General features: G+C 33.3%; 3 protein-coding genes across 4 annotated transcripts; 1 reads left to right on the top strand and 2 right to left on the bottom strand.

The window, feature by feature from the left end:
- The first annotated feature begins 21,427 nt into the window (after positions 1–21,427).
- LOC148621544 (uncharacterized) lies at positions 21,428–118,512 on the top strand. Of its 2 annotated transcripts, XM_088576043.1 has the most exons (100): positions 21,428–21,633; positions 26,007–26,106; positions 26,683–26,819; positions 32,777–32,891; positions 33,279–33,506; positions 34,186–34,410; positions 35,614–35,877; positions 36,450–36,689; positions 37,009–37,400; positions 37,729–37,869; positions 38,935–38,973; positions 39,585–39,693; positions 39,959–40,207; positions 40,595–40,879; positions 41,333–41,617; positions 42,047–42,246; positions 42,629–42,814; positions 43,440–43,475; positions 44,123–44,237; positions 44,518–44,754; positions 45,760–45,914; positions 46,643–46,742; positions 47,178–47,302; positions 48,228–48,248; positions 48,487–48,571; positions 48,781–49,005; positions 49,379–49,615; positions 51,052–51,321; positions 51,472–51,723; positions 52,466–52,824; positions 53,190–53,325; positions 53,727–53,978; positions 54,216–54,494; positions 55,464–55,691; positions 56,342–56,718; positions 56,877–57,023; positions 57,691–57,799; positions 58,043–58,330; positions 58,819–59,082; positions 59,708–59,905; positions 60,552–60,769; positions 61,200–61,502; positions 61,969–62,060; positions 62,889–63,045; positions 63,466–63,553; positions 63,932–64,150; positions 64,370–64,633; positions 64,958–65,157; positions 65,863–66,019; positions 66,923–67,320; positions 68,409–68,613; positions 69,143–69,370; positions 70,307–70,573; positions 71,381–71,647; positions 72,463–72,857; positions 73,409–73,447; positions 74,318–74,423; positions 74,995–75,218; positions 76,148–76,469; positions 76,759–77,298; positions 77,772–78,026; positions 78,621–79,834; positions 80,259–80,341; positions 80,982–81,120; positions 82,355–82,445; positions 82,783–83,001; positions 83,431–83,709; positions 84,468–84,704; positions 85,189–85,590; positions 86,722–87,077; positions 87,565–87,673; positions 88,101–88,334; positions 89,332–89,565; positions 90,265–90,498; positions 91,083–91,510; positions 93,365–93,476; positions 94,815–95,090; positions 97,856–98,230; positions 98,837–99,085; positions 99,952–100,568; positions 101,473–101,569; positions 102,072–102,269; positions 102,746–102,878; positions 103,403–103,548; positions 103,893–104,115; positions 104,558–104,634; positions 104,941–105,007; positions 105,692–105,907; positions 106,175–106,268; positions 106,480–106,591; positions 106,880–107,028; positions 107,587–107,711; positions 108,194–108,340; positions 108,710–108,875; positions 109,315–109,502; positions 110,000–110,209; positions 110,577–110,691; positions 111,173–111,386; positions 113,904–114,108; positions 117,465–117,604. In XM_088576043.1, the coding sequence occupies exons 1-99, from the start codon at positions 21,480–21,482 to the stop codon at positions 114,103–114,105; spliced, it is 21,555 nt and encodes a 7,184-aa protein (XP_088432169.1). In that variant the 5' UTR covers positions 21,428–21,479; the 3' UTR covers positions 114,106–114,108; positions 117,465–117,604. The 2 variants fall into 2 exon arrangements, with proteins under 2 accessions (XP_088432169.1, XP_088432168.1); XM_088576042.1 differs by lacking the exon at positions 113,904–114,108 and having other exon boundaries at positions 117,465–118,512.
- Positions 118,513–120,639: 2,127 nt separating this feature from the next.
- LOC148621543 (small ribosomal subunit protein mS26-like) lies at positions 120,640–126,444 on the bottom strand. Its single transcript, XM_088576040.1, has 4 exons — positions 126,113–126,444; positions 124,782–124,910; positions 123,254–123,377; positions 120,640–122,180 (listed from the first exon to the last, which is right to left on the bottom strand). Exons 1-4 carry the CDS (start codon positions 126,346–126,348, stop codon positions 122,016–122,018), a joined length of 654 nt encoding a protein of 217 aa, XP_088432166.1. The 5' UTR covers positions 126,349–126,444; the 3' UTR covers positions 120,640–122,015.
- Positions 126,445–129,937: 3,493 nt separating this feature from the next.
- Positions 129,938–130,510, bottom strand: LOC148621542 (uncharacterized). Its single transcript, XM_088574080.1, has one exon. It carries the CDS (start codon positions 130,508–130,510, stop codon positions 129,938–129,940), a length of 573 nt encoding a protein of 190 aa, XP_088430206.1.
- Between the last annotated feature and the right edge of the window lie 2,724 nt (positions 130,511–133,234).

Raw genomic sequence — 133,234 nt, 5'->3', positions numbered from 1 at the left:
CACATATGTATAGTATTTAAGAGGTACATTTTGATCTAGAAATAACGGTACTTTGGCACATATATACAGCATAAGATGGAGGAGTCATGTATCATCATGTAATTCATATGCGAATGTAAAGTACTAATGTGAGTGCAAGAAGTTGCTAACAATATTAACGACTTTAAGAGAGAAGTGTAATACAGAATATGTTATGTTTGGAACAGTATCATTGACTTTTTGAGCACAAAATCCCAGACACTGCAGTAAAGATGAACTAAATTTTTTATACTATTAAGTAAAATACTAATATTTATGGTGCATAATCACAAGTCCTGTACAGGCATATGGGATGAAAAACTACTTAAGGGTTTTTTAACGTCCTTGACTACCCTGTCGGGTCTCGCTTACGGATGGAATGAAAAACAACCGGATAAATTCTTTATATTCACCTCACATTTATGTAATCGCTTTGTCTGTATGTCTGTTCGCTACTCTTTTCTATAACAAAATGTTTCAGCTTCTATTGAAAGAAATGATAAGATGATAATGCGTACTGTTTCTCCCCCTTTTAGATTCTTTGCTAATCTACTTCGTGTTTATAATACAAGTTTTTTTTCCCAAAAAAAATGGTTGAGTGGGGTATTCCTAGCGTGACGAAGCATGCAAGATAGTCATTTGAATTCCTCAATCCAATGAATGAAAACCAATTTTGCAAATGTGATAGTTCAGCAATAAAATCTGCCGAACTATAAATAACGGTAAACTGTATTAATAAATTACTGTATAAAGACATTCATCTGAAATGTTGGTCCAGGTTGAATACAGGAAATGAAATTATCCCTATGTACTTACCCAGGGAGCGTAATATAAAGTCCTTGACTAATCATATTCAAATTAAGTCAACTGAACTAAATTTCTACCAAAATCTCTCTACAGTTAGTTGTTGGCATAAAAAATTGTTGCCAGACCAAACAGATTTTCAGCCATCTGAATAAGATTGACAATATTTTGTTTTTAATACACAACTCTTTCTTTACCTATTATGCATATTATGTTCACATTTTGTAAAAAAATCCTGCCACCAGTTTTTCCCAAACTTTTGTAATTAGTTTATTTCTAATGATATGGGCTTCCTTTTGAATTTTTTTAAATTTTCGAGTTTTACACTTTTTTGGTTTGGGACTTTATTCATAAGAATATGTGAATTTTGCACTAAAGGGGTAGCACCCATTTTTCACAAAAATTTGGAAAATATTTTAATTATTTCTATTGATGCAATGTTCTTTTTGATTGTTTAAATATTTCTGATTTTCCGTTTTTAAAATCATACTCATGAGACTTCATTATAGAAAGGGTGTTCCCATAGTTTCACAATAATTCAATGAATTTTAAAGTATTTCCAGCAGCTTTCATGAATTTTAAAAATACTATATGTTGCGAATTGGTTCAAATTAAACGTAAATAAGAATAATGAATAAGTTAACAATAGCCACGTTTAAAATGTTAAAAGGAACTAAATACAAATAAAATATATAAACTAAAACCTAAAAATATTAAAGAATATGAGTCCAAATTTTCGACCTGATGTCCTTCGTCAGGGGCAAAAAGTATTGAGGAGAAAACTATCGATTCATACCGCAGAGGAAGGTGCCTTCAAAACTGATCTTGATTATCATATGCGTCAAGATTATCAAACGAAAAGCAATTGAAAACCGGGTTATTATGATTAACTAATGCGGGTTTTAACATTCATTCCAAAGGGATGGGCAGTCCCAAGAAAGCTGATCATACGCTGCTCTAGGAACTGTCGTCGTTTTTCGCCGGAACATGTTTCCAAAAAGGATAGTTACTTTCTTGTCCTCTGATGGGTATCACCCACGTAAAATATATTACAGCGTTTTCAATAGAATTGTTTTAATAGGTGCTCATCGTTTGGAAACAATTTTACTAGGTCTACTTCGAATCACTCCACTCTCTTTTCAGCCAAATTTAAAAAAAAATGACATTTAAATTAAACGGGAATGGGTTTTGGGTATGTCAATTAAAATACCTGACAAAAATCTACATTCTGACCTCTTGGACGACGTATGACTGGAGTGTACACGCTTGAAAACTTTTTCATTGATCAGTATTCGTAAAAACAGGTTATATGTTTGCATAAAAAATAAGCCTACATTTTCACTCACATACACCACTGTCATGCTTGCGCCAAGTAATTGAAGCTCACATGAATCAACAGATTTAATAAAAATGAACTGCAGCATCGAATTGAAATAATTTGATAAAAAAAAAAATTGTGCAATGCAAAGAGTGTAAAAAAGAAAAAAAATATCAGTACAGGTTGCACAGTTCTCCATAGTTGTCGAACATTAAACTTTTCACTATGGATGGGACCCAGTTTTGCATGTCTATTTGTTAGGTACCTGGAGGAGAAAATGTTCCTTGTGTACATAGGCCTCGTACCAGATTTTTACAAAAGATACATAGACGATGTCTTTGGGGTGTCCCCCGATAAAGAACATGATATGGCGTCTTTCATCGATTTTGTTACTTCTTACCATCCAGCCATCAAATATACATACCTTCAATATCACCCATGAGAGCCTTTCGTTCCTTGACATCAAGACCGTGCAAGCATAAATAAAAGGCCTACTTGAAATGCAACCAACTAGAACAAATTTCACAAGCTTGAAGCAATTTTACGATACAATGAAAGCTTACATTCGGGTCTTGAAACTTTGAGACAGAGATAAGAATCTTACGGAACAGTTTCTAAACAAACTGCTGGAGGAAATTAAAGAGAAACATACATAAGTCGTGAACACGGAATAGGCGTAACATGGCATTTAAACGAACTTCGCAAGAAAATTCGTAGTGAATGTAATATCATAGATGAGTGTCAAGTAGTTGAAATTGCAAATAATGTATGTATGCCGACCACGTCGTCGTTCTACAGAGGAGCAAAACCGACCAATTTTATACCGAATGAAAGCGCAGAGAAGAGACCATGCATATTACGTCGTGAAATACACCCAACCAAATGCAACAGAATACCAGATTACAACGCACGAATGGACATAGTCAAACGCGACAAACTTTGCCCTGTTTAAGAACACATCGCCTGAATAGGTGTAAGTCCAAGAACATGTGTGAAAATTGTAAGAAGAAACACCATACTAGTCTGTGTAAAGAACAACAGTCTTAAATGACAACTAAGTTCTAAGGGACACCAAGTTCTAGCAGAATAGAGAATCAGAAGCTAATCGTAATCTTGACCAAAACAGAAACTCATCAAATAGTAACCATGCATCAGTAAACACTGTAAACGACACGAATCAAGAACAATAAACAAGAACCTGCAGTTTTATACTCATCACTTGATACATGTTCCATTGTGCTACTTAAAACCGCCAATGTGCCAGTTGGGTCGGAAAACACAACCACGGATACCCACATACTGCTAGAGATCTTTCGTAACGGAGCAGTTATCCAAAATACTTGGATTAAACAGAGAAGGTAAACAAGATACATTTGTCATCATTTGGAAATAAAACTAACAATGTCAGTTACCTAGACAAATCTACAGCACGACGGATTTAGGTTACCCATCAAAGTACTTAGTAGTAGTACAACAATAGTCATGCCGCTACAGAACCAAGTCCATAAATTAGACCGTAATTCAAAGTACTCACGAGGATTGAAATTATCGCATCCAGTGACACAAGACGATTCGTTTGATATATCCCTTTAATAGGTGCAAATAACTACTGGGACATAGTAGAGGATCATATAGTCTGGGGAGATGGACCAACTGCGCCTAAGGTCCAAGATCGGATACCTTCTTTCGGGAACCGTGAAAAATAACGGAGACATATCAAACTAGTAAAATAAGTTTGACATATTAGTTAGAATTCACGGGGATAAACAACAATGAAATTGATGACAAAGCAGTCGAATTTTTGAGAACATACCAAAACCAATCAATCGAATTTCGAGACGAAGTATTTTCGGAAATGTGCAATGAAAACATAATCACGACGAAGTACCACCCAATTTTATAGTAACGAAACGCAGAACAGAGAATGCAATTTGACGTCTGAGCAAGGACCCGGATTTACTTGTAAAGTACGGAGGCATCATCAGGGAACAGAAACGTCGTAAGGTTTAAAGAAAAAAGTTGACACAAATGAGGAGACCCCAGAGAAAGTTCACTATATACCGCAGCACCCAGTAGCAAAGGAATCGAGCACACCTATCCGAAAAGTCTATGAGTGCAGTTGTCGTCAAACGTCGGACCAACCAGTAACGTATCTCAGCAACGGAAACGAGGTAACATTAGTTATAGTGAAAACCCGAGTAGCACCATTGAAACAACTGCCACTGCACCAACATGAGTTAATAGCAGCAGTAGTATGCGCCCAATTATCTTCGTATATAAGTCCAACACTTCAATTCAACGACATAGTATTTTGGTCAGACAGCAGTATTGAATTTTACTTGACAAAGTGAAGCGTTTTGTAGAGAACCGTGTACACGAAATCAAGGAGATGGCGGTATTCTCCAAATGATCAAAACCCAGCTGATCTTTTGACTAGAGGAATTACCACAGATATGTTTAAAGAGAGCACATTGTGGACACGAGAACCGTACTGTTATATGATAAGTCGAATTGGCCGTCAATGCATATTCCAAGTAAAACCGTTCTATTGACCATCATAGAAGAAGCCGAAATAATGGATTGTACGATCGATAGCGAGCGGGAAAGGGAGGATTACACGATTTGGAGCATATCGTAAATTAGTGCACGTAACAGCTTATGTCTAGAGATTCACGTACAACTGCTTAAATGACAAGACCACTAGAAAACATGGATCACTTGAATCTGTCGAGATTCAGTCCGCTGTAAAATTATGGATTTTACACATTCAGGAAACAACACGTGGAGACGAAATTGACTATTTCAGGAACTAAGAACAACGGAACAACGGAACGCGACCAAATTGCCCCGAACAAAACAACTGGGACTTTTCATTGATGCATTAGGACTAATTCGATGTAATGGACGCATACACAAAGCTCAGATTCCAGAAACAGCTAAATTCCCATATCTGATACCATCAAATCATATGCTAAGTAAATTTATTGTTATGGACGCACACGAACAGTTACTTTATTCAGGATTAAATGCGACCATTACTCGTCTTAGACATTTTGGATGCCCATTGCACGACAAAAAATTACGATAATTCTACATTAGTACATTACTTGCCGTTAAGTAAATTGGAAAACGTGCACCGCCCCAGATCCACCACTGCTACCGAAAATGAACTTTCAAGCGCTTCCATTTACGATCACGGGATTTTACGGGAGCCTTACATGTAAAAGACTCAAATGGAACTCTAACGAAAGCATACATGTGCTTATTTACATGTACCAATTCCAGAGCGGTACATCTTGAAATAGTACCTAATATGTCAGAACACTCGTTTATTCAAGCATTCCGTTGTTTCGCTAGTCGTAAGTCTCTCCCAGAAATACTCATGTCCGATAATGCGTTAACGTTCACCTCAGGACCAGAGTAAATCCGACGCTTGTGCGAATCTCAGATAGTAAAAGACAACTTATCAACACGAAGAGTACAATGGAAATTCATACCCAAACGCACACCGTGCTATGGCGGGTTCTGAGGAAGACTCATTGCACTTACGAAAACCAGCTTGAAGAAGATGCTCGGAAAATCGTTAAAAAACATTAGGAACCATTGTTTCTGAACGACCGACCACTCATCTATCCGTCGTTAGATATCAAAGACTCCTATGTTTTAATGCCAACTCACCTTGTGTATGGAAGGCGAATCACGACACTACCGTAACCGATCGTAGACATTGACAATCCAGATAGTGCTATTAATCTCGATTCAACTGAATTTAACAACCGAGTTCAAAAACAGACATTAATCAAACAACGTTTTTGGTCGAGATGAAAATCAGAATACCTTACATCATTGCGAGAGTATCGGGCTGCATCAGGAAAGAACGATCAGTCTATTTGAAACGGTGACATCGTGCAAATACATGACGACTCGCCACGAGTAATATGGAAAATTGGCAAAGTAACGTAAGTTTTCAAAGGAAACTATGAACTTATTAGTTTGAGCTGCAAAAATACGCATATCAAATGTGATGAGGTAAGATAATTCTATAATGTGACTTCAATCTACCTCAAAACACAACGTGAGAGACAATTTTATTATAATCGAGATCTGATAGAATTTAATTTCCTTTTATTTTGTAAATTTCACTTTTTGCGGTCCCAGAATGTTGAGATTGTCCGGGAAATATATTGTACAACTTCCCGCAACGACGGCGGCCGACTATGACCTAGGAAAATATAGCTTATGTACATATCGACCAAACAGTCATGGTCATAAACTGATACATTTTTGTCAAAATAATAATGTATACTAGGAAATGGCAGATTGGGGATGGATAGGTAAATCGGGAAAAACATGTAAGGATTCAACGCTTATGGATTACTTTTATCCTCCAGTTTGATTAAGTATATTAAGGAATTTGAAGTAAAGGGCTTCGACCTAATGTTTTCTGACATCCATTGTTTGCTACATGTATCATTATATGGAAGTGTAAACTCTAAAAACGAGGCTGGTATAAGTCTAACTTCAGCAGTCAATAATTCTGGTTTTGTAAAATGGAAATCAGATATTGCAAATGACTATGTAGGATTGGTCTCTGAAAATACGAGCGATGTTTTTTGATAAAATAACTAATGCTTCGCCTGATATAGCGACACAGGCTGATATAGACTTTATTGTTAATGATCTTAGTGAAATTCTCGTTGGTTCATATGAAGAAAACTTTGGAGTTTTGAGAAAATATATACCGAGAAAAAAATACGTGATAAAAGTAAACCATGGTTTAATAATAGATGTGAGAAGTATCGTAAAAGATTTAACAAAGCAATATCAAAATATGATAAAGTTAAAATTTTTAATATATTTAGAAACATGAAGTTGAGTTGAAAAAACTACAAACAAACTCTGAGCGATACTTTTGCGAAATTTCAAGAGAAATTCACCAAAGAGGTAAAACAGCTTCACTTTCAGGTCCACAAAAAGTTTTGAGATATTTTGAATAGGTACTCTGGTATCAACAAATCAGATTCATCCGATATTTCTTTGGCTGAATTTTACGATTTTATAAGACAACAAATGCAGAGGATAATGATAACATTGAAAAGATCGCTAACTTTGAAATATCTCAGAATGTTTTAGAAAAACTTTATATTAAATGAATATATAAAATCCACACTAGAACACTGTATTAGCATATATGTTAAGTTGTTTAATCTTGTTCTAAATTCTGGATGTATTCCAGAAAACTGGACTGTTAAACCAATTTTTTAAAAACAAAGGCGAACCTAACAGGCCAGAAAAGTATCGATCAATTACGCTTATTATCTGTTTAGGAAAAGTTTTTACAGCCATTGTAGATTATAGATTATCAAACATTTTTGAGAAATTTCAAATTTTAAATGAGAACCAATCAGGTTTTCGCAAAGGACACCCAACTTGTGATAGCATGTTTATCATTCATTGTTTAATTACTTTGTACTTTGCATATGGTAGAAAACTCTTTAGTTGTTTTATTGATTTTAGTAGGGCATTTGACACCGTATGGAGAGCCGCCTTGTGGCAGAAATTAAACCATGGTTTAATGATAGATGTGAGAAGTATCGTAAAAGATTTAATAAAGCAATATCAAAATATGATAAAGTTAAAATTTTTATTTTTATTTTGGAAAGCGTTTTACTGTAATAAAAAATATGTATGATAAAATTAAGTCGTGTGTACATAACAATATATTATCTGGTTTTTTTGCAAGCGAAGTGTCAGACAGGGCGAACATTTTTCTCCCCGTTGTTTTCTTTTTTATCTTAATGATTAGGAATTTTTTTGAAAATCAGAAAAATGATAGTCTTGATCTGGTAAATAAGCTAAGTATTGAGTACATTGATTTCTACGTCAGATTATTTATTTTGTTATATGATGATGCAGTTATATTATCTGATTAAATGCCTTTAATTGTTCTATTTTCTAAACGAAAAGTAAGAACAAATTTTACTTTTAAATTCAAAAGTGAAAATATAGATCTGTGTGATAATTTCTGCTATGATCCTGGTCTGTTATTTAATTATAACGGCAGCTTTACTTCTATTAGGCACGAGACCGCAATTAATTTTCAAGTGCATTTCAATATACACATTTGAGCAGATTAAAAAAATTCCACCGGCGCAAACTGAATAAAACTTCCCTGGTCTAAAGATATGTACAAACAGGATTTTATATATAAATTGTAGAAAATTTTACCATCATTTTCTGAAATTAATACATATAATTCGGTGATGGGGTAAACACGACAAATGAACTGAGTTAAAAGTCCTAAATTTTAACCTTCTTCCTCTGAACCAAATCACAACTTTTAGTCAGATTTGATTAATGGAAAAAAATCCCATGTAATTTTAACCTATTTTCTACCAATTAGAGGCAAAACTTCAGCAAATAAGTTTCCAGTAAAAATATGAAAAAATGTGGAAGGTACCTACTACCAAAGTTGGAACTATATTCTATAACCAAGGGGAATTAATTGTGTTCTCGTACCTGCAAGGACTAAACTCATTCGGCAAGCCCGGAAAGCAATGTTTGCTGTTTTTAAGAAAATACGAAATCTTCCACTTTTAATTGATTTACAGTTGAAATTATTTGATATTCTTTTTTCTACCGATACTGACGTATTCTTGTGAAGTATGGGGTTTTGAAAATGTATCTGATATTGAAAGGGTTTATTTGATTGTAAACAAATTTTGAAAATTAGAGGTAGCGCACCTAATTACATGGTTTATGGCGTATTGGGCCGTTTTCCTCTAAGTGTTCATATCAATGACAGAATGATCGGATTTTGGCTTAACATAAAATCACTTAATAAGTTATCTAGTAAAGTATTTAGAATTTTGTTGAATCTGAAAAAAATAGTGAAAAGGATTTTTCCTTCAGGTGGTTAAACCACATTGAAGACCGTTGTAATTCAACTGGATTGAATTATTTATTAAACACAGATGAACTCAACTTACGTTCGGAATTTATAAAGATTAAACCGAAGAAAACTTTGCCAGATCAATTTATTCAATCTTGGTACTCTGACATCGAGAAGATAGTACAGGTGACTTTAACGGAATTTAAAAAAAACCCACAGAATTTAAACTTGAGCCATACTTGTTAAAATTAAATTATTCTGCGAGGATTTGGCTGTGTAAACTAAGAACAAATAATATTAAACTAGACCCATTGAAACTGGACGATGGGCTAATGTAATAAGGGAGAATAGATTTTGTAAATTATGTTTATAATTATGGTATTGGGGATGAATTTCACCATTTATTTTTATGTCAAGATACTTATGTTAAACTTTTGGGGGAAAAATATATTCCTATTTACTATTAACGATTTCCATCTCAATATAAAATAAAAGGTTTGCTCTCCCTTTGTCATACTGAACTTTTAACTAATATTTCTCACTTTATGAAAAAGGTATGCAAATTGTAATTTTGATATCTGTATTTTTATATACTTAGCCTAGTTAATGAATTTTATTCTTTTGTTTATTCATGTAACTGAATTTTAATGACCGTAGTATTATATTATGTCTCATGTTATACATTTATGTGTCCGATGATTTATTTAATAAAATATTCGTATTCGTTTTCAGTGTGAAAATAAACGTTTAGATGGAAACCACGTCTTCGTATAGTATCGCCATCGAGTCAGCCATAGCGTCCTTACAGTGACCACGTCATTTTCCCAAGTTAAAAGAGTTTGAGTCCATGGAAAAGAGGGTGTAAAACACAAGTGACCGTGTACCTTTGGTCTTGATTGTCACGGTCATACATTTAATCATCTTACATGTCAGACTTGACCCGTTAGATAAACAAGAGTATTGGAGATTTATTACTTCTGGAACCAAGCCTTACTACAGCGCGCGCAAAACCTGTTCCCCAGATATATTACAAGCATGCCATAACAGCGCACGCAAAATGATATATCATTCTCACAATGTTGCAATCCAGAATATCCTGATTCATAGTTCTTAGAGACGAATACGTGTCGTCAGTATTCAAAGATTGGCTTCCAATTACTGCTTTTAGAACTGTCCTTTTGGAAACATGCTCCGGCGAAAAACAAACGAAAGTTCTTAGAACAGTGTATCTGCAGCTTTCTTGGGACTGCCCATCCCTTTGGAATGAATGTCAAAACCCGAATTATTTAATGACCATAAACCGGTTTTCAATTGCATTTCGTTTCATATTTTCACCTTGAATTTGACGCATATTTCACCGTGATCTCAAGATCAATTTTGAAGGGCACCTTGTCTCTGTGGTAGGGATCGATAGTTTTCTTGTCTCTGTGGTAGGGATCGATAGTTTTCTCCTCAAATCTTTTGCCCCTGGCGAAGGCAGTAAGGTCGAAAATTTTGGCTCATATTCTTTGATATTTTTACGTTTATAGTTATATTTTATTTGTTTTTAGTTTCTTTCTACCTTCTGAACGTGGCTATTGTTCACTTATTCATTATTCTTAGTTCATGAATTTTATTGAATTGTTTATTTCTAATAATGCGAGCTCTCTTTTTTCTTTTCATTGGGTTTGGGTTATACATTATTGAGTTATGGGGCTTTATTTTTCATACTAAAATGTGGTTTAATTTCCCATTCATTTTCGGACTAAACTGACTAAAACACTTCGACCGAACACGTAATGAATTATTTGTTTTCATTTTTTATACTTCCAAATATATTTGTCTGTCCTTGCAATCTTTTAAAAGTCCTATTGCAAGTATACACGATATTTAATCTTTTTCATTCTGGTCAAACTCTTATCCTGTGACAAACGTTAAATCTCAACAAAAAAGTGACGGCCGTTGGACATAAGCGTTTCTCAGTAAAACATATTCTAACGCGTTGTCCGAACTCCTCCTCAACGACTTGCGTGATTGTCATGAAACTTAATTGGGTATTCAATTGCCATATTTGGATGTGCATATTGTCAGGAATTTATGTTTGGACAAAAATTGTAAAAATGATGATATTTGGAACTAACGCATTTTTCAGCAAAACTTGGTCTAATACATTGTCCACAACTGCTTTTTACACCTTGCAGGATTGTAATGGAACTCAATGGAGCGTTAGGTCACCATATGGAGATGTGTATATTGTCAAGAATTAGTCACATTCTGTTATTGTGTTGCCAATAAAAATAGCACTGGTTGCTATTTGGAGTTGGGTGTTTTAGAAATGGCAGCAAATTATGTGTCAAAAGTGCGTAGTCTGCACTATCCACCATACAAATTGTATCCAATATGAATCGTATGTCCACATTGGTCCCTAAGTGTACATGTACAGGGTTCAATAGACTACGGGGTATTGGTAACGTTAGGGGCTGTTTGTTTGTTTGTTGGTGTTTAACGTCCGAGAAGCAATATTTCAGCTATATTTAGACGATGAACATGAAATAGATGATAAACTGAACATGAAATGACGATGAAATGAAAAAAAGGACAGGACACAAGGATAATAGGGTCGATAATTTTTATTGCCACTAGAAAAAGGGGGGATTGGGTAAGGTCGGGCAATTTAGCCTCCTGTGGCGGAGCGCAAAGGTTCCTACTCCTATCGAATACCACAGCAGGGTTCTTTAACATGCAAAGAACTTGACATCTTTCCCAACAAGGTGCACCACTATGGTTTACGGTCAGGTTTTCCGTATTATAGCCTGACAACCTCAGCATGTAACATGCCAGGGGTACCCCATTCCACCACCTGGGGCACACATCCCAGTTGCTCAGTGGGCAGAGCGCCTACCCCCGGCTAGGTTTCTGTGCACTATTAAGTCGCCTTTTACGACAAGCTTAGCGCTGCTGCAGGCCTATTCTTTTAACACCCGGACCTGCACGGGCGTACCGTTAGGGGCAAAATCTAGTAGAATTGAAAGACTCCAGATATTGACTTTTAATCAAGGAAACTAATTAAACTAGTACCGTTAGGGGCAAAGTCTAGTTTAATTAGTTTCCTTGATTAAAAGTCAATATCTGGAGTCTTTCAATTCTACGATCTTTGGCTTCCTGAAAAAAAAAATATATAAAAATTCCTTCCTAATTCTAGTTTTATGGAAGCCTTGTGTGAGTTTTGAGACTTGATAGAATATAAAATCTTGTACTATGAATTTTAGAAATTTCAACTTGACTCAGAATCCTAAAGCATTTCGTGTGAGTCATAGTACGATTTGTGAAGGTTTAATAAGTATAATGCTGCAGCAAAACGTTCTTATTGTCACCCCTGACAATCTGAAGGCTAACCAGAGTATACACAATTTTACAAGAGACAGCTGATAACAATATGTCCGGTGAAACTTTGTTCATTAACTGATCATTTTGCGAATAGACACAACTAGTAATGAAATTATTTTATGACGATGATCAACCCTTTCGGTTTCGTATGGTTGGTGTTAAGGGTTTATATATCCAATGATTGTTGGCGAGGAAGCGTTTTCCCAGCCTAACCATCTTAGGTACGTCGACTGAAGATGGTTAAAATATACTTACTTCAATTATTCACCTTGCGTGTAATTCTAAATAATTTTTCCATTTGCAAGTTTGAATAAACAAATATAAGTTCATAGAGCAGACGAAAAAAATATTTCAAAAGAAAACAAAACAAATGTATTGTTAGAGTATCACGTTTCGAAAACCATTATACCATATACACGATGTGTAAGAAAAGATACTGGCTCAAAGAATTTAAAAATCACGATTTCTATTATAAATAGCTATTACAAAATAATGAATAACGTAGGTGGAGTTATTATTATTAATGTACCATGTTTTTATCTTAGATATTTAACATATTCGGGTTTTCCATAGTTCAAAAATTTGAAGTGATTTTTTTGTTTCGTTTTGTATTCTTATTGGACTTAAATACATTACTAATCAGACATGGAATGTTATGGGTTTAGTCCACTTAATGGAGCGGACTATCAGCATATTTTAGTACATAAATTGCATATCTTAGATTATTTAATTTTTTTTTTCAACTCACGGGAGTTACTCATGCTTATCTCGTCGAGCGGTTTCGCCGCGAGACGAGATAAGCACGAGAAACTCCCGGGTGAGCTGAAAAAAAAATTATCAACTATAGTCGGCGTCACATAAATAACATACTGTTAAAATTTGAATAAAAATATTTTCTACGACTTTATTGACACCTACCGTCGTTTAAATTGTCTTAAATGACTTGCTCATTCGTTTAGCCAAACGGCTTCTCCCTAAACATTGAATCGTTAAATTCCGGTCAGATTTTAATTCTAGGTGGCAATATTTACATTGTAAAAAGTCGGCCATGTTTACAGTGATCGGGTTGCTAGGAGATGTTGTTTACGTTTAAATGGTTTGTCCAAAAACCGAAGAACCCAGAATGCAATTCGGCGTTATTTCGGATATCTCGGATTTATTTTACGCGAACAACGTACAATACCGAGAAGTTGATCAAGCAGACGATTGTCACCGGAGTTCGACGGGAACTTACGCACTTCGTTTGTAAACAAATCGTCCCGTAAAAACCAACATGGCGGATATTAGTATGGGATTTTCCCGTAAGGATTTGTTACGCATGATTTAAGCTAATAAGCGACTTGTTTTTGAGAAGCTGTTTGGCTAAACGAATGAGCAAGTCATTTAAGACAATTTAAACGACGGTTGGTGTCAATAAAGTCGTAGGAAATATTTTTATTCAAATTTTAACAGTATGTTATTTATGTGACGCCGAGTATAATCTGTTTATCGCTGTTTTGCTGAAGTGTAAGGTATTAATTTTCTTTTCTTTTCATTTTTTTTTACCTAAATATGTAAGTTTTATATGCGCTCCAAAGTTTCCTTTCGAGACTATTTTTCGGCGGAGTGCTACGTGACGTCACGTATGTTGTGCAGATATACGATAATTTTCATTCTCATTGGACTGGCGTGAGGTTGAAAATTATCGTGTAGCATGATCATAGAGATTTTAAATAAAATAGCAATAATATTATAGTTCAACCTCATTCCTTCATGCGTTTTCTACAAAAGAGACCTTATTGACTAGCTGAGAATATTCCAAAATTTAATATTTATTGACGATGATTTAAGTAAAATATTTTCACGAAAAGAAAGCTCTTGTCTGCGTTTCAATACTTCTAAGTGCAACTCCTCGGGAAATACCGCACTGATGTTCATGAAACCCAAAATGAAGTTGTTCACATTATGATTATTTTTTTTTGATATACGCCTTTGAAATTTGACGGGGGAGGCATAGTTGTTGAGAGCAGCTAAAAAAAATTGAATTTGTTTTTGCAAGGTATTTGCAAATAAAAATCTTAAACTGGTTGATGATGAAAACTTTTCTCTGTTGTAAACACGACCAACGCTTTGTCCCTAGGTTGCTAGGTTGCTGACAAATAAAAACAACATAATAAATAAATAATTAATCAAGTTTTATAACACGGCGGCAAAGCAGGTACACCAAAATCTGAAAAGCAACAAAGCATGCACATTTATGTTAACAAAGATAATGAGCACACGCAGTTCAAGCTAAGAAAGATGTAAGCTTGCAGGGGTGGATCCAGACACTTTGAAAAGGAAGTGTGGCACCCGGAGTTCCTCTGAAAAAGGGGGTGCTAGGACATTTTATTGTCCTTTATTTGTCGATTTTGCGCACGAAAATGACAAATTTTCCAATAAAAAAGGAGAGGTGCAAGCACCATGCACCCTCTCCTGGATCCGTCACTCGCTTGCATTAATAGGTGTTAAGCTAATATTAAGCTCAACTATGGACCTGACTTTCAAGGAATAAACTTCGTTAACATATATTATATTACAGGCATTTCCACCCACGACCAATTGATAGGATTCCTCAGTTTTCCTGCATCCTGCAGGACATTCAATAGATAGACCCATTCCATATTCCGCTGCAGTTCTTACTTTGAGTAGTTGATAATACCCTAGGTACATTTCCATACTTCAGAAGTAGAATATTTTTATGTTAAACACTTGTCGGTTATAGTTGTAGAAAATCTCAGCAATTACTATGACTCCTGAAAATGTTTAAAATAAGGTGTTGATACACATAGCTTCACTTGGATTGGTTGTTGGTTCCAGATCCTATTTGACTCGATTGTTGACATCTATGTGTCAACTGCATGTTTGCGGAAATGCTTTCCGTGGATTTCGTTACGCTAATTTCAGCGACAGCAATTACTAAATAAAAATCGGATTGTTTTGAATGATATGTGTACCTGTGCCATATTTACGATTTTCGACTCGGTCCTACATCAACTTCCTGCTACTGAAACTGTTTTATTACCTTTTTTAAGGCCCCGTCTTAAAAATCCCAGCAAATTTTCATGGAAACGATTTTGAATTCGGTACGTACCTTCACCAAGATGGGTTGTACAGTGTGTAAGCGCACACAGACTTACAGAAGGACAATATGTCAAGTAATGAAGTTGAACGTTTTAAATACAAACTTGTTCACTAATGCGTTGCACATGGCCGCAAATGCGTCGATTCCAAGTGGAAAATTTCGACCTTATCTGAAACCTTACTGGAAAGACCACAACCTAAATTACTTTCATTTCAAACAACGGGAATCCAGGCGAAATTGGATCAACAACGGTAGACCGCGGGTTAATTCCAACAAAAGTTTTTTTCTGATTACAAAGAAAAGAAACGCGAGTTCCGTAAGTGTAAACGAGCAGCCGAAAAAGAGTGGCAAGAGCAGAAATACGAGGATATAAAATGTGCGGCTGAGTTAGATATTGGAGAATTTTACCGTAAAGTACGTCGAATGCGTAAAAAGGGCCCCTCTACAACTAAATTAAAATACAATGAAACTGTTGCAGGGTCGGATGATAGCGTATGTGAACTTTGGGGTGAATACTTTGTAGACTTGTACTCTGAAAACCATGAAGACTGCTTTAATAAAGATTTCTAATGTAATATACAATCCGGCTAAAACATATTTAGACAAAGCAGATAAAGCCCCTGTTCAAGAACTCGAGCAACCAATTACTATCGTAGAAATACGAAACCAGATACAAACGTTGAAATGTGGCAAATCACCCCAGCATGACTATATTACGAATGAACATTTGATTTATGGCGGCAAACAGACTTTGAAATATTTGTGCATATTGTACAGTTTGATTCTAAAAATGGAATACTTACCAATATCGTTCCGTCATGGAATAATTATCCCATTGTATAAAGGCAATAACAAAGATAAAACTGCTCCTAATAGTTATCAAGCAGTGACATTGACATCTGCAGTAGGAAAGTTATTCGAGAAGCTGTTACTTAATCGCATTGATTTTTTTCTTCAACAAATCGATCACACTGTACCTCATAGTCTGCAGTTTGGCTTTGTGAAAGGGCATGGATTAATTCCTGCTATCTACACATTAAAGATTCGATAAACTATTATATCGAGGGAAGTTCTACGGTTTATTCCACATTTTTCGAAAAAACGTTTGATCGCATTTTGCAAGATGGACTTTCACATACACTTTGGAATATTGGGATCACCGGAAAAATATGGAAAATTACTTACGTTTCCTACAAAAGTGCCACTGCACATATTCAATATAACTCTAGAAGCAGTAGAATATTTCCCATTCAGCACGGCGTCGTAGAGGGACGAGTGATGTCAGCTTGGCTGTTTTCGCTTTTTATCAATGATCTGATTTATCAACTTATCCATACAAACTGTAGTCTCATGTCAGGCAATCTACATATAACTGTCGATTTTGTTGGCAGATAAAACACTGCTAAGCACATCTAAACACGGATTACAGACACTATTGAATGTAGTGTATAAATACGTTCGAACTCGGAGACTTAAATACAATGCTTCTAAAAACCATTGTTTAATATTTAGATCCTCGAAATCACGAAAGTGTAACGATTCTGAAGTCTTATTCAAGCTTGGAAATGACACTATACATACGACATCAAAGGTTGTATATGCAGGGACTCTACTTGACTCATCTAGAAAAACTACAGAAGGAACTGAAAACGCGTGTAAAAAATTAAAAAAGAGCTTGCATTCCTTATATTAAATTGGTCTTAACCGTAACTGTATGTCAACTATTACAAATATTTAGAAGCGTATTATCTTACCGACAGCCACTTATGCATGTGAAACTTGGGGTAAATTAACGGCTACAGAAAAAGAAATGTTAGAGCAGACTCCGCGATACTTTGCAAGATTTGTATTAGGGCTCGACAAACGGTCCCCAACAGATGCATGCATCAGTAATATTGGGTTGTGGTCAGTGAAAGGACTTATTGATAAATTCAAATTACTGTTCTTTGGAAGGTTAATGTAGAACAAAGCACGACACAACAAATAAACAAATATTTATCTTTCGTTTGGGTCAAATACTTAGTGTTGACATAAATCAGGATTCCGTAACATATGACTTAATAAGAAACTTAATGAAATACGATATGTTATCGTTTCTCGAATGTTACATTGAAGATACTTATATCCCTGAAAAAAAGACTGTGGTCTAAAATTACGCACTAGTCATTAGAAATTCTCTAAGAAACAAAGTGGAAATCTGTAGAACACCGACCAGAACTTGACAGATACTTTAAAATTCATAACAAACTAACTGAACACAGACTCCTTCGTCTCGCATCAATAAACCCACAATTGAAAGAAAAACTATTACTTTTTGTAAAACTCGAGTATATGGCAATCTTTTATGGCAATCAACGATTGCCAATGTACTCTGTGCAACTGTTTTGATATTGATATCGTGAAACACTTACTATTGAACTGTAATGATATGATAGAAGCAAGAAACAAAATGTTCTACTCAATTGTTGACGTGCTACCAATGCAAGAATCGGTCCGCTTCTTCATGCAGGAAGATGATGATATATAGATAACTTTACTTGTTGACATGACTGAATTTGTAGAAACAATGGATGCAGAAATTAGGAGGGAAAACTCTGATGTACTGCTTAAGAGATCATATCTATGACATGCATATAAAGTTTAAAGATATTTTAAAATGTTACAGACTTAATTTTGGGCACTGATGCCCTTATTTTGTATCGATATGTATTTTTTTTCTTCGTCTGTATTTACATTTTGATGTGTATGTTTAGTAAATTGTGTATTATGTAATGTTTGTATAAATGTTAAAATGTAAACTCATCAATACTGGTGGAAGTAAAGATAATCAATCAATCAATCAATCAATCAATATTTATCGCGAAATTTCTACAACATTCATGCAACGACTTGAAATTGGATGCGTACTTCACATATGGCGTGTTTGTGCTTTGAAAATACAATGTTCCTTTGGTTTAAGGGATTGTGGGGGCATCCGTATCCCACGGACATATTTCAAAAAGATTTTATGCTGACTCATATAGTACAGACATGTCTATAAATGGCTCGCAAGGGGTTTTGTATCCCTTGGACCTCTTGGTCACTCAGCCTTGACGATCACCAGACTCTTGCTTACCGGATTTTACTCGTTTGCAATGTACGCCGTGCTGCTGGCGTAGCAGGACATGCTTACCCTTAATTATGAAGAGCTGATTTCACTTCTTTTGTTGGAGTTAGGTTCTTTTTTTTGGAGTTCATATTGCTATTATTTTTTATTATTTTTTTTTTTACAATTTTGCATGTGTATTTGTGCATGTGCTGCCCTGTTTTCTTTATCTTCGGTATTTATAGGTGTATGTAATTGCATTCCATTCTGTTCGCTAATTTTGTACGTTTTTTAAAACGTCTTTGTTTCCTGTTTTCACGTTCATTTAATGTACTTCTATTTTAATGTATCTTCGTCTTTTGATGCTTTGCTATCTTTGTTCGATATTTTGTAAAACATAAAACAATCTATGCCTATCTAAGATGGCACCACATGCATGTTCATATATGACATAAAATATACTCTAATCGGTAAAAAATCTTTATTTCTGACTGACAAACGATGTTACTAAAAACGTTCTTTTAATTGAACTTTAAACTTATGCTATACTAGACAACGAACCTACAGCAAGCAAGGCAAGTTAAGCAAACCTTTAAATACCAGTCCATATAGATTTCAGACACAGCATATGGTAGAAGTGATTTATGGTGTAGAAAAACCCACCAAATGGTGCTTTTTCAGTCTATATATTATATCTTTTAATGTAACGATAGTTATTTCTGTATTCTAATCTGCATTATATAGAACATCTCGCATCCACATCCCACTAATGTAAACCAAATCAATAATGATAACTCTTACAAAGTGCCAAATTCATACACACTCTATTTCAATTTTATCTCGGAAAGTGCAACAACAATAAGAAAGATTATGGTTGTTTATGTAGTCTGTAACTGTTTCTGAATAAGATTTGATTTTTAATTCCATGGGTATTTGACATGCATGAACCACCTCCTGACCGGATTTTATACAGACTGATACTAAAAACACTCTACACGCGGTACACTGCCTAACCAGTATACAAAGACATTTATATTTTTAAAAACTATTCACTATGAGTTGACTCAAGGAACATTTTTGATATTGTCCGTATGTCACGATTCGGCTTTTAATATACTCTTTTGTGTGTTTAACTTAAAGTTCGCCGAGTATTAAATGAGAGAAAAGTATTTCACAGTTTGCTCTATTTTTGGCGGCCTTAATTCGTTTTAATGGGTAATCTAGGGCGGATCCAGGATTTTAGATTAGGGAGCGCACAGTTAAGATTTCGCAAAAATTTTGTCTAGGTTAATTTTTTGAAATATTCTTCTACAGTGGGTGCAATGTAGATATCTTAAGATATCTTTTGTGGTAAAATAAGCGAGAAATGAAATTTCAACCTAAAACCGCCTAAACCTGTGTTTCCGTTTTCCAAAGTAATGCTTAAAAGGATGCGAAAGTTTACTCAAAGGCCTGACTTGGGAGGATGCGGGCGGATTATCCACATTTCTTTAAAAGAGAGCATATCATTTTCTTTTACAACAGTGCTAGGGGACGTACGCCGGGACTGTCCTCTATGAATCCGAGAAGTGTAGTTCATCTGCAAATAGTTATTACAGGTTTATAAAAAGATTGCAAATGATGGATAATACATCCACATCTGGATTTGTAATCATATGTGATAGATTGATGGGTCAAGCAGGTCAAAGTTTGGGTTTACATCAATGATATGATTTATCAAATGTATTCTCAATTTCTTATTGATTTAGAATTGTAATAGAGAAACGGGTGTTACCACCTAGAGTGTTGCAGGATACTCTTGTAGCGGTACTTCATTGATAGCATACTCTCTCAAAAAAAATTTCAAAGTATGGTGAGAATTGTGTACGGCTGTTAAAATTAATCAGTTTCAAATAATATTAAAATTCTAAATAAATCTTTTTTTTTAATTTTGAAAAGGTCGAAAGTCTACATTTTGACTCTTGGCGTCTCAGTACGCCCCAGCTCTACCGGAATTATAATTTGTTTATGGCAGCTGCATGGTTTATACAGGCATGTCTATTGTGGCAGTGCTATATTAGTCTTCCCACGTCGTGAAAATACTTCCATTTTAAGAGTAAATTGTGGGCAGATCACAATCTGTCCGCATTCGAGGAATAAACCGTCAGAAAACTCTCTACTGGAGACCGAACCCAAACTGACTCAGTTATGAAGATCGGATCATATATCTAGTTACCTTTACATCCCTCTTTATATACTAACAATTATGTAACACGAATACGTAATGGTCAAACCGCTGTTCAATTAGTTTTTTAGGTTACTTATACCTTTTGTTTTGTGTCCTTTATTAATCATACCTATTAATTGTACATGTATGTATACAAATCCCATTTTCCTTATCTCTCCTGACTGTCATTGATTTTCATAACACCTTTTTGGTTATATACATGTATCTATGGTTTCAATTAATTTTTTTTTATCGTGTATTGGTACAGTTATTTTTTTGTTATTTTCTTTCAGTTGTTTTGACATTGTCTCTCTTTCGAGTAATTTCTCGACACCTATGGAGAAAAAAGATATTTCATCCAACAAAATATCGTTCATCTTCAATTAAGCGGCGGGTGACTTGACCTATAGAAACAGTTAACCTGACCAAATGATTGAATTTCATTGGTCACAGTCTGATAATTTAGTGACTTCCTTTAAAGTGCTACTTTCTGACCCACGGGTAATAGACCGGATCCAATAATCAATGTAAATCTTTTCTAATTTTATAAATATAGAAAATGAAACTTAACTGGCATGTGACGGCATTTAAATTCAGAAGTAAACCACTGTTACACTGCATAACCGGTCTGTTATTCGATCACAGCACTAGTGCCAACAGATCAATTAATATAAGGCACTCACTAAAATGGGGATTACTCTGCCCCATCCCCAGAGTTTTGGACTTGTGCTGTTGTTTTTATGTGTTAATTGTTTTTCGTGTTCTGAACAGAAAGAATTAATTTCCAAAGACGCCTTTATCTCCAGGATTAGTCAAATTATACAAGAAAACAACACAAGTTGTAAGTATGAACTGACCACTTATGTTGTTTCAATATACATGTATTTCACAAATATCTATATCTTCTGAAATAATAGCTTCATGACTCATCAGACTTGGACGGACAATCCATTTTTGATTGATAAATAATAAAAAAAAGGAGACGTTGTTAAAATTTGCCTAAACAATTAATAAAATTCTGCGAAAATGACAATTAATTTTATAGTGATTTAAATTTATGTAATAATGACTTGTACCATGTTATTTTGTTTTATATATATTTATTTGCAATTATAGTATGTTGAAAAAATATCAGTATTTAGAAAAAGTGGATATATTCCATCTGAATTAGATTGTATTTATTTTTAAGAAACTTTATTTAGAGACTGTTGTTGTTGTAGAAAACGGGCAGATCCTTTGATACGGGTGGCACTGAGTAAATTCTATCTCATATTTTTTTTATTTGTTCAAATGCATTGCTAAACTAATTATGATGTAAGAAAGAAGAGGTATTTTTTTCTGTATCGAAATATGTTCAAAGTTAACAATTCAATTAAATTATGAACAGATCAGAGAGTTATTTCCTTTTTAAAAAGTTTCCAGTGCTTTCAATTTACAAAAACATGAGTTTTTGATATCTAATGCATAAAAAAAATGTATTAATAACAAAATTTTGCATGTCCCTTGCACACACTATATGGGTCTCCCATGAATACCTTCCTATTTAGTGTTTTGGGCTAAGTTCAATTTAAGTACATTTGTTGATCGACGTTCGAATATTAACCTAAATATGATCAAAACTGAGTTACTGGTCCTCGGCTGGCCATATATGATTTCGGCTAAGCGTCAGTTCAATATGGCTAGCTTCTGACTAATAGCTAAGCCAATATGGAAAACCATACGCAATAATACTATAATAATGTTTTTGCATACATGCCTTCCTAATGACACAACAAACACAAAAATTCATACATTTTTACTGTAATTATATCACGGACGGCGTTTATATGTAATAATGATAAACAATTAGCTTAATCAGCAATGTTAATCTTCTTCTCCCCTTACCCTGCTTATTTTAACTAACTAAGGTAAAATGATCATCACGATTTTACATCTTTTTAACTGCTCCATGACACTAATACTGCAGATCAAATATCCTGATGAACAATGCATGCATTAGATAAATGTATTTATCCTTGTAAGAACGAATGAAGTGATCGCATATGTCCCCTTTGGGTAGGTTAATATGTGTAACTGCCATATATATATACTATACTCTAATATTGGTTTTAAATCGACGACGACACGGACCCTTGGTACGAACTTGAACGGGCTGTTGATCATTTTTCCTTATCATATACCAAAACGGAATACCCTGAAGTCATTGCCCCATTTCTCCGATCTGTCAGGAAAAAAATTAATGACCTCGATAAAAAAAACACCCTAATTTTACGAATGCATTTTTTTGAATTTTACATTTCGACGCAATGTGAGTTGAAGAATATATATTCACTTGCTATGAAAAAAAAACGGTGCGAAATAGCGAATACACATAACTATTCATTAAATTTGTTATCTTTTTATTATTTCTTGTAGAAATATACACAATCATTAAAGTATAAATTAAACTAGATACACTGTTATCAAGCCCTCAAATTGCGTCGAAATCTATTGAGTGGGTTAAATCGCACTTACGAGGTTTTAACATGTAAACCCTTAAGTAAGATCATCTCCCTTTGAAGTCGTCTGACCCTAGTTACAATGTATATTCCTTCACGCACATTTACACATGATGCAGAACATATCTATAAAATTAAACCAAACTCCCACGAGTGTTTTAGGAAGAGTTGCGCTCACAAGAATTGAACATGTAAAACCTTTAAATTGGATTATCTCTCTATAGGGTTCTCCGACAATAGTTATATCCCTTCATGTACACCTACAAATGATGCTCAACTTTCCTATAAATTTCATCGAATTCCAATGAGTTCTAACATGTAAAAATTCAATTCATACGGGGCTGGGTTACCGCACCATCCCAAATTGGGCTATGAAAATGCTTTATAATATAAACTTAAGCATTCACCAAATTTGACTATTTACGGAATGAGTCCAATTTACAATATATGTACACTTTGTAGTAAAATGATACTGATAGAGCATGTTACCGATCAACAAAATACCCTACAAATAGTCTGTGTTTGCAAATAATATAGCCATGGCCGGACTTTAATTTTGAACCCTCGTGAACTTGTGTATATTCAGTTCATTTTGTTTGTTTAACACCAAATCTTTTATTCGGTTTTTGGTCGCAGTCTTCAAGTGTAATTTTTCTTTGTGTTTGTCATAAGGAGAAAAATCCGAAGTGTAAATATTAACCCTGTATGTACATAAGACCTTGTTATGTGTGAACCTAAATTGCTTATTAATCGCCAAAAGCGAAGGCAGAATAGTGTTAAGAAATCTTTATTAGCACTCACAAGCTTAAGGGTAAATCAGTCTAAACAGATCTTGATTTACGGACGAAGACAAAATTGAAGATCACGAGCAACAAACTTGTGTAGTTTTGATTTAGTTACACAACATATATTCAAACACAGACATTTTCATTGCTCGTTCGAAAATTACACTTCTTACATTTCCGGTTTTAACTAAATTTTCGATCCCCTAACCTGAATATTCTGTATATGTTTGGATTGCTATTTTAAAATAAACTTTGAGTTCGAAATATTTTACTGTATTAGAAGTTTTGCTTGGTTACCATGTCCTCTCTTTTGTCCGCTAATGCAGTGATAAACTAATACATGTAGGTAAAATACGACTAGCGTCGCATAACCAGATTACAAAGAAGGACAGTTAAACAAATACTTGCAAAACAATGGACTATGTTGTAAAAGCCTTACAACTTAAAAGTTTTGAACTCGACTGTTACTGCATGGCAAACACATGCAGTTAAAATAAATTATCAAAAAAGGAGTACACATGTTACCCAACCAGTAACCATACATCGTTAGTAATTTACAGAAAATTACGGTCCATTTCATTTCAATGTGACAACAGTTTCCTCTGTACTGACCTCTTTCATCGATCAACGTTAATGTATCACACATAATTATAGTATTTGTATTGATACCTGAAACATTTAACTAAAGTTCACTTTATGTTCATGGTTTAACTACCTTTAATATAGCTTTCTCAATGCGAGTAGTCTAGCTGAAATGAAGCAAAAAGTGCTGTTATATTATAGTCCATAAGTCGACGACACATTGTATTGCCTTTATTACCGAAAATGAACTACATGTGAACTTTGAGAGTTGAGACTACGTGTGTTTCGGACAAGATGTGATGATAATTTGTCGCATATATATATAAAACAGCGATTGGTTAACCCTGCCTTAATATGTGAAACAGTATAACCCCAAAGTCATTTCTGTTAGATTGGTGGGTCTTTTCAGACTTCATTTGGTCCTTCTCCTAGAGGAAGGATTTCATTTTTTTTTTGTGGGGACTAGGGTAATTTTTTGTACTATTCTGCCATTTTTTTTATTTTGAGAAAAAAATAAGCTCTTGCCTTTTATTTCTTCGAAGCTAAGCGCCGATTTAAAAAATATAAAATTATCAAAGATATAAGGACATAATTAAATCATGGTTTTATTTTTTCTCGAGACCTATATCTTAAAAAATGTCATCCTAGACCACTATAAAAAATCAAAAGATATATCAGTAAGGTTTAGACGGTTCATTCTGTATCTTAATGATAATTGTATTATCTCTGTTTTACCCGCAAAACATGTAAACTGTACAAGAATTCCGGAGACCCATCCACTCAAGGAAATCAATAATGGAGGTGTTAGGACATTTTTCATCAGAATGCTTCCGACAATGTTATCTGCCCCTGAAGTACTCATTTGCAGTGCATTAAATGATATGGGATATCTTGTTATAATTCATTTTGTTTGTTTATTTCTCATCCGGGCAAGATATATTATTTCCCATAAATTTTAATTAACGTCGATCGGTCCGCAGTCCGCAAAATTAAAATAATTCCAAACTAATTGAAAGGATAAATCTTAATTTTGACTTAAATCAATCAGAAATTAAATTGCAGGAAATGTTCAAATTTTTGACCAAGTAATGCTTGCATAACCAACTTTGTTATACTTGTTTATAAACCGCTTCGAGGTTCACAAAGCGTAAACTATCCCAAAATTGGTTATTTCGCATAACCTGGTCGAAAATTAAAAAAAAAAACAATCCTTAATTATTCTGCGATTCTGATGGTAGAAATAGTCAGATTATATTGCCAAAATGGTATGTTATTTCATACAATGTTTAGCCTGCTGCCTGACTCTTACAGAGACTGACACTTAATATTTTAACAACTTTCTATTCCAGATCCACAATGCAATATATTCAATGCCAGAATGTGTTTCATGCAAATGGCCAACTCTACAATGGAAGCTGTGATGATGAGACGCCAAAAGGATCACTGCATGTAAGTTTGGAATTCAAATTTATAATTTGTACTAACCGTCATCATGGAACTAAAACGAAAACGAGGCACTCTATTCTAATATTGCTATCTACATGTATATAAATGCTTATTCTTTGATGGCTTGAACTATCTCATTTGAAACTGATATTTTGTTTCGTTTTTTTTTTTAATTTCTTTCGTTTCAATCTTACGATTCGTTCTCTTTCTTTATGCCGTTTACAAAAAGTGATTTTACGCTTTGTTTGAACCTTTTACTTTATTTTAGATTGTGTAATCACGAGTTTTCTTGCTCTTATTTCGTTCTACTTTGAATAAAATTTTCATAATTAAAACTGAATAAAAAATTTACACGGTAAGTCCTGATGACCGGGTATAAACGTCTATACTCAGATGCTCCAACGATTGATGTAAAATGTAAGACACAGTGTTAATTAAAAACTAGAGCAGCAATGACAAAACAAACAGACAAATTTCGCAAATATTTTTTATCACCCAAACTATATATCAAAATATAAATTATAGTAAATTTTTGTGTTTATGAAATGATAAAAGCAGATTATTTATTCTTTGCTGCAGGATGGCAGACAGAGCGGCAGCCTGTATAGACTACAGTCTCTCTGCTTGTCCCAAAGAAAGGATGTGGCCTGGTCTAACCGTACTACATCCATTTGTTAACATACTCAAAGGAATCAAGTCCGTTGTGTGTTCAAAAGGTATACTCTTCCTATATTTGTCCTCTGTCATATTCATTTTTAATATGTAATTTAAGCGTCAGAGAAAGTGTCATTAAATTCTAATAAAAGCATGGGCTATCAAGCTCCGAACAGCGTCTGACGTTCGAAATTCAATATGGACGCTGCAGTCTGCTCTCTCAGAAAATGCAAGAATCTTGCAAAGTCCGGAAAAAGCGATTTTCAAACGACATATGATTTGAATAGCTCGAGAATTTCGAAAGGCCTGTCTGCAGCGGTTAGTAGGAGAGGAAACGAGCATCTGCCGCTGGGTGGAGCTTGCTAAGCTGTGTGTAACTTGGAATAGTTATGCCCATGTACATGCTCTTTGCTGTGTGTGTCTGTTTTTCCTGTCTAATCTTTATCCTTGGAATACGTTCTTTTGATTACCGCTCGAATCTTGGAACTGCGATTTCATTACAGTATCACCGTATTTGTACCTACTTGTATATTCACTTATATAAAAATTACGATTATAAGTTTCATTGATCTACGATAGAAATCGAAAAACTACATGTATTTTTCTTATGCAACATATCAGAAGTAGGGACATAATTTCTAGCATATTGCCTGCACAGTGTAAGAATAAATTTTAAGGAAAAACTTTTTGCAATTGTCTAGTGTGTTTGTGGCCACTCCTTCGAAAAAAATGTGAACATTTGAAATCATTATATAATGATAAATTGGTATTTGTTCTTATTTAACAGCCGATTTAATGTGTTCGTGGGCTGAAGTACATGAATGCATACTTTTTCGATCACTATGGAGTTCTTTATTTAATGAGTAAGAGTAAACCTTGTCATATGAGAAACAAAAATAAAAATAGAACAGGCGTGATCTGGCTAACCAAATATTTACAAACCATAGACTGAGAATGGTGTTGTCAAATGTCAACATCGCAAATTTAATCCATTGAAGAAGGATCATTGTAATGAGCTAGAAAATCAATCACGTGTTCTTATGCGTGCTCTTGTGTAACGTATGTTCTAAGAATATGATTATAGTCCATTATTTGTTAACTCTAAGTCAGTTGAAATGAATGACTGTTGAATTACTAAATTAAAAAAATTCTATAACATATAAACAAAATGTACTACTTTTCGTACCAAAACTTTAAAACAGTTGATAAGTTTAATTTTCGACATCTACGGAGAGCTGCTCTCTGTGAACCTGTACTCATATATTCTTTTCTTTATTACACTGTCTGCATTTCACAATTTAGTTTTTGATCAAATTATTTCAATTCACGATGCTGCAGTTCATATGCATTTTTTATTAAATCTCTTATCTGTCGATTCGGTTGATCTTTAATTACTTGGCGCAAGCATGACACTGGCGCATATGAGTGATAATTCATAGAGGCTTATTTTTATGCAAACGTATGTATATCCCACTTTTTCAAATGATAATTAACGAAAAAGTCTTCAAGATTGCACAGTTCGGGCATGCGTCGCTCAAGAGGTCAGAATGTGGATTTTTGTCAGGTTTTTTATTTCACATACACAAAGCCCATTCCCGATTTATTTAAATATCAATTTCTTTAGAATTTGAAGGTTGAAAAAAAGTGGGGTGATTTGAAGTAGACCGTTAGTAAAATTATTTCCAAATGATGAGCGCCTATAAAAACACTTCTATTGTCAAATCAGGGAGTGTGACATTAAGTCCCTGGTCAAATGAATCATTTTTTTTTAAATCTGGTTTCTATCAAATATTAACACCTTTCTGAACTTGTCATGTTGAACTACATTTAAGGTCAATGTTCTCAACATCGGGAATTTTAGTACTATGATTCGATTGTAAAATTTGTTATCTGGAGGTTTTATTTCTAGAATTTTGAGCGCAATTGTTAAAGTATTCAGCATTGGTAAAAAATTTATTACAATGATAAAACGGAGAACTGTTTACCAGACACCAGCACTTGGGACCAGGATTTTATTTATCTAAAAAGTAAATATAAATAACTTAACATGATTGTTTTTCTCTGTACCAATATATTTGAGAACAGAAAATTCAGAAAGCAGGTATATTGGCGAACTATACAAATTTATCCAAAGGTAGTCTCGAATTTGACCCCCCGTTTAGCTAAATTTAATTTGAAAAAAATCGGCGGGAAGTTTATTACTTTCCCTGTTCAGCAGCAGCACCTTTTCATTTGTTTGTTTCGTCCTTGTGATACAGGTATCAAACGAAATTATTGTGACATAGATTTGTACTTTGAAACTCGCGTATTATTGAATTTAGATTCTATACCCCCGTAAACTGCCGAAATAGCAACTTGAGGTTATTGAACTTGTAGAGAGTAGATCACAGGCGTTTCTGTCAATGTGGGGGACAGGCGCGTAGCCGCCGTTAGGCAAAAAAGCTTTTGCCTGCACTTAATTTTGCCATTTTTTTAAAAAAATACATCCAGGAGAGGCATAAACGATGCTCTAAAACGCTATCTCCGCGGAGCTTCGGGGGGGGGGGGGGTGTGTTTAAAATCAGCTGACAGCAATCTGTTACTGGTCAGAGAGAGTAGATATCATCGTTTTCAAGACAGAAGCAGTTTTCACCAATCTGCTTACCAAAATTTTATTCCTCAATGTAAACCGTTTTATGATAGTTTATTTTTGGTAGCAAAATATTAGCAATCTGTTAGATGTTTTTTCTTAAAGTTTGGGCATTAATTTGTTTCACAGGAGAGGATGGAAAATCGGTTGGCGAGAACTACTCCTTGACCAGCATGGGTAAAAGTTTTCCATTTTTTAACAGGTTTCTGTTTTTTTTTCAAAGGTCCCAGGCTGTTTTTGAAATATGTGTAAATCTGAGGGGGTGGGTGAGATCCATATTTTTCACATAGAAATAACTTATTATCCAGATTAGTTTTTGCGATGCTTTGTTAAAAAGGCAGATTTGTTTTTTAAGAAAAAACCGAATTATCTCGAGCGTAAATACAAAATATAAAGCAATTTACCGTAGTTCATTTGTTTTTATTTTACGACAATTTCATAGCAGTGAGATAACTCGAATAGGTTTTGCATCATGCCGTAAATGAAACATGTGGTGTCTACTGGTGGGCAGCGATACAAATTCCCTAGAAAAAAATGTCGAAAACCGATGGCAACGGGCCTGGCTTGACATGTTATGGGAAACCAACAATCAGTTTTCCTTGGCCTTACTGTCTAAATATTAAAAATCACAAAACACCTCCATAGAAAAGTACATTTTTGGCAATGGTGACAAAGTGTTGAATTTGCCAGAAAGTGCTCTCGGAATGCAGGAGAAGGTTTCTAAATTTTCAAAATACCTGGGGAGCATGTACGCTTCGAAACCCTCAAATTCCCTACTGACAATATTTTCAATATTTTAATGAAAAACAACTTTCAACCAAGGACCAGTAGACATTTTTTTCTTAAAGTTTTGGACCTGAACTTGTTTCAATTAAATGTTTCACTGGAAAGGATGAAAAATCAGTTGGTGAGAATTGCTTGCGAGAACTATTCTTTGACCAGTATGCTAGTCCAGATAATCATGACGTTTGCTGAGGCATTTTTTTAATCAGATCTTGTGACCAAGTAATATGTACATGTAAATTAGCCTCCTAAGACAGCATAATTATTTTGACTGTGTATACTGGTTTTGTTCAATCACTTAAATTCTAGATCTCTTGTTGATTTATTAAAGCTACTTTCTTGATTTAACATATTATATGATGTTAATATAAAGGTTTATATCATAAATCTGTAATTAAAGTGATAAACAAGACAACTTTTTTTTTCATTGGGCTTGGGACAGGACATGATTACTGTTAACAAGATTTGTAATAAAAAGGAAATACTTAATACAGGGACTTATATACACTCCTGCATTCCAAGACCACTGGTGATATTGACATAATTAAAACTCAGTTTCTTACCTTTGTTACTGCCATTTAAAACATAAATGATCATGATGATGCAGTTCCTTTCCTAGTTGAAAAAGTTTTATTGAACACAAGTTCCAAGACATTGTGCTGTGTTAATTCATCACAAAATATCAATCATAATATCCCAACATTTACACTTTTTGTAAGGATCATGTACAGGCCAGGGAATAAAAATATCATTTCTGTTCATATACAGCACTTCAAATCCAGTTTTCTTTCCTTCTGACTGCAAGTTTAAACAAAAGAATTCTTCAGATTAAATATTATTTTCACGATTGTAAAAATGACACCATTTCTTTGTCCATTTATGAGAAATATGTGGTTAAATGTGGACTTAAAACCCATGATTTTCTATTTTCAAGCTTGTCAGTGTCTACAACATTTTAAAACAAATATAAGAATGCTTCCTTGAAAGGTGTAAAAATTTTATGATAGTGATACCAGACATGATTTTTTTCCCCTTTAAAGCAGAGTTACGCCTTTTCCAATTCGGATTTTACCGTTTCAGTTTTTTTTTTTATTTACCATATGTTTACTTTTAATTTTGGCAATTTCCGCCTAATTTGGTTGACCCTGTAAAACCATTTCTGAGTGAGTTAATTAATGGATGTGCTGCACCTCTCCGGTCAGCCTGTACTTGGAAATCAATGTTTTTGCCTTTTTGAATTTTCAGTGAAGTGCAATTAACAAAAACTGTCCATAACATAGATCCAGAAACGGTAAAAAATGCCGGTCATTGACCGACAAATTCTGCAAATGACCAACGACCACTTTCCAATATCAGACATAAAAAAATTGTCAACCCTTATAAATTACAGTCTGCATGGTTTTATTAATGTATAAACATCCTGTCTACCAGTCTTCTAATTTGTTATTGGAAATTAATTGACAGGTGTGTGTCAATTTTAGCCGGTGCAGCCACCTGTGACTGATTTACCTGTAACTGATTAGTTGATTGCATAATTGAATTAACAGTACACGTGCTGCCCCATTGTGTATATGAATCATTTGAAGTAACTCTGAGAATTTTCATACATTTATCAGTTGATAATTATAAAAAAAGTCCACCATTTTCCCGCTGATCTTTCAGAGGTCACAAAAGCACATGAAACTGAAACTATGAATCAGCTGTAGTTTGTAATAATTAATTCATCTATTGAATCTTTTTAACACAGAAGTCAACAGACCATTTAAATAAATATACAAAATGTGTTAGCGAATTTCTTTCATTAAAAATCAGCATTTTTTTTCATCACTCGGAAGTTTTCTGCTGTTTGCCTATGTGATGAAAAAGTCTGAGAGATACTATGTTTTGTTCACATGTTAGAATGTCCACCTGTGGTCGAGATCGATCTCGTCCACTCACTTTAATATTTTGTAAAAGACAGAGTATGTGATGAAATGACACAGTTTCCAATTTTATCTTAAAATAACTACATAAGAAGTTTATTTTCGATCTGAGCATGTAAAAGACTGACACAAACATCTGCTGAAGTTTGATAAAATGTCCGGCATGGGCTGTCAAAATTTCTGGAGCCTTGGTCCATAAATACACTATTTATCATTATTTTAAAATTAAATTGGTTTGTAATTTAAACATAAGTCCATAGTTTCAAAGAATTTTGTTTGTTATCATGTAGCTAAAATTGGCGATAATGTACATGTACACAATGCAAGTACAAAGAAAGTATCACATGATTTCGGCAGTAAAAATCAGTTGGTAAGTTAAGGCAACAGTTGCACATCTCATAGTTATAGGTCTATGATTTATATGCATGTTTTAATTTTGGTAACATTTCAAGCTACCGTGTAAAAAGATATCTGGTTCAGAAATACATGTAAAATTGCATTTTTTTTGCTATTTAGTAAAAATTGTACTCTGCTTGGTGAAAATTGATTGCATAAAATGTACCTCAGTCAGGCTATATTTCAGATTTTCTGTTCAGGAGTTATCCGTTTTTGAAAATTTAGAATGTGAAGATATTTGAGATAATCGCAACAATGTTTTTCTTATTTTCCTATTTTTATGTTTCAGGATTTCAAGTATCTGAGGAAGATGACGATAAAAATTGTCATATGGATACTGTTGCACAGTGCATTACAGGATTTGCATATGTTGCTGCTGATACTTCAATGGCTATCACTTGTCGGTGAGAACATTTATTTTGTTATTTACAGTAACATTAAAAACAGATCAACATTTGAATTCTACTATAAAGTTTCCATGAAATTTTCCAAATGTGATGGAATGAAAGATGGAAAAAACTTTGATAATTAAGTTATATGTATAAAAAACTATTTCTAGAACTTGTACCGACCTATTTGGCAGTACATTTTAATGAAGGTCTATCATGCTGATTGCTATTTATTCCCAAACTTTGTTTCATAGTTGGGGTATTAAAAGATGTATCAGTGTAAAATAGGGAAGAAACTACATGTATGCCAATGAAAATGTATTTAGATGTAAACCATAACCCTTACTTTTGCTGACCATAGCAAAGATGTATTAGTATTAGCTGTTTTGATATAAATTTCAGGCAAGCTAAACAGACACACAGATGTCTCACCATATCCACACAGCAGTGCGAAAGTAGTCAGATTAAGAATATGGTATCCATGACAACAGCAGTTTTGTCACAGATGGATAAAGAGGCTTGCCAAAAGCCAAGATGTAACATTCCAGTTGCTCAAGAATGTTCCAGTGGGGCAAAATATATTCTTGCATCACCAGTTGCTTCAGTTCAAAAGTCTCATGTTCTTTGTGGGTAAGACATATTGTGTATACAATGTATGACATTGAACTAAAGTTTCAACTGAAAATGGACTCTTTTTCCTATATGAAACATGTACAACAGAAATGCTTTGAATTAAGATTCTGCAGACTCAATTTTATAACTAGATGAACCTCTTCCTTTTTTTTTAATAAGCACCAAAGGAGCTAGATTAACATAGGTTTAATGTGAGTTAAAAACTGTTGTTGAATTAGGTATGAATATCCAAGATTTCTGTAACTTCCAACATTGCTAACATCCTGTGATTTTTTTAAGAACAGAACTAATGTAGAGTAAGGTCAAAGACCTTTTTTTGTTGTAAGGCCATACTATGAATTAAAATTAGGCCATAAGAAATATATATATATATATAATAATATACTTATGATAAACATGGAGTGGACCACAAAATTTTACTCCAGGACTGATGATTTAAATAAAGTAAAGGTTAAACCTGTGCATAAGAAATAAAAGAAATATGCCAACCAACCAACCCTATTTTTGTTTAGAATGTAATCATAAACAGACATATTATTTTTTATGGCCTTTATATCAACCAAAAATTACCAATGAATTAAATTTTGGCAAAACGTGTGATTTTATACCCATTGAAAAAAGTATGATTCCTTCACAGTTTAGATAAAGTTTGCATTATCTTGAGGTTCTGTTGTAGGTCCCTGAAGGAAATGATGGGATGCATTGCAGACAATACCATGGACTGCCCTATTAATGTGTATGAAAAGATGGGAAATTTCATGATCCATCTGAACACTGTTGTCATGGAAACATGTGCCAATATTTCAGACATGATGCCTATGACTGACCCATATGTTGGACAGATAGCATCATTCTATGCCGTAACCAATAGCCCATTTGCCACAAAAGAAACTGTTTGTCCGTACGTGTATATATTATTTATTGATCTTTTCAGTATGGTCAACACAGAAGGTGTTTTATGGAAAACAATTTCACAAAAATACAAACCTTTAAAGAGGAAGCAGTTCAGTGTGACCTTCTTCTTAATACAAATATAGCTTAGTAATAGATCCTTTTTATGTTGTAAATTTGTAACACTCAGCAGAATCTACCTAGTAAAAATGTGTTGATCTTCAAAGACAATCACATTTCCTATTATATATGTATCAGTAAGACTTTTTAACCACCAGCAGGTGCTTAAATTTCTGCAAGAGTTTTCCCGCCATTTACATTTCCTGAGTAATCTACAGATTTCGTGGGAGAAACAGATTCTCCTTCAGTCTTTTCTCGATTTAAATTATTTCTATACTCTCCATGCTAAAATTAAAATTTTTAACATCTTGAGTGGAGAAATAATTTCAAATGTAAATTTGTAACACTGAAGAAAACCTACTGAGTAAAAATTTGTTGATCTTCATAGACAATCAACTTTCATATAATATCAGTAAAAGACTTGCACTTTTATCATACAGGGTTTTTTGTCAAGCCTTATAGAGCTAAATTGTTGAATATGAAATGATCATGCGTTTGCGTATACAGTCAAATTAATACAAATAATTCTTAGCACTTTTGAGTCCTTTGATATGCTATATATCATTATTTACTTTTAAGTCATATGGATAGTTGAATGTTTATTATTTTATAAATCCTTATGCTGTAACTGTTGCAGTAAGTGTTTTTGGAAAAAATGTAACATTTCATTCAAAGTAAGAACATTTTTTAGGGATATAAATTAGTGGTAATCTGTTGTCATGGACCTCATTTGCTGATCAATTACCTTTGAAATTTAATTTATCTTGGTCCTGGACTGACAGCCCTTTTAATCGGAACTATATAGGATATGTAAGTCTCGTCATATGAATCAATGGTTTCGTAGGCATTGTGAAGCAGCGTTTGAATTTCCCTGAAGTACACACTAAAATGCATATCGGCCTTTGGATTTCAAGACGTTCTACACCGGAAATTCCAGAAAGGAAACTGAAACTAGAACGAGACTTACAAATCCTATTGAGGCCTTGATTTTCCTTAAGTGGTTTATTGATTTGAAACTTGGAAAGACCAGGACATTCAAGTTTTGAAAGCAAGTTTGAACCCCCAGGTTTACATATCTGTTTTTGTTATCTAGGTTTTATCATGGTGCTGTTATGAAGCTGTTGGACATGATTAAAACTGGTGAAGGTAATGCTATGGATCATTGGTACACAATTAGTATGGCTTCCCATGCAGCTCGTGGGATCTGTGATGATGATGATGATGATATGTGTGATGATATGGAACCAATGATGGAACCAATGTGTGATGTACAAATGGCGGAACAATGTGTTGGAGACACAGATCTGTTGTCTTTGATGAGTAATGTAGATATTCTTGGATGGGAAGTTATTTGTCAGTAAGTTATCTATTTATTTGTATTTGTATTTCCATTAAGTGATATGATAGCTTTCTAAAAGGTTTTGATAGAAATAACAGACTATGGAAGAGTTTTAAAGTTTTGACAATTAAAAGAAGTACAAATGTCTGCCTTATTTTCTAGTTCTTGTTGCACATTTTCCTCAGAAATTGATTGGATAGGAATTCTGTTAGTTGGCAATTTGTTTGTACATTTTTGTATATCTGACTATTCAAAGTTAATTACTTAATATTGAACCCAAAAGGGAAAAAATTGGGTGCTTCATTCATTAGTCATAGCTTTACAGGATATATGAGAAATGTACTACTTTTTTGTTAACCATTTTTTAAGGCAAACATTTTACTTACATTTTTAAAAATCCTTTCCTTACCGTTTTTTATGCGGGCTTTCCCTCTTTTGGCTATTCCTTTTGACTTTTGCCTAGAGTTTGCCTATCAGATTGGTAATTTTGTTGTAACCCTTTATTCATATTAATTACACTACATCTTATACATGTAAGTATTTGAAAACAGTAGCAGATCATTTATAGTTGTAATGAAATTTCTTTTCAGTTCTGGTTTGAGGATGGTTGAATGTGTACACAAAAGTATGTCAGGCTGTGATCTGGGAGAATCAAGAAGAACCAATGCCACCCTTCATCGCCTGCTCAGCATGGTAGCTAATTATTGTCCCGTAGAACCAGTTCTATCAAAGGTTAGCTGTTTATTGCCCAAATGTGATGCTACAGCAGCTCTAGAGAAGTGTTTTAAATTGCCTAATGAGACAACACTAGCTATGGGAATGGCTCCTGAGTAAGTACAAAACACATAGTAAACTATTGTTTATTTGGAAACAATTTTCACCTTTTCATATTTCATTTACTCCCTTGAATAAAAGTACTTTGACAGTATAATTCAGACTCGATTTTCTTCCACATTAAAGTAAAATTCAACTTCTTCAGATCTATCTCCCTTTGTATTTTTCTTTCTACAAAAATGTATTCTAATTTTATTAATTGTCTGGTGACATAATAAAATCATGTCTAATTTATTTGATTGTGACATTTTTGATTAGCCTATCTTGTATGATTTGCAATTCTGTTTTATAGGAGTGTGTTTTCTTTCTTTGTAGACTTGTCAATAACACATTAAGATGTATAAGGATGCACACAATGGGATGTGCCATGTCTCCCTCCTTCCTACCACTGAGTTACACCACCAAGAAGTATCTTGACTTCATGAAACCATATGTCTATACCATGGACATGATGGAAAAGAAAGAAATGGAGGATCCTGCAATGGAACAAGTAACCAAATGTACCTACCAGTTCATGGGGGGTTTTGAATATGTAATGACCAACAGCAATAACTTTAGTGAAGCTATGTGCTATCTATTCAAAGGTATGGATAAGGAATGTGGGAAGATGGTGGGAGACCATATCCCCTCAGCACTACGTCCTGGAATGAAGATGCAAGAGATGATTATGAATGGAATGATGAAAGCTCAGTGCTCTACCATGAAAGGTATGGCATTTAAATTGACACATGATCTCAGTTTTATAATTAATTTTGAAAAAAAATATTCCGCATTGTTATAAAGAATTAATTCAGTGGTTCATTTTTAAACATGACTTAAAAATCAACTTTTTATATGTATATTCATGTGTATGAATTGAATGTAATGCTCATGTGGGACTAAGATTGATGTAAAACGTTTTTTAAACAGATAGGTTCAGCAATTATACATAGTGAAAATTATACATGTATGTTGGTTATTGAACAGTAGGATTTACTAATATTTTTTTGAATCTCAAGATACGTGTAGTGAATAATATAGTAATTTCATTGACAGAAAAGCCAGGAAGATGTCCAAAAGTTACTGGAGATCAAGTTGGAGTATGTGTTGAGAAATGCTCTTCTGATGACAAGTGTCCAGAACATCAGAAATGTTGTTCTAACGGCTGTGGCCACCTGTGTATGGATGCAGTAATAGGTCAGTAATACACAGGTGTCAGCATAAACCAGACATGATTTTAAATCTAGATTTTACCACTATGTTTCTCTTTTTACTGATTTTACATTATATTTACTTCGGCCTTTAGAAGTTTTTGGGGTATCAATTTCTGTGGTTTTCTTGGTTTGGTCAAACAACAAAGTTAGATCCGCATAAAAATAAAAAAAATCCAGTTCAAAACTTTGATGCTTGCATTAATCCACAAATTGAAAAATTCACAAACTGAGAAAAATTTGACAACCATGAAAATTGATAATTCATACTCACAACTAATAGTATCTTTATAGTTGAAAGGGTGAGTGGCATAACAATTTTAAAACCCAACACGCTGGTATATGTATAACCAATTTAGTATGTCTAGTTTTCATCTTTTGCTAATACTTACATGCATGATATACATTTACAAAAATACATTTATAGTTGAATTACATTTGTACTTTTTATTCCTTGCTTTGATAAACAATTAAGTGCTAAGGATGTGGAAGTCATCTAACAATAAATTTGAAAAAAAAAATTCAGATGTAACACTAAACCTTTAACCATTGGAACAATTAATTTGGAGATTCTCCTGAAACTGAAACTGTCTCATTTACTTTTGTTGCTTTGTATGTATGATTTTAGTTACTTTGTGTTCTTTGTTGTGTGTGTCTGTTTTCCATGTCTGGTCTTTGTCCCTGGATTACATTCTTTTGATTACCGCTATAACCTTGGTTCCCTTGATTACTCTCTCATGTGGGAGATTTTTTATGTAAAAGCAAATTACATTTTTATGTTGGCGATTCTTAAATTTGTATTGATTTTGTGGGAGTGTCCCCTATTGTGGAAGGGTTAGCATTTATGATAACACTGATGATATGCATAGGTTTTATGATAAGTGTTTAGTTTATTACTGGCACATTGATTATTAACTTTATTTTATTTCTGATTTTGCCGTATATACTACTTCATGCATCTAGATAACAAAACTGAAGTAGCATGTAGAACAAAATAATGTAGCAAACTTATTCAAAAACTAAAAACTTGATATTAAAAATATATTTTTAGATGAAGAATCAATGAAGCATCTCCAATCAAAAATACAAGGTAAGTTTAGGATTTCCATTGATCTATATATACCTGTAAATAAAAAAAAAATTGGTATTTCAAAAAAATGTTGTAATTATTGGTTAATCATGGTTGATTGTTCATGGAACATCATTTTTTTTTCTTCATACCCTGTCCCTAACCAGTAACCCGATGCATCCATTCTACTAACCTAAAGCTTTGAAATTGTTGGGAAGGGTCTCAAGGCTATGGAATGTGATATTGTAAACAGGGATATTTTCCTGCCATCTTTTTTCTTGGTTTCTTCTATAAGACTACTTTTGTGCAGTTCTAAATTTGCGAGGTTTCTCAAGCTTTATTATAATGTATTCATGACATTTTTGAAATTACAGATTTAACAGCAAAAAATATTTGAATTAAAACTGCTGTGAATCTTTCGGGATCAACAGTTGATAAACCTTTGTTTTTCATTTGTTCAAAAAGTACATGTTTCTCAAATAAAATCTATTACATTATTATATCATTTGGGTTTTTTTTATGATTTTTGCTTGTCTATTATGGATGCATGAGATAATTTTGAACAGCCTATATTACATATGTTAAAAACCCTTATTTTTTACTAACATATCATGAAAAATTTTTATTTTCAGAACCTGCCTCCTGTAAGATGTACGATGTTGCCTCTTACTTCAGTTCGTACTGGTTACGTCTTATGCAGATGGCCTTTACCCCAATAACAGAGAAAGCTCATTTATGCAGGTAATATTTGTCGTCAGCTCAGTATTTGGAATTAATGTATTACTAAAGACAGTTTGTACATCTTGCTTAATAATTAAGCCTTAAATGCTTCACATATTATAGCAGGCCTTTTGAAAATCGAATTTTTTAATTTATAATCTACCTAAAAAGTGCACACCAAAGCATCCCATAGATATTTATTTTTTGTCATTTCATAATATTTATGCCTTAAAAAGGTCGATTGTATTTGTTCTATGAGGCTTATTTCTAATTTCTCATCATACAGTTCAAAGTATTGGTTCCAAGAGTTTGGTAAAACCAACATGGCTGATTGCTCACCTGAGAGAAAAGCAATTTTGATGGAGTCCTGGAAAATGATTGAAGCTGTCCATAGTCATGTATGTCCAGTCAATATGCCAATGATGATGTCTAAAGATGAAGACAAATGCCAGTTAGAGGCTGCAGGAAAATGTCACGATGATTTCCTACAAGTTTTATTGGTCTCTCCTGCTTACCATAGCAAGGACACTTGCATGTAAGGGGATGTAATTAATGCCTCATGGAATGGAAATTTTCAATTATGGCAACTTTAACATTTGTTCATTGTTCATACATGTATTGTCTGTTGTTGTTTTCCAATGCCAAATTAAAAGATGGGGAAAATAAACCAATAACAATAAGATATTAACTAAAAACTGCATGGATTATAATCTTTACATACATTGTAAATAAATCACCATTGGTGTTAGAAATCTTGTGAATAAAAAAAATGTCTGTTAATGTTTTTATTTTCAATGGAAAAAACAACATCAGAAGGGGCTTCACATTTGTAACAATTTTGGAACAATAACACTGAGATAAGAGGTGTATTGGTTTCTTAGTCTATTTTGTTGGAAGATATAACATACATATTTAATTTTAGGAAATTACTTGATACATTTAAATGTATGCAAGATGCTGTAGGGGATTGTGCTGAGAACTCCTTGGTCATGATGGAGGTCAAAAAGGCAATTCCATTCCTAAAAGCCATGATTGGTAATGAGTGTAGGGAGCATTTTTATGGAAAGAAATTTTGTGAACATAGACGCCATGCTACATTGAAGCTATTCAACAACATGCAGTGTGATAAGTCAATGGCAATTTACTGTATTGGAGAGTTTGATAAAGCCAGGCCTATCCTGAATAATAATCCTGAAGTTTTGTGCAGGTATATCATTTAATTATAATTTTGTTTGATTTGTATTAAGCATTCTGATTGGTTGGTTCTCTCTGGACAACATAGGTTATTTTGTATAAACTTGGTACTATGACAGCATTAATATTTATTAGTTCGCAGTCTGTGATTCCAATTATCCCAACAAAATAATGTTTCGAATACGAATCCGTTCTAGATATTTGTTCTGAAATACATTAGAAAAGAAATGATAAGGAACATTTCTAATTTTTTTTTACAAGTTATATGAAATAACCTGTTTTAAAACTTAGAGATACTGGTAGGTTGTTTTTATATTTTGTTTTTAAACTTATGCAGATTATGTAATGTAATGATCTTCAAAGCAATTGTTGATACTGATTTTTGTAGTTTCATCTTTTGTTTATGTGAAAGCACTAACCGATAACATTATTAACATATAAAATCAAACTTACTATTTCAATAAAGGGGTGCTATGGCAGCAAAGATGTGTGTTATGGCCAATTCCAACAACTGTAGCATGGATGAAATTATCTGGAATGGTGAAAATAAAACTCAGATTGCTGATAACTTCATGACATTCTGTCCAAAGATGGGAGATGAAATGGACCATGAAGATGAAGACACGAAAGATATGAATGATGAAGATGATGATGATGATGATGATGAAGAAAAGTGTCATCTTCTGGAACCTGTACCAGAATGTATCACCACTGTCGCTGCATGTTTTGGAAATGTAACTGATATTTGTGGGTATGTAGTTATCTAGATTAGAAATTTTATTATCTGTCTTTTTCAATGGTATTATTTTGCTTTCTTTAACAGCTTATATTTTGTGCTTAATGTTGTTAATTATGAAGTTTGTTTATTGGATGTTTTGTTCTTGTTTTTGCTATTACATGTACATCAACTATGAAAATATCAACCAATGGAAATCACTACTTGAGGATAATGGTCTTGAATTTTTAATATCTATAGAAAAATTACCACTTCTACTTTATTGTTTGTTTTAGTGGATTCCTTTTTCATTTATTAAAAAAAAATTCCACCATTTTAAAATTTGTGGTCAGCTATCAAAATTATTTGTTGCTCAGTGATCTTTGTAAAAATCCACTTTAAAATTACACTATGGATTCAGTATAGATTTGTTAACCTAATAGGTAATTCCCTTTATAATTTCAGTAACTCGGATGCAATCAAATCCTGTATGAACCTTGCCATGGTTGGATGTGACAGTATGATGCTTTCTTCAGTCTTACAAGGTCTACAGGCTGATGACTATTTGTCTAGTTTAGCTTGTGATTTCATGCCTGATTACAGACCAGCTGGATATCAGAAACCTAATGATACGTTTCCTCTAGAGTGTATGAAAAATGTTACAGGTATAAAGTATTATATTGACTGAAAATTACTGTAAATGTGCATATGTTCTTGTGTTGTGTTCTTTGAAAGAGACTGCAACCCAAGTGACTGACTATTAACATTTATAATTCTATATTTTCAAAAAATATTATGATAAAAAGCTACATTTTTTTACATCTCTTTGCTCAAATAAACAAATATATGATCACTCATGCTGGTAAGTCTATAATATTAACCTATACTTCTCTCACCCCTTACTTATAGATTAGATATACCTTCGTAATATCTGTTGATCTGATATAAAAACAAGTTTGTCTGAATGTCATGTACAATGTTATATCACATAGTTAATTGTAGTTTTACATACATGTATTTGTAAAATGGTTGGTGCCTTTATTTTAGCTTTGAAAGAATACTTCAAAAATCCAGCTATGGAAGATGAGCACAAGATGATGTGTGAATACTTGCCAGAGAGAGCTCAATGTTTGGAAGATAAAACCATGAACATGTCTATGGTTGCCAGGTTTATTGCCCATAAAGTGGCTTCAGGCTATAGACAATTGGCCTTTGTTAGATGTGAAACTATAGGTATAATATTGAGTTGTTTATTAAAAGTAATGTTACTGGAAAATTGAACGATTTCTAAAACTGTGGCCTTGTTAGCACATAGTTCCATTTGCATTATTCAGTTTCCATCAGATGAATATACTTTCTTGTAATTCACATTATATATAGAATTGCATTCTATGGAAAGTAAGATTTCCTTAAAAGTAATATGCACAGCATACACGAACAAATGATGTTCGATTCCCATTCATAAGAAACTACTAAGGCAAAAATTTTCTGCACAACTTGACAATATTATTACTTACTTGAATTGAGCAAATACGTTTTGTGACATAATCAGGGTGAAAATGATGGTTACATTGGAATTTATAGGCATAACTGAAGAAATTGTTAACTTAATAATGGTTACTTCTTCCAGTTCTTAGAGGAAAACTGTTGAGCATATTTTTTTTTCGTGGAAAACTGTTGAGCTGTTTTATTTTTTTCTTGGAAAACTGTTGAGCATGTTTTTTTTCTTACCTTTTCTTTGAAAATAGAAAAGAAGGTATTTTAATGAATCAATATGACTTTTTATATGGTTTTTGTCTTTAAACTGCACAAATTTTTTTAACTCCATATTTCAAGTTATTGCCATTTCACTTTACAGAAAATGTACTCGATGATGAAGAAATGATGCTTAATGGTAAGTACATTCATGAAACCTAGTGATGATTCTTATTTTGAAATCTGTCAAAAATCATAGTAAATGATGAAAGTTATATCTTTATTTTAGCAACAAAGTATTGCAGTTTATTTTTGATAGATGTGTTTATTAGTATGCATCTACAATGTAATCTTTTGATCATTTTATTTATCAATTATTTATTAATAAGATCTATTAATGTTTGCCGCTCTGTTTAATAATAACAAGGCTTTTTTAAGGGTTGTGGAATCTTTTAGATCTTTCATGCCAGAGAAATATAAATAGGAAAAAATGATGGGTCAGTGTGATTGTTTTTGAAATGTAAGCATTAGAAATTTTAGTGGGAAAAGAATTTCTCTGGCTTTTCCTTAGGTTTATCTTGGTAGGTTTTATTAATTCTCTGAAGATAAAAAACATACAAACTCTTGAATAATATTTTAATGTCTGTTTAATGAAATCAGGAAAAGAAAAGTGGGGGGGGGGTCTCTGGACAAATAATATTTATACAATGAAATGGATAAAACAATCTTGACAAAAATGACTGAACATGAGCAGTTAGCATCCTTAATTGGTATTTTGTAAAGGTTTCATGGCATGCATATAGTATCACTATTTGTTGTATATATGTTAACATTTGTTTCTAATAGAAACAGCCACTGGTTACTGTGACCTAGATTACGCAGCCTCATGTTTCATGACATCAATAGACTACAATTTCTATGGTGTTGGTATGCCTCTTGGAGATAAGAAATCTATGTGCAAGTAAGTGTAGTCCTCCAAAGCTCTGGTTAAGCTTGAAAAAGGGAAAACTGTACTTAAAAAATTCTTTTAACTTTTAGAATTTTTACTTATTGCTATGCTCAGGTTAAATCTTTAAAATCACTGTCCATTCCTATTAAAAATCGAACATTATAAAAGTGGTCATGTTATTGGTCATCATGATTACTATATAATCTGACCAGTCCAATGATTGTTTTTAAATTCCTGAAAACTGAATTAAAGAAGAGATGAGGAATGTGAATTGATAATTTTCTGATTGCAGGTCTAGGATTGATTCCTTTAAATGTCTTCAGTCTGTAGCATCAGGATGCTCAGAGGTTGCTAGAGCCCGCATCCTATTCCATGTTGCGGCCACCAGCAGTATAATGAGGACCCTTGGCGTATGTGCTGAAGATAACATGTACCGATGTGACCCTCAGGGGGCCATGGATTGTATCAGTAAACTGGGAGCTGGACATGTTCTTGCCTCAGGAACACCAATGGAACAGGCTATATGTGGGTTAGTTTTGTTACATATGTCTATTTATTGACTTAACATTTTTTTATATTAGACCTTTAAAGCATGTCTTTTTATGTGATTTCAAGAACTGTTATGTGGCAAAGTATAATGTGCATTTATAGCCACACTAAGTCATTTGTACCAAATTATTTAACGAGAGCAGATATGGTGAATATGTCAAAGAGACAACTCTTTGGGAAGAAAAATGTCAGCTAAAAGGCCACACATGGGTCTTTAATGAATGACAAGGAAACCCTCACACCACGGGGCAGGCTGCAGCATGCCCAAAACCAACATCGTACACAGGTACAGTGGAATAGTTTGTACATCAAGAAAGTCAAGAAGTCCATAAGTTTTCATTATAACAATAAAATAATAACATTGCAGTAGTTCCTGAATTTACAATACTATTTAAAGATGCTAAAGTATCAGGAACGACCTTATTTTGTAAACCATAACAAGTTTTTGATATTGACCAGTACTTCACATGTACACTATAGAAACTTATAGACTATTAGAAATGGTAGTACATGTAAATGCAGATTCATGATATAATACTGGAAGCGCTGAAAGCCTGATTTCAGTCTGACAGCAAGTTTCATCCATTGGAGTTGTACTGAAATTTGGGATTTATTGTAGGCAAAATGACCAAATTGTCAAAATGACAAAAAACAATTGAAGGTACAGTAAGCTAGTTTTGTTTCTGAAATCACGGATGATTTTCTTCTGTTTTTAGTGGATTTCTGCTATTTCAAATCCGGATTTTACTGTTACAAATCTTTTTTTATTGTATATTTATTTCTGATTTTGCCAATCTCTGCTTTATTTGTTGACCTCATAAAATCATCCACGTGAATAATGGAACAACTCTGCCTAAAGACAAGGTGTCCAAAGTTTACCAGAACTTGGGTTGTCATTGATAAAGCTGTTCTAAATGAAAACTTGAATTATTACAAGCTGTCTTGATCGTCTTTTTAACACTTTGATTGATTCGACTTATTACAGAGCTATTGCACCAGTAGAGAAGTGTGTGGTGGAGAAATCATCAGCATGTATGCCTAAAGTCAGGATGTCTATAGAGAAATCCCTTGTACAAGTGTCTGCTATGGCTAGGAGTGTATGTTCTGAAGACCCTGATATGGAGGAGAAAAAAATGAAGGGTATAAGTTTGTTATGTGTTGATTATCAGTAATGGGCATATTGTATATTTCATGGTTTTATTTAACAGAACTTCATGAAGTGTCCTTACCTAACCCAAGGAGAATAATGTAGACAACCATAGTTTTGAAGAAAAAAATAATTTATCAAGCTTGTGTATTGATATTTGACTTCTGTAAACAGTTCTTCAAGTGGATTAAAGGATTAGTGACAATTTTTTAACCTTTGAAATTGATCTTTTGTTATTTGGTAATTATAAGACAATGGGTTTGAGGACAGATTTGCACTACCATTATTGTGTATTTTACACTCTACCACTCACGGGTGAAGAAGTTATAATTAGGATGGTGTGTTTTGAGAGAAAAATAAGAAGCTAGTCTTGGTTTTTTGTACATATTATGAAAGGCAAGAAAACAGCATTGATGGATAAAACAACTATTAAATAGCAATAAAACTTCTTTGTCTAATTCTCATAAAACTGTTCTCAAAAATACAAAATTGCTTGATGTTGTCTTTTGTGAATGAATTCGGTTCTGATTCCCAGATGTTATGTCTCCAGAAAAAAAAAATTAGAAACTCATTGTTTTGATGGGTACTGCTCACCCACCCTCCTGGAACAAAGAAAAGGTTGAAAAAAAATGTGCTGTAAACACTGAAGAATATGGTACTTGTAACTTTTTGTAAAACTAAACCTTATTACATGTATATCTAACCCTACTGTATTCTCTAGGTACATGCAAATTAGAAAAGGCCAGTTGGTGTATGAATGAGCTACTGAACAAAACATCTATGTTGTTACAAGGTCAAGGTCAAAGAAAGTGTGTTTGCAGGTAAGCAAGATAAGTGTTTTGAAAACCTTTACATTTGGTGAGAAAATGGAAATACTGAAATCAAAAGTTATACAGTTTTCTGTAGAAATGGAACCAAGAAGTAGAAAAACAACAATTTTGATGTTCAATTCTCTCGATTTGTAACCTGTTATAATGTGACCTTTTTATAGGCCAGACTATCCTTGACATTGGGCATATCAATTGCCAGTTACATACATGTAGTCACATACATGTGTACCTGTCACACAAATATTTATCTGCTGAATCTTTTCATGGTAATGCTTTGCAATTTCTATTTGAACAAACTTGTATGTTCTGAGATTTGATGTCTGGTTATATAGATTCTTGAAATATTTAATAATGCACTTTTCTTTTCCACTTCTGTTTTGAGTATTTTTTTCATAATATAATAGTTCCAAATTTTAATCTTTTCAGTGAAATAATTAAACTATCAGAATGTGCTGAGATGCATTCAATGAATTGTCCTGGTGAAGAAGGCAAGATGGTTGAGGCCAACAAACCTTTGGTCAAAATGTTGGTTGAAGGGGCATGTTCTAGGGGTACGTGTTCAATGTTGCTCGAAGTGCAACACTAAGTGAAAGTTTTAATTGTTTGTTGAAGGGGCATGTTCTAGGGATAATTTTTCATGTTTGAAGAGGGGGCATGTTTTAAGTAGAACGATGATTTTTGAATAGTAAATTTTAATAAAAATGTTGGTAGTTCAGGTAAACTGTCTAAATAAGACTTATTCTGAAGTTTAGATAAATCAGTTTCCATGTATAACAGTTTATCTGCCCTAAGTGAACTCACCTTTTAGTCTGGAAGGATGCAGGTTAACTTTAGACAGGTTTTACTGTGTTCCTTTTAGAGTGGTCTAATTGACTATTTCCTAGATTTTATCTATTCAGTAATTTTGTTATTACCCTTTATTTATACTTCACCATACTTATTTTAATAGAGTAGTAGGGGAAAAAAACCGGCTTTGATACCATACCTATTAACCTTTAGAATCGTTCATCTGGGTGATTCCCTTCATTGGCACTTTCTCATGTAGGAGATTCTCCCCCATTGGCACTGTCTCATGTGGGAGACTCTCCCCCATTGGCTCTGTCTCATGTGAGAGACTCTCTCCTATTGACACTGTCTCATGTGGGAGACTCTCTCCTATTGGCACTGTCATGTGGGAGATTTATACGTAGATGCAGTTCTTTTTTGTAAAAATTCAATTATGTAGTATTTTTAGAGAAAATATAGTAATTTTACCCAAAAAGTCTCCTAAAAATCAGAAACTTCTAATTTTTTCAAATATTTTGTGGAAGTTTATCCCTAGTGTGGGAAAGTTAACAGGTATGTTGATACATGTATGAATTAGCTGAAATGAAGGCAATCTTTGAAGATTGGTTCGTAATTCAGTATTATTCCATCTGAACAATTGTACTGTACAGGTCATACTCTATATATATTTTATTTTTTCTTCTTTTACAGAGATGGAAAAACCAAGTCATGGTGAGTTAATAGATGTCTAAGAACAAAATAAAGATCAAATGATGTCTGTTCCGCCTGATAAAGCACCCACTTTTGTTGCTTTATATTTTACTGTAGAAAACCTGTGCTTTGTAAGGCGAAAGAACTAAACAATCTTTTATTTTGTTATTTGGTTTTGATAAGTTTTACTGTCTTATTTTTACAGAAATAAGATATTAAAGAATTTGATGATAAAATATTAAATTTGTACTATTTACAGAAATGGAAAGCTGTGGAATGATGGCAGGAACTTGTCTTACACAGTACCTATGGCTTGCTATGTCTTCATATACTGCTATGTGCAGGTAATTGAACAATAATAAACAAGATTTTGAAAGTTTCTTTCTTTGCTTTTTAGGAAGAAAATCATAAGGAAAATTTTATCATGCAGGTGTATTGTGAAAAATTTCTTTTTGTGAAAACAAAGTTGTCAGTTAGAATATTTTACGATGGAATGACCGAAATTAAATCAAATTTTTTTCTTGAAATGCTTGTACATGTATCTTTATTGTAGTCAAGCGGTACCAGCATTAGCTTGTTTGAGAACAGCAGCTGACATTTGTCCCTCTCCAGCAAATGTTGGTGTGGCTGCTGCAGCTAAACACCTTGCAACTGTTTCTATGGCAATGTGTGGATCAAAGGGATGTAATCCACGTATGGCATATAGCTGTCTTGCAGAGTCTGAGAAATACATCCGAGCTTCGGGATCTAGAATGCTTAGTTCTCCCATGGTTTGTGGGTAAGCGCTTAATTTATGACAGATTTTTTTATGCTTGGATGCTTTGCCTACATGCAGTTTACATGTATGATATTCATTTCCATTTTTTAAGCTGTTATTTTGAAGTAAATGTCAAAATAACAAGAAAGGAATGTCATTTATGATATGGGAATTTCAAAAATGGAGATATTAATCAACATAAATGAACTACTAGTACCTAGTACAGTATATCTTGAATCTGTAGTTCCATGCTTACAATTACATGTACATGTAAGTTGGAGAAAAAGTGGTCATATGATGAAGTTACATATATTTTTTTATTATTTCTTTTAACTTAGGTCACAGTTTATACATATATGTCAATATTTGACCTAATTGTAATTCCCAATTTCAGAGGTATCATGCCATCTTTGATGTGTGCTGTTAACCATACCATCAACTGTAACCATGATGATGATCCTGATCTTCACAAGGCTATATATGCTCTAAAGGTTATGGTTCAGGATGTTTGCCCTAAAGGTCAAGTAAATCCAGTTCTTGGGTTATTGGAGAATGTTACAGCTGTAGAAGCCATACTTCCTGTTTCCATGATATTCATGAATCCCATGGTTTCCAAGGAAACTCTTTGTCCGTAAGTTTAATTCTGTTTCACCTCTGCATAAACAATATATATGTAGTTCTCCATTTGTAAAAAGTGCTGATAAAAAGAAATTTAAAACGAAAATATCATTTTATCTTTTGACATGAATTTCTATGACAACAGCTTTAGGTGAAGGATAAAATTGCTGATTTTACGTTTTAAAGGATGATGTTGCTTTAAGATTTCTGTATTTAATTTTTTTTGTTTGGGGGGTATATAGGAACCACCCTGTCATGCTGTCTGTCTGTCTCTGTCTGTACGTCAGTTCGTCCGTCCGTCCGTCCGTCTGTCCACATTTCCTGTAAGCAAAACTCCCACTAAACACCTCAATGGATTTTGACGAAACTATATGAATGTTGGGCGTCATATGTAGATGTGCATGAAGGAATATAGTTATTGGCAAGAGACTTCAAAGAGAGATAATCAGAATTATTGGTTTTACATGTTTAAACATTGTAAGTGTAACTCCTCCTGAACCACTCTAGGGATTTTGATGAACATTGTAGGAAGATTGGGCATCATATGTAAGTGTGCATAAAGCAATATAATGTCTGTTTGTTGGTTGTAAAGAGAAAAAGTTGATCTTACGAATTATACATTCAACTGCATTTGAAGTGGGGGTAATCTCTTTGTGATCACAGTACTTCTAGATGTTCTTTGTGATCACAGTACTTCTAGATGTTCTTTGTGATCACAGTACTTTTAGATGTTCTTTGTGATCACAGTACTTCTAGATGTTCTTTGTGATCACAGTACTTCTAGATGTTCTTTGTGATCACAGTACTTCTAGATGTTCTTTGTGATCACAGTACTTCTAGATGTTGTTGCATTATTGTTATATTTCATTTACATAATTTTTTCAATTGTTTACATGTCATTTTGTTTTAATGAACTGTTTTATGTTTGATGTCTTTTTATAGTGATCCATCACAGATTTTATCACAGATCTGCAGATTGTTTTCACTAACAAACTATTCCTCACTCTGCCACAGTCTTCTCCCTTTAATAACCCAAGTCTAATCATTCAGTTTCTAATCACATTAAAATATCTTAAAAAAATTGTTTTACTTCTCCTGAGAATTAGATGAATCTAATCAGAAGGAAAAAATGAGAGCATAGGTTCTAATTTCCATTAACCACATCACGACAAGTTGGTTCAAAGTCTCAAAACAATATTTAACACAGTTGTCTAATGATCAGAACAACACAACCATCCCTCTCTCTGCCATAGGTGCTGTAACATTACTACCGCCTGTCCAGTGAGAGGATTAGATTATGTCTGGAGTCAAATGAAGCAGGAGTTCTTGTCAATAGAACATCCTGTGCCGACAACTCAGGTATATTGTCGAAATGGCATTTTAAACAACTAGCAAGGAATTATGTAATCTTTAAGATTGTCAGGATCAACTTTCAATACTTTTTTGTAGACAAATGAGGATGGCCATGGGGAGATTTTCTGAAATGATGATGTACATGACCCCTGCTCAGTTGGCACGTGCTGGTGTTAATTCATATATGATGGAGAAAATTGCTGGTACCTACTGTCATCAAGAAGACATGATGAAGAAACAGATGGAAATGAATATTACCAGGTCCCAGTCATGTAATGTTACCATGGTGATGCAGTGTGTCAAAGAAGCTGATATTGCTAGCAAACTTTCAACAGCTGTTTTCTATGGAATGAAACCAGTCTGTGAGTAAGGACATTGAAATAACTATTATATCTAAAATATACCTGAAAAAAACTCTTTAATTCATTTCATATGTAATTGGTCTGGTTGTTTCCAGACGAATCGGTCAGCAGTACTTATTTTATAATAGTCTAATTATGATAAAATTTGTTGTAGTGCTGCAGAAAAGGTGATGTGTTGCCTACACAAGCTGACCAGTGGCTGCAATGATTACAAAGAAATTCTAATATCCATGCAGCTTGGAAGTGATGTAGCCAGTATGGTAGCTGACCAATGTCCTGTCCAGAAGATACTGACAGACACCATGGAAAGGTGTACTCCTCCACCAGAAATGTGCTACACACAAAAGGCTCTTGTGGAATGTTATGTTCCACTCAACACCAGGAGTGATGTCACTAAACTTTGTCAGTAAGTAATGACAGTAATACAGTCAAGTTTCTGTAAACTGACAGAAATTTTTTCTTTTGCTCAGTTAATTATTTTATTGACCAGAGAAAGTTTGGATTAATGAAACAAAAGAATTTAGTTCAATAACCATAATTAGCATTTATTGTAATTGTTACAAAAGAAATAAATTTGACTGATATTTTACTTTTAATATGCATTGTACATGATAAGGTTTGCAAAAGTTACCTGCTACAAGGATCACTTTGAAAGGGGATTAAGGGCCATAGTCTCTATGTTTTTCAAAAAGGCAGTAAACTTCAGATTAATTGTTTATTGGTCCTTCAGTTTTAAACTGCTTGATCAATGGCAATGAAATAATTGCCATTACCATTTCTTATTCTGAATACTGTGAAGTACTTAAATTCATGGATACCAATTTTCGTGGATTAATGATGAAACACAAGTCCGTGGATTCTTGAATTCATGGATTTGAGGTTTTCAGTATACACATCTATGGAAATCTCCTTTCTGTTGGGAACCAAATTTCATTATTTGGCACAACCACAAAAAACATGAAAATTGGTACTCCCAGAAAACAATAGTACTTTCACAGTAAAGCATTTAGCCAATTTTAGTTTCCAGATGGGAGGATCTCTGTGGTAAAAGTTGATGGTTCACTCAAACATTTTCCTGTTTAACTGGAAATTACCATTTAAGCTTTCATGGCTGTGTTGTAATCTGTTTTTTTTTTATTTCATTTTAGAAACTTAACAGCAGTTGACATGTGTTTCCACAAATACCTCAGAGGGTGCATGTCAATCCAGGTAGCACCTCATGCCAATATTTTGAAGTCATATCATGCCATGTGTAACTCAAACCCAACCTCATCACTCATCCGCAATGATCAGTTGGTCAATGCTACACAATGTGCTATGGCAACAATGGACAATCTAAAATCGTCATTCCAGACCACAAACAACCCTTTTAAGAACATGTGTAATGAAATAGACAAATCTGAGAAGTGTCATAGGAATGCTGGAGAAATGCCTCCTATGTTTTCATACATGGCTATGGCTGGAAATAGAACCGTGGAAGAATTCAAACATAAATTCTGTGATAATAGTATGTATCCAATATGTTATTTTTTTAATATAATAACAAAGTTTTTATGTTTGTTTGAAGGGTAACTATATCCTGAAGCTTTACAATAACTGTGAGAAGGAAAAGGTACCGAGAATAATGAGAATTTAATGATATGAAACTTAATAATGTCCTCCTACTATCATCACAATGTAAAATTTTGAAGAAAAAAAAACATGATGATAATATTAATATATATTAATTGATAAAATGATGTTTCACTTGCTTCTTGATAAGTGCATTTTTTAAAATACACATTACATTCTTATTTCAATACAAAAATGTACTCTAGTTGAGTTGAGTTCAGCTCAAAGTATATTTGATAATTATTTGTTCCATCATTTTAGTTGGTCCAGATGGAGTATCTGTTGCTGAACCCTATCATTGTATGGAGGGAGTAGCAGCTATGTGTGTTACTTCATACTTCATGAGAATTGCATCATGGAGGTTTACTCCTGTGGGTGACAGAGAAGGTGCTTGCAGGTTTGTCCTGAATTGTCTTTTTTTTTCTAGGAGTAGCCTATTTTCAGATTGGTACATTTAGTAAAATATGTTGGATAGAACTGATTTTCTTCAGCTTTAAAGCATATTTCTGCTTTTTCAAATCAGGATCTTAAATTCTCAATTTATAGATATATTCTTCCAATGTTGCCAATTTCCACTTCTTATGTTAATTTCATTAAAATTATGTCTGACCTGGTTAATGTACATGTTTACGAAAAAAAGGCATAGAATTCATAATTGTACATGTACATGGAAAAGTTCAGAAATCACAAAAATAACCTGAATTCTACCAGTACTTGAATTCTTGTAGGAAATAGAAAACTAACTTACATGGAGATGTACTTCATAGGAAAAATTATTACATGAATTATTCTTTCCAGGGGGATTACTGAGGTGGAGAAGTGTGTAAAGAATGCCTTAACATCATGTTCTACTGACAAACAACAAATGTATCGTGAAGTATTGGAGACCATCTACTTCATGCATGACCGAGCATGTCCATCAATGCCATATCAACATCTTCTCATCTATCAAGATGATGTATGCTACCCAAACACTGCAGCCATGTGTGTTGAAGGATTTGGAAAATATTTGGCAGTATCTTCTGGTTACAACAAAGTAGAGGCTTGCAAGTAAGATTATTAGTGGTTTACACCAGCCAGTGTTTACTTGCATTCATTCTTTTTTGGCTTGAGTTATGTAAGAATTACCCAATGCAAAATGCTTAAAGATTTTGTTGAGCAAATTTTAAATTTAATGACGGAATCATTGACTACCAGATCAATTTCTTCTAGAATTAACTCCAGTTATATTTTCATTCAGAACTTGTGGAAAAAAACTTTGAATATGATATTTAAATTTCTTTCCAGATACTTTGGTCAGATGATGCAATGTGTTCACTTTAGCACTAAGAATTGTACACAAACACCAGGACTGCAGGACAATGACCAGTTTGTTGCCATGTTGAATGCTGCCTCAAGCATCATGGGTAATTCCTGCCCTATATTGTCTGCTGTGGCATGTGACCAGGCTAATTGGCGAGCTATTATAGGGTATGCAGGTTGTAATAACACAGCTGCTGACAAGTGTTTGATGGACTTTGGAATGGAATTGGAACACATTAAAGATAATGATACACTCATGTGCAGGTTAGTGTTGTGTCTTTACAGAATGTATTCACACCAGTCATGCTCATCATTAATTTGGGTTATCCTTGTTTCGATTTACTGTGTGGTCATTTCAAAGGTGCTGAAATTGTGCAGCATGAAAGAGAAAATAATGACAACTGGTTTGATTTGATTTGGATAAAAGAGTAATCAAGGGAACCAAGGTTATAGCGGTAATCAAAAGAATGTAACCCAGGGACAAAGACCAGACATGGAAAACAGACATACACAACAAAGAACATAAAGTAACTAAAATCATACATACAAAGTAACAAAAGTAAATGAGCAACTCGGACTCCACTAAAAACTGGGAGCATGGACCAGGTGCACCGGTAGGGTAAGCGTCCTCTGCTTTTCTAGAAACACCCGCCGAGTTGCTCATAAAAAGTCAAGTCTGGGGTAGACAAACGAGGGAAGGAAAACTATGACCCGTTGAATAAATCAGTTTTCATGGTGCTGATGGATACACCATAACGATCCACGAGTTCATGATAACGGCCATCTACAAATCTAAAATGCATCTACATGCAGGCTGTTGCTTCCAAGCTGGCATACTTAAAATTCTAACAAAAAGTGTCAAGCAAATACTTACTGTCTGTGTTATCACATTTGATCATATTTGTCATAAATTGTAAAAAAAATAATATGTCTATTTCCTACTAACATACCCTTTTTTGTACCTACTCAAGACATTTAATGGCCAAATTTACACTCTGAAAGTCTAGATTAATTCTCCATTACTTCTGTGTAAAATGTTTCTGAAAAGTAAAAACAAATCTCTACCTACCTACCCAATTTTTTTCTTGCTGGTTTCAGGAAACGAGACTTTTATTTTTTTGGGCCTAATTTATGGCATGGTACAAAACATTTTTATTACCAGTAAGAACAATATTTTTGCACTTATTGTTCAAAGCTGCCTTTGGAAGTTAACCATTTCTTTTTTTGTTTCAGTGCTTATAAGAAGGCTAATGACTGTGTAATGATACATACACTCCTTTGTGAAAATGATAGTCCCAAAATGGAAGTCCTTAACCATACTCTACATGTTGGAATGGCAACATATGGAGCTCGGTGTGTACAGAAATTTGGAGTGTCAGATAAAATGAAGTGTTGGATGAAGAAACCTTGCACATTATGGGTAGATCCATGTTTCCCTGAGGAACCTGAAGACACTTGCAGGTATGTTGTTGTATTAAAAAGCACTAAATTTGAATGAATCTGTCGTACATGGCCAGTTTTATACACGATTACTGTTTTGGTTATCTGTTTTTCAACTTTAATTTAATAGTATGTTATTCTGTTCAAGTAGAAATGCTTACCAATGTTTCTTCCTTTTTACAGTTTTGTCTTCTTTATGAGTTAAAACAGCTGATGAACTTCAGTATTATTTTTCTACTTTTGAGACAAGTATTTACCTATTTTTAAACAATCAGGGATTATACATGCTACATTTATGAAGTCATAATAAAACATTTTATGATGTCTTTTGTATGCAGAGGAATTTTGTCAAACATGGCATTCTGAATCGCTGTACTTAACACAAAATTGATTTTAAAAGTGAGAAAAAAAAACCAAAGAAAAATGCAAAAAATGCAAAACTAGAAAATCTCAGACACCATTGGGTAAGATTTCAATCTTCTCTCTAACTTGGCAGAGCCTTACTAGAGAACTTGAAATCCTACTTTTTGGTGTCTGAGATTTCTCTGTATGGTACTCTCAGAGGTGTTTGTTTTCTAATAATTCTTTCTATGTAATACATACCTCCTTTAAATGTACAACAACATGACGAGATTGACTTATTGACTGTATTATATTATCTTATGTTTCAGAAATGTGACTAAAATTGAAGAATGCTTGAAGAAACAGGAGGTAGGATGTAGTGAGACTTTTAAACTGCAGCGTGCTGAAGCCATTCGTAACTTACTGAGAACAAGAAATGCTTCCTGTGATGTTATGTCCTTGATGAGTACAACACCCAAATATTCTCCCAATATGATTGGAGAATGTTATTTGATGTTAATGAACCTGACTGGAGAATATTTTATGATGGAAAGTCCCACAAACATGGATATCTACAGTGGTGTGAAGACTTTCATGGAATGTGTGAAAGTGAAATCTGAAGCTTTGCCAGATCTCTGGAGAGGTATCTGGGAACAGACAATGATGCAAGTACAGGAAGTCACCAAAACTCCTGCTAAATTTTTAGGTAAACTTTTTTATGGTACATATACATCAGTGTTAAGGGAATAAGCTTTGCGACACATTTTTTAGTTCAGTTAAGTACGATATTTTATAGCTTAATCATGAATATTCATGCTCCTCTCATGATAATTGTCACTACATTTATGTCATAATTGTTTGTAGAAGTCATAACGATGAGGATAATGGAGGATGCCAAGAATAACAGGACAGATAATCCATTCCTGTCTATCATGAACGATGATGACATGGGCAGTAACTCTGATAGGATACAAATGAGAAATAATTCAAGAATGAATATGAATTATACAGGTACATATGCTCCATTGAAATAGGAAAGCCTGAAATACTATTAACAATCTGACTTTATAGAGGAAAGAAAGTGACAAAAATGAATCAACACAAATTTATTATTAGTAAAAATTTAATGTGTGACCACAAACTTTTACTGTGCTCAAAGATCCACAAAAGTACATTGATTTAAGGGTGTCTATCTTAGCAAATGTGTGAGTAAGCTATGTTACTGTATTTAACATTACCTGACATTTGGAAGTTTTTACACTTTATTTTAGGTATGGGAATAGGCTTTTAAATCTTGTCATGTGACCCTGTAAATTCATGAGAATGGGTCCCAAATTTCCATTCAGAAGTATAGACAGTGGTTGTTTTTTAAGTAAAGATCATTTGAATCCAAATCACTTATGTAAAAAAATGACAATAAAAAAATATGAGCTTTCCCTACACTTTAATAAAATTTATATTACATGTAACTCCACACTGAAAAAAGATGATCACTATGTATCATATTGTTATATCTGTAAGTAGCATACTAAATACAACTGGGTCTTCATTTTTGAATGCTATTAACAGTAGAATTTCCTGATCAAAAATAAATTGAGGATATAACTTACCAGCCCTATAAAAATGCTATTGTTGAGTTTGCTATCTGCTTTGATTTGATTATCCTTATTATTTTCAGAATCAGAAGATTGTAAAACAAAGGAAGCAGCCAAGTGTATGATGGATTATATTGCCATGACAACTTTCGTTGGTTATCTGCCCTTTGAAGATAGGCCAGGAAACTGTTGGTAAATAGAATTAATTAAAAAATCCAGTTGCAATTTGATATGAAACAGAGCTAATTGCTAAGTCAATTAAAAAAAAACCACAATTTTAGTCACTAAGTATTTGACTAGAGCAAGGAAAGTAGTCCAAAAAATAGAGTCTGCAATTGTTAGAAGGCACCATGAACTTGAAATAGATTTTTATAGAATATTGGAGGTTGATTATTTATGAACTTAAATGTCATTCATTATGCTCTTTTTCTGCAGGTGGAAGAAAAATATGCTTGTTCCTTGTATAAACAAACATACACAATCATGCTCTGCCAGAGTCCAGGGGAAATTCATTAAAATGTTCGTTGTTACTCGTCGTATTGAGAATGCCTTGGGTATGTGTGTTGACAAGAACAGTGACATGGAGACGTCAAGAATGGAAGACAACAAAGGTCCAATGTCCAAGATTATGTGTAAGCCTAAAGAAGCAGTTAAATGTATGAGCATGCTTAGTGGGGCTTTAATTGGATCTGTTGGAAAGCCGACTTATACATTGATATGCTCGTAAGTGTTAGGTGTAGATTTTCTCATTAAAGCATCACCCAGAATTATGGAGTCAAATTTGTGAACCTACATGCACTAACTATTGTGAAAGAACTTTTATTAGTGGATACCAATTTTCTTTGATTCAGGAAGCAACACAAGTTAGTAGATTTTTGAATTCGTGGTTTTTAGGTTAAGAGTATACACATCATTGGAAATCTCCTTTTTGCTGGTAACCAATTCTTGTGGCTTGGCCTATCTACCAAAATCAAGAAAATTGGTACCCCATGAACAATAGTACTTTCACAGTATTTGTAGTTCCTGTTATATACAATAGATTTAACTTACTACTTCTTTTTAACTTCTGTTTTTGCATTGATTTAAAAATAACAAAATGAGGTGCTATATTTGTATGGGAAGATAGATTTACCAACAATTCATTAAATATATAACAGTTTCACTCTATTGTGCTTCATTTTACAATGATAACTCAACTTTTTGTGATACAGATCCATCATGCCTGTATACCGATGTGTTGTTGAAAATACCTGGGACTGTGAACCTCAACATAAAGAAGCTGTAGAAAATGTTTGGCATGACCTTTATGCTGTTTCAATGGAAATGTGTAGGATGGGTGAATACAAGATGCCAGAACCTTTGAAATGTGATGCAATGAATCCAAAGGTGAAACACATGTGTGATATGCCACAGGCTTTATCCTGTATAACTTCTATGCAAGCTAAAGTGATGAAGGGAGAGGGTGATATCTGCAGGTATGTGTTTTACTTAACCAGTGAATTCTCATTGTCATTTTCATTTGTTCGAAATATACAAATGTTGGTTACAAATAAGTTTAGTGGCTTACCTACGGATATTCTAAATGGTATCTTATGATGCTGAATATTGGTCTGTTTTTATCATTAGGATTCCTAATCACTTTTGCCAGTGCCCTATAGTTGGCTCCTTTATTAGTTATTCTTGGTGTTGATCCATTTCCTGCTGGTTTCAAGTTGATAACTTGAGAACAGACATTTTTTAATCAAACTTTACACATTTGCTCAGTGCTTTAGAATACAGATCATGATCAATATTCAGCACAATCCAATTCTGTATTAGAACTAATGAAGGATGTGCAGTTGTTTATGACAGTTAAGTTAGATTTCTAGCACAGTCATGTTTTTAGTTTTTCAGTTTGCTGTTTTAACTTTGCAGTCACCACGCTTTCCATTTTAATGTGCATTGTTCACACAGCTCCACAACATGGAGAAGTAATATTTAATGTTCTATTAGAAACCCTTTTTAAATTTTTTTTTATTACACGTACTGTTTAAGTGAATATTTATCCTCATCTATCTATTTATGTAGTACTTCAACAACATTGATTATTATAAATTTCAGTGGTATCCCTGCCTTTAGGAGTTGTATGCACAAATCCCTGTCAGGATGTGAGAAAACACATGTTGAGGCTATTGAAGTTATGGTTGCTGGATTACACAAAAGGCTTTCTCAGAGATGCCCCCGTGTCCTTTGTGATCTCTGTGGGGCCCGTAACTGTATGGCTGTGATGCACATGAACAGAGACAACACAACCTGCTTGTAAGTTTGAAGGCTTAAATTTAAAATTTGTTTACTGTTACTTTCTTTGTTAATACATTGTTGCTTTTCAATATTTAGCTGCAATGCCACTTGGAAAATAATAGAAGAGTTTGTCTATCCTTTTGTTGAGCTTTTGTTATTAGGTTTCAGCCCTATAGTTTGTGGTCCACAGTACATATGTTTAATTGGCTGTGTTTTTAATTGAACTGAAAGTCTTTATTTATTGTGTTACCATGTTAGAATATAGTACTTTGCTTGGTTTTGTTTCATTTGATTTAGATATTATGTTTTTTTTTCTGTGATTTTGTTTTTACTATGCACTTGGCATCTGGATATAGAAAAAAAATAAGTATCCTGAATAATGTAGAGTTGAGTTGAGTTAGTAGAGATCATTAAAATTACATTGAGTAAAAATGAAGTTGTCCCTTCTTACAACAATAACATACAATTTTCACACACCCCCAAAAAAAACCAAACAAACAAAAAAAAAACAAACAAAAGACTAAAAACTAAAACAAGAAAAGCAAAGACAAAGCAAAAAATTTGTACATATAATTTCCCGTTAATGATAATCTTAAATGAAAAAAAAATGTAATTGATAATTTTATTTTTTTTTTTTACAAAATTGATAAATATTCTTTTTCAGTGATGTATGGAAGGTTAAGGAGTGTATTTCAAAACATGTCAGCTCATGTAGTGAGGAAGAAAAACATCATGTTACCATGGAAATGGCAGAGAAAATTAGAAATGTTTCTGATGTCTGCAAGGCAAAGAAAGCACTTGATATGTGTGCATTGGACTTTAAAGACACAGTGAAGAAACTCTTTGGTTTAGATATTATGTTGGATTGGGGAATGGAGGAGTGTAAGTTTTCAGGGTTTGATGGTTTTGAAATTTTTTCCACACATGCTTTCTGTCTTTTTAAAATGGGTTGCTTTGAAATTTTCTTTAAAAGTAATAAATATAAAAAGTATTTTATCAACTCAAATAATGAGTTTTAAATATTTGAGAAGAAAGTGGAAACAGGGGATGTGTCATGGAGATAACTACACCAAGAAAAGAAAAAGAAAACAACTACACTCAGTCTATGGGGCTTAGTGATTGATTGTTAATTTTTCTACTCCACAGTTGTCTTTTATATATAATTGTAAGTCAAGAATCGAAACATGAAGAATCTGAAGCATAAAATTAAGTTAAAATTAGCACTGAACCAGTTCAATAGCTTTTTAATAATTTTTACAGAAAAGTTTTTGGGTAATAGGTTTGTGAAACTTTTCCTATTTTCTTTTTTAAGTTGAAGATGACATGATGATGCCAAAAAATGACAGCATGAAAAACAACAGAACAATGACGCCACCTATGTCTAACAACACAAGGTCAAATGTTTCCATGGAAATGGTAATCAAACATCTACTGACCAAGAACAGCCAGTGCCCTGACCTTCTAAAGAGTGACATGAAAGAAGCATTATGTAAACGTGCAGCATTGTCATGGCGATGTGTTGAACAATTTGTACAGACTCTTCCAACTCAAGTCAGAGATGTTGCCATGGGAACCATGAAAATGGTTGGAATGGCTGTTGATAATGTTTGCAAGGGTAATTTTCTTTTGTAATTAAGCAAAAAAGAGGGAATCAATAGACCCTTTTGTGCTTACAGTGGGCTAGTCAATAAGCATATGTAGAGCATGCTCCATAAACACTTCTGTGAGAAAAATTATTTTGTTCTATCCAAGCCCTACTTCGCGTAAGTGTATATTGAGCATGCTCACCAACTTACCACGAAAGGGTCTATTGATATAGATTGCAAATTTTGAACAGGTATTTTAAAGTTAGCCCTCTGATGTAGTTTTGGCAATAGCCCTGTTTGTGCTATTGTATAATATAAAAATTAGCCTCAGATTGGCTTACCATATTTTTTTACTTACAAGTCAATGTAGAGTATAAATCGAATCATCAAATTTTAACTAATGACAGATTTTGAAAAACTCAGAAGATGGTCAATGAAATATGAATGACTGGTGAACAATTATTAATTACATTTATACTGTTTCTTCCTTTATAGAGAAGAGCTTAACTTGCTACAGTTGTAGAGGAGCCAGGAGTGATGAAGAATGTAATATGATGCCACAACAACAGTGTAGTAGAAGAACACATGTAAGTTAAACTAGACAGTGTAATGTATGTTAACAGATATACAGGCATCAAATTCACAAAAAGTCGTAAGTGTGAAATTGATTGTAAATTATGACGTCACAATGCTAGTTTAGATTGCGACTTACGATCAACTTTACTCTTAAGACTTTTTGTGAATTTGACGCCAGATATGTAATTTTCTAGACAAGTTTATATCAAGGTGTTATCACATAGTGTTGAAATGCTATTGTTCTTAGAGGGTACCATTTTTTGTGGTATCTGTGGTTTAGTGTAGTCAAATTAAATGTTCAGGGTAACAATGAAGGGAACATTTCTATTCGCTGTTTAGGTTCTTCTACAATGCATGAGTTTAAAATGTTATAAACAAATGAAATTTTTTACTAAAAATGAAAAATTGATATTCATGGAGAACCACACCAACAGCAAGTATTCAATCAAACACAAGAAAAAATGTCAAACATTCAATACTGGTACACAAGATAAGAAACACTAGAAAAAAAACTTGCAAGAAAAAGAAAATGGAACAGAACATTTATGCTTTGATTTTTTTTAAGACTGTTGTTATGAAATGCTTGTTCATTCAATTTAAGGACCACATTAGCTTTAGCTCTATGGCACATCTCATTAAAGAAGATGTTTGTAGCAGCAGGACATGACAAGTATATCAACATTATGAGCTCCTACCTTATTATGACACAAAGCTTCAAAAATATTGCATTCTTTTAAAAGAAAACACAAAAAGATAGAAAAAGAGTACTGTAATAATAAGTGACCAGTGAAGTATTTCTTCTTAATTTTTTTTTACATGAGATATATACTTGCTTACAGATGTGTTACACAGTGGTGGAGAATGGACGTATCAGCAAGGGCTGTGCTATTGACATCCCATACACACCCATGCATGAATGTGTCAGTAATGGTACTAAGTGTGTATACAAATGCCAGAAAGATGACTGTAACATGATGAAACATAAACCAATTCAGGGTTAGTTATTTGTACTTGGTGTTGTCAGGAAAAATGATGTATTTTCTATTATCCTTTGTCAAGTCTCCAAAATACATTGTTTTCCTTGTGAAAATGGTTTGAAGTCCTTTCCAACAAGAATATTTCATCTGTGGCTTTTAAATTAGAGAATATTATTTTTAACAATAATTCAATTCAGTAAACATTGAGAGCTGTTTAAAATTGTATTGAAGGTGTTGAAAGTTGTGCCAGTACATTTTAAATTGCTTCATCTATGCTAAATGAAGATATTCTGCAACTGATTATGAGTTAGAACAAGTTATTTAATGAGGGAAATCACTTGCTAATCTATCCCAGAAGAAATCAATTTTCTATTGAGGTTATATGATTTACAACTAGATGTAATACAAATAAAACATTAGAATAATTCCTGAATTCTAGATCCTGCAAGCTGTAACAGAAAGGCTGCCATGAAATGTGGTATTTACATGATGCACACTATGGTATCCAGTGAAATGCCAGACTGCAGGTACTTTTTTACTCCCTTTTTTTATATTATTTAATCGTTTTTTTGTAGTAAGGGAGTGCCAGTATAAAGCTTGCTTTTAATGAAATTATGTTCTTGGATTTTTTATCAAGTTTTTGTATATTTTAATCTAATTACCATGTTCAGTACTACAAGATCATTGTTAATATATATTAGGAAAACAATTAGTGATAAAATTGAATGATTTAAGTACTCTTTTGTTATAAAAACTAGTTTAATTGTTTTAAGTTTGTAGCAGTGTATCTTTAAATTTAAAAAGATGAATGTACATAAAGTATGTTATAATAGTGTGTTCTTTCAGTTTGGGGACAATCCTGGCATATCTTGTCTGTGTATATTAATTACTTTGTTTGGTTTTAGGGCTTTGATGTCTGGACTGATGTGTATGCATGACAACACAAAAGACTGTATTTCTCATGTTGACGGAGAAATATCCAAGATGGCTGCTAACTTGTTTCTGACTCCAATGATGATGAAATGTCAGGCTGAACCTCATTACTGCAGCTGTGGAAGATGTGCTTCTGTGGCTTTGGGAAGAGTTATTTATAACCCTGCTACCAATGTCAAGGACATCTGCAGGTATAGAGCTTGAAATCAGATTTGGTCATTGTCTGGTGTTTATATATGAACATATGAAAATTGAAATAAAGTTTCATAGGGTTCACACAAATATTTTGTTGAAATAATGTGGAATCCTGTCCATTTGGGACAATATTTTAGGCCTGAACACACATTTTTGTGTAACAGCCTTTGTAAATAAGGCATATTTAAGTCAATAATCATTTGTTATTTTGACAGAATGGCAGAACATACTCAGAAGAAGGTTCTTGAAGCCGTGATTGCTGATGAATGTACCATGGGTGATCTTAAAGACTTATCTGGCTCAGTGGAGTTTGCTAAAACATTGCTGGGTGATGCTTGTGACAGTGAAGTTGCTAAGATGTCTCCTGTCAAATATAATCAGAATTGTAATGAGGAGAAAGCAATGATGTGTTTCAAGTCTGTAAATATCAGCTGGATGGTTGATCATAGAGAAAAGTTAGGACAACAGATGGTGTGCAGGTAATAAAAGATTCTGATTTAATTTGAATATGTATTTGGCAGAAATGGAAATGCCCAATTTTTTGTTTTTTCCACTGTCTTAACTTTAATATTGCTTCACTTACTGATTGATTAGTCAAACAATATGAAATTGGTTGATCTAGGAAAAAACTGTTGGTTAATACATCGGAAAAAAAAGGGAAAAAAAAACTTGTTCTTTTCTCATGAAAAAAGTTTAAACTCATTAAAAATAACAAAAATTCTTAATATATTGCTATGTATTCATTATTAGAAAGCTTATGTTTAACACATTGTATTTTTTTACCATTCTTGTCCATGCTTTAGAACTGTATACAAGATGATGGGATGTGCCCGTGTTTCCATGGAGAAATGTGATGCTTCTGTTAAATCTATGGAGTTAAATATGACAGCCCACCGTGTGATTGACATGGTGAGAAATATGTGTAATATGTCAATCTTGCAAGACTTCATGAGCCCTGGAATGGATGCCGAGAGAGATGAAAGAATGTACAGAGCTATTGGAGGTAAATAATAAATACCTGATAAAGATAATTTGAAGCTGTACATTTTTGAGTTATTAATAGGCTGAACTTGTGGAGTGTCAAAGTGCAGTTTTTAAAGTTTCAATGAAGTTATCTTTATGATGAGACCTCATGTGAATCAAGATGATCATTGACTAAACTATTATACACACACATTTTTATAAACATTTTGTTAGAGTAAATTCAGTGATTTGATAATGCACACAAAAATGTGTGTCAGGAAGTGCAGAATGCAATACTTTTATTATAACCCACTCGGTGAGTGGTTGGTAAATTGGAATCACCATGTGTGTCCATGTCAATTCTTTTGCAATTTTCTCAGCTTCCAATGGATTGATGGATTTATTTCAAATTTGGTATGTGACTTTGTATAGATGGGGGATACATTTTTAGCATTTTATTGTGCTGTCAGATATCAACTTTTTGTATAGGTAAGGGTATGCACACAATAATGTGTGCAACTTCTTGACTTATTTTTCATGATTTATAATACTTTGAATGCATCATTTCCTAGATAAATTCTACTTAATCTATTGCTTAAAAAACTTTAGGGTCATTACTTGTATACCATGCTTACAGTTAGATCCCTGCAAATTTATATTTTTTTGACCCCAGTGATATTTTCATGACAAATCAGCAGTGCCTATCTATAAATAGTAGCTGATATCTTTCTCATTTTTTTTACAGATGAACAGGAGATAATGTTTGCCAAGATCAAGGTCATTCATGATGTAACAAGAACTGGTGTCCGAGGAGAATCGGCCGTGTGTAAACCTTCTATTGCCATGAATAACTGCCTTTCAGACCTTTTTATGACTCCTGGTACTGCAGCTAACTTCTGCGAGTAAGTTCATCAACAAATTCACTGTTGTTTATGTTCTAGAAAATTCTTAGAATATATCCTTAAAAACCTGTGTAGGCTGATCACTCGAGGAATTGTAATACAACGATTTCTTTTGATTCTGCAACTATCCTCTTCTTTATTTGGATATTCATATGTCGGATAGGGATCAGAATCATGTGCCATACTATAAATTGAATTTTAAATTATACCCTGGAGTTCCAATTTTCAGACACTGTATATGACTCTTATTTAATTTTGCATGCAAGACCAAAATAGTTTGAGTTTTGATTTTATTACGTGTCTGGAACTGTTCTACTCAACTCTCATCAAAGGACTATTAGTGGAAGAAAAGTATAATTCTTACCTGCCATTTTCAGTATATAGTTTTGGTATGGGCTTGAGTGAATTTTTGTTTTTCGTTAGATTAATATGGATATTGTCATTTTCCGTTAGAAGGGTATACATTTAATATTACACTCTCCCTCTTTAATCAGTTATGACATACATTTAAAGTAAGGAAAGTTTCAGAAATATTCTAAAACTCTTAATTGTCATAACCTACAGAACTTCCAAGAAAATATTATTGGTTAGAAAGAAAACTGACATGATATGTGTACATCTACAAAACTTTTTTACATTTTAGGTATAGTTGAGTAAAGGTTTTCAATTATCAAATGTAGCTTTGCCATTGGCTCTGATATAGGTTTCCCTTTTGTGTAGTCATCTCCTTCTAAACCATTCATTAGTCTTAAATATAGAGAATTGTATATTTATATTAGGTGTTGCTGAATATGGACTTTGCTGTTACTGTTGGAATTTACAACTTACAGCGAAATACATGATCAATTGCAGTGTTATTGAAGGATTATATGTTTATGGTTTTCCCAATTTTGTCTATTTTAGTATTGCCAAAAGAGCTTGGGATTGTCAGATGGTATTGGTCAGTCAGTGTACACCTCTTCAATTGGTACCTGTCATGCAGGCATTCTATAGTCTGGTAGCTAAAGACAGCAAGTTCTGTGGATATCCCTTGGAACCCTCACAGGAACAATTCAAAATGTTGAGTCATACCCCATACTACAACATGTCACGTTGTATTGGAGAATATCTTGAAATACAAGCACATGCCTGGGTTAATCCCTCACCAGAAAACCTTCAAAAAGACTGTATGTATGCTATAAAGATGGACAATTGTGTATATCACCAGACTAACCTCTCACCAATGGCAAAGATTGCCCAAGCTAAACTTGCTGAGCTGACTGGAAATATTAAAAGAGCTGCATGTTCTGTAATGAGATTAAGTAAGTGAATTGTTTTATATTATTGGAAGAATTGTTAAATTGAGATGTGGAAACTCAAAATCTCTTTTTCTTTTCATTATTCCAACATTGTCTCCAAGTTGTCCTACACCCATATTTCAGTCATATAGTTAGTTTATTGATTTAGTGTTTTGAATACGACTTCTTTTTTAATCATTGATTTTAAAGTCTTGGAAAAACGAAGCAGTAAAAAGATAAGAAGGTACTTATATATAAGTCTTAATTGCTTAATTGGCAATATGCCAAAAGATCAGCGAAGGACAGTGACAGATGGTAGACTTAGGTGAAGGCCCTATACCCCTCAAGGGAACAGGAATAGGTCATGTCAAGTCCTATTTCTACATCCAAAGTCTTGTATTTAGTTAAGTAGAGCAACATGTGTTTTGAATAAAAACCAAAATCCAGTAAGTAATATATTTAAGTAGTACTCAAGCTAAGAATCATGCAAAATGTGATACATGGTTGGAAAGCCTACATATTTTCATTTTTGATGTTTTGTTTAATATATTATAGTAAACAAAAATTAAAACTCAGCTTTTCATTTAACCTGTGTTCTTAGGAGATAATAATTATATAGAATGCTCTGTAGAATTCAAAATTAAAGGAGATAACTCCGTAAATGACACTCAAATACAATAGACACTGTTGGATTTTCAATGTGGATTATCTCCTAAGACCAGACAGATTTGAATGCTTAATGATGCATTTCATCATAAAGACCTATAAAGCAACCTGATAACAAAAATGAAAATGTGTAGCCTTTTTTGGGTGTATTGCATATTATAGAATTAGCATGATTCTTACAAAGACTACTACTAAACTACATATAATAGAGTAGGTCTTCCCTTGATTGAATAGCCATTACCTGATGAACATCCATGGGTAGTAATGTGGTTAATTCTATCAGACATAGATTCTAATACGTACAAAATAATGGAAAGTTAAATCTTCTTTTAATTTGTCAAGATAGGTACCTAAAGCAGTACATCAGAAAATGGGCTTTAAATCAAAAGAAGACCAACTATATTCCCTAAAGTTAACTGTTTAACTCACTGTAAAATGTATTGCAGACATGACAGGTGAGAAGTGTGGTGAGGAAGACATGCTATGTCAGATGATGAAGAAAATGAGTATGATGAATTCTACTGGTATGCCTCCAGCGTCTGACCCACCAACATGTAACAAGGATTTGGCTGGCTTCTGTATGACTAGTTACGTATCTAGGATTCTTGTTTCACCATTTGCACCCATTGATGATCATGAGTACACCTGCAGGTGTGTATTTTTAAGTGGTGTTTCTGTAAACATCATTTTACAGCCAAGAGAATGCAGCATTAAAAAATATGATTTAGACAAAGTTTACTATAGAGCTATGTTCTTTTCTAAAACCTTGGAGGTTGGCACAATTTAAAAAAATCAGAATTACTAGGTATGGTAGCTGTAAGAAGACATTACCACTAATATTTATATAAATGGCTGTAGACTTGAATAGTACCTAATTTTTACAATCTCTTCAAGAAAACTTTGTTCAAAGAAATCAACTAGTTCATTCTACCCTCTGCTTTGAAAGCTGGTGGTATATAGGGATTGTGGTAACTTTCCATCCACACCTTTTATGTTACAGTTTACACAGCCATTTGCTATTTTGGTAGAGCATTTACCAGTATATAGATATTCCATATTTAGGATTTGACTTCAGACTGAAAAACATCAACTTGATTGCTTTTGTTTATATTTTAACTGGTTTCTGGAGTGAGTAGTTGAAGGTATGCTCACAGTTTTTCTACTGTTAATTATTTCTTAGGGATTTCAATGGACTCAAGACCTGTTTAGAAGCTGCCACGCCTACCTGTTCTGAGCCTACAAAACAAATGTTCCAAATGGGATATGCTTGGATAGAATCCATGGTGAAACCAGTTTGTTCTATGAACTTTGACCTATCACAACCATCTTGTAAAATGGCTGGTCAATGTTTGGAGATATTCGGCAAGTACAGCAGACAACCAGGTTTGGAACAAGGAGAGTTCTGCAGGTAGTTATAACACAATAGTGTTCTGATTGGATGAAAAATGAAAAAAAAGAAATCAAATAAAAATCAGAACAAAAAAAAAAATAAAAAAATGAATTTTTAGGGTTCAGATTGAAAATTATTTGTATATCATTTGGGTAGTATCCCATATAGCCACAAACAAGTAAAAATCAATTTATTGTTTCTTCTAAATTAGTTCCTGACGAAATTTTTACACCAGAGGTTGATTTTTAGCTGAATTTGATACATATCCTCGAGGTCATATTTTTTCTCCTCCGATTTAGAAATATGTTTTCAAGAAAACACAATTTAATTAAAATCCCCCATTGGCTCTATTTTAAAATTTCTACCGGCATGATAGATGTGGCTAAATTATGTCCTGTGGCCCTGGAATGTGAAAGGAGGGAATAATTGGTAACAAACATTCTTTCTTATTTTTGAAGGAAGTACAACATTTTATTCTAGTGCAGTTGTCAGCGTATATTTGTTACATGTCACAGATATGCCTTTGGTAACTTTAATGTGGTAATATCCATAGTAAGCATTCCTTATGGAATGAATATTGTGATATAAGAATTTGTTTGGTTAAGAACAAATGTAATAAAATTCCATTAAATTGTTATATTTGGAAGATCTGTTGTGTAGGAACTTCTGTTCCAATGTACAACTACTTTGACCATTTATTTGTTGTAAATCATAGACATTCTCTTTGGGTTTTTGGGAGGCTCTGTAACAACAGGATATGTGGGAGTGAGAATCTCTTTTAATGTGTGAATTGATTAAGTGTAGTAAAGCCAGTTTTATTCTTGGAAATGTTTTCCTTTCAAAAAGTACATTTATGTAAGGTTATTGACACTTAACCAGCAACCTTTGTACTTGTATGCAGTCCAGTTCCTATGGAATAAATGAAAAATCTAAAAACCAAATATTTATTTACAGAAAATTAGATGGCACACTGGAATGTCTAGAGCAACATATGTTTAACTGTTCCGCATCAGAAATGACTTACTTCAGGAAGACCATGTATTTATTGGGTAATGCGACAAATGATTGGTGTCCAGAACAGTCTCAGTACATCTGTGCCCTGTCACAGTTAGAAGCTAGAGATGTTACCAAGGATTGTGATACCGTTGGTATTGGGGCCTGTATTGATAATTATTATGTCAAGACTTATGAAATGGTTAATGCTGACCCTAACTATTGCAGGTGAGTATCATTCTCTCAGCACCATCAATTTATAACACTTAGTAGTCTGGAAGAAAACTTCTCTAATTTTGAGAAATAAAATTCTATGCAATTGACATGCCCGAATTTTGTAAAAATTTGTTTATTTTTTCTTTTTTTGATCTTTTGCTACATAGTTTTATTAATACATAGAAAATGGAACAACACAAAAAATGCACCGTACTATTATCCTTATAAAAACAGTAAATACTAACAGAGGTCACCAAAATGTCATTAAGTGTAAATCCACCTTCAAGTAAACATCTGAAAGGCACTGACAACCAAAGTAATAAAATCCATAGTAACAGAATGACGACACTTTTTCAAGTCAAATAACGACATGAAGACATATTCATGACTGACATTGACATTTGGGCGAAATCATTCATTTATAACCAAGTATCATGCTACAAGGGCAGCATACAACTTGGAAATAGTGGGCAAATATCTGATATTGACTGAATTAGATTAAGGCAATGTAAAATCACATTAAAACATGTGTCATTCATCAATTTGTTGTTGAAAATTTTGAATTTGATCTTGAACTTGATATCACAAAGAAATAAATTGTGCATTAATAAACAATGCAGGGCCAAAAATTTACTAGAAGATTTTAGAAGAAAGAAAACAAGTATTTTGGTGAACAATATATGTACAACTATGTACAATATTTTAGAAACAGAAATACTGCAAGTATTTAACCTGCTACCTAAAATGGAAATATACAAAGAGTGTTTTTTAATCATTCTGAACTAAGTTCATGTGTCAACACTTTCTTTCTATTAATAGTGAGGTGATGACAGTGACAAAATGCTTTGTTGAAAAATCTAAAAACTGCCACCCACATGTAATGGAACAGCTATATCAGTTTATGTACCCTGGACTGAGGTCTAAGGATGTTAACTGTACCAATGTTCAAGCCTATGTTGCTACGGTGATGCCACCCTGTCAGATCAAGAAGTGTAACTTACCTCAGTTGGTATATGGTGTGAAAGAAATTGCTATGAACATAACCAGAATGAGAGAGGAAGGGAAGACATTGAATGAAGTTTGTGGGTAAGTGAAATAGCTTGGTTAACATATGACTTTGCATTTTTACTATTGTATTGGCCATTTTAAATGGCAGGTAGGGAAATTATTTCACAACACTTTATCTTTACAAATATTAATCACAGCCCCTTGATATTAGGTATCTAGCATTAGGTACAAGTCCCATATTGTGGGATTTGATTTGAGGCCTGTTGGACATCTATTTCCTGTTTAGCGAAATTCTGCAATTTCTGTCTAAATTGACCCATTTTATTGAAATGAAATCTTGCTGATGCTAAACTGATTGCGATTTACAGAAGATGCATTGCTTGTTATTTTGGGGGGATTGCATTACTTTAGAAAAAAAATTTAGACTTGACAATTTCTAAAGGTTCATAGTGCTGAATGAAGTTTTTTATGTATTAAGATGAGGAATTTAAGAAAGTAGTTATTGCCACAGGAGTTGGAGCATTATGTTTTAAAATATGAAGTATTTGTGTTGTTTATCTACATTTTAAATAGTCATGGCTTAGTTGTCAGACATTAGATAAGCATTTAACTAAAAACAAAAAAAATAGGAAAACAAATGAAATGATTATCTTAAGGAGGTAGACCTAGGGTAAGGGACACAACTCTTAAAAATCATTGGAACGTTTGTATTCAGCATTTTACATCAACCTTATGTAAGCATCTAATGAACTTGGATTCATTTTCTTCTACTTCAAATGGAAGCTTGAGAGGCTTTGGTGAAATTGAATATGATACAAACATATCACTGATTTCATGAGTTATGTACCTTACCCTAGGTCTACCCCCTTAACTTTCATAATTTATTTTGCCAGATATGTAGCTGGTGTAACTGCAGAGCATGCTAATATAATGGAGGGATGTAACAGTTTAGAACTATATCTTGTGAACTTTGTCCTCAACAAGGCCACAAATGACTACTTAATGTCATGTCCAGCTAATATCTATCAAGCCAGAAATCCAACTCCAACGGACGAGGTCAAAGCTGTCACCCAATGTTTCTCAGATCTCAGCACTAATATGGATGCTGCATTAACCTCACCAAAGTATGGTTTTGTTGATATTTGTGAAGTGACCTCTACCATGACACAGTGTATGGGCAATGCCTTTAGAAATGCAGGAATGGAACCAGCAATAGATTGGGTTGTTGGACAGATGAACGAAACTCACCAAGCCATGGTAGAATTTGTAAAGAAAGAATGTACTGCCAGTATGTTATACTTGTTGATAGATTATTTTTCTATGAACTTTGGTTTTATGGTTAAAAATCAGTATACTTCTCTTGTGATGAAAGATTAAGTCTTTGTAAAGACGCTAATTCAGTGTGCATTATTTGAACATGTGAAAGCACCATAAGTTTCATGTACTTGTTTATCTTATTACATACTCCTTCTAGAGAATAATCATTTATGGATATAACCTACCTTCAGACATGATTTTTTCCAATTTAAATTGGAAATTGGATTTTTCAAGTATGGATTTTTTTCATTATGTTTAATTTTTTACTGTATATTTACTTCTGATTTTGTCAATTTCTGATTTTTTGTTGGCATAGTAAAATCATGTATGCACATATTTAACAATATAAACATAAAATAAATTTTGTTTTCAGTTAAATACATTAGAATTGTCTCTCTTTTACCACAAAAATAACTATTTTGATGAAGTTTTTATGTTATGTTATGTAAGGTCAGTAAACTGTTATTCTCCATTGAGTAGAAGAAAAAGTTTATGTAATCTTTGCATGTCTTTTATTTTCAGACACTTCAATATTGGCACAAATAACACAAGCAAAACCAGGTGAGCTATTTCACAGATTTCAGACTTGAAAAGGATACTCTGTCATCTTCACAAAATTATTTTAATATATGCTACTTGCGGAGGGTTGTGATCACACCAAAGCACTTTCACCCGCCACATTTTTTGCGCCTGTCCCAATTCAGGAATTTCTGGCCTCTATATGTCTTGTTTCGTTTTCACCTTTAGCTTATTTTTATGTTACTTGAGTATATAGGGCTACTCTTTTTGCTGTACCTGTGCATAATGATGTTTTGGGCCAGCTGCAGCCTGCCCTGTAGTATGAGGAATGGGTGGTCTTGGACTGACATTTTTATCCCAGTGGGGTTGTTGTCTCTTTGACATATTCACCATACCTATTCTCATTTTACTGAAGAAAAAATATTGCCAATTTGTAATATTGTTTGCTTACTAGACAACACATGTTCAATCCAACACCTTAATTTTGCATAATCCAGTATTATATGTTATGTTCTAATCTTCAATATTTTGTAGATATACATTTACTAATAAATCTCTGAAATTGAGTTCTTGAAAACATTGTACATCTTGCTAATAATCCACTATCAATGGGGTACTGCAAAAAAATAAATGTCTAGACACTAATCTGCCATACTTATATTTGTTTTACTGCAAAAAATAAATGTCTAGACATTAAACTGCCATAATTATTATTTTCTATTAGTCAGGTGATATGGTTTAATAAATTTGTCCAAACTAATTATTCATTTGTTGATAATATTTCGTGAAAAGTAATAAAATTCAGTTATTTTTCTGCTCACTTTGTCTGTTCTATGAAATTTGACCATTGTGATGATTTACAACTTTAGTTTGGAAGCTTCTTTAGTAATCTACAATAACTTGTGATTACAGAACCAGCTGACTGTATGCAGGACACTGCTGTCAACTGTATTAAACTGATGACAGTTAAAGCTGTAGCTCCACGTATCCTCATGCAGAACGATAAAGATATGTGCAGGTAATACAATTTTTCTATTATCAATGACAAAGGGCAGTGTCTAATAGGATAAAATGCTACTATGGAAATACATGCATTGTTGTTAAAAAGAATACCAGTAAGTGTTGACAAAAAAATGGGTGAAATTCCATAATGCACAGCCTACTGTTTTCATCTACATGTATTACCAATATATTGATATCTGTTTACTATAAAAGTACCATCACATGATCACTATTATAGGCTTTCTGTAACTTTTTCTTATTTCATTATTTTTTTACTTTATGTTATTTCTATGGTATAAAAAGTAAGATTGAAAATTAATTGACGATGTGTTATTTTTTTTTTATCTTTGCAAATTACAAAAATTTTACTGGCTATATGAATGAAAACTTCAATAATAATAAAAAAAAAACAAAATAAACAAGAGAGACAGACACACTAACAAAAAACACTTCTTATTTTTTATTTATAGAATTTATTACAAGTTCAAAAAACCATGAAGATGTTTTACTTTCTTAATAGTTACTATGCAAAAAAGGAAGAAAAAAAATGATACTGTTATCTGGATCAACATTTTTCTCTCTTACAGTGATGTAATGAAGATCCACCAGTGTTTGGAAAAGTCTTCCATGACCTGCTCAGCTTCATTCAAGTCTCAGCTGAGAACAATGTTTGTTCTGAATATGGCGCTGATTGGTGACCGATGTAAACTCAACATGACGGACATGACTCCCAAGGATAAGGCTAGAGAGATGTACATGAAACTTGCCATGTTCATGACTTCAACTGTTGCTAAGGAACATAAGATGATGGGTTTGTTACATTTTGTCTATATTTAACACAGGAGAACATACTTCATTGAGCTTCACAAGACTTTACAATGAGTTTCATGGGAAACTCTGTAATTAAAGTTATTGTTCTATTAGTATCAAATTCATGATTTTTCATGTTTTGCATATGTATTTTTTTGTACATGTACAAAGGGGTAAATTCACTAACCAAAGTTTCAACTTACTTTTTGAAATTTACTGTTTGCCTATTTTAAAGGTAAAATACTATCTGAATACTAATATACAGAAAATACATGCTGTTGCGTGATAATTTTGTCATAAGGAGGGCACAAAACTCTACACAGTTTTTGAAGAATTTTCACAAAAATGTGACGATTATAGGTAGTTTTTTAATCCAAAAATATACAGCGCAAGCTATGAACAACAAATCTTTTGTCAGGAGTTGTAATGGTACAGAAGGCTATTTTTGTAGAAATATCAAAGAGTTCAATAAATGCTCTCTATATTTTCTACATAAAAATGTCTCATGAAATAAGCTATTAATAATATAGTTACGCTAGTTTTTCAAATTTTGTGTTATTTACCTCAACAAGTTTAGTGCAACACATGCATTAAAAGCAATGAAACTTTGTTTTCCACGAAAGGCACATATTCAATGAAATACTTTAGTTTTTGGGTCTGATTTTGGTATTTTCTGTACATACTCCTTTAAATTGTAAACAAATACTTTAGATCAATTTGGCAACAAATTTTAACTCCTGTGTTTTATAGTGTTTCAGACTTATATGTAGGTAACCACTGTTTGAATTTAATTTTTTTTTATTTTCCTTCTTTAGTAGTATATGTATATGTAAACATTTGTGTTTAAAAAAATACTTCAATGAGAGAAGATAAACAAACAAAACAAATAATCATTTGTATAAAATGTCATTGTTTTACATGTATTTGCAGCTGAGATGAAAGATAGCATGAGGGCAGACATGATGGGATCCAAAGGTTGCATGGATAAAAAAATGGATGAAGACAATATGTATGGAGACAGAGACATGGACGATATGGACAGAGATGATAGGGAAGGAGATATGGAGAAAGAGGATATGGAAGGAGACCAGGATATGGAAGAAGACCGAACAAGGGGAGATATGGAAGGAGATGACATGAGAAGTGGAGATATGATGATGGGACGTGACATGAAGTGTAATTTGTATCGTGCAAATCAATGTATGATGAAAGTTGTGTCCAGCTTTGAAATGTATGCTCCTAGAATCTGTAGGTAGGTCATTCATTGTAAATACTGAATTATTTACATGCTTTCAGTTGTTGAAATTTTGTACTATTGCTTGCTTTAAATTCCAGTTTTTATTTTGAGGTAAACTTGTACCAGAATCCCTAAAGATTCATATGTGATTATTAGAAGTGTATAAGAAGATTTTTATTCTTTTATTATGACTTAAGTCTAAATTCAAAGGTAGCTTCTTTATGAAATGTCCACATCATGTTTATTAAGTGTTAATTAATTCAAGAGTAAATTTCTGAAAAAAATATTGACTTTACTTTTTCAGGGAGGATAGCACTTATCTTATGGACTGTATACGGCCAAATCTGGCTTCCTGCGGTAACACAACACAGATGGTGGTATACCACAGTTTTTCTGAAATGGAGGGTTTGCTTCGTAAATCATGTGCTACATACATGTGGATGATGAAATATCTTGGTCAAGACAACAGAGACAGAGAAATGGAAGATTCACAGCGTGAAAAGAGAAATGCTTTTGATATGGCCCAGAGACGTGACCGTGAAGAAATGAAGAAAAAGATGATGGAAGAGGTCAATAATATTTTTGGACAGGTCAATAAAATGAATCAGGTTCTCAAATTTGTAAGATCAGCAGACAATCCTTTAGATCTTGCATCTGCTGATTCCATGGAAGTCATTGGAATGTTTAAGAAGATACATCATATGTCTACAGACATGAAGGATTGTATTGAAACTGATTCTCTTGAAGGTCAAGGATATTGTCATCCATCTGTTGCCCTGGAATGTACCGAGGCTGTCCAGAAGGAACTTATGTCACCATGGGCAACTAAAAGTAGAATCTGCCTGTAAGTTGCTAAAGATTCAATGAAATCAGATTTTGCAATGCACCAGATAAATTTGGGTAACTGAAAGTGTATAGCACTCAATTTTGATAATAATTTTCTGGTAGGTAGCAATTGCATGTGTTTTTTTGTCAATACTACTGCTTTCAAACTTAAGATGTTTTTAAATCACCAAAAAAAAATCAATTAAATGTTAATGGTTCTATTATGTGCTAATTGCCTGGTATACCATTTGAATGAAGGGTAGTAAAAAGGGATCTCAACTTTGGATGATTTCTGGCCATTTTTGTTATTCATATTGGTCTCCAAATATTGAAGTCTTAATGTAGTGTTCTTCTAGTGATGTAATTCTGTCTTTTCTAATGGCATGATCCGTTCACTTTGATTATTTTATCAATAATGTAGCCCGATTCTCTTGTTAACACCCTCATGGTAAATGCTACTATTGGTGAAATCAATTGCATTTTTATTTGCAGGAAATATGCTTTAGCTGTGAGATGTGGTATGCTTACATCACAGGGATGTGATTTCTTTACCAAACACCATCTGCATGCTCGCTTCCATGAAGTCATGGGATATGTTGGTGACATGTGTCCAACAGTTGTAAAGGATGAATGTGAAGTGGAGACAAAATGCAAGGTCAAGGAGGTTGAGTCATGCCTGATGCCCCTGCACAGTAAAATAATGGCTTCCTTACAGCTGCCTACCTCATCTACTGGAAACCTCTGCCAGTGAGTACAATCTGGTTTATGTCTGTTATGCCTGGCCTTTTCATATTGGACAATTAATTAATGTTTCCAAATCTAACTCTTACCTCAGTTACTTAAAAGCAGAGCATATGTTAATGTTGGTGTTCCATGGGCATTGGCTTTAGTCATGAAGATTGTCAATGGGCAATGCCTATGGTACTGTAGATCACCTATGGGCATGGGTAATGCCAATGGTACTGTAGATGGGTAGTGCCTATGGTTATGTAGATGGCCTATGGGCAATACTTATGGTTCTGTAAATGGGCAATGCCTATGGTTATGTAGATGGCCTATGGGCAATGCCTCAATGATACTTGAAGTGATAGGTTTAAATATCATAAATCAACTTTGTGAAATCTTTATAGTGAATAAGAGTAGTGTGACCAAAAAATATTAGTTGAATTGCTCCTGTTGTCATTATTGAATGCTTGAACATGGTATAATTATTCTTGCTAATGCTCCTCACATGTACTTATGTACTTTGTAAGTCTCATCTTGTATCTCTTAAGTTAGTTATCATACTGTTTCGTATCAAGTAATCTGTGCAATGATAGTTGCCTTTGAATATTTTTTCAGATACTTAATGATTGCTGGGGAATGTATAAGAAAGAAGGTGGAACATTGTCCAGAAAAGGTCTGGTACATGCTCCATAACTTCCTTCAGCCTGGCATGGGACCATTAGCCAGAATGTGTCAGAAACTACCTCCCCAAGCCATGTTTACCACTGTCCTGTGGAACTTAGGTTCCATTCTTACATTGGAAGCTAACATGCACAAATTGGGATCAATGCATACTATGCTGATGATGGCAAAGAAACACAACATGACAATGGACATGTCTGCCTGGATGAAACCAATCAACATGGTCAGTGTTCCTGATGAGTACTTGAAAACAATCACCAACCTCCATAAAATGATGGATATGTCTGAAAGAAAATGTTCTGTGGAGGAGCTGATGGGCAAAGCCAAAAACATGGCTATGGAGGAAAGAATGGATGAGATGAAGAACTCGAGTGATAAAATGACAGAAAGGAAGAACTCCACAGAAGAAATGGATAGGAAATCAGACATGGACGACCAGATGGAAAAAATGTCAGATATGAGAGTGACAGGTGATTCATTAATGATGGATTTGTTGCATATGGTTAAATATGTGATGATGAATGAGGGTCTGGTAGAAAGAGATGAACAGTTTGTTAAGGGGGTTAGAATTGCCATGCTGAACCTTGACAATGATCCAACCATGAAGGACTTGATGGATGTTTCTAACTATATCATGAAGGAAATGACTGAAAAGGTTGGAGAAGAAAGAATGAAGAAGATGGGTATTTCTGTCAATATGGTAATGAATGATGTCATGAAAATTATTGTTGGAATGGGAGACGGACATGAAATTGTGACTTCAGCCTATCACACACTTGCCTACGTGAAGATTGGCCAGATGATGGACCAGATCAATACATTCCTGATGAAGGATGAAGAAAAAGAATACTTCAACCGCTGGGACTACTTGAACCGTGGATTGGTAGAATCAATGAAGGATAGAATGAAAGGCGAACTAACTAAGGCAGCCATGGGATACTTCGACCTTCACATGAAGCCAAACAATACTGAGATGATAGAAGGGCTGATGCAGGTCATGGGTGTAAAGAAATTGACAACATGTTCTAGTATGGTGGAGGTGATGCATGGTGCCATGGCCTACCTCCCAATTCTACCACAGAGTAAAAGGGCACTGATGAATGCAACACTTCAAGCGCTGTCTCATGCTGTTTCTGCTGTCTGTATGGGTAAGTTATATCTTGTGTATCTAAGATGGATCATTGTATAGAAGTAATATGGGGAAAATGTGTAGAATCAGTTAAATTCTCATATTAATCAAGAGAGCACTGTTTGAGCCATCAGCATGGAGAAGGACTCATACTATGGAGCAATCTTATCAGTACCAGAGCCATCTGGATGCAAACACTCAATCTAATGTCATTGACCTGGTAATTGTAGTGTGAAACTTTTGTGAATTTTTTTTTGTCATCCAAGACAGGTAACAGATATAGTGTGCTAGATTTTTCTAACTTAGGTAAAGTTCATCGTTTGATACAAAGTCAACTTAACATCATATTGTATGTTTTCTCTGTGATGATTGAAATCTGTGTAAATGCACACACGGTAAAATATAAAATTTGGCACATAACTTACCTATTTTTCTGACTTCAGGCCAGAAATGTTATTCTTGTGATGGGGAGAAAGACAATATAGAGTGCAACAGACAAACACCAGAGCACTGTCAACCTGGACAGGTAAGGGCTGTCTCATATCATGAGAGAATTAATTACAAAGGACCATCAAGACTTCATATCAAAGATATTGTTTCTATATACCTTTGTTGACTCTTGGATCCCTTTTATTTTCTATTTAGGTTACCCCTTTTCTCTGTTGTTTGTTTTATATACCTTTGTGGACCCTTAGATCCCTTTTATTTTCTATTTAGGTTACCCCTTTTCTCTGTTCGTTTGTTTTAGATACCTTTGTGGATCTCTTTTATTTTCCATTTCCCTGTACCTTTGAAAGTTTTCAGCATTCAGCTAACTAATTATCTTTTGCCATTTTATGATTTTGTAATACTGCATTCACTAAGAAATCTTTATAAGGTAAAATTCTGTACATACCAATGACCATGTATTATATTTATTCTATTTATGATTACTGTGAGATCAAATATTATTGTAGTGTTTCTGTCACTGCAGTAACATAAGCATAATATAATTTTTAACACTGAAATAGAAGCAAAACTGCAAAAATTGATATCACATTTTCAGCTAAAGTAACAAAATTGCAGTACCTAATACATGTACATGTAGTGATTTCTCAATTTACAGTATTACAACAGCTATGATTGTAGTTTGAAGGTAGTGTTAATGTATATTACTCCACTTTCAGGGTTGTTTCACATTGATCAGGAACAATACAATGATAAAGAAAGGATGTATGTATCCATTGTATGGCTCTACCTTTGGAGAAAATGTCCAGTTCTGTTCTGGTAACATGTGTAACAAATATAAATGGTCTATGATGGAAGGTAATAAGACATTTCTTACATTTGGCCATAGTTATTATTATATTAGTTTTACAAATCTTTTATTTTCTTTTATTTTCTTTTATAGAACTCAAACAGAAGAGGTCGAGAAAAAAATTGAACTGCTGTTAATTTTTTTTCAGTACCAACCTTATCAAGATAAAAAATATTTTTTTGTTTATTTCACAAGGAGATTATCTTACAATGTAACAATTCTAACACTTATTCTTTTTTTTGACACAGTTTGAAATTAAAAACTGATGTACAACAACTAACTACATCAAATATAGTATAAATTCAGATTCTTAAATGCAGAAATTATCTTTTATTAGAATCATTATTATTTTGTTTTTTTCTGCATGAAAAACACTGGGTTGGAGGAGAAATAATCAACAACAACAAAATCAACATTTTCTATTTTATTGGTTTCCCAGTTTGACAAATTTAGGGTAGGAGGGTTAATAAAACTAATAATAAGGAAAAACTATGGCCAGAAGGTTTAAAATACATTGAAACTTGTCTAAACCAACCTCAATAGGAACTGAAATTTGTATCCACTTTAGGGAGGTGTTTTGTTATTTACAGGTTAAAATTTCATTGAAAATAATTTTAAAAGACTTAAGAAGATAAATAGTTAGACAGGTTGTCAGTTTCTTCAGGGTTTAGTTTAGACAGGTTTTTATGTTAATATATGATACCTTGACACAATTTATTACTTTATCAATGGTAACTCTAAGGATAATAAAATAATAATTGTTATATCTTATTTTTTTGCAACAGCGAAATTTAAAATCTTTTCATTTTGTTATTTATGAAAAATAAAATGTTCGAAATCATACCAAATGCCACAAAATCATAATTTCACCTCTACAATGATTTTTTTTTCTTAAGCATAATTTTTTCCTAACATTTATTATGAAATAGTATAACAGTCATGATATTTATATAGGTGTAACCTTTGAAAATTCTAAAGTGGGAAATCTCCCTATATTTTCTCTAAGTAGAAGATTTATCAGGGTCTTTGTTTTTATATGTTTTGGCAGGAATTGAAGCAGTTTTGATTTTGAACTGAAAATTCAAATAAAACTGAAAAATTTCCATGAATGCACATAAATCTCTGGCTTTGACACAGGCACGAAAGGGGAGAATATTGAATTTTTCATGAAATATCAGAAGTCTCCTGCCAACATAGGGAGAGTTAACACCTATGTATTTATAATCCTATCTGTTTGTACAGAGAAGGATAAGGAATGTAAACCAATGACTGCCTTGATGTGTCTAGCCAATCTAGTACCTGTTATCGCAGCCGATGGCAAACTGGATGAAAGGTAATGGTTATGTTTCTTGCTAAGCTTCAGTTGTGCTCAATTACTACATGATGATGCCAATAGGTTCAGATTAATTCATGGATAATTTGTAAGCTTTCATTTTTACATGTTCTCAACTATAGTATGCACAATTAGCCATATATATTCCGGTAATATTATTTTAATTTGTATATATGGAAGATGTTTGCAATAATTGTTTCTGACTAGTCATTTTGAAAGGTTTGGATAAGTGACTTGTACTGAAAGCCCAATATTAAGTATACCGGTAATTGATTTTTCTTTAGAATGTGACATTTTAAAAAAAAAATTATTCGAAATAAACTTATACAATTTTCAGCTTGGTTTATAAGAATCTTGACTGTATTGAGAAGCATGCCTCTACATGCGTTATGTCTGAGACCCGACAGATGGGAGACATTGTACCATTGATTAAGCATGGTTTATTTGAAAGCCAATGCTCAGCAGATAGGCGAGACTATGAATGTGGAACCAGAAGTATTGTAGGGTTGGCATTAGCTGCCATGAATCCATCTGCAGATAGAAAGGGCTTTTGCGGGTTGGTTGACTGTATTATATTTTATTGTTATTTTATGATTGGAAAAATATATTTGAACCTAAGGATACAAAGGCTTTTACGTATTCGTAATTTTGTTAGAGGCAAAATAGTGGTAAAAATGTATTTTTGGCAATTTTCACTCAAATCGATTTTCTTGCTTTTTTTGTGCCATCTCAATCAACCATCAGCTTAAGATATCCATGAAAAGTTATATTAGTTGAATTAATTGTCGATTTTGCAATAAATACAAATAATTTGTAATGTTTTGAATATTGCTCAGTTGGTGAGACTCTATTTAAAAGTATTGACAAACTGCCGTAGGACTCATTAAATAGCTTAATTATTATCCAAAACAAAATTTAAAACAAAGGTTGAGAGCAAATAGTCAGGTGAAGGAAAAATATATAAACTTTATTGTCTATTTAACAGACAATTGAATGACACCATGATAACATTGGAATGGGCTCAAAAGCACAATAAGTGTTCAGAATATGAAAAACTGGCTGCCTACAAAGGCATTAAAGCTGTTATGCAGACAGTAGGTGAAGGCTACTGTCCAATGGTTATGCCAAAACGAGAGGTATTCTGCAAGAACGTGACTGGTACTGTTTGTAACAAGACTGCAGCCTTGCAATGTTTTGATCGTCATATGGTCATGAACAAATTTAAAATTGGAATGAGCTCTAATGAGAAGAATGTGTTCTGTTGGTAAGTATCATTTCATCTACATGTATTTATTTAAGTACCAGTCCAGATGAAATTCAAACACTTCCTGTGGTATAGTTGATTCATGGTTTAGAAGAACCCACCTTAACAGACAATACTTTTTGATTTACATATACTATATTTTTAAGTACCAGTCCACATAAAACTCACACTGCCAGTGGTAAAGTGATTCATGGTCAAGAAGAACCCACCAAACAAACGATGCTTTTTTGGTCAACATATCTTATACTTTCACATAATGGTAATCATTTCTGCATTCAGATCTGCATTTTTTAAGAAAACCAAGCATTTATCTCCCAACTGAAACTAACCAAATGAAACCAAATCAAGAACAATAACTCTTGCAAAGTGCCAGTTTTATGTATTATCTATAATTTTTTTTTCTCAAAAATGGAACAACCTAATGAAAAATTAAGACTGGTTATGTGATCAGTACAGAACAGAAATAAAACTGAATTTGATGAGTTTTTGACTTTCTGTCTGATTTTTATAAAGACTGATACTATAGTAACTATAGTCCTTCCTGTATTCAAAAATTTGTTCTTTATACAAAAGGTACCATTCAGTAAATTAGGGTACATGTAATAGGAGGTTTAAATTTGAAGCAAGTGACATGTAGGAGAGTTGACTGTTATGCTCACAAAGTTAATTGATTATTGATTTTCATTTGTCTGTTTTCTCCTAAATTTATTCCAATGAATGTAACGTTCACAGTTTATAGGAACCATTTTATTTTGCAGGATGATGACTGAATTGATGACATGTGTTGGTAATCAGACTTCTGGATGTAAGCCATCAGATGATATGTCAAGTATCCACAGTATGTACAAAGAGAAGATTGGACAGGCTGTATCTCACTGTCCACACCTTCAGATGCACCAAGATATATGTCACCCAGAACTTAAAACACCGACCAAATGTCATCCTGATCTTGTCTATACACAGTGTATGCAGCCTGTCATGGATAAAGGTTGTGGGTAAGATATTATACAAAATATTTTTGTTACTTGTGTCCTGAACTAATCATGAAAAATTAAGGATAATTATACTGTAAACTTATTGATTTTTGTGGTGTACCTATTTTGGCTTGTTTCATGATCGAAAAAAAAAAAATGTAATACAGTACCAGCGAATTGGATTTTCATTTTTTGAAACAATGAAAATTGATACCTGCTAATATTTTCATATGACAAATCCACGAAAATGAATATGTTTACAGTACATGGAAGTATACTTTGCTTATCATTTTATGTGGTTCTTTTTTTGTCAAATAACATCTTAAAAAAGACTAAATCCATGAATGAATGGATCAACTTAGTTTATGATGAATGACAATCACTGTTTTTCATGAATAAACATACCTGGACAGAATTTTTTTTCCTTGATCAGTAAGGTAACTGTACTAATGATATGATACAAGTATCAACAGAATAATTACCTACATTAATCGTTATATTTCAGTATGATCGATGATGATACTGTGAGAGATAATATGATGAAATGCTTTATGGACCTTACCAATGGATGTTCTTACATGCAGCTATTATCAGTATGGAACACAATGGATCTTAGCTTGGTAGAATACATAGTAAACTGTGGTCAGAAGAATATTACTCACATGTTAATGGAACGTAGAGCTGATCGCCTGGACCATTACTTTGCCCGCACTGTTGCCTTTGTTACAGCTAGATCTATGATGATTGACCTGCCTGAACCTACCAGGGAGACACCAATTACGGCCATGCTAAATAAACTTGTTGTGATGAGGATGAACGCCACTGGTGTACTTGGTAATCTGACAGATGTGTCTAGCCAAGGTTACAGAAAGGTCAAGATGTTCTTACAAACAGTTGCTGATCAAAGGTTTGTGAAGTGTTAACTCTCTACTCTGGTACCCATAGTGGTAACAGTAAAACATAAAGTCTGTCAAACAGTGGTAGAATATACAGGAAATACTTTCTGGAAGAAAAATCCTTTTATAGCTTTTTTTCTGGAAAAATTCATGTTATGACCTCCATACAGATTTGCTAGTGCTGTTTTCTGAAGTAATATATCAGAGCCAAGTTATCTTAAATCATAAATAAGCTTGAATTTGGATTTTCGTCAAATCCTTCCTCCACTCAAATTCCATCCAACCAACAACTTCATATTGAATAATTTAGGAAAAACTTCAGGAGTTGAACACAATGAAGAAAATCTAAGTTTGAGATTTTTTTTTCATGAATACCTGATATGAGTACTCAAATGAATATATTGGTTCTAGATTTCAGGATTTGTTTTTATACATGTCATATGCAAGGACACATTTTGAAAGAGAATCACAAATGTAAAAAAAATATTTTGTTGTTTTATCGAAATTGAAAGTAGCTCAGCACATACATTTGTAGCAGAACATGAACTTAGTCACTTATGAATATGGGACATGGGGGATCCCATCTCTTATCCATTACTTCTTCTCCTACACCACTTAATGGAATTGAATAGAACATCCCAGAATTTTTATTACATGTTCCCATTATACACATTTTATTGTAACTTTCATGCAAATCAGTTTAGGGGTTTCACATAGCTAACATGGACTTTGTCATCTATGAATATGGGACAAGGGCGACCCGTCTCTTTTCTGTTTCTCCTCCTGTACCACTGAATGGCATTCAGTGAAACTTTCACAGAATCTTTATTGCATGTTCCCATTGTGCACCTTTTATTATTATTTTGATGCAAATCAATTTTGGGTTTCTCATAGCAAAACATGGACTTTGTCATTTATGAAAATAGGGACATTGGGGAACCCAATGCTTATCTGTTGCTCTTCCTACACCACTGAATGGAATTTAGTACGATTTTCACAGAATGTTTATTGTACATTCCCATTGTGCTCCTCCTATATAAGTCTAAATTTTATCCATATCAATATGGAGGTCAAAAGGTGCATACTATCAAGTTATTGAAAATTGCTCACAGTTTTTTCTAGTTTTTTCTTTATATTTACAGAGCAAGAAGACAGGATGACACACATGCAGTAGCAAGATGCGCAATTCAGTTTGATACTGCATTTACAGTGGCCTTAGCTTTACCAGCCACTTTTGAGGGTCTCTACTGTGAAACCCTTAATACATTTGAACACTGCTTGAGTAAGATTGATGGTGAAATGGTACCAACAATCTATGCTAGAGGCATGAGAGACCAGTATGCTAGATACAGAGACCTTATGTGTTACGAGTATTCAGACCATCTTGTCAATATCAGTAGGGTTTTGATGAATGTTGTTGGTTATAACGAGAGCATGACTACAGATAAAATGCTGTCTAATGACCAGTGGAATCAACTTCTTACTCATATTCAGGAAAGTTAGTTTATACTGTAATTGATGGCAATTGATTTCAAAAAGATTTCTTTGATTATATGATGATTTTGATTTATAGATGCTACAATATATATGTACATGTACCTGAGACCAATGAAACTGTGAAACTGTGATAACCAAAAATAAAAAAAAGGGGGAATAGGCTTATGATGTGCTTGAGCTTGGCTGTTTATTTAAAATTATCTATTGATCACAAAATTAATTTTTCACTGTTTTTATCAAGGATGACCTTTTTTCTGCTTTTTAGTGGAATTCCGCTAATTGAAATCTGGAGTATACTGTTACATTTATTACTTTTTTACTGTTTATTTATTTCCGATTACCAGTTTATGCTTTGTTTGATGACCTTGTAAAATCATCCCTGTTTTATAGTGACTTTCTGCTATGTTTAGTCCACAATATCTGAATCAATTTATAAATTAAGTTGTTGTCATTAATACATTGTGCATTTAGTGTGTTTTATATTTTAGAAGATGATGTATGTGATACTTGGTATATATCGGCTATGATTTCCAATGCTGCCACTTACTTTGTATCAGGGCCATTCAAAACCCAGGAGTCATACGCTGTGATGTGTCTGTAAGTTGTTTTGAATTTTTAAAACAATTAAGATCATTGAAAATATTGTACCAACTTTTAATACAAAATTTCAGTCAAGAATTTTGATTTTCATTTTTTTTTTACTTTTAAATTAAATTTTACTGTCGCAATATATGAATTCACACTTGTCATTTTGCTCTGAACGACCCCAGATTTGTATCCGAACAACCTTTGATGTCAATGAAACAATGTAATTTTAAATTGTGACATCATTAATCTTCAAGTTGAAGTAGAATTTAGTACATAAACAACAGGAAAATATATGATTTTTGTCAATGGCATCCATGAGTGTAAAGATGTCTATACCACTGATGTTTCTTTACACAAAACTGCATATTTTTTTTTTCATCCTGAAAAATATAAATAAGCATACATTTTTTTTCCAACATTCACCTTTATGCTTCAGCATTATGGGAAATTTGAAGGAAACTCTGAAAACCAAACTAGATGAATGTTCTGCAGAAAAACGACAGAAGTATCATATTATACAAGTTATGCAGAATGAGAATCCCATATGTTATGACAAAGCTCTCAATTTGACCATGCCAGCAACATGTCAGGTTGAAAAGGCAGGAGAATGTATTGCCTCTGCTATCAAATTCCTGTCATCAAAATCATTACCTGATCACCAGGTTTGCATGTAAGTAAATACTAACATCATTATGTTTTGATATCTCCACTTTTTTCATTTTGTTTAAAGGTATAACATGATGTCGGTGGGGTTTGTCTATCCACAACTTTTTTTTTACAGTTTTCTTTGCAAATACCTCTTACAGCCACACGATATTTTTGACAACAGCTTTACATAAACACAGGAGATTTTGTTAGATTTAATTTTAGACTGAAGCAACATCATCTTCCTGTTATATTTTGACCATATACTCTGAAAGGACTTTTATTCGTGGATACCAATTTTGGTGAATCAGGGAAGAAACTCAAATTCCTGGATTCTTGAATTTGTGGTTTTGAAGTTATCAGTATACACACCAATTGGAATCAACTATTTGTTGGGAACCAAATTCATGGTTTGACCTACCCATGAAAACCACGAAAACTGGAACCCCACAACCAATAGTACTTTAACAGTAGTTACTCTAGTTGGAAGATGGTTTAGTGATCTTTGCTCACAGTTTTTTTCTGGTTTCCTTATAAACTATATCAGCTAGAAACTACACTACTGTCTTTGTTTAAACTTTGATATTTTGATTAAACAATAACTGATGTATTACAGATGTTGATATAATTAAACAATAACTGATGTATTACAGATGTTGATATAATTAAACAATAACTGATGTATTACAGATGTTGATATAATTAAACAATAACTGATGTATTACAGATGTTGACATGATTTGAACTAGGCTTCAAAAGGATGTAATGTTTTTACATAAAGTGACATTTTTATTCAATTACAGTGATGACTGGGTTTTCATGCTTTTCACATCACTTACATATTAAACTATAGCAAAATGGAACTTGTTTGTCATTTTAAAGAAGAATTTACACCTTGCAAACAAAAAGCTCTCAAAAATTCTTTGAACAATTAAGAAAAAAGTGAATATTAGACCTTGTGCTGTTCTTTAATACTTTTAACTGTTAATGCCCCATTTCTGACCATTTAATTGTCATTACAGGCATCTATCTAGAGCAGTTACATGTGTGTACCACAACACAGAACACTGCAGTCTTGGGGACCAACAGTACATGAACTCTATGAGGCATTACATACAGTCCATCATGGGTAACAGGTGCCCATTGTTGACGGCCATGACAGAATGTGCTGACCCAAATGCCTTTGTTGGAGCTAAATGTGATGTAATGGCTGTGAAGACTTGTACTGAAAGCTTTACAATGACAAGTCCTTGTGGGTAAGTTTTTGTGAATGATTTTATACCTGTTAACCTTTGGAACAGCTTATATGGGAGATTTTCTCCCATTATTTCTGTCTCATGTGGGAAATTCTTGCATAAAAACAAATTTTTTGAGTAAAAAGTTCAATTATTTAGTACTTTTCACAGAAAATACTGTAATTTTAACCGAAATCCATATTTCCATTTGGAAGAGTCTAAATTTTTCATTGATTTTGTTAGAGTTTCCCTGTAATGTGGGAGGGTTAACAGGTATGATAATATACATGCATATGTAGGTATGAAAAGTTTGATATAAAAAGTTTTAGCAGTTTATATATAGTTCTTGTGTAGTGTACAGAAAAACTTGTGAATTTATTTCTCATGCAATAGGATATCTTTCCTTTAAACATGCAAAAACAGTTTTCGACAGGGGTCGTGTGAATGAATGATAAATATATCAGTAGGTGTTAAAAGTTTAATGTAAATTTTTTAGCAGTGTGTTTATATTTGCTTTTTTTTGGCTAATACAGTGTGCATGTAGCACACTAATAAAAGTTGATTTATTTTCTCATGAAATAGAATTTCTCTCCTTTAAAGAAACAAACAGTTAATTCCTGCAAAATTCATTTGACAGATTTTGCTAAAATGATCATGTCAACAGCACTTTTATGTTAATTGCATGAACAAAATAATCACACTTGACATTTTCATTTTCAGTGATATAATAACAATATCGGAATGTGTGAACAAAAACTCCTACAACTGTTCATCATACCAGCTACATCAAATTAATGGCTTTATGGAAATGTGGTGGATAAATTCTCTACAGAGATGCCCTGAGAAAGATCTTGTTACTGAAACTTATTCTAGAGGGTCCTGTACTCCACCACCGACCTGCAACTTGGGAGAGGCTTATGGCTGTGCTGCTAAGTACACCAGTACTGACTGCAGGTAAGGCTTGATTTACTATATCATTGGTAGAGTTTACTCTTTTAACTTCCTACTGTTTGCAAGGGCTTACATTAAAAATCAATTTAGCTGGACCCAATTTAAGACTATATGCATAGATTTTAGTATTAATGAACTTATTTTATCATTTACTTTGCCATCGTCTCATAATATATACACGTATAGTGAAATTTGTCTTATTTAGATCTGGATTAAACCTGAAACTTGGCTAATTCAAGATGTCTTCTGAAGTCCCTTTTTATCAGTTCCAGTGCCTGTCAAATTCATATATTTTATGAAATCTCTTCATAGCAGTTTCAATGCATTTTTACTTACTGAACATCTTCCTAAATCAAGAAAATAATTTAGTTCAAGAAAAGGATCACTTTCGATGTGTACAAATTTTTAAGTTAAATTTTTAATGTCCAACATGGGCTAGTGAACATGGAATATCTGATGTCTTATTTCATGTTAATTTTCTAGTTCAATCTGTTTAGTATTATTTAACCATATTTCAGGGCTTTCTTTTTAGGCTCATTCAATTGTTGCAGTACCCAAAAGTAAACCTGCATTTTTGTATGTTTTAGCCACATGAACAGTGTCAAGACCTGCTTTGAACAACACACAAGAGGTTGTAACAACATTATATTTATGCTTGGCAAGGCAACCTTTGAACTGTATCATAGAACAAATTACCCATCATGCCCTGCAGTGACTCTACCCCTGCCAACCTATGCTGGTGATGCTACAGAATTCGATAAGATGTACCAGTGCATGGATACCTATGTGAAAATGTCTCCTGATCTGACCCCTGGTGCTAGCTGCCAAATTTTCAATAACTTTATTAAATGCATAGGTAATAATGTCACAGAGAAAGAGGCTGAATGGGGAAAGATTTTAGCTGGTCCAGCTTTCACCCTGACAGTAGAAATGATGGAACGGGTTTGTGATGTTCGTATGAATGATGATGATATGGAGATCATTGAAAAGTTTGATGCTTATAGCCGTAGTAGAGGTAATACCATGTTGAATCTTGGCAGTAGTATGGCAAATTATCAATTATGTAAGAAATCCACCTATTTGGATTTAGTACCTCCACTAATAACTGATCTGTTGGTATTATCTTGTTCATTCAACCATCAAAATTATTTACATCTGTCCTTCCATCTGTTTGAATGTTGTAGTAATTATCTGAACTTGCAGTGGACTGATTAATTTCATTTGGTTCGAGTCCAGAGATAACTCTTGAATTTTCCCATACTGGTTAATTACACATTCCTGTGACATGAAATGGATGATTTCAAATATTACAATGGGTCAATAACATAAATAATGCATTATTTTTACACAATAAACATGGGCCTTTGACCCATACCATCATATATTTTGGGTCATTTTTAGCTCACCTTGTGAAAGGCCATGTGACCTATTGCCATCACTTGGCGTCCGTCGTCGTTAACAATTTTTCAAAATTCTTCTCTTCTGATACTACTTGACCAATTGGAACCAAACTTGATATGAATGTTTCTTGGGGTATTGTGCATTGAGCTGGTCTGGGGATTTTTGATCAGTCAATAAACATGGCCGCCATTACTAAAAATAGAACATAGGGGTCAGACAGTAGTTTTTTTGCATATATCTCCTAAACTGTTAGCTTTAACCAAATTCTGACAGGAGTAAAAGTGTTCAGCATAATGAGATCTATCTGTGGTTAAAATTTGGTGAAAATCTGTTGACTCATGTTAGAGTTATTGCCCTTTTTGGATGTTTTTTGCTGTTTTTAATGTTGTTACTTTAAAAAAATCTGCTCCTTAGAAACTATTCGGCAAAATTCAATGAAAGTTGGCATTTTTGTTTTATAGGGTGTCCTTAACGAAATGACTAATTTTTGATTGCTAAAAAAAAATTAGTCTGCCGTTTCTAAAAATAGAACAGTGGGGTCAGACAGCAGATTTTTGCATACATCTCCAAATCTGTTAGGTTTAGCCAATAGCTTTCAATTGCTGAAATGATCCTTATTATAAGGCTTACAAATGTGTCCAATGAATCAAATGGAGTTAAAATTGTCAGACAACTCCTTGTTAGAGTTATGCCCTTAAAAGGCAAAAAATTAACCAGGTGAGCGATTCAGTCTCCTGGGAGCCTCTTGTTTGCTATTTAGGCCCAATGGCTTTCAATAGATGGGACATGCATTGAATGAAAATTTGGTTGCTGTCCATTATTAACTTCCTATTTTGTGGGATTTACGTTACTAGTGGGGGTTATAATTAATATGACAAGGTGTGCAACTTCATGTTGGTAAAGAAGATGTGGGATTTACTTTACTAGTGGGGTTATAATTAATATGACAAGGTGTGCAACTTCATGTTGGTAGAGGAGATGTGGGATTTACCTTACTAGTGGGATTATAATTAATATGACAAGGTGTGCAACTTCATGTTGGTAGAGAAGATGTAGGATTTACCTTACTAGTGGGGTTATAATTAATATGACAAGGTGTGCAACTTCATGTTGGTAGAGAAGATGTGGGATTTACCTTACTAGTGGGGTTATAATTAATATGACAAGGTGTGCAACTTCATGTTGGTAGAGAAGATGTAGGATTTACCTTACTAGTGGGGTTATAATTAATATGACAAGGTGTGCAACTTCATGTTGGTAGAGAAGATGTAGGATTTACCTTACTAGTGGGGTTATAATTAATATGACAAGGTGTGCAACTTCATGTTGGTAAAGAAGATGCTACTCTAAAAGTACTTTCTGACTTTTTGTTTTTACCTCAATAAGTCTTTGCTGGCTTTACCTAATATCTTTCCGATTTTCTTTCCTTGCTTACACATTGTGACAGTGATATTTTTTTTCGTTGTAGTAAATTTTACATGTGATGTATCAATGGGAAGCCAGTGTTTGGCCATGGCTGGTCTACACACAATGTTCTCGAGTGTCATGACAATTGAGGACAAAAACACATTCTGTAATCGGTAAGGAATTATCTTTTGATAATGGATGTATTTTGGTATACTGTGGTACAAATGGAAGTCTATACACCACATGATCATTAAAAAAATGCTTCAATTATTGTCCAATTTTATAAATTTGGCCATTTATTTTTAATTAGGTGGTATATAATTTTTTTGGAAAACAAAGATTGGTTGGTTGAAAAAGAAAAAAAAAAGGGTGGAGGAAAGCCATTTGAATTTGAGAATGGTATTTACCATTTTCACTTGACTAAGATGCGCATGTAACATTAGAATAGAAGTTTGTAATGCGCTTTTTTGTATTGGTTTCCTCCACTGTTACTGTTATAGGAGGTAAAGTCGAAGAATAACAGCTAAATTTCCGACAGATGTTGGGAATGGATCCTGTTACGAAAAGGTGTAATGTTCCAACAGTTAATATAGTTAACTTGGACATTTATTCATACCATGAGATAAATTGTTTCAGGAAATGTAACAAATATTCAAGATCGCTGCTACCAAATTTCCAAAACTATCAAAACTTAAATTAAAAAATATTTCTTTAAATAATGCAAACTGAACTATGGAAAATATGGAAAAATGTAAAAAATAGATAAAAAATTGGAAGGGAATTTGTTTACACATGTAGGCTTACAAAAATTGAGAATTTATCAAATTAATTTGGCAGTAGAAATATATCATTAATAAATGATGGGCTGTCCATAAAATGATGGTATGTCCAATCGGGTTTGATTTTCTACTAGTCAATCATTATTAATAATCCCGATCAGTTGATTGCTCCATGGTAATTGATTACTTGTCATTAAACTTTTCCTCACCTATTTAGACAGCAATTAACAAATTAGAAATAAATGGCCCCATACTATTTTATGAAAGTTCAAAGTTAGAATATTAAAGTAAGATTCAACAGTTATGAGTAAAAGATACAGTTTTTGTGTAGTGTTGAGTGATCCATAAACTCTGATATTATTCACACAGTTTATATACAAATAGGTAATGCTTCAATGTTTTAAATTTTTTTTGTTTTAATGTTCATCTTAAAATAGAAAGTGTTGGAAAATGTGCTGAAGTTAAATAGCAGTTTTTAAGTTATACCCCTTTTGAAATATGTTCATTATATGTGAATATGCTGTACATATAGACATGATGCCTATACATACGATTTCAGATTTATAAATTCACCAGAAAATGTAATAAGCCTATTTCTGCCTCAGAAGTACTTAAATTTTAGTCTGTCCTGTAAAAAAAAATCAAAATCTTTGACTGGCCGTCAGTAATGTGAATTAATTTTTAATGAAGTTATAAGTGTCTTATTCTTTTATTTTATTTTTTTTTTTACAGTTCTGCAACTTCCATGACTAACTGTGTGGTGCCTATTGGCAGATGTTTAAGGACCAATACTGCTCTGAGAAGTGCACATAATATCATTGATCACATCAAGTTATTCTCTGGAGTTTGTGCAGAGAAAACATACATTTGTGCACCAGAAGATGCAATGTATTGTGGGAATGAAATATCTGCAAAGGTGAGGGAGATGGAAATGATGGCAAATGCAACTGTTGGAAGAAATATGTCAATGGATATGATGACTGAGAAAGAACAGAAAGCTTTCTGTGGGTATGTTGATATAAATGTAGACTATGGGTATGTTGGTAGAAATGTAGACTGTGGGATTGTTGGTAGAAATGTAGACTGTGGGATTGTTGGTAGAAATGTATATTGTGGGTATATTGGTATAAATGTAGACTGTGGGATTGTTGGTATAAATGTATATTGTGGGTATATTGGTATAAATGTAGACTGTGGGATTGTTGGTATAAATGTAGACTGTGGGATTTTTGGTATAAATGTATATTGTGGGTATGTTGGTATAAATGTATATTGTGGGTATGTTGGTATAAATATAGACTGTGGGATTGTTTGTATAAATGTAGACTGTGGGTATGTTGGTATAAATGTAGACTGGGATTGTTGGTATAAATGTATATTGTGGGTATGTTGGTATAAATGTATATTGTGGGTATGTTGGTATAAATATAGACTGTGGGATTGTTTGTATAAATGTAGACTATGGGTATGTTGGTAGAAATGTAGACTGTGGGATTGTTGGTATAAATGTATATTGTGGGTATATTGGTATAAATGTAGACTGTGGGATTGTTGGTATAAATGTAGACTGTGGGATTGTTTGTATAAATGTAGACTGTGGGTATGTTGGTATAAATGTAGACTGTGGGTATGTTTGTATAAATGTAGACTGTTGGTATGTTGGTATAAATGTAGACTGTGGATATGTTTGTATAAATGTAGACTGTGGGTATGTTGTTACATACTGAATATGACATGTCAAAGTCTGTATCATGTCATGGGGTATTAACCTGAGACTCCTTTATCACTCTCAAAGGCTGTGGCCTGCAGGGTTATATAGGCCAAGGGTTAATACTACATGTGATACAGATTCATTATGTCATATATTTTAACTACTTCAAGTATAGTCTATGAATGGGTACGATATTGGGTATGTGACATAGGTCTAGGGGTGTGATAAAGGGTAGCGATATAGGACTAGGGGTGTGATACAGGGGATACGATATAGGCCTAGTGGTGTGATACAGGATATGCGATATAGGACTAGTGGTGTTATACAGGGTATGCGATATAGGACTAGGGGTGTGATAAAGGGTATGCGATATAGGACTAGGGGTGTGATAAAGGGTATGGCGATATAGGGTAAATGATATAGGGCTCAAAAAATAACTTATGCATACGTAATATTTTAATCTAAATGCATGTATATGATATAAATGTAAACTATGGGTATTTTCACATAAATCTTTACTGTAAACATTGACATATTCCAGTAAAAAATATTCATGTCAGTTTAATTTCCCTATTACAGCTTGAACTGCAAAATAAGCGAAAAAAAAAAAAAGATTTTCATGGTTCACAGTAAATAGGTGTGTGCCAAAAACAGTTTCTGTTATTTGCATAAACAGTCAAATTAGCGCTGTTCCAGTAAAAGATATGAGGGACGGGGGAAGGCAATTATATGTATATGAGTGGGTGTTCAGGTCTCTTGAAAAAAATATAGAGTTTGATACAAAAACATCAAATTTTTAAGGGTGACTCCCCTGGTGAAAAAGTGCTTTCCCTGGGTACCTCATATCTTTTAATGGAACTGTTCTTAAATATTTCCTCCATTTGTGTCCAAGGCACAGAATTCTGAATTGACTATTATTGACTTTAATATTTTAAAAATATTACCATAAATATAATGTATGTTAGTAATAGTTGGCGAACTGTGAAAATTATTTGATTGTTTTTAGTTCTTGGTTATATTATGGGATATAAATGACTTTGGGTGGGTTTACACTGAGTAAATGCAAAGCTGTTTAGGTTGCATGTAAACACTGAATAACCACAAAGCTGTTGAGGTTGCAGCGTAAACCGACCCAAAGTCTGTTATTTCCAATAATGTAACCAACAATTGAAAACAATTCTTATACATTTATTTGAACTGAAAATTACCAGGCTCCAGTGCACAAAACCTGAATAATTACTTAAGTCTGAGAAAATTCTTACTGTTTGTGACATCAACAATTTTAAAGACTTTGATTAGAGTTCAGTGTTCTAGGATTCCTATTTCCCGTTACCCAGGGCAAGTGAACTTTGGGTCAGGGAAAATTAGGTACTTTGTGACACTTTCGCGTAGGAAGTTGAAAACTTCATATGCTGTAAGGATTTGTTTTGTTAGGAAAACAGTCATTGACTGTGGGAAAGTTGATTTTATATGGATTTTTCCCCTGAAAATTCCTAGAACACTGAGAGTTACCATGGAAGTTAAGAATATTCTCAGACTGAAATATTTATTAAGGTTTTGTGGCGCTGGGGCAATATTTTTTATAATGCCAATCAATTCTGTCAACATCATCAGTTGATAGCCGTTGGTAACTGACATGGATGCTTTTAGTATATTTGGATACCAATGGAGAAGTTCCATAGTTAGGGATCATGGCTTAAATAACTAGTTAGTTTAAACAAGATGGACAGTATTGCTTGAAAATGCTGAACTATTCAGAATTTGATAGAAAATAAAATAAAATGTGATAGATAAAACTGTCTTTGTGGAGATTTGTGGATAAAAGCAGTTAAAAAAAGCGATAATACAAAACACAAATATTCATAGCGAAGTATCAATTTTTTTTTTTGTGGAAATTGTATCACTTAGAATGACATGAATTTTCTGTATTTATTATTAGTGACTTTTTTTTTGTTATAAAGATGTTGCTTACATTTCAAAAGTATGTTTTACATTTTCACAGGGATGTTAACTCAAAAATGTTTATCAATATTTTATTACAACTATTAACAATGTATTTCAGTATGTATGAGGAGAGTATGGAATGTATTCATCGTTTGACCTTTGACTGTAGTCCAGAAGTAGGCCAGTATGTCAAACAAAGTGTCATGACCGCTGTCTGTCTGACCTATGACTTCTCCAAACACTGTCCATTAATAATGGAGACAAAGCCCATAGATATACCAAAGTGTGTTGATAAGGGCATGGATGACAGAGAAATGACGTACTGGGACAATCAAACCAGAGACAAGACGCAGGATGGTGCAGTGGACAGGACAAATAACAGTACCATGGAAACCAACAAATCCAACTGTTCACAGACTGCGATTGAACTGTGTGTCAGTGATTTGTACATGGAGCTGTATGGAGCTTTCCTTGACTGTAGCAGATTACACAGGTAATATAATTAAGACAGTCCTTGATCTGTTTAAGTATATCCCATTTGTACCACTTTGAATTGCCCTATGGACATGTATATCCAAGAATTTTTGTCATACTTTCTTAGTCTTTTCATGGCTGATTAAGCTAGTATTTGGTGTTGACTTGACATAATGTTTGTAGACTTCCACCTGTGTTTAGTTCTTTCACAGTTTTATCTCCTGTTTTTAGGTACATCAAATGTATAGAAATAGATATAATATGCAATTTTAAGAAACAAAATTTTGATGGCTATAACATTTGAATTACATGTATGTGGTATCAAGGCTGACATCAGTGTAAATTTTACATGATGAAGTAAATGGTGAAATATTTGTTGAATTGAGTTTAAGTTTTTCTGAACTGCCTTGGTGGTGTTTAGGTAGCATGCTTGCCATAAGTGTGGGAGTTTGTAGGTTTGATCCCACTGAGTCACACCAAAGACTCAAAAGACATAAAGATCTGGGTCAGACTACTAGTACAAAGTAGTCTGTTTAATATGTCAATCCTCCTCTTCCTGAAATGTGTGAAATATCGGCAATGGTATGTCAAATTTTCAATCAATTAATATTTTTTTCTTCAACAGAAAATATGTGAAGACAATGAATTGTATTCATGACTACAGTAAGAACTGCATGATGAGGGATCCAGCTGTGATGCCCTTGGCTGTCTCACTTCGTAGTTTTATAACAGAGCAGGTCTATTATAAATGTCCCAATGTTGTCATGAAACCATGTAGAGAGCCAGACAATTGTAGAATTGAGGAGGCCCATGGCTGTTACTGGAGATTTACTCAGATCAACAAGACAAGTAGTGAAAGGCGTGAAATGTGTCTGTAAGTTTTTATTTGTCATGAATTGATTATAAGTAGGATCTGTTTGTTTTGAAGCATTTCTTAACCTCAGAACTGGCCATGAATATATGGGAGATCTCCCATGGATCAATTATGTTATGTAGGTGGAATATGCTGGATGAACTCTCTCAATGTAAAACTACAATATTAAAAGAGAACATCATATTCCTGTTATCTTTTTTTCGTGTTGTCTGTTTATTGCCTGTTGCCAAGCAACAATTACATACATTTACATCAACTTATTTGTTATGTAAAAAATTGATTGTTTCCCTGATTTTAAATCACTATAACATGGTTTATAATTGAATCATGCCATGTCTTGAAATTTTTAAGCATGTTTGAACACTTGTTACAAAGTACAGGTTTTTATGTGCACATCCAACACAATACTTAAACGTCCCAACTATCATTGACATTGAAATTTGTAGAACAAAGTCTATAAAGTGCCATATCATTTCCTAAAGAAATAGCTTTCTTCTAGTCTTATAAATTTTTTTTTCTGAGTTATATTTTTATCTTTTGATTTGTGTATTTAACCATTCAGTATTGTAAACAATGTTCGTTAATGGTATTTTTTACCACTACAAACACACAAGAATTTCACAGACACTTATTATGTATAAGCCATGAAAAATGGTCCAAACAAAATAATAATTTGAAAGAGTTCATAAAACCATTTGGTAAAAATTGTATGTTGGCAGTAAATAGTACATTGACAAATTTACTGGTCCCAAAGAATCTATTTTCAGTGAATATTATCAGATGTAACATCATGGTAAGAAAATAAAAAAAATGTTCTATTATGTTGTTTTTCAGATTTTTGATTGTATTTTTTTTTTCTATTTTAGTGCTGCTGATATTGCCAAGTATTGCAGTTTGGAACACACCAAGCAGTGCTCTATATTTGCTCAAAGCACTTACCCACCAAAGATAGATAGTGACTTAGCTAGCAGAGGTATGACCTGTACCAATGATGCTGAAGAATGCCTCTATAAATTCTACATGTCTTCTGTTAGCATGCTACACAGAGACTTGACAATGGCTTCTGTGATGAAGAAGAGAGAAGAAATGACTTATAATATGGCTGACATGATGAATAACATGAATGTCATGATGGCAAATATAACCAGGATGGTTTCTATGGATGATGGAATGATGAGGGATGTTTTCATGAACTACTCCATGCTGTCACATTTTATGGATAATAAGACCTTAGAACAAATGAAAGTTAATGTTGAAAATCTAATAAGTGCTGCTAACTCTGATGACCACATGGTTACATATGCCAAAGTTAAGATAAAGACATGTGCAGGTTTTTATGAGGCTTGGACATGTATGATGGAGAAGGGAAGTGAATCAGGCCTGTCCTCTGTAGCTGTTCAGGGTCTTAATATAACCCTTAAACAATACTTCAGCCTCATTTCTTCAATGTGTTCTGAGGCTTCTGTGATGCATCTTACTGAACGTAAGTTTTCTTTCTTTTTTCATGCTTTAATAACTAGAACTGTCTTATGGATTTCCTTGATAGGACTTTGTAATAAATGTACTAGTTGTCGATTGTTGAACTTTGACCTAACAGAGCTTCCCCATCCAACCCATTTATGATAAACAGTACAAATTGTTTTAGTTACAGGTATATACTTGTAGACAGATTAAGTCATCAAATACTACACTGTATTCATTTTCATATTCTTAAACTTGTTTCAAAATTATTATTTAATATTATGAAAATAAAATCTGTTTTTTTTTATCACATTTAGAAAATCAAATTTGATCAGTATTCACTATTGCTTTTGCATGGTGATTTGTACATGTTGTATCAGGTCTCTCCTTTCTGGTTTCCTGGCTTATCTACCTCCTGGTTACCTTAGCACTTAAGTACCAGTCCATATAAAAATCAGACACTGCCTATGGTAAGGTGATTCATAGTGTAGAAAAACCCACAGAACAAACAAAGCTTTTTAGGTCAACATATGCTATATTTTTATTTAACAATAGTCTTTTCTGTATTTAGATCTGTACTTTTGAGAAAACTACACTTAAACTTCCCCTACAATCAACTATATCAAACCAAATCAAGAATGATAACTATTTCATGCACAAACTATACAAGTTTTATCTCGTAAGTGCTACACCCAAATGAAGAACTAAGACTGGTTACATGGTCTATCACTGTTTCTTAACAAAATATAAAACTTAATTTGGTGTTTTTTTGACATGCATGAAACACCTCTTGTCTGATTTTTATAAAGACTGCTACTTTGTTTGATAAAAATGGTGGAGTGGGTGTATTCTTAGCACAATGTAGCATGCAGAATCTTGTATGTATAAACACGTTTCTTAATTTCTTATTGTCATTGTAATTTCAGAGCCTGACAGCTGTCAGATACTACCCGCTGCCCTTACGGTTATGAACCATGCGATGCGATTATCTTTACCTACTTATGGTGTGGACACATTCTGTCTGTAAGTTTATTTTGCATAGTATGTATTTAGTCTTCATTCATATTTTTAAATTGATGAAAAAAAAAAAAAATTTCTTATTGAATTTAATAGTTGCTTTTTGGTATTTGGATAAATGAATGCATGTAAATTTGAATGTTTAACAGATGTTGTCATTTTATCTGACAGTTTTAATACTGTCAAATTTTGACACAAAACTTGTCTTTGATACATATGGTTTAGGAGACCCATTCAATAATCAATTTTTAGCTCACCTCGCTAAACAGTTTTCAGTCAATATCTTGAAAACTATGATAGATTAAAAGAAAGTTTCAGTTGTTGAAAATATCATATGATAAGTCCTACCAAATACATCTTGAGTCAAAATTGTTGGACAACTTCTTGTTAAATTTATTGCCTTTGAAAGGCAAAATTCAACCAGGTGAGCGATTCAGGCCCCTGGGAGCCTCTTGTTATAGAACATTTCTTGGTAACATAACTAAGACATGATCATTGAATATTTCAGCCAAAATGATTTAACAGCAGCCCTTAACAAGATGACAGAATACACTATCTCCTGTACAGGAAGTGTTCAGGAACATTTGACCAAAGTAATGAATGCTATGAAAGAGGCCAGAGATTACTTGTGTGTAGCTAAACCAGACTGTCAGGCAACTAAAGCCCAAGACTGTGTTAACAACCTGTTATCCAATCTTGATTGCAGGTAATGGAGATTGAAACAGATGTTGGTTTTGAATGGGTGTTATTTAAAACATCTGAACAATGGCAATAAAATAATGAATTTATTGTTGCAGGCAGTTCTTTTAATGTTCTTCTACAGGTAATATATGGAAAATAGAAAATATAGAAAACAAAAAGCACATTATTGAAATGTGTACATGAATTTTTGGCTGAATTTCACATGTAAAAATTGGGTTATTGGGTTGGGTGGGAGGGAGGCGAGAAATTAATTTACTGATCAACTATTCCTATGATTTTTTTCATAAGGATCTTACTATACAGAATGAAATTAATCTACTGGCTGGGGACGCTTTAAAAGATTGCAATTTATTTTCTATTAAGATTCATAGTACTTAGGCAATTGTTCAAGATTGTAAAAAAAGTCTGATTATTTTTTTTATACTGCATTTAATATAAAGTAAAACATTTGATATCAGCAATGATATGCATATATTCCAGTACATATGACCAGACACATGCCTGTGTAGAGGCCAGCCTTCAGAACTGTGATGCTGCAACATCTGAACCAATTAGAAAGGAGTTACAAACATATTATCGTTCCCTGTCCTGTGAAACACTACCTTCTATTAAGGTAAATTTCTTATACTGTACAGAAAAACTTCTTTTATTTACATGAATTATTAGTCATCAAAAGTGCTGCAGTAAAGTGATTTACTAAATCTGTTTCTTGTTTTCTCAGTTCAAGGGACCAAAATATAGAATTATAGGTCGAAGTCAGTATCATATTTGTTTTATTACTAAGCAATTAATGGTGGAATTGAAACAAAGTCAGTTAAAGCTTTAAGCTACACATTATGACATTCTGCATAATGTAACTGAATGTGAAATTGAAAGGCTGTTAAACATGGTTTTTAATCAAACAATATTAGAAGTTACAAATTGTCATCTGTTATTATTCCATCCAATCAAAACTTTGAAGTGAATGATATATATTTTACAACCACGCTCCAAGTTAGATATTGAGGATTCAGTGAAAAATCTGGAAACTTGTGAAACACTGGCAGGTAAATAATGATATTACATATAATACTTCACTTCACTGAGTTTTAACTTTTAAGAATAACAGTTCCTTATTTATTTGTCTTTTGTAAACAGGTAACATCATCTCCCCTGCGTTTACTGGAAGGAAATACACCAACCAGTTTAGACATTACAGTAGACCAAGACTCCTCATTATGGTGTCCTGCTGGAGAAAGTTGTGAAATCAAATTCAAACTTGACATTGAATCAGGAAATGAAAAGTAAGGCTTACTTAGTGATTATTAGTTGACTTCTTAAATCTTGACAAATGTTGTATCTCTGACAAAATCCAGGAAAGTTATCAACTGGAGAATAGATATTTACTTATGTTCTTATACATGTAAGTTGATTCAAGGGTTTTTATGAAAAGTTTCTTAAATTTGAATTCATTATGCATTCAAACTTTCTTTACTTTCTATGCATATCATAGTTTCATCTACAAGAGGAATCATGAAAATACATGTACTTGCATGTAAGTTTTTCTTTCACATCAATATTTATTTTTTTCCTTTTGTTAGATGCGAAGTTTCTGTTATCTATATATATTCTGTTTGTGTTTTTGTAGATGTGCAGATGGATCTTCCATTCCACAGATAGCTGTTACTGAAGCCACAGGAGGATGTGAGCGTAAAGTTACCAGCCAGAATTGGGACCAGTCTGTTTCATTTAACCTTAATGCCAGGATAGATAGTCGTTATGATAATACACATAATATACCTATAAATGTTACTGCCATGAAATATGTTGGTGGAGACCTGAAATTGACCAGGGTTGTTGCTCACATTCAGGTAAAGATTTTATTGTCATTCTTCTGCATCCAAAATCTCCATACATGGTATCACCTTCTCTGCTTAAAGTCTGAAGAAATGTCGGACTGTTATTTAAAATTTGTTGTCTTTAAGTGTAATGCCAATGCTTCAAATTAGGTGTTAACAGTTGACAAAACAATGCCCAGAATTCTAAAATAATAATAGTGAAGAATAAATCACACTACACATAAGAACTTGTATCTGTTTAGTAATGTCAAAATAAATTTCATGGAATATTTACTCATGGCTAAAGTGTTTAGTGCACCACTTACCATCTGCCAAAAATTAAAAAGACTTAACTTTTCAAAAAACTTTTTGCCTCAAAATTGTCAAATTTTACACCTGCCAAAATTACCCACCATATGATATGGTGAAGGAAATTAGACTTTAATAATAATCATTGTATTTGATAATTTTGCAGGCTGTAGTTGTCAATACAGATCAGACTGCTATGTGTTCTACGATGGGCACCAATGCAATGTCTACATTTGATGGATTGTAAGTTGACATGTTGAACTTGAAAGAAAGAAAAGATGACATGTGCAGTTGGATAGGTTTAAAAAAAATCCTGCATTAATTTTCAGTAAACTGTAAATGTTTTTTACTTCTTTTTAATTGATTATGAAGTTTCATTATTTATCACTGTAATAATTGTTTCTTTGATATTAAGGAGTTTCTATATATGGTCTAACCTGTCCTGTAACAAGAACATTAAAATAAAGACAGCACCAAAAGTTACCTACTAAGAGTGGTACATGTATGCACATAGATCTTGGACTGTATGATCTTTCTTGTACATTTCAGATACCAGAAAGTACAGTATGAGGGAGAATTTGTTGTATATAAGCAGAAACAGTTTACCCAACAGGAGGTATGCCACTGTTACAGTATTTGGAATTTTCTGAAAGATCTTAATATTAGGATGTAAAATATAACAATTTTTTTTCAAATGAAGGATTGGCAAATTTAAATTAACTTTTTGTGGCATGAATTACCACTTTATTGATTTCATGCTTTTAGCCTTTAGAATTCTGTTTCTGTTGCATGATACTGTTCATAATTGATACATGTTCATAATTGATACATGCACATCTAACTACCCTACTGCTCTTAAATTATTAAGCTCTTTTTTTAACTTAGTTCAACAAAATTAACAAGATCAGAACTATAGGATTTGTCACGGTCTTTACATTTAAGACCAGAACTGTAGGATTTGTCATGGTCTTTACATTAGAGATGAGAACTGTAGGATTTGTCACGGTCTTTACATTTAAGACCAGAACTGTAGGATTTGTCACGGTCTTTACATTTAAGACCAGAACTGTAGGATTTGTCATGGTCTTTACATTAGAGATGAGAACTGTAGGATTTGTCACGGTCTTTACATTTAAGACCAGAACTGTAGGATTTGTCACGGTCTTTACATTTAAGACCAGAACTGTAAGATTTGTCACGGTCTTTACATTTAAGATCAGAACTGTAGGATTTGTCATGGTCTTTACATTAGAGATGAGAACTGTAGGATTTGTCATGGTCATTACATTATTTGTTTAAGGTGCATACACTGTACCAGAGATGTACACCAAGCAGTTCTAGGGTATGTATGTGTGCTGTAATGGTGAAAGTTGGTGGTAACTCCTTGACAGTAGACAAATGTAGACGATCTGGACAGGCTAGTCCTCCTACAGTTCCAAATGTGGCTTTCTACAAGTCTGAGGACCTTGCTGATGGACTTCACATGTTCTTAGACAATGGAGGCAGAGAGATCAAGGTATTGTTTTTTTTTTCTGAACTTACCATGATCGAAGCCTGAAGGTGCAGGTTTTAATTATGTATTAAGTGCAAAATCAGTCTGTTTTATCTAATCCTTGTCAAGTAGTCTTTACTTTTAAAGCTTCATAGCAACCTTTTAAGGAGTAGCAAAATGTTATCTAGCAATCTAGGAAGCAAAATAATTTGTTTCTATTCATAAAATGTTTTGGCATACAAATCTTCTGTCAAACTATTTGATATATTCTTTATTGTTCACCTTTTGCAGGTGCTATTACCAACTGGTACAGTTGTTGGTATCAACATGATGAACCTAAGACTGTGGATCCAACCCTCATCTATGGACTGGCTCAGAACAGAAGGTATGATAGTTTCTTACACTTCTATCTCTTTGCATAGGTCTTTTACTATGAGTTATCTCCCTTAATGAAACCAATTAAAGCTTAAATCTTGAGAACAACACCATTTTGTTGTTCATATGTTATTACCGGTAAAAGGTTTTCATTACCGTTAAGTCTGTCATATATAATAATTGCTGCGTGAATTAACTTTTTTTTTTCTTCTGATCTTTAGGTTTGTGTGGATCATATGATGCCAATAAGTTAAATGATGCTGTCACAAGAGATGGTTCTGTTATGGATCTTGTCAATGATGCAGCACCTCAACAGTTAGGGTTGTCATGGAGGTAATGTTGTCAGGGTTGTTTATAGATACATGAGCTGATACATTGCTATTTATAGATTATAAATTAGTTTGTTAAAGAGAGAAATAATTTCTTCTCCATTAAAAAAAGGAATAAATATCTAGGATCAAAACTATTTGTAGAAGTGTCTCTAATGTTTAATCTACATGTACATGTACCACTAAGATATAAATAGTTAAAAAAAAATAAGAATGCTAAGTAGAAACATATACATGTACAAAACAACTGTTTATATGTTCAGTATAATGATTACTGTAATATTTCATACAGAGTGCTGGCATTTGAAAGTTTATTTGGTGGTGTGATCAACGGAGGACAAACAACACAGGCATGGACAAGCTACTGTTCTTGTCTGTCAGGAAGTACCTCTGATCAGTGCCAGACTATGGGAGTAGTAGAAACATGTGATCTTGTCTCAGGTATAAAAAAAAATTTCCACCAGAAAATTGAATGTGGCATTTTGAAGATGTTGGCTGATTAGGAATGACAAAATTAGATGAAAAATGATTTTTTATGCATTTATTCTTCTTTTTGTCTTTTCTTTAAGTTCAATTTAATATCGTCATTTTGTGTGTGAGTTCTTCATATAGCAACATCCAATCATCCAGATTATTTTTTGATTGGTTAAAGGTGTATTTGATTGGTTAAAGGTGTATTTCATAATAAAAGTGTTTGATAGAGAAAGCCTTTATTTTTGTTGTTGTTGAAATCATCTTTCTTTGTAAGTACTTTTAATTGTAGGTACTAGTGTTCGTGGCTTAAGGAAAATGTTAGCTCATTGATTCTTGTATTTGACTCCAATCTACAAATTAATTTTGAAATATTCATTTTGTTGGAACGAAAGTTTGTGGTTTATCAAGTCATGAAACACACAAAAATTGAGGCTTGAAGGACGATAACAGTTTCATGGTATTTAAATTTGAAAATTGATAGGGTAAAGTAATACCAGTCATAACAGTCATTATGTTCATTTACAGGTACGGATATAACAGCTACATTCCAACAGTTCGGAGAATCTACTGGATCTGGTAAGAGAAAGAAGCGTGCCACAACTGATCCATTGTCTAATCTGGGTCTGGACTATACGTATGAAGTACCTGAGGTAAGTGTCTGCTCTGTAGTATAGTGAGTTCATAAGATAAGTTTTCGTTTTTAGTATCAGGAAGTAAATGGTAATTGGAGTTTATGCTACATGTATTTGAATATCATTTGTTTACTAATGATGCTGTCATGTGATGTTGTTTTGTCTCATCTGTCCTTTAGTTTAGAGATTTCCAGTCAATAATTTTGGGGAGTGAACCTTATGGTAAAAAAGAAATCTTTAATTCAGATTTGTTTGATTTTGGGGGTTATACAGTAGTTAAGGATTTTTTGTGGTTTAATTACTATTATGTTTTAAAAAACTCCAGCAAGAATCAATAAGTTTTTGTTAACTTTAAGTCATTAAAGTTCATGTCTTGTCAATAGAGTGATCAGATATACAACAATTATACAATGAATTCTTTTTGACATCTAAATAAGAAAAAGTAATATAAATTAAAACATTCATTTTAATGTAAGATGTATGTTCATATTTTCTATCAGTCATCATGGCAAGGTTCGTGGACAGAGACAACAGCTAGACAGGAATGTGAGAATACTATCACCAACTCGGATTTGGGACAAAAATGTACACAGGCTACTGGTTATAGCTTTGAGGCAGAAGTTCTGGCCTGCATTGATTCAATCAAAGTAAGGGCACTGTCATTGTCAGAACTGATTTCTGTTCATTTTTTGAAGATAAAATGTAGATTTTACCATACCAATCCTTTTTATTTATAATTTATTGTCTTCCAATTATGCCAATTTCTGACTTATTTGTATCTGTAAAATTAGTTTTGAATTGTTTTTTCAAAACCTGGTTGACTTGTAAAATAACAAGGGAGTGATAGCTTCTTGTTAAATATGTAAGTCAGTATTTCAACAGAACTTGTAATTGGTTATGGGATTAAAACTAAAAAAAAAACTATAAATGTTTTTTTGGGAACATCAAAGATAACTATTTGTTGTTAAAAGGAACCTTAATCGATAACATATTAAATTTAAGTTTGTTTTTTTCAGGAAAATGGAAATACATTATCTATAGGACCAATAGTTGAATCAATGAAAGAAAAATGTTTGGCTGAACTGGACAAAAATCTACAAACAAGTGATCCAACTATAGTTACGGACATTCTGAAACTTTCTTGTCCAAATGACTGCTCTGGTCATGGTACCTGTAAAACTGGTAGGTCATTATCTAGGATGATAGTTTAGGTGTAACCAAGATGTCTTAGTTTGATTAATTATTACCCAGACTGTAATTGATTTCAGGTCTTATCAACTTTTCCCCATAGCTACTTTGTATGACATCAATTCAACAAATTTACTGTGCAGACACTGGTATATTTTATTTGTAACAACCAGTCATGAGTTTTTTTTAAAAGATTTAGTACCATAGAGTTAAGTAAAGACTGTTTCTGCTATTTCTTTAATAACATGAACCCTTCCCTGTTTTACAGTTAAACTTGTCAATACTAAGGTTTTGCAGGTTTTGACAAATTTCAAATGGTAATAAGTTTTTCAAGGTATTTCAGATACTGGCTTGAAAGAACATGTTTTATGCAGGGTTTAGCTAAGATAGGTTTTACTATATGAGGTTATGACCTATTACACTTTTGTTTTAGATGGAACCTGTACCTGTTCTAATGGTTACATGTCAGATGATTGCTCTATACAGGTTGGAGTCCAGCCTACTCTGGTTTCTCTTAGAGACGGAGATATCTGTGAACTCAGCCAATCTAACACTTGTAACAGTGTATTAGTGTTAGGTCAGAACTTTATGGAATCTAACCAACTATCATGTTATTATGAGGTAAGATGGCAGATTTTTTTATGTTTGAGGTGATTTTAGAAGTGTTAGAATAATTTCCATGTGTAAATGTAGTTTGAGCTTTTGAAAGAGTAACCAAGGGAACCAAGATTCTAGGGAATAAAGGAAATAAAAATCACTTGATTTCCCTAGGAACTAATATTCTGAATAGTATTGTTAGAATATGAAGAGAAAATAGAATTCTTTAAAATTTGGTTTTGAAAACAGAAAGGTAAACAGGGCTTGAAAGGAACTTATATCTACCTTATGGTGGGTATTTTTTGCAGGTGCCAATTCATAACTTATTCAATAAGGAAAAGTATGAGAGATGCCCTATTTTTGGCATCTTCAAACATTGTTAAATGTATGCTCATGTGTAACAAAATATTAGCAAGCTCATATTTTCCCTCTTTGATTCACCTCATATTTAGATAAAAAAAAAAAACCTCATGAAAACTACTCAGTTTTCATATAACTCATAAAATTCATTTTCTTTCAAGCATCAAAACCAAATCGTGAAAGGCACAGCGAGATACATTACCAACATGATAGTACAATGTTCTGCTTTACCAGCAGTCTCAACCAAGGAAACAATCAAAATATATGTTACAAACAGTGGAGCACCAGGACCAGTATCTCAATCTCTGGGTTATACCATCTATCATCCAGGTTGTTACAGCTGTAGTAATTACCAGACTTGTCAACAGTTGGTGAGTTTATTTACCCTATCGCCTCAGTTAACTGACCACAACTTTTCCACCATACCATCCACCATCCATGGCATTATAGCTTTACTGGATAAATGACTTGTCAACAGTTCGTAGGGTTATTGCCCCTAACTCTTTCCTTGGTGATGTGACCACTCTCTCTCTACTATACTATCTCCCAGCCTGGTTGTTATAGATGTACTGGATACCAGACTTGTAAACAGTTGTTGAGATTATTAATCTTACCTCTTTTGTGTTTTAACTGACAACACTCTCTGTACTCTATTTGACATCCAGGGTGTAATGGCTTACTGGATAGGAGACCTGTTAACTGTTGCCATCTTAATCATGGAACTAATTTCCATTTCAGAATACTGGTTGTGTTATTAGTGGAACATGTTACCATGGCAGCGCATCAAATCCTGGTAATCAATGCCAACGTTGTATACCTGAATTATCTACCACAGCCTGGACACATGTTATTGGTTTGTAGTTTTAGATTTATTGGGGAAATTGCATGACATGACGGTCTTCGCTGATCAGTATCAAATGTTTGATTAAAATTGTTTGAAAGCAACTTTGAATAATTATGATATTGTATGGACCACATTCCTGAAAACCATTGCTAAATACCTTCTTTTTTGTATTTTTGTATAAACATCTAGCTTACTGTATTGAAGTGCCTTTTCTCCAACATAAGTTTTTTGACTGGTTTATTATGGTATGCATCTGTCATTATACACTTTCACACATTTAACTGTATCTTATAAATCATATTAAGGTTTAAATGAATTCTTGTAAAATGATTGCCTTGATGGAAGGCAGCTTTACTTTCTTTTTTCATTTTTTCTAATTTTTTTTCATAGTTATGTGATATAAAACACAAAAAAAGGGGAAAGCATACCATAAGAATGGCTGCTTCTGATCAAAGATGGCATTGAAATCAGTTTATGCTATTTATTTCAGGTGGTAACTGTGAGGGTTACCTTAGTACTGCAGCACCCCCGACAACACCAACTCCATCTGGTGGAAGTTCACAATCTCCTAATACCGGCAACAACAACAACAACACTGACAGTTCGGATGACAACAGAGTTATATTGATCATCCTAGGAGTTCTAACCGCTGGATTTGCTCTGATCTCTATTTTATTGGCTTGTAAATTGTGTGTTGCTAAAGAGTAAGTATTGCAAATATGTGTTTCGGTCAAAATATAGATAGGCTTTAAAAAGTAACAATAAATCTAGAAAAAGAAAAATATGCCAATATATATAAATAGCCCTATCTAAGTGTCATTCAGTAGAAACTTTGGTGTGATGATATTGAAATGTGAGTAAGAGCACATGGGAAAATATTTAATTTATTTTCTTTTGCTCTGACCAATATTTTATTACACTAAGGATGAAGAGAAGAGCAGCGCTGGATTTAGCCATAAGTTAATAAGTGACTTGATTATATATAATTTGATAAAATTGAGTTATTGGTCCTATTGTGTGAAAATTTAGGAGTTAGATTTTATTGACTAAAATTATGCTAATAAATTTTCAAACAGCATGCACACTGCACATAGAAATCACATTTAAAGTTAAATTGCATTTCATTTCCAAATGTAGAACACTAACTGTTATTTTTATATTAGATGACAGCACTTCTTAATGAGGAGTCAAAATTCATGATTTATAACAGAGTTACACACAAAGTCTGCTTATTTCCTTTTTTGATTCACATTTTGTAGGAATAAAAAAATGTCATTCATGGAGGTTAAAATTTATGAGACTTATTAATGTTCTAGATGTTAAAACACATACATGTATGTTTGTTAAGCTTCCGGTCATTCTGTTTCCTCATGAAGATACTGGCAATTTAAAGTAACATTTAAAGTTGCGCAAATGCATATGGTTTGTCATTACATGTATGTACATGTATCAGAAGGTATTAATAAATTCATCAGACCTTGGAAGTTGATATTCTCTTCAATAAAGTCATTTTATCACAGAAGGAAGTCACATTGTTTATAAATAAATATTTAAGATTTGGCTTGATTGGTCATATTTGCTGTCTTATTCTTTACATTGATTTTATTTATATACCACGAGTGTAAGTTAATAAAGGTACCAGAACACATATGTACATAGTGTTTACTTGTATATGGATACATGTATATTTTTAGGCTTTATATGACCATTTCTTCAAACATTGAACATTTTAATTATTTTTAGTCAAAAGTTGCTGTTTTTCACATTCAATAAAATGAGTCTGGAAAATTGTTTTTCATGCTTGAAGATTTGTTCATATTGTTACTCAACATTATGAATGTACAAATGTATACTTGTATGCACTTCATTTCATTTTTATCCTTCAAACTCATTTTAAAAATGTGAATCTTGACTTTGATTTTTAAGTTTAGATTGTTGATATTTCTATTCTTGGCAGGGTTAATATATTCACATTTAGCATCAAGATTGTTGAAGAAATAAGCTTAAAGAGTTCATCTTTCCATTCGTAGCATGCTTCATATGTCTTTCAAATTTCTTACTTCAACGGCATGAGTAAATATTCATGCAGAAAAAAAAAACCACCCAACTGATTGCAAAATCTAAATGTCATCATTGATCATTGCCTTATCTGTCATATTTTTTTGCCATGACAAAACATAAATTGTTCATCAGATTTACATTTTTTAGAAATATGTTGACCAACTGACAACTTCATTAATGCTCCACAGTTACAACCTAAACAAAAAACCAACTAAAGCTCATTTCTTTTTCATATTAATGAAAAAAAAAACATGATTGATCTTCTTTTTTTTTATTTTCTGACAAATTTTAATTTCAGTATTACTTCAATAGAGAGCTGTTTTTTTTTAAAACCATTGTCATGAATTGGTTCATTTAGTAAGACTTTCTATCTGAATGTATAAAAAATCTATTTAAAATTAATAAATTTTATTGGCAATACAAATGTACCTATTCTAATTTAAATTTTTCATCCTTAATAAAAAAAAAAACATGCCCATGAGAACTATGCTTCCTGGTCTTATATCATGAGTGTTGCTTTTTTCACTAGGTTCAAAAGACCACTTTTACATTCACTTCCATTCCAGAAAAGTTCTTAAATTATGGTTAACTTGGGTCAGCCGGCATAAGATTGGGAGACATTACAATGGGAGCCAAGTGAACAGAAACTTTATTCTATTACTACAAAGAACTTATGTTCTGAGACATATTTTTAACTGTTACTGTTTTTACAACCTTCAAATCCAATATCCTTTGTCTATTATAAAGCATTAAGCCAGTATCTTCCAGATTTGATTTGAATGGTGAATGTGAAAGTCATCTATTGTCATTTATATAAATATATTGAATCACTAGCTGTAGTCTGTATATTGTAAATGTGGACATTTTTCAGTGCATCATAGTTGATTTTTTTTGGGGGGAGGGTGGGGGTGTGGATGTGAAATATTAAGCAATCAAATTCCTACCCAACTATTTTCACCTTGAGAACTATTTTCAGGATATATATGTATTTCATTAATATTTCTGGAACAGGAGTAATGTGCATTTGGGTTGGGGTTGGTAAAATTTCTACATTTACAGTAATCTATATCATAATTTAGTGCATATATCACATATATCATGCATATTCATATACTTTTGTTTTTATCCATTTTCTGTTTTTGCACTGTTTATTATTTTAGGTCAGAAATTAAGAGACAATCAGGAAATTACTCTCCCTCTGCCTCAGACTCTGCTAGTCATAAAGAATATGACAATTCACCTGCTTTTGATAATCTCGGCTACAGCTATCCTACGGCGCAGCCATACCAAAAGTCTGCTGCTGTTGAAGACCTACCACCACCCACTGAAATAAAAGTTGACGAAGAGAAGTCATACTTGTAAAATGTAATTACAAATGCAATTTTCCCAACCAAAATCAAGTTTTAACAACATTTTACATTTTGCCTGTTTAATGATTTTTAAAAATACCAAAATCAAGTAGACAAATACACAAGCATTTCTTTGCTGCCTTGAATAATGTCTTTAACTTACCATCTTTAAGCTTTACTTGCTGTACTTTAAAGTATTTGTTAATACTTGATTTTGGTTGGCTGAAATTGAAATATCTACTATGGTCCTTTAGCTGTTTCTGCTTAAACTTGGAATAGAAAGCATTCTTCCTCAATTATACTTATAATTGTGTGAATCTATTCTTTGCTTTTACTGTTCCTTTCAAGTTTGTCACCACCACTTATCATTACCCAGTACTATTGACTTGGTGAACCACAGTATTATAATGTGTTAGTATAGATAATTGCTTTACTATTTCACTGATACATGTGTATACTATCACACACGACACCCCTGCCATCAGTCTCATGTTCATTTATCATTCATTGATACATACAACAGGTAATTGGGCATATCAACAATTTATTGCAGAGCTGAGTAAACTTCTTTTTGGGTATATTAAAAAAAAATAATAATAAGATTTCAGGTGATTTCTAAATTTCTTTTTAATGGTTAAAGTGTACTGTGGCAGCTACTTATGAAGCTGATTAAGGAGGTAGACTTAGTGTAAGGGACGTAACTCATAAAGTCAGGGATATGCTTGTATCATATTCAATTTCACCAATGCCTTCAAGCTTTCATTTGAAGCAGAATAAAATTAATCCAATTTAATTAGATGCTTACATAAGATTGATGTAAAATGCTGAATACAAATGTATAAACGTTCCAATGATTTTTAAGAGTTGTGTCCCTTACCCCAGGTCTACCTCCTTAATAGATAGTATATGACTTCTACCCATGAATATCATGTCCTGCTTATATTCCTTGGCCAATAATAGCAAAAAACTTTTTACTATATTTGCAGCACTGTTTTATAAAATCTAAAAAAAAATGTGGACATATAATAATATTACCCTGTTTTCATTATTGTTATGGTATCTGTTAATTTATGTTTATTCATTATAAATTGAGTAAAACTTATCAGATCTTTTTATAATTTTAATAGATTGTTACATGGCTGAGTGCCATATGATTTTTGAAGATATTTGCCCTATACCCTTTAAAAAAAAAGCTTATTGGGGTTTTGTCATAATCTTTGATAGAAGTAGTTTATTGTTAATCTGATTTTCATGAATCTGTTGTCGTGTGTTCATTTAGAAAATCTGATTGACAAGTCCTTAATGAGTAGACTTATCTTTGATTACCGGTAACCATATTGCAGTTATATGGGTACAAATTTGGGCCACACCCAATAAATCTACTTTTTTTGGGGTAAGATTTTAATTTTTATTTATCTGATTTCTCATGAAAATTCCTGCATTTTTTTTATCAGATTTCAGGTACCTTTTATAGTTTTTTGAGTTACAGGGATTGAAGGCAAAGATCTTCGATAAGCATCCTAAAAACAGAAATTCTTTCACCTTTAATTGAATTTAAAATTTTGTGCAATATTGTGTCCATAACTAACTGTAAGATTCTATGTTTAAGTGTCTCAAAACTTACATTGTGTCCACACTTGCCCTAAGTGAACAGGTTCAACATGCTTGGCTCCACTAAGCTCGTTATTTTCATCACCCTTGTAATATGAGAATGTATATGGTGAATATGTCAAACAACCCCACTGGTATGAAAATTGTCAGGTCAAGGCCACCCATCAGCCTTCAATGAATGATGAGAAAACCCTTACACCCCAGGACAGGCTGCAGCTGGTCCCAAAACAACCATGTACACAGGTACAGCCAAATAGTTGCCCTTATAGACTCCAGCAACATTAAAGTAAACTGAAATTGAAAATGAATTAAGACATACAGAGGCCAGAATTTCCTGATTTGGGACAGGCACAAAATAAAGCTTCAGGGTTAAAGATCACATCCCTCCTTTTTAAGTCTGGCCACTGTGGAAAAAAATATTACACAGTAAAACACACCTGAAAATCAGTTCAAAAAGGTCTTGAGTCCCTTGTTAAAACAGAAATAAAGAAATTGATTGTAAGTTACACAAATAGACAAATGACTACTAGCACTTAACTGACATGCCAGCTCTAGACCAGTTTATACCTACAAAAAGTTATGTCCTCATCGTATGCGATCAATGCAAAGATTCTGTTAGTGGGCTTTTGATTTTAATGCAGAATAAACCCCCAAGACTACAATACTCTTCAATGTTGCAGATTTTTTTGAAAATATTTAGTTTCATCACAAATTCAGCTTTTAAGGAACAGAAATCTTATAAGAAACATTTTTCTTTTAAAGTTATTGAGTGGATTAGAACAATTTGATAACAGTCATTTTTTAGAGAAATATGTCCTTAGAAAACAATTGATAATTTTTCCTTGTTATTTCAGTGTATATCTCTATAATATAAGGACACAGAAATGGATTAATCAGCTCCAGGAGTATAAAAAATAGTTTTTGAACAGTCCAAAAAAAGTTTTCTATTGTCATTTTTGTGTTTTTTGTTTCTTGGAAAGTTAAGTTTACAGTTTTCCAAGGTTGTCCACTTCAAAGTATATTTCTCTAGTTATGTCTCCCAACCTTACTTTGGTGGGAAGACTTATTGTTTTTGTCCAGTCCCTCTGTCTTTCACACTCCTGTAAACCCAACTCCTCCGAAAATGAATTTCAGGAAACTTTGTAGGGGTTGAGAATATGGTATCTAGTTGTGCATATTACAAGGTATTTTGGATCTGCCGATTTTTGAGGGAGTTTGACCCCATTAAGTTTTGGAATGGGGGAGACATACCTTTTTGAAAGGTAAAAAAAACCCCTTTTAATTATACACTACCACCGTAGGAGAGGGGGTATACTTTAAGGGAATGCTAAGATATTTAGTTTATTACTTTTGCATGATGACTTGTAGCGTGTCTCCCCTTTTAAGATTCCTAGCTCATCTATTTCCTATTTACAAGCAGGTATATCACTAGTGAGCTGTCACTCAGATTTCTTGTTTTAATTATTTTACATACAAACCAAAACATCATAATTTTTTTAAGTTTCACATGGCTGATTTGTACTTGCCTGGTGGAATTAAAATAGAAATGCAAAAAATCTGACAATAATTTCCTATTTTGTTATTTTTTGGCCTTTACTTTTAAACATGAACCCACTGTAGAAAAAAGCATAGTTGTTCTGAACTTGAAGGTATTTCAGCTTTGTGGTCTTAGTATTTTGAAAAAGATATGAAATTTCTCTCAAGATCTTTTCTGTGGTTCTTTCATCAATGTATTTAATGTTGATTTCATTTTCTTTTCAGAAGTTTAGACAAGGACAGTTTAACAACAAACTCTAACAGTTTAGCAAACTCTGTTACTAAGTATGGAAATGAAGATTATACATTTTTAGATCCAGCTAAAAAACGGGTTGACAGACCAGACCAAGCATTTACCCCTGCTGATTACAATCAGAGAGCACCTATAGAAGAAAGAACATTATCTTCAGAGACCAATACTTCTGTTACAGATGTCAAAGATGTTTCCATAGCAATAGAAGACTCGAAATAGGGATCTATATAAATCATGAAATTTATATAATTTTCGTTTTTAGATTGTTTTTTTTTATTTAGGTGTTCCAGTATTTTATTTTGATCTGTCAACAGTTATTGTAATTTATGCATTGTAGTTATTGCTATATATCAAAGAATTTCTATTTAGTTTTTATATACCATTGATATTTTAAATACATGCTTATATATTTATATATCTAGTAACCTCAGCAGAATCATTGTCTCATCCACCATGTATTAATTTTGTAATCATGATATTGTCTTTTTCATGTTTTCTTTTGAATTATCGAGAATTATATCCCCCTTTTTATCTTGCTGGACGAGGTTGTGTCTCCATATACAAGACAATTAATTTTTGTAATCTTTTAGAAATGATTTTTTTATATTTTTATGCACATAAAAGTATTTTATTTTGCATATAAATTACTTACAATTTTATATAACGAGAAGAACCAGTAATCACACTTAATGCCATAGCTTTAACTTTCATTCTATTACATATAAAAATGTAACAGCTTTAACTTTCATTCTATTACATGTAAAAAATGTAACTTTCATTTACATCATAACTTGATAACCAAATACATGTAATTTGAACATACATGTACATCGAGTTTTTAAAGTTGAAGAGGTAAATTTGCATGTGATGTTTAGCAAAACTTACCATTCTCTTGATTTGTGTCTTTTTACCATTATCTATGTAATTAGAATTCAACAAACATCTAGTGCCTAAATACAGTATAGTGCTGTCATATATTGTTACAAAAATCTCATCAATAAACAAATATTGTGCATTGACTTCGTGTTTATTTTCATGTCTGCCGATTCAGTCAAGAAACGTATACATGATATGTGTGTGTGTGTGTCTATTACACCATAATGCCCTGTCTGAAAGATGCATTGTATTTTTCTGTATATACCAGTACATCTGTCAAATATTTTTTTTTCAGCCAAAACTTGAGAATTGCTCACATATCATACAGTCATTCACTGTTTACAAGATGTTTGTCTGATTTTAATGTGTAATTATGTTGTATTATTTTGGTCAGGCAAAACATGTAAATTGTAAATGTCATTTTCTTTAGAGAGTAATACTTTAAAATTGGTTGTCAAGATAAATATCTACTTACATGACTTATGATGCCCAACCTTCATTTGAAATTTCACAAAAATCCCTTAAATAGTCAAAATTTGCACTTGGGATGATATAACGTATAACCCTTAAGTTAAATTATCTCCCTTTGGAGTTCCTTTACAGTAAATTTACTCCATTAAGCAAATCTACATTTAATGCCCAACCTTCTTATAAAATTTCATAAAAATCCATTCAGTGGTTTGGTAGTTGTGCTTACAAGGTTTTAACATGTAATACTCGGAAATTGCATAATCTCCCTATTTAGTCCTTTAACAGTAACTATATTGCCCAACATTTCAATAAAGTTTCATTAAAATCTCTTCAGCAGTTTAGGAAGAGTTGCGTGTAAAATGTTTTTGCATCTAACTCTCTGAAGTTGGTTGATTTCCCTTTTCGAGTGTTCTGACATTTAATATATTCCTATATGTACATCTACCAGTACATGTAATGCTCAACCTTCCAACAAAATTTCATCTACCGGTAAATCCCTTGAGCAGTTTAGGAGGAGTTGTGCTTTCAAAACATGGACAGACAGACATGGTGATTCCTATATAACACTGAACTTTTTTTGTGGGGAATACTAATAAATATTTTTATGTTTTTATATGAAAAATTCACATATTTCATCACCAGTTCTTAACAGTTGTTCCATATTTTTAAAACATTTGAAGAGCTATGTTGCAATCATTTCTTTTATCTTATTATATGCTCTTCTATTTGTCAATTATGAGTAAAATATTTGTCAAGTTCTTTCATAGTAGTCAGGGTTTTAATTGAATTGAAAGTTGGTCTTACTAAACAGGTATGTGAAAAAAAAAAAAAAAAAAATTTACAATGCATACTCATTATCTTCTACATATTTAGAAGGATTTTTTTATGAAGTGTAGAGACACCTACCATACCCCCATTTTCATCAAATTAAGTAGGATTTATGGTACTCAAGACTATTTTTAACATTTCTCAATCTTCAGACTACTAGATGATATTTTGAAGAGTTTTGCTGAGTATATCAGTTCAGTTACACTAATTTTGTTACATGTATTACCAATCATTTGGCAAGGTGTATTATAATGAAGTGTGATGTGCACATTTTACAGTCATTTTACGGAGGTAGACCTAGGGTAAGGGACACAACTCTTAAAAATCATTCAAACGTTCGTCTTCAGCATTTTACATCAAACTGATGTAAGCGTCTAATTAACTTGGATTAATTTTATTCTGCTTCAAACAAAAGCTTGAGAGGCTTTGGTGAAATTGAATATAATACAAACATATCACTGATTTCATGAGTTATGTCCCTTACCCTAGGTCTACATAATTGACTTATTTTTTTAAGAGACTTACTCGATTCAGTCAATTTTCAAGTTCCACCTCATTTAAAAACATTCCTTCCATATTTGACTGGATGTATATCATAAAACTGATATTCAGATCAGGCTTGAAAATGGGAAAAATAACACGCTGCATTGAGTGTCATATGTTAACCAATTCGAGCAAAATTTGTATATCAAAGCTTTTGTCAAGTCAGTGCACTGTTCTTACGTTTACATTGCAACAAAAATTTAGAAGAGAAACAACTAGTAAAGCTAGGGGAAAGAAATTAAGTTGAAGGGGGCTACTTTTAACAATGTAATGTTTGTGATATCACAACAAAAACTTGAATTAGTCAGTGACCAAATGTCACATTAAATAGATAGTAAGTGCATTTTGACTGCTCAGATAGAATGTTAGCAATACAAAATCTCAGACATTGCAGTATTTTACTAAACAGCATACAGAAAAAAAACAATCTTTTATGATGATTATGTTTTTATTGTACATTGATAATACTTCAATCACATTAGCATCAACAGCTTCCTTTTACAATAAAGACTTTGATTGAAACACCTTACAACAGGACCTATAGTCGGCGTCACATAAATAACATACTGTTAAAATTTGAATAAAAATATTTTCTACGACTTTATTGACACCTACCGTCATTTAAATTGTCTTAAATGACTTGCTCATTTGTTTAGCCAAACGGCTTCTCCCTAAACATTGAATCGTTAAATTCCGGTCAGATTTTAATTCTGGGTGCCAATATTTACATTGTAAAAAGTCGGCCATGTTTACAGTGATCGGGTTGCTAGGAGATGTTGTTTACGTTTAAATGGTTTGTCCAAAAACCGAAGAACCCAGAATGCACTTCGGCGTTATTTCGGATATCTCGGATTTATTTTACGCGAACAACGTACAATACCGAGAAGTTGATCAAGCAGACGATTGTCACCGGAGTTCAACAGGAACTTACGAACTTCGTTTGTAAACAAATCGTCCCGTAAAGACCAAAATGGCGGATATTAGTATGGGTTTTTCCCGTAAGGATTTGTTACGCATGATTTAAGCTTATAAGCGACTTGTTTTTGAGAAGCTGTTTGGCTAAACGAATGAGCAAGTCATTTAAGACAATTTAAACGACGGTTGGTGTCAATAAAGTCGTTGAAAATATTTTTATTCAAATTTTAACAGTATGTTATTTATGTGACGCCGAGTATAGTAGTTATATTTTAATCATGAGTTTTAATGCAAAAAAACTAGTAAATATACAATGTGAATGGTATGTACCATAGAAATGAAAAACTTGGAGAAAATACCCAAATGACCAGTTTTAATTTTAGTACAAATGCATGTTCTACTTAATACACTCATTAGCATTTAATCATCGTCAAATTTGGTTCCTTGATTTAGGACTGTTTAAATCTGATTCATTTTTGAAATAACTCTCCATGATACTTCAAATCGGAAAATCATTTCTGAATTTCAATGGTGAATCCAGAGATTTATAAAGGGGGAGGCTAAGCCAGACCACCAAATTTTTCCTCAAGAAAATTGAGAAAAAATATGCATCATTGGTTTATGTTAATAATACAATGCTAAATGTTGAATTTCCTTAATCATTCAGTGTGATCAAACTATATTGCTTACTGAATATTTTTCAATGTTGAAACTAAAAAATATAATATTTGGATTTATTTTCAAATCCATAAGGGGCCCCAAGCCGCCTGCCTGTGAATCCATTTATTAAGTTGTGACTGCAATATAAGACATATAACACATAATAAATGGCCAAAAAGACTGGATTATCTTACAGAGTAACACACATTGCTTATATACATAATTATTTATCAACTATGTGTCAACTCTGATTTTTTCGTTGCTGGTAGTGGTTCTCTCCCCTTCCTGGTATATCGATTACCTCTGTCATCTATAGCATATTCATAGTCTATTTTCATGTCTAAAACTTTTTCTATTTCTTCATCCAGATTTTCCATGGTTATAAACTTTTGTTTCTGTTAAATATATAAAAAGTATTGGTGAGCACAAAAATAAAGAAAATTGTACATATTAGTTATTTAATCCACCTAATGGCTGAATGGTGCAGTTCATAAGATTACAATTAACTGAAAAAATGTTACGCATGAATTTAGGTGTTTATTGAATTGCAAGCCTCTAGTTTTGTCAAAATTAGATGGTTCCATTGCTGATCGTGTTGAAATATTGGCAGCACTGTACATGCCTTAAATGGGTCTAAGCATTTAATTATGCTAAATTTATCAATTCCAGAACAAGAGCTTCAATGAATAAAGTCAATACAGGCTTTAAACCTCTTTAATTTAGTATACAGCCATGAAGTAACACTTAACAGTGTTTAATTGATAAATTCTAATTGTATAGAAAAACATTGTATCAACTCCTTACAATGTAACTAAGTACAGTATACTGTATACAGTTACAAATCATCATATTCAATGATGATGTTCGATAGCGTTGGTCTTCACTTGATTATATACTGAATATGACATTTCAAAATCTGTATCACAACCTGTATTAACCCGAGACACCTATATCACCCTACAGGCCACCAGATTTTAACATGTCATGTTCATTACATTATATATTTTAATCATACTTCAAGTATAGTCTGTAAAGGGGTGCGATATAAGGTATGCAATATAGGTCTAGGAGTGTGATATAGGTCTAGAGGTGTGATAAAGGGTATGTGATATAGGGTAGACGGTATAGGGTAGATGATATAGGGTATGCAATATAGGGTAGATGGTATAGGGTTTAAATAACACTTATAATGCATATACAAAAAAGTTATATTTTTATCTAAATATATGATATATGACATTAATGTGATAAACTGCCTGTTTTATAATAGGTTTAGTGCAAAATATGCATTTTACATGTTCTTACAAATGGTAGTACTTATATTTGAGAGAAAATGCCATCTTTTTGGTTTTAGTGCTACTTTTCTGGCCTTAGTGAACTTAGACCAGTCTTTATGGTGTTCAGACAGACCCATTAACTTTTTATAAACTAGGAATAGGTACTACATTGTATAAATTCTGGATCCAACCTTTTCAAACATGACTTTCTCCTCAGCTTCTGTCATCATCTTCAGTACTCTACTCTGATGTTCTTGTTGTTCCTTTTCCTGTCTTCGTATTTGTGTTAGCTCTTCCTCCATTTGTCGCCTCTCCCTATATACAAACAACATCTCTATATTATTTTTTAAAAAAAGTATTTCCCATTGATCATATTGTTGTCATTAATCAGATTTGCTACCAGGATAATGAAAACATTTGTATAAATATTGCACATTACTTTCTAAACACAAAAATCTTTGTGGGATATCCACTTTAAGATAAAATTCCAGCAATTTTGACAATGAATCTTCAATTCACTTTTACTAGGGTAAAAATGCCATACATGTCATGCACACAGGTGTATCACATGAGTAATACAAAACCTGCAAGGCAAAATGTTAATGAAATCCCAGCCCTTATACCTCGAAAATCATTGAGGATATCTGAAATTTGATTAAAGAATGCAGGCATGATTTTTTTTTAGGAATCAAATAAAAAAAGAATTGAAATCGGACCAAAAATAAAAAAGTTGATTTTTTCTGACACAAAAGTAATTTTGACATTGATTGCTGGTAGCATAGGGGAAATACATATAATTACTAATTGTCACCAAACAAAAAAAAAAAATTTCAGTGAGTGGTGTCAATCAGATGTAAATATCTATTGAGCCTATCAAAATTGACAATAGTCAACAGTTACTCTACCCTACAATGTGCATGTTAAATGTAAAGTTGAAGACTTGACATATTCTAATTTCAGAAACTGATTTCCCTGATATAAAAAAGAGGATGTTTCCTATTCACAAAAAAAAGTTTATTTGCATCAGGTACATATTGTAGTATCCAAAACACTTTGAAGTGCTACGACTGACAAAGGAAAATGGCTAGCTCAAATGTTTCAACTTATTTAATTGCTGTGTGACTTTCTTTGTTGGAAAATCTGTTAATATTCCCCTAGTAAAAAAAATTAGCACACATACACATGGAGAAGCAATATATAATAAGACTGAATAGACTCACTCAATACAAATGAGACCTTTAATTATCCTGATATCAACTAGGGAGTAACTAATCAAATAAAATAGTAAAAGAAATAGTATATATTTTTTTATTTTCCAGTCAAGGACTCTCACAGGTTGCAGTTTTCAACAATTATCACAATTTTATGAATTACATGAAACCAATAGATAACAATGGGAGAAAATGTTACATGGTTCATGTAATTTGCTAGAAATTCAATTTGGCTTTGAATCCTTTGAATGAAGAGCATGGAGATTTAAAATTAATATTCTAAATTCGTAGATGTATATCAAAATCAAATTATTTTTTTCAGCGTAAGTACAAAGTAAATGAGACCACTGAAATCATACACAGTAGGTCAAAATGTATAAATGTCTCTTATCTGAAGTAGTACTGCTAGTATAGGGGTTAAATTTTGTGGTATGAAAAGGGGTCACACAAAATGACTAATGATTACAAAATCCTGGCTTAAACCCTTCAAACCTGGTATAGAAAATACCTCATAACAGCAACCTTCTTGTTCCATTTATCAATCATCTGAACCATATTGTGCCAGTCATCTTCATCTTTCCCTGCTGTCTCTACAGCCTTAGTTTCTTTCTCTTCAAGTTGTTGAGCAAGGTGCTGCCTTAAATATATAAAAAGAATACACATTAGTTATGGATTGACTAAGATAATACATAAGGTAACCAGAAGCTCTTGAGGAGTTGAAATGCCTTGGGAAGGGTCCTATGCCACTATACTTTTTTGCTGAGAAAGAACATAAAATGAAATTGAATTATGACCATAAAACATTTTCATCATCATCATTTCACTCAGGAAACTGTACAATATAAACCAAATATCGTGAAAGTCAAAGCAAGTATAAAAATTAGCAGAAAAATGGCCATGTAGAATAAATTTTTTAACTTGCATTATTATATAGATAGCAGTGATTTACAAATTGTTCCCAGTGTAATTTTTTTCGATAATTCACACTGTGAAATAAATTCAGTAATTTCACTCTCGCACTTTCTCCCACCAAAACGTCACAATACAAATATCAATCCGCAGTTCACAAAATTTTAAATTTGTGTTGAAAATAACAATGAAAAATGGAGGAAATCTATATAATAACAAAGATAATCAAGATAAATAAGATAACCAAAACATGATCACTCGTGCACGGAACAAGTTCCGCACACTCAAATCTAGGCGTTCTTTGGCACTCATGATCAGATTTTGGTTATTCACTCTTTCCAATTAATTATCCTATTAAGAATGTAAATGTAGGAGACCACATTTCCTGGAGAAACCCTAAACAGATGATGACAGACCTAACACGATGAAATACAGTGGATTTCCTTCGTTCAGGACCTTGTCTGGCCAAGGGGGGGTCAAATCTGTCTTTCCAAAAAAAGTTTCGGAGATTTTGACTCCTTTCAGAAATGCTCTCGGATAACTGCTTTTTTGTTTATTAAAAACTAAAAAATAGATTCTATAAAGTTATTTTTGTCCAGTACAATATTTTTTTTCAATAAATGCATGGATTTGGGGTAAGACAACAATAACGGTGAATGATTAACATTTGATTTTCAGTCACTGGTGTAATACATCTAATTAAATAAAGACATGCACATAACATAATTTACAGAAGTGGAAAGTAGAATGTCCGAATTTTATTTTTATAAATAATATTAGTGTCATCTGGTCAAATCAGTAACTCGATTGGAAGAATATTATTTTGACCAACGGAATGGGGGTACCCCAGTATATATAAAACTTAAATGTTTACAGACACAAAGCCTTATATCATATTACTTTTTAAAAACTTGAAGTAATAGAGAATACCTGATAGCTGCTACTTCGTTTCTGTACAGATCGTAACTACGTCTTAGCTTATCTTCTTCGACAGGGGTTAATTTGTATGGTTTTTCTGGTGGGACGTAAAATTCTTTACTTGGGGCCCTTGGTATCCATCTCGGTTTCCTGAATCTCACGGAAATTATACATGGAAACACACTCGCTGAAGGCTTACGTATCGATAACTTCAGAAAATGTGTATGAAAAATTTTTGCAGATGCCATGGTTATACAAACTTATTTTAAGGTCAAACATCAAGCGAGCATTTACGACATCTCCATGGGCGCAGACATTTTTGATAAACCCAAAACACTGACCTATCCCGCAATCGAATCTTAAAACTTCGTAGGGTAATTCTTTTTACAACTGGGAATAGTCTATTTTTAAAAAGACCATCAGTAAACTAAATTGATGATAAATTTATTAAAAATGATGAATAACAAAATGGAAAAAACAGTAGATGAGGGATTAAAACGCGGGAGCATTGAAAACACATAGTTTGAAGGGCTTCGGTGTTATTTGAAGGGGATATCTTACTCTAGTCAAAATATGCAAATACTGAAATATTTAAAATGTCAAAAAATATGCTTATTATAAGGGACAATTTGATTTCATTGTTTAGAAGAAGAGCTTTACTTGGCCGACATCGGCAAGATACATGTACTTAAATTAGAAAGTGGAATTTGGGATGTGCAATAGAGACACCACAACTCAACTAAAATAGCTAACGGCTAGTTACTGGTCTCCGATAAACATTGATAAAATCCTGAAAACTTGACGCAGTCCCCACGCAGCTTGTCTCTATTTTTACAATAAGTTCACCTATTTAGCAACATTACACTAGTCAGACATGATTGACATAGGTTTCTGACCCGGGACAGACACAGCAGACGATATAATCAATAGCAGTGTTAAACTTAATTGATATATAGTTGAATTATATTTTTCAGCTGATAAACAATGGTCTGTATAAAGACGAAGCTGTTTAAAAAAAAAGGAACGACAAGAATAAAATGGTTAACAAGAAAGACAAGGGGCATGCAAATATGGACACATCATTAAGCTTTTGACACATTTAGGTCTAGGGATTTATAGTTCATTTTTGACACAACTGCTTCGGACATGATATAGCACAAAATTTGAAATTCAATGAAAAATGAAAAAAAATTCTGCTTTACGCCGCACTTTACGGGTTCTTACCAAGGACCTTTGCAAACAAATCCCGTAACTGAAAACATAGGAGATATTAATCTGATATAAAAACGCAGGCAGGAATTTCCATATGGAACCCAATAAAAAATCAAAATAGAACAAAACATTAAAACAAATCATTTTTGTTGGTTTGGCCTCTTTGGGTCTTACAACTCGAAAACCGTTGTAGATATCTGAAATCTCATTAAATAATGCAGGCCACTGAATAACATTCCCGGCCTCTTACGGTCGGTGTTCATGGGTTAGTAAAACCAACGTATGGATACCCGAAGAACTCGTTCAGAGTATCCCCTACTACTGTGTTAGACTGAGCTCTGCCCTATCCCCAGACCCCACCAATATTATTGGAGGCACGGACTTTATCTTCATCTGATGAGAGAAACCATTTATACCTTAAAAGGAAAGTGTTCCACAAACAAACAAAACAATAACAATTCAAATCAAAACAAACACAAAACAAACAAACACACACAAAAAAAAAAACGAAAAAAAAACAACAAACAAAAACAAACAAACAAACAAACAAAAACAAAATAAAAAAAAACTTTATGTTCCATTATTTAAAGTTTGATGTTTAAGGACAACATGCTTCAGAGCTTTTCTCAAATTTGTACATCTATACTTGAAAGAACACACATATGCATGAAAGACGCCAACACTTACTATACCTGGGGTAATTGTTGATAGAAATACAATCGACAAGTCCAGGAATAGTCTTAATACTAATCTGTACAACTTTTAGGTTAGACACTGATCAATTGAAATATTGATTATGACGATTTGGTGATTTGGTTTCCATCTTTTAAACACCTGTTATATTCTCTATTTGGTTAAAATTGTACCTATAACAGCTGACACATGCAATAAATTTCGAATTCTTGCTAAATCGACCTCATCTATTGTTTGATATACCATTGCAAAATAACAAAATATCAAAGTTTGCTTGATTATGTCCTCTAAGAAATAATGATTATATGACAAGCTCGCTGCATCGGTATAACAGTCAGGGTCATACTTTGCTTAACTTGGTATTGCCCCGGTGGTGTTGCTTACTGGTATTGTTGCGCAAATTCACCTTTAACAACAATTTTTTGAATGGCGTATATATTCAGAGTGCAGTGGAGTTTTGAAAAATGAGGCCAAAAGATGGTTTAATTTAAAATAATGTGTTTGCGTTTTGTTGGTACTTCTCAAAATTAATTAATCTAATTAAAGGGGCATATTTCTACTACTAAATAAGCAGCCCGACTAGTATATTTGATAACGGGAGAAAGCCCCTGTGATTTAAAAGGGAACTTTGAATATTCATTCCGAGTTATCTGTCTTTGATAAAAAAAAAAGTCCCCCGTCCTGTATACTGGCATCATAACGACTTTAATACTACATCGGAACAAACATATTTAAATAACTAAAAATATAACAAAATAAGTGATTAAAAAATGTCCGTAGCACGGCATCTATCTTGTTTGCAGAATTGACAGACCCTAACACGAATGCTTTGTTCAAATATGTCGCTTTCTTCTGTCTAAAGTGTTGAAGCAATGAAAGAGTAATCAAGGGAACCAAGGTTATAGCGGTAATCAAAATAATGTAATCCAGGGACAAAGACCAGACATACACAACAAAGAACATAAAGTAACTAAAATCATACATACAAAGTAACAAAAGTAAATGAGCAACTCGGACTCCACTAAAAACTGGGAGCATGGACCAGGTGCACCGGTAGGGTAAGCGTCCTCTGCTTTTCTAGAAACACCCGTCGAGTTGCTCATAAAAAGTCAAGTCCGGGGTAGACAAACGAGGAAAGGAAAACTATGACCCGAAACAATGATAATACCAAGAAAGTAACCACTCATACATGAAAGAGCAAGCAATAACAAAACATGCACATAAAATAAAAGGAATTGAGCCATGCGGACTCCACACAAAAATCGGGAATATAAATCAGTTGCACCGGTAGGGTATACGTAAATGTCTACTACCTTCCTAGAAACACCCACCGTATTGTTCATAAATGCCACATCCAGTGTAGACATAGAATATAACAATAACTATGACATAATGTCCATAAATTTTCGACAAGCTGTGACATAACGTATTACATGTAGTTGTGATATGGAAACACCATGACTTGACTTTTCTCCTGAGGGAGATTAGGGCTGTAAACGAGTGTCCTCCACCCTTCACGATTTTGAGCTGATCTTGCCGCCTCTGTCCACGTTCCTAATCCCATATTGTGTCTTTCTCTCTCTATAGTTCTCCGCAAGATTTCTTTTGGCCTTCCTCTTTTTCGTCGTCCTTCATGTGTCTATGTCAGCGCAATTCTTGGGTGCAAGTTGTTGTCCATTCGTAATGCATGGCCTAACCATTTCCATCTTCTGGTCTTTATTTGTTGGCTGATTGTTTCCACTTTCGATTGTTCTCTCAGATTTTTATTACTTATCTTTTGAGGCCAGTAGATCTTGTATATGTATCTGAGACATTTGTGTTGGAATGTGTCCAGTAGTTTTTCATCTCCTTTGGTCATTTCCCATGTTTCACAGCCGTATAAAAGGATGGAGATCACGTTCGATTGAAACAGTTTGATCTTGGTCTTTCTGCTTAGTTTGCCACTGTTCCATATTTTACTGAGCTATAAAATGCTTTTCGTGAAAGTCTCCTACGTATCTCCTCATTTGTACCTCCCGTGCTGCTGACTGTTGCACCAAGGTAGACAAAGTTGTTCACGTCCTCTACCTCCTTTCCAGCAATCATGATGGGTTGATCGTTCTTGACGTTTAGTGGCATAAATTTGGTTTTTGCTCCATTATTTTTTAGCACAGTTGATGTTGCATGCCTGTTCAAGTTGTCTACTTTTCGTTGCATTTGATCTTTCGTGCTAGAGAGAAGGGCAATGTCGTCTGCAAAGTCTAAATCATCTAGCTTTGTTGTCATTTTCCATCGAATGCCAGTGTTGACATCTTTGGTTGTTTGTCTCATGATGCAGTCTATGATTAGAAGGAACAAAAAACCTGACATGTTGCAACCCTGCTTGACTCCTGACTTGATGTCGAACCATTCATATATCACTGTGTCATTAATAACAGAACATTTGTTGTCTACATACATTATCTTAACATTTCGACCAGTTTTTCTGGTATACCATACACCTTCATAATCGTCCATAGGTTTCATGATGTCAAATGCTTTTTCAAAGTCGACGAAGCAAAAATAGAGGTTTGAGTTCCATTCGATAGCCTGCTCTTAGATGTTACGAAGAACAAAAATCTGCTCGGTGGTACCTTTTCCAGCTCTAAAACCTGTTTTTCTTCCCGTAACTTTTGGCCCATTATTTTTGCTGCTGTCGCCATAAGTGTTATTCCTCGCCAATTACCACTGTTTAAAATGTCTCAATTCTTGGTTAATTTAATGATTAAAAGCCTTTCTTCCAATCTTCTGGTGCTTTACCGGCGGTCCATATTATTCTGAATAGGTGGTGTAGCTCTTTTACAGTTGTTTTAATATCAGCTATTAGTAATTCTAGTGTGATGTGATCTACCCCAGGTGCCTTTCCTGTCTTCATTTCTTTTAGGCTCTTCTCTATTTCTATTTCTGTATTTTAGAAACACCATACCCAGGTGCTAAAGGGATGTTGCAACAGATGAGAGGAAAGTTGACAAGTTATCGCGTTTGAAGTATATAACTAAGTCGTGAGTATTCCCTTTCTATCGATCTCTAACAGAAAGATATGAGAACTTCAAAGTGTCTAGTATCCATTATCTAAAATTCTTTGGGGTCGATCCAATGTATAAAATACTCAAAACTATAATTGCTTAAAGACTAAACGTCATCTATAAAGCGGAAACTGAGATAAGAGGTTCCGACTAAGCGATGTTCTTTTGGATAGGATCAGCTATAGGTCATCCTCACGAGAACGACAGAATGCAATAGACCAGCGACTACACATCCTCCACAATGTACAATTATGATGGTGATAAAAAATTCCAGAATTTTGACAACATCTTTTGCGGTATACTTAGTAGATGAATTGGAATTTCAGTAGCTTTTTCAACATTGACACCTGAGAGCCATCTGCATAGGCTGTCTGTAAGTAAAGTAGAATTATATCGAGTTTGATAGACCCCTTAAACAATAGCATTCTAGAACTTGAAAGCATTTACTAGGTTGATAAGGGTTTTAAGGCTAATCAAGGAAACCAAGGTTCTAGCGGAAATCAAAAGAAAGTAATCCAGGGACAAAGACCAAACAAGGAAAACAGACATACACAACAAAGAACATTAAGTAACTACAATGATACCTACAAATAACAAAAGTCCACTAAAAACTGGGAGCATGCTTTTCTTGAAACACCCGCCGAGTTGTTATAAAAATGTCAACTCAATTCTACTTCCGGGGTAGACGAAAGAGGAAAGGAAAACTATAGCAATGACACGATGATACAGATGGATACACCATAACGATCCATACGTTCATGATGGCGTCCATAAAACTTCTGTAATGATGACTTCAATCTTGTAGCAAGATAACCCTGTTCTGTTCCAGAAGCCTAACTGCAAGAGTCCAAGCGAGATACAAAAAGTCTGCGGAGACTAAGATTAACGGAACTAGCCAAACGATGTTCTTTCTTTCGAATCAGATCAGCTATAAAGTCAGCCTCATAAGAGTGAAGGAAAATGTCAGCAGGTAGAGGAGCACTATTTGTACCCATTGGAAAACGGACGGTTTGTTGAAAACGCGTCCACCACACTGGCCAAATATGTTGTCGATAAAAAAATCTTCTGTATGTTTGGAAGATGATTCGGAATTATTTTTTTTACAAATACCTAGGTGTACCATCTTTTTTGTAGAAACAACGATATATTACGTTTTTCAGTCTGAATTTCAATTGAGTGTGAGGAATAGAAGTATATAGTGTTGAAATTAATAGACTTTAATGCAATTATTTAATAATCATGAATTGAGGGTCTCAAAAAGTTCCTTCGATTTTTCCAGAATTAACACTGAATCAATACTACTACGGAAGTTACAAGTGCAGACCCTCTTTAACAGCTGTGAGTATAGAAGTGAAAAATTTGAAAGAAATTTGATGGTACTTCTTGCAGATCCAGCTATGTGACATTGTTTGTATGGATTCGTGTGGAGTTTAGGGATCCAGTACATAGACGGTAATCACAATCATCATCTTTGGTAGAAAAACTAAAAGAGGATAGCACAGAGTTATGGTTATCCACTCTCTCTTCTTTTGAGAGTGTGGTGGCAGTATAGGTCTTATTACTGCTATTATTTTCTATGTCTACCTCTGATAATAAACATTGATTGTAATACATTTTGCTAACAAAAACAACGTTTTTTGGGCTTTGTCTGCTGGAACGACTACATATCTGTCATGTATAGTAGACAATGTTTTTGCTATATCGGGTTATTTGAAAACTTATGTGGCATTGACCTACTTAAAATTTTCGTTCGTTTCAAAATTAAAGACCTCACGGCCTTTGTCCACTCTGACAGAGAATCAATGTCTTCCTGTTCTCGTTTGATCCATTTTCTTTCGTAGTCCTCCGCTGCATCCATAAGAACTTTAAAGTAATAATTCCAATTTATGTAGCGTGGTTCACGGTACTTAGGACCTTTAAGATGTAATATATTGAAAGGAAATTTGGGCTCATAAAGATTAATTCGTCTACCAAAATCTCATCGTACACAATTTAAGTTTCTTTTGTGCGCAAAATAAGTTTACTTTATATTATGGTCTATCTCATATCTATAAAGATGTAATTTGATATATTTAAGAATTAAATGGAATTTTCTTACTTCCTGTTCCTATTCAAGAGAAGTCTATTTAGATCCATTCGAGCGATTATATCTAACGATTACCGAGGCCAACTACATGTAAAATTG

This window comes from Perna viridis, chromosome 3 (assembly GCF_037379345.1).
Source record: "Perna viridis isolate PV_CMFRI_1.1 ecotype Kerala chromosome 3, ASM3737934v1, whole genome shotgun sequence".
NCBI lineage: Eukaryota > Metazoa > Mollusca > Bivalvia > Mytilida > Mytilidae > Perna > Perna viridis.
The sequence above is the reverse complement of the archived record's forward strand: the minus strand, read 5'-3'. Positions and strand labels throughout refer to the sequence as shown.

What these genes read in the sequence shown, in the direction of transcription:
- LOC148621544 (XM_088576042.1), top strand. Translation starts at nt 21,480, where the DNA reads ATGGGGATTACTCTGCCCCATCCCCAGAGTTTTGGACTTGTGCTGTTG. An exon ending in AGTGTAGTAGAAGAACACAT is followed by an intron (nt 62,061 to 62,888) that starts GTAAGTTAAACT and finishes ACTTGCTTACAG; the next exon opens with ATGTGTTACACAGTGGTGGA. An exon ending in TAAATGGTCTATGATGGAAG is followed by an intron (nt 81,121 to 82,354) that starts GTAATAAGACAT and finishes CTGTTTGTACAG; the next exon opens with AGAAGGATAAGGAATGTAAA.
- LOC148621542 (XM_088574080.1), bottom strand. Translation starts at nt 130,510, where the DNA reads ATGAAACCTATGGACGATTATGAAGGTGTATGGTATACCAGAAAAACT.
- LOC148621543 (XM_088576040.1), bottom strand. Translation starts at nt 126,348, where the DNA reads ATGGCATCTGCAAAAATTTTTCATACACATTTTCTGAAGTTATCGATA. An exon ending in AACGAAGTAGCAGCTATCAG is followed by an intron (nt 124,911 to 126,112) that starts GTATTCTCTATT and finishes TATATATTTAAG; the next exon opens with GCAGCACCTTGCTCAACAAC. An exon ending in AGAAAGTCATGTTTGAAAAG is followed by an intron (nt 122,181 to 123,253) that starts GTTGGATCCAGA and finishes TATATTTAACAG; the next exon opens with AAACAAAAGTTTATAACCAT.